This window comes from Stegastes partitus, unplaced genomic scaffold (genome assembly GCF_000690725.1).
Source record: "Stegastes partitus isolate 25-593 unplaced genomic scaffold, Stegastes_partitus-1.0.2 Scaffold293, whole genome shotgun sequence".
Lineage (NCBI taxonomy): Eukaryota > Metazoa > Chordata > Actinopteri > Pomacentridae > Stegastes > Stegastes partitus.
In genome coordinates, this window is record NW_007578024.1 from 97,823 (window position 1) to 242,001 (window position 144,179).

Consider the following 144,179-nt stretch of genomic DNA (forward strand, 5'->3'; position numbering starts at 1 on the left):
CCTGCTGGCTCTGGGAAGTTCTGTGTTATTCCGGCCAGAGAAGAGAATGTGCAGTCAACAGTACGGCGTGTACAACTGAACTGATTCATTACAAATAACAAGAAAAATACATGAAAGGGCGAAAAAGCTGCCTGTGGGAATTAAATCAAATTTCAAGGCGAAACTTGGCGTCACTTAAAGCAGCAGTGATGTCGTGATGCAAAGTGAATGGATGAGCTTTGGGACTCTATATGTGTATTTTACACTTTGGATAATCTGAAAGTTAAAGAAAATACACATTATATTATTTTTTGTGACTCTGCTGCTCGACACCATCAATGTCAAATTCCTGCAACATTTACCCACAACACCCGTTACCCACAAAACCCCGCCTTTCCCTTCCCCTCCCATCAGACTACCCCCCCCTCACCACTCCTCATCTTTACATAAAAGTTCAGGCTGCATATTAAAAGGTGCTAAAATATTCACACTGTCAAAGGTGGTCAAAGGCTTCTGCGTTCACACAGGAGCTGACAAAGAGGAGGCACCCAGCGCTTGGCCAAAAGAGCACTGTTGAAATAAATCAGCACATACAAAGACACAGAGAGATAATGGGGCTGGAGCTGGGCCTGATCCAGAAACAGAAACACACTGCGCACCAGAACACACAGACACACACACACACACATACACACAGCGGCTGGCTGGGAACAAAGTCTGCGCATGGATTAATATTTATTTTCGGAGCACACATTGTTCAGGACATACAGTATCAGGAGACCAAAAACATCATAACTCCCCCAGTGTGCAACCTTGCCGTGAATCCCATGCCTGAATCAAACAAATAACAAAATAAAAGTCCACAGATGGTTTCACATGGGGGAGGAACCCGGGTATCGCAGAAACATCGGCTGAAGCAAGGTGGTAGTGTGCGTATGAACATGGACGATCGCGTCTGTGGGGCTGTAAGAATGAAACTGTGAGCTACACGGACGCTTTCACCGACCGTGGGTGTGCGTTGAGCAGACATGCAGTCAGACAGCAGAACGTGAGACGGGCACTAAACGTCAGCAAACCTGCACGTTCCAGATTTCTATGGGCGCTGCTTTGATCTGCTCATGGGCTCTTTGGGGATAATTTTAGGAAAAATGCATCAAATCCACGTAATCAGTAACCTGGACACAACTACCGTAAAAGTTTATGGCAGCTGTATACTTTACAATACACATATGACAGTAAATAAACACGTGGATTTGTTCTGTTTCCCAGACAAGCTCAGTGAAATGTCTCGGCTGAAAGCTACTTTGATGTAAATTGGTTTATATTTAGCATCATAGAGGATCATGAATACATGAATGTGTCAAGACAAAAATATATGAACCACAGAAAATTAATTACTACTACTAGAGTTGATTATATGGCTGTCATTAATGATGAAAAGCTCCTTTAGGCACTCACTTGAACGTCATGCACTATAACTATATTGTTGCAAATTAGGAAGATGTGATGTTATGCGTTCCTCTTGGAGGAAAGTTATGATAAATGAAATAAAAATCTTTATCTTTCGCATATAATTGATGGAGTTTCAAATAAATCAGAGCAGCTCTTCTGGAACGCATGAAAAATGTCAAACCTTTCACCATAGCCGGGCCTTCTAAAGAAAAAGAAATGCAAAACTCATTCTTGACATACAGCGAGCCTTTAGCTTTATTTCAGTGGCTGTTCAGCTCACTGAGGTCCTCACAAACTGGCTGGACCAGCACTCCAACTGCAGCTTTTTATTTGCCCCTATATCAACATAGAGAGGAAACAGAGGCCTCCCTGAACTAATTTCGCTCATGAACACTCAGTCATTTGTTGAGCACCACACAGCAGGCCCTGCTGTCTGAGGCCCAAGGATTAAGGCTCAATATTTGTAAACCTCAGTTGGCTTTAGTGCGGAAATGGGGAGTGGAGAAAAATGGGAAGCCTTGGCAAACCAAAGTGTGAAAAACTATCAAATTGTCAGCCATGACAGAAACAGTTACACACACTGGCTTCTGGCTGACAAAGAAACAATACACTGTTAAATCTATGAAACACTATGGCCTTGTTTGCATGAATGTGGGTGGGAGTGGGTTTATAGGTTTTTGGGTTTTGTGTGCAACAAAAAGCAAATATATATACACTTAATAAATGTATTTGCCATTTATGACTCAACAAAGTTTTCCCAGTCCGCTCTCCGCTCTCATTACTTCATTCATTTGATGATCTAGCATGTCTCGTCTGTGTGTTATATTGTTGAAATAATTTGCTCTACCATTAAAGCTCTTCACATGAAGGCCAAGCTGCTTAACTCCTCCCATACTCTTTAACCCCTTTCTCAGTGGAATATACTCCCACAATGCACATTATCAGCCTCACAACGGGCCCGTAAAGTACTAAAAATCCCAGGGCCTTATTTCCAGCTGTGACACACAACCCAGACCTACTTAAGTCCTCTACTTTGACCTTTGTTTGAAAAGTCTCTTTCAGCCTGAGGCCTCCGCAGTAAATTCATAGAGCTATGAAATTAATGTGCCAGAGAGCCCATCTAGTCTTTCATTAATCACAACCAGAGAGAGGAAGAGACAGGTTACACAGTCACGTTTTAGTTTTCTTTTTTTAAACTATTACTTTTGCAATCCGGCAGATTGTGTAATGATTGCACTCGATTATAACATCCTCTCTGTTGTGAAAGGAAGAAGGCAGCGCAGGGCTGCATGAGACACATCTGTCTTAAATGAGATGTGCACAGCCTAAACGCTTTAACCTTCAGCACCTATAAAATGCACAAATGTGCATCCACACAAACACAAACACACACTTTAACACTTTGAAAAAGATAATTACAGCACTGAACTTTGAAGCTCTTTTTAGTCAGACATCCTAACACTTGACAATGCACAGTCCACTTGTCCACTGTGGCGAAATGCGCCTCAGCAGCTGGCTTTGATAAACACACGGAGGCAAGATTGACATGAAGAAAAGCGGGCAGATGCACGTTGTACCTGTGAAGGTGACGTGAAGTAAAGCCTGCAGGGTAATTGTACAGGCACTGAACCATAGCGCTGTCAATGAGGCGTTGTGTCTGGTTGTGGGTATTAAACATCAGTAGCGTGGCCGGTCACTCTATGGGACGCTCAGCACAGTGCTTAATTACACACGTCGTGAGCGGCAAACGCTCAGAGCAGGAAATGACAGCTGAGCGGCGCTCACTTCAAACGCAGAGGCGTAAAAAAGCATTCAATAAAAACAGGCCTAAACTCTAAGCAGGTCCTAATGGCCTGTGGGTAATGGATCAGAGGGAGAGGGTGCTGCAGACAGGACACAGAAAATTAATGACAGAAATGCATTTTTTTTTCCAAAAAAAGAAAAAGAAAAACTGAGAATTGCCATTTGAGAAAAACTGAAAGTCTGATGAATGATCACCAGGGGGATTTGTTTTAACCTGTTAAGCTACTGTTGTTCTGAACTGTAAAGCTGACTCATAAAAAGTTGAGTTCTTTTTGGAGGTAAAGCAGCTGTACACTGCAGGGTCAGAGATGACTACTGCCTCGACAGAAAAAAAAACCAGAGCAACACAGAGCCGGCTGCCCCCCCAGTAATGCTGCAGCCCCTTTGAGGAGGTGCTGCGGGCCAGACCACTCCTACGGGGGGCAGGAGGACAATTTGTTTACAGTTTTTACGAGCGTTTCAGCTATGACGGGAAGCTAAGACAAAAACGGCGAAATTACAACTTACTTCTGCTCTTAAAATGTAAAAACTCGTTCTGTAAACTTATATATGAGTACGGGGGTGGGGGCTGAGACACCGGCTGGCTGGCATATCTCAACACTCAACAAGCACTTTCACTTGACAATTTACCTCAGAATGAACCAGATTAGCAGTGGGGGCCCGCCAGAGAATACTACCTTTACAGAGTGAAACATTACAGGTAAAGGAGGCTTAAACAATGTTAAACAAGAAATTACTTAAAAACTGATGAACAAATGATGATAATACGATGTAATTCTATGCTGATGAACAGCTACTGATAGTTTAGGTGGTTTCTTGACTAGTTTTTGTGTAATTTTCTATCCTTTGACCCAAAGTGCAAGTGAGACAAAGATTTAAAAAGGGGGAACGCAAGAAGAGCATTTGTTGAACCACTGTATGCAGGGGATGGAGTGGGTGTGGTGGGAGATCTGAGAAACACTTGACTGTGTGGATGCTGCCACGCTGGCCTCAGGGGTCTTTATAAGTGGAACATTTAGTCTTAGTGACCCGTACCTCAACACACACACACACACACACGTAAACTTTCACACATAATCACACTTATAAGCATATGCACAAAAATAAAAGTCTCTTTTCTCTATGACACACACTCACACTCACACACTGAGCTCCACCTACAACTGCCTTCCTGAACACAATGGTCCTGCTGCGCTGACAACTCAACTGGAAGAGAGCTTAAACTTTGACCCCTGGGGTCAACTCATTAACACCAACGCTGCTTATGGGGATGCAAATGAAGCGACTTATGAATAAGTTGACATCCATACTTTATGGATGATTGATAGTATGCTACCTTTTATTATTTTACCACATTTAATAAATTATTCATCAAGAAAAGGAAAGAAAAAAAACACACTTGTTACAGAAAACTACCTGTTACACAACATTTGAGAAGGAACAATTTCCACTTAAAGTCTTCTGAAGCATCTAAAGGTGACGTCATTAAAGAGTTATTTCCATCCTTTTGTTTTTTATTACAAAGATGTGCTGTAGAGTATTTAGTAAAACGGTGACCGATGCTGGTTTTTTCAGGTTGATCTCAGCGCTCTCATTAGGAGAAGAGTTGCAGAACCTCATAATTTGAAGCACCCTAAGTGTGCAGATAATGTAAGGTCAGCGTTGAGAGCGAGGAGGCAGGCCGACCTAATGTTTAGCTGCATGTAATTGGGGCAGAAGTGTAGGAGGCAGGTGTGTAGCCATTGTTCACTTTGATGGGATTATTTGCACTTCTCATTGCTGAAAAAACAGGTATCATCAAAAGGCAGTCATCTAAATTTACAATAGCTGGATTTAGGTTTTCCTCTCGTTCTCCCTCCATCCAGGTTCTGTAATTACAGCTGCTCTGTAATTAGGGGCAGAGACTTCAGGACCAGGGTGACTACTGTCTACTTTAAAAGGGTTTGGCAAAGACTTCAGACTGGGGGATGGGGAGAAAGTACAGCATTCCTGTTTAGCTGTTGTTTTTTTCCCCCTTTTTACGCTCATGTTCAGTGTTTTAATGTCGTCTATTCCCAAATAAATATCATGCACAATGCTGTTTCACATACTGTTAATGTGTGCTCAATCAAAATTACGCATTAACTCTGGAAGATCTTGTACTTTTGCCATTATTTATTCGAACCCGGTGTTACTTTTCCAAAGTGTGGTTAGATTAGTGGAGCGGACAGGTGCACAGGCTGCAGAACACTTTGACTGACGGACATGATGGAGAACGGTGTTATTAGCTGGAGATCTGAGAGGATTGTGTGCACATAAACAAAGAGAAAGAGTACGAATAACGACAGGGTTACGTCTGAGCCTGGACTGTTTGTGTGTTTGATGTGTTTGCATGATAAAGAAGGTTACTTATAAGGACTAGCTGATGTTGTTCCACCCACTTGCAGGAGTCGTGTCTGTCTGAACGTCCCAGTCCCTCTGAGCAGGCACTTATGACTTCACAATGAAACAAGAGCGTATTAACAGCAGGTTCTCAACCCCTTTAGCAACCAGCATACAGCACGTATAACAACATCACCATCCAGATGTAAAAAGCTAAGGAACATATACATTATAAACTTAGTTTAATGAAGCCCTCTAATCGTTTATTATACTTTTTGATTTTCATTTTATCAGATGACGTTGTAATTATAAAATAATGCTGTAGTTTCAGAACACCTGTTACTTTAAACAAATCATTTATAGGCGACGATTTGTTCAGTTGTCTGACAACAAAAACAGAAGAAACATGTAAATGAGAAAAACTGCAGAGTTCATTCAGCTGCATTATAAAACAGTGCAGGTGGCCACAGAGAGCAGGAGGACTAGAAAGGAGGCGACACACTGACATTCTACAACCAGCTATTTGTGCAGACCGGGTTGTGTGGCAGCAGAGTTACAACAACCTGCTGTTGTGAAAGACTTTTTCAGCAATCACACATTTTAATGTAGCCGATGACACAACAATACAGTTGCCACTACACTGTATTGATGTAGAGCCTAGGGGTAAGAGAGTTAGCTGTTTCATGTTTTTTGGGCGTTCCCCGTGGGCAAAACCTGACCTGATAATGTTAGATTTTTATTTTTTATTAAAATGTTGTTGTTGTTTTTATAAATTTCTGATGTGATGCAACCAGAATCAGATGCTAACAGATTTCTAAAGACATCTTCTCTCTGTGCAGCAGAACACATAAATTTACTGGTTTGACCCATGTGTATGGTGCAACTGGGTGTTGCACTGTGACAACATCCATGTAGGTGACTTTACTTTATGTTCAGACAGAATGCCAGGCGAATTCTAGAAGTGTGTGATTTCAATGATTCATAAAATCTGAATCTGCATCATAGCTACACAGAAACAAAAGGAAAAAAAAAATAAGAGAGACTGGAGGCAAACAACACAGAGGTTTCCCTTTGTGTTCTGAGGTTCTGCTGAGGACTAACACACAGCTACACTGCAATAAAAATACAGTGGCAGAATGACAACAACGCATCTATAGCAGCTTCATACGAAACACTGTCACACCCAGAGGGCAAAAACAAAACAAAAAAAAACGTGACGGAGGGGGGGAAGCAGCACACTACACATCGTTGTTGTTTCCTTAAAAACACATTCAAGAAGGAGGTGTTTTCAAGAACACATTAAAAAATGAAATGCAAAGTCTGGCACAAAAACCGCGGTCACTAGAAGTCTGTGGCACTAAGCACAGTCCTGGGGAAGGATTGTTCTTAGATAATGTGTTATAATATGCACTAAGAATAGAACTTTTATTCTCAGTTTACTTGAATTACATATTGTATTATATGTGCTAATGTTACAGCTGTACGTCAGGAGATAAAACGGTGTTTAAATGAGATTCTAATGTTAGGCTGATGGTTTTTCAAACAAGCTATACATTGTGCTGACTTACTGATTGGCAGTTTAAAGATGCATTAATTGTATAATCTATTTATTTTTCTTCAGGACTGTCTTCTGGATGTGTCCATTATTAAGGTTCTTGACTTATATACACCCTCCATATTTCTAACTTCCCTGTTCATGCTCAGCCAGCAAGTAAAGTCTGAGCTGAGGAAAACTTAGAGTGTCACGACCATGAAGCTGAGGATTAATCCCAACACAGAGCACAGAGTTGTGATCTTCCTGTGTCGTCCTACAACTAACCACCTTTCAGCTCTTTGTCGTGCCATCAACTCAGAAATATACATGGCAGAAAAAGAAACATATGCTTAAGTGAGAAGCATGTACTCCTGACCTTCCCTGCCAGCGTGCTCTGCAGCTAAGCTGAAGGGATTTGCACCAGCTCAACATTTACACCATATGGATGCTTTATTACAGAGTAATGATGTCTCTCTCCGTCTCCCTCACTTCTCTCTCTAACTGGAGATGATTTGAAAAACCAAACAGCCGTATGTGTAACCAGGTGATTAGAGTGACTTAAGGGGGATTTAAAAGAATTCTACTGAGGAATGTAGAAGAATATTTCTGTTCGCTTCACGTCAGTCGCTGTCAGACGCTGAGCACACTGCAGATGACTCCATATGAAATCTTCAAATCGGATGGTTGATCCATAGCTATATTTAACTAAACCAGCTGATAATCTGTACCGTGCTCAACAAGTAAACAAAGACTCAGCAGCATAATAGCATCTGAGGTCACTGTGGGTGTAAATGTGCATTTCTATAGAAACAGCACATTATTTACAGTGTATATATTTATATGTGACTTAAAGAATAGTGTTGAGGTCATTAAATACAGGCAAATGAAAACAACACTGTGATCTATTTCCTCGCTAATTTCTTCAGCTTTGGCAATAGCAATAATTGGATTTATATTGAAATGAGAGCTGGACTGCTTATTGATTTTAGCTACTGCATATTAGCAGCGAATAATCAATAAAGTATATCCAGTGCTTATTAAAGTAGAATAAGCTGGGATGGCCTTTTTCTGTGTGTCAGCCAATGACTGTTAATCTCATAACTCTTCATGCTAATGCATTGTTCCTAATAGGAGCATATCGGTATTGACACTGGGTCAAATTACAGCAGCTGCATCGATCAGCGTATGGAAATGTATTTGTTGGTGCAACAGCACTCGAAGCCAACTGTCCTGAAGCTCTCCCACTAAACCACAACCAATCAGCCAACTAAATCCTACAGTCACAGCTGATTCCAAAAATTCATCTTGTTTTTTTTTCATGCATTGTTTAGGTTACTTTGGGACCATTTTCTACCACTGAATGCCACAATAAAGGTTCCAGTGTGCAGTGAAATAGGAGGGAGAGAACTGGTGACTGTGTGAGCCGTAGCTTGAACTTGTAGCACAAAGAGAGAACCCTACTGACCCGACTGAAAACAAGAATTTAGGGAAATGTTGTCAGGCCAAAGCCAAATTATAGCTGGTCTTTACTTTTTTTTTTTTTTTTTTTTATCAGTCTCTTAGAATTTCAGTCTAAGGGAATTAATTGTAAGGGGGTCGATTTGCAAATGAATGCGATTTCAGTTGTGAAAATATAACTGTGGGCTCAGTTTGGGACATTGGGACAAACAGTTCTAAGAGAGAAGAAAGAGAGCATCTTAATTTATTAGCGATCTGCAACATTTTTCACCTAGAAGCCAAGGCAACTGGTCTGTCGAGACTGAAATGAAATTAGTGCTCTTCTCGAGCAGGAGAAACAAAAGCGTCTCCGACAGCAAGTGAGGTCCCAGTCTGGCACAGTGAGGTCAGCAGGCTGAGGCCTATAGCCAACCCTAAGCTGAGCTGCAGTGCTGTGTGCAAATCAACTGCTTTTCTCCCATTTCATTTCTCATGCACAGCGTTTGTGCTCCTCTTTTCATGAATGTAGGACCCTATCTTTGGCCCTCCCCTCTGAAAGGGCCTTCCCAGTGACGAAGGTGACCTGCCACTGAGAAAAAGGAGGACCTGCCATGAACTGAGTGTCAGCCATTAAATATGATTTCGCCCCTGAATGGCACGCAAACACATTCAACCACTGAAACTCATTAAGCCCGCATAATCTCTCTTTTCTTAAGCATAACAATGATTTCAGCTGGGAAATGCAATGGTTTTGGGGAGCTGAGCCATTGATTTGAGTTGCATTCAAAGTAATAAATCAAGTCCAACTTCACATCCTGGGCCCATTTGCCTAATTCAGCGCCTCTCACCATACTGGTCAATTAGTTTAGAGTGAATATATTCAATACACACAGCAATTCAATGACAAGGCATAATAAATCCCGTGGCTTGGAGACTGTCCAAAATAACCTTTTGCTGCTATTCTGCCCCTTTACTAACTCTACAAAGGTAACAAAACAGCAATGAAAAGTAACTATAACAACCATGCTTTGCAATGTAACGATAATTCAAGGTTCGAACCACTACAAACCATTTCTGATGAATGATAAACCGACATCCATGTGGCTAACTTCGATGTTGTTATGGAAGTTGATCCCGCTTTAGCTCAAATGAGGTCACTGGCAGCAAGAGAGAGACGGAAGTGTGAAGGTGCCAACTCCCGTCAGACAAACCAAGCTGCCTGTTTGATTCCACTCAGTGCTCTCTTACGCCTGTCTTCTCTATCTCACCCCGAGACACATGGCTCTAAAAGGCTGTATTTTTCCTAATTATTATTTTTATTTCTTCGTAACAAAGTTTCCGTCCAATTTCTATTGACTTTGCTTCAAAGCTTCCACAGGGGAGCTAGTGGCCCGGCCTGCTAAATTACAGCCGTGTGGACTGGGAGAGGTGGGAGCAGCTGTGAGGAGGGCTCTCAGTAGTCAGACCATTGTAATCTGCATTAACCACATTGCAAGGGAGTGCAAGGGGTCAAAGTCTTTAAGTGCCTGCAGGGATGGGTGCTTGTGGATTACACGGTATCGCTCCAAGCGGTTGTAATAATTGTACAGTGCTGCTGCCTGTTGTTCACGTACAATGACGTCCATGTAGCGGAGCTCTTTTTTGGAAAGCCTTCGTTATTATTTGGGCGCACAGAGTGGAGAGGCTGGGGACGAATCAAAGGGTTTTCCTAGCTGAGATAAGGAAGAATAATATCCGAGAGAAAACAATGACGAACAAAGCACACGTGTCATTAGTGACAAATTATGTGTATTGTTAAAAATCAGTTTTCTAGTCAGAGGACATGTCAACAGGATCAATGTATAAGTCAATTCTAGGTAATGCCGACCTGGTTAAGTGCATTTCCTGGAAGGTGTGCGCGAATAGATTTGGCAGAAGGTGTATCCTGAGATGATCTGCCCCCCTTCTTCTTTGACAGAGCATTAAACAGCGAGAGCAGCAGATGTAACACTCTTTCTGGCTGGCCTCTCTTCAAAGAAGCCAAAATGACAGCAGTTTGATTTTTTTTTTTTTTTTTACACGTTACAACATTTTTTTTCTTCTTGTGCACGTCATTTATCAAACTGAAACGGTGAAAATAATTTCAAAGAGTAAATGAACAAAAGTCTTGCTTTCCACTGAGACTATGAATTATTTATAGTTACATTTCAAAGTGATTGAAATTGCGAATTAATCCCATTAACCTCTCCGATGGCAAGAATAAAAGCATATGTCTTGACGAATGTTTGCTGGGCTCAAATTTAGTGCTATTGAGAGCAGCTTTTCCCAGGCAGAGCCCAGCAGACAGATTGTATGCTGTGTCGCACGGTGCTTATATAGATCCTCGCAGCCTCTGTCTGAGTCTGTGGGGGAATGACAGAAAGCTCAATGGAGGCGTCTGTCTCCCAGCTAGACACCCTGTCCGGTCGTCTCCCCGTATACCTCACAGCCTGTGATGAATGCATGCAGGGCCCTCTCTCCCCCACATACATCTGACATTATTAACACAATATAAAATGTGACGGAGCGCTCTGCCACACCGCGCGGGCCCCCTGATCCAGCACAGCACAGCTACGTCGTGATTTATTCCCACAACCATGAAAAAGTAAGCGTGCCATTAAAATCACAGGTGTTTGGAGGCCACACGACTCACCGGGCACGATCGATAATGTCACTCTTTTACATGGCTCATTTTGAGGCTGCCGCGGCATCATATGCCATTAGTGAGGTCTTGATCTATTGAGGAGCAAACCTCTGTCTGGCGCTAAAGCTATGGGCGTGCATAGATACAAGCTAACAAGGTGTATGCCGCGGCGCGCACGCCTTCTGCTCGACATGCACATGCATACACTCTCGCAGAGGTTGTGTTTACATTGTCTCCACCTGCACTCACATAATTCAAGAGTGCTAATGTAGGAGATAATGTACTGTAAATGGCAAGGGCTTTGATTGATACCTGCACTTAGAACAATTACTGGTGTAAAAACTTTGGGAAAAGACAAAAGTTTGCGCTACTTAACGTAGGGTTACCTACTGTGGCCCAGGAAAGTGATTTGTTAGTGTTTGTTGAGCGTGTTCCCAAGGCTATAAAGTGTGACACCGGCAACAAATAAGGACTAATGTTCTAGTTCCAAATGAATACTTAGCACAACCTGTAAAAGAATGTGCTGTCTCTGCCCTTTCACGAGCACACAGATTATCAGCAAATTATTTGGTGCTATTCCTAAATGCTGCAAATCCATTTCAGAGGAAGGAAAACAAATCATTGGCTAATTTATCACGTAATACCTACTGAATACACAAGAATAAACTTAATGAAAATGTGACGATTCCATTCATTTTTTTTTTCACAGAACCATTTAAAACAGAATTCTTCAGAATGAGATAGGTCCTTTTTGTTGTGCCGATTGAGTTTTTGCATATTAAACTAACTAAAGACTGAGTTTGCATATTATAATAAAGAACGTCTGGCAAATTCTCGTGGGTCATTTTGACGCAGGATTGACGTGTTTTTATTTCCATGCTAATTCAGATATATTCAGGAAAGGCATGCAAAACATTTCTGAAAAAGGAAGACCATTGTTTCTGCAGCAATTCCCTGATAAAATAAAACAGGAGATTATGGGAAAGCAAGGACGGGGCGGCAGTCCTCCTAAACTTCCTTGTCGCTGAGAGTGCATTCCGGATGACATTGTAGTCAAGTTGGAAAGACAAAACGTCTATTCGAAGCAACCACAGTGGAAATGCAGACTAGTGTTCATCTGAAAGCAAAGCATTTGCATATGGTTCCACAATAAACATGAATATTCTTTGAAGAATTTATTTCAAATTCCAATTAAAAACGGAGGGGAAAGTATTTATAAAATGACAAAATGAAAAGTCTATTTCAAAACTGCCTGTTTTTTGTTTTGTTTTGTTTTCCCTCCCTCACCTCTCCCTCTGTTTTCTCTCTCTTTCATTCTCAGTGCAACTGCCATGAAAATGAACTATTAATCTGTTTCCCAAAGGAATTCCTCATGCCACGTAGGCCTGACAGCCGCAATACGACGGTTGTTGTGTGGTCAACAAACAATTTTCCTGGGCTTCACTGCCTTTCAAAGGCACTTTTTCATCCGGCCCTGATCATGTGAAAAATGTCGTTGTCAAAGGTTCCTCTGCTTTTCTTCTCACACAAAGATGTCAGATGGAGAGAGTTAGAATTTCCAAACATGTTAATCCGCGTGAGCGTAAACTCAGCCCCTTCCTCCACAGTGCTTGAGAGTTCATTCAGCATGTTGGAAATTTCCTGTGCTTGAGCAACACAAGTGTGCCTTTGAGTTAAGATGCAATATGTCCTTAAACTGAAAGAATGCAGGACTATGGAAATGCGCAATTCAACTGAACAATTCATGCGTGCACAGTTTACCGACGCGTGTTTCTCAATCCTGCATTGATTTCATGAAACAAAATGACACCTGTTGTGCAAAAATGGAAATCTTTAATTGTTGTGAAATGAGTGTCGGTTAGGAACACGACAATGCAGAACTCTTTTGTTAGACGCAGTTTCGTGAACACTAGAGGTGGTACTAGCTGAGAATAAAGTGATGGCATTAAAGCAGCTTCTGGGGTGAACAGCTGCAGGTGAGGAGTGATTTATCAGAGTGTGTAAACTGACTGAGGGGGCTGTTCTTCTGCTCTCTGCCACACCCCCAATAAGACCATCTCTTACCGTGTCGACGGGGGTAAAAGGTTGTCCACCTCATTACAGCCACATACTCCCCGCCTCTTCCTGCCTGCCACCCCAACGCCGCTCGAATCCACCCATCATCCCACCCTCTTCCTCCACTCCAGCCTCTCATCACCGATCTTTCCTGTCATCACACACACATCCCCCGTCACACCGCCGTCTGATTGATGAGGCCACTTTTGATAATGGCATCAGGATCCGGGGTGTCTGCCTTGTCATTAGATACTATCGGAGCTGTCTTATTACAGCTGAGGAAGACCCCAGGCAGAAAGACGGGCTCCTCTGTGCGGAGATATGGCCGCAGATAATGAAGCTCGGCAACGGTGTACTCTAATATACCTGGCTGAGTTAATCCATCCATCACATGTGCCAAAGTTCAGCGAGCTTCCTCAGATCACATAAACTTCCTACTGTCAAGGTGACAGCTGTACTTCCCCGTAGAAGGAGTGGAAGTGACTGCCGCCGAGATAATCGATTTCAGTTTTCGGTTATAGTTTCTGCTTTCTGAATGCTCTAAAACCAGAGTAAAACGGGCTAAAGCAATAAAAACTTACACAAAGACTTTTCTTTAATGTCACTTTGGTATGAGGGCGTGCTGTTGTTGCACCATGTTGGTGATGTGCAGTGACGCAAGACATGTAAAGATCTTTACTTAAGTAGAAGCTTATACAATAAAATGTTGAAATAAATAACTTACAAGCAAAAGCCAAAATCTTACGAAGGTAAAAGTAGAGTACCATCAGCCGCATGTACTTTGAAGTATCAAATGTAGTAGAAAGGACTGTTCATATTTTATATGCAGACTAACGATGTCACTATTTCACTGCATTATGCACCATCTGGAAGGTCAGTCTTCAACAGTGCAAAAACCCCAATCTATGGAAAAACAACTCCAGCAACCATTCAGCCCTCAAAATCGTATTTTCCTATAAAAAGTAGTAAAAAATGTGGTATTGCACTAGAAGTAATTTTCCTTTTTTTTTTCTTTCAATTGAGGCTTTCTAAAAAAGTTTACTTTATCTTGAAAAAGTGAAAAATATGAAAATGTAAACTAGATGTTATAATCTACATGGGAAAAAAATAAAGATTATTCTTATAGCACTGGTGGATTTTTACATGAAAATTTAAGTGACGTAATGATAAAAAAGGTTTTGGAGCAACAAATGAATGTTTTGTATGAGAAACCTGAATTTGTAAAGTAACAGGAAACCACTTGTTGGATAAATGCAGTGAGGAACAAAGTTCAATAGATGCATTTAACATTTAGTGAGGTTCAAGTAACCATAAATCAACATATAATGAAATGAAAATGAAAATAAAAAATACTTTATTTATCCCAGAAGGGAAATTCAATCTTGTAAAAGCTCACTTTTTTTTTTTTTTTAAATCAATATAACATATATTACATACAACAATAATAATCATTCAGTCAGTTGGATTTGTTTTTTAAAGTGATGGCTGTTGGCAGGAAGGAACTCCTGTATCTCTCCGTTAATAATAATGTTAATACTCCAAAATGTAAAGTACCTAAAAATTGTACTGAGACACAGAACATGAGTGAAAGTACTGAGTTACTTTGCACCACCAGGATTTACTTCCATGTAATTCACCCTTGTTAAAGAAAAGAATCTATTTCTTAATGTAAGCAAAAAATAATGGTCAAGCATATAATGTGGTGCAACAAGTCTATAGCAAAATTATAAGCACGGCTTGTAACAAACGTTTGTTCTTTTTATCCTTCCAGAAATACAATTTGAATTCCACCGAGATTTATCACCAGAAAACCTCTGGCAACAAATGAATAATAACGGCCTGTGTTATCTGTAAGGTTTCTATTAATTCAGGACAAAGGTGAGGTAATGATCAAAAGACAGCAGAGAGAGGGGCCCTGCGAATCAGGATAAGAAGCACACAACACTAACAAAGGGCCCGGCTTGCCAGTGAAAGAATAACTATGGTTTGAATTATGGATAGATCTGAATGCTGTCTCTTCTCTACAGATGGCTGCACACATGAGAATCCCAAGGCCTGTATAGTTGTATTGCTAATAAGGAGTAAAGCCAATTAGGCATTTAAGTGTGCTGTAATCACTTGGACGGGGGAGAGATGAAGAGAGGACCCATGGAGGAGACAGAAAATCAGGCCAAAGGACAAATGAATGCCTCCCCTATTTCTCTCCCACACCGACAAATATAATTAGAAAACTGTATGTATGCCACTGAAAAGTCCCCAATGGTGGGAGAAAGCCTTCGTGTATTTTCACAGCTCATGCTCTGATCTCTGATTCATTCATTTTGTGTTGTCCAAGAGGTCTTTATGACGAGCGAATCGAGGCAAGGAGAGGAAAAAGGTGATGTCACTGCTGGGTAGCAACCATACAAGTGAAAATACATACAGGAAATCACACCATTTTCTAGTGATTTTAACTTTTTAAATATGCTGCAATTCCTAATGTGGTTCTTTTCAGCATTCAGCAACACAGTCTTTTGACATTTATTGTCTCCTAACATTCGATAAGAAGACGTGTTTTCTCTGCTATCCATTCTATTGCAATGGTTTGGCTGCACACTATCCGATCAGCGTTTTTCTTGCTATCCATCAATAACCAGTTATTTAAGGCAGCGGTTCCAAATCGTGTCTCTATTCTTGGTTAAGGGATGTTGAGCTGGTTGTAACTACAAAAGCTGAAAGAGGAAAACAAGCTTTTTTTTTTTTTTATCTGTGAAGTCTACAGTTTGACACAAACCACATAGTTTCTCAATCAGGAAGTAGTGCCTGAAAGAAAAAGCACAGATGAACCAATGATCAGAGGTCATTCGGTGTGTATTAAAGAGACTTTTTTATGCTCAGCAAAAGCAGTGATACGGTTAAAAGGGTGTGAAATAGATAAATATTTCCACAGGGGCTAGACTGGTGATTAGCCACAATTTGTAGTTGACATGCCATGCTCGAGTCCAGGTAAAAGACAAGTTTAAAGCTATCTGGGAAAGTTGACCACAGCGACACTGATGCCTTTGTTTGATGCTAAGTTAATCAGTAACTTCCTTTACCTCATGTCTCATGATGTGAGGTTATTTCAAAATGCTTTGATGCTCACAGTGCTGCATTAAACTGTGCTCAAATTCAGTTGTTCTCATTAGCCGTTCAATTAGTCTGAAGTGAATTTTCTATTTTCTGCTGCCCACAGGATCACACAGTAAGTAGAGGGGACCCTCCCTGAGACAATTAATGTAGAGCAGCTCCAGGTTTGGGGAGGGGAGTGTATTGTTGGTTGATGTGAGTGTTGACATGTTGCATGAGACAGAATGTTGGACAATCCCAATAGAAATCTGCGTGTCATCTGGTCAACACGCTGATATGTGGCAGTGTAATTGCAACTACATTGTGGTTTCATAAACTTAATAATCAGAGGGTTATGTTTACCATCTACAGTATTGCACAAGATGTCTTTAAACAATGTTGTTCAAAGCTCACATCAGCTTTGCAAGAACACATTAAATATCTGAGGCTTTCTGTTTGAAACTGCTGCTCGCAGAAAAAGCCAGTTATGAAATCTAGTGAGAGGAGTTCTCAGCTGAAAAAGCTTACTGACAGTGTACGACTCCTGCTGATTGCTGATCTCGAGAGAAAAAGAACACATTTCCAGTAATTTCTCTATCATGTGGTTTGAAGTGTGTGAGCCTGGGATTAATGCTTTGCCACTGTTAGCCTCGTTTTCAAATGTGCCATGTTAGATCTTTAATTAGATTCACATTCCCAAAGAACTACATGGAGGAAAAGCGCAAAGCAATCAAAAAATGTATATGGCAAAACTAAATGTGCCATTGCATGCAGCATTAATTGTTGAGGGGGCTGGTGTAACCATGTACCAACAGCGCAGACGGGCAATAAAATCCTCCAGACAAGCTGTCTGTCACAACATTTGTTTGCCAGATTACATTCCTTTCTGCCACTGAGAGTGGCAATAAAATGGGTGAAATTCTCCAAGCCACATTGCTCTGGTCTCTCAAACTGCAATATGTCTGTAGTCAAATATGTTTAGAGGTGGGATTGTCAGCACAAAGCCGTATGCCGAGCCCTTTTTTCCATGTTCTGGAACTTTTTAGACTTCAGCAGGCCAGAAGGACAAAAGACTGGGACGTCTATGAGGACTATCAATACATTTAAACAGGGGCATGCATTTCTCATAAAGTGGCTCCAAAAGCAGAGCGCGCCAATGGGAGGGGGGCTGCTTGATCAACCCATAAAGGGAACCTCAGTTATGAACCAGAGAAAGAAAAAGAGGAAGAAAGAATTGGGCAAAGGGGGAGAAAAAAAAAAAAAATTGAAAGAAAAGGTCATGAGTGGCAGTTGATTTGAGGAGTTTCTGCGACCCCACAAAGGGCCATGACATCATCAGGTATTGAAGTGAGAGAGGAGGAGAAGGGGTTCTTTAAAAAGCTGGCCGCTTACCGAGGCCGTAATTACATTTGCGCCAAACATGCCCAAGTGCTCCTGTGCTGTGGGGGGAATCATTTTCAGGGGTGGGGGTTGGAGGGGCTGAATTAATCAGCTCTGTTTGCTGTGGGGACTCTTTATAACAAAAAATCTTTCTCACCACAAGCTTATGCTCCCAAAAACACTACGTTCCCTGTGTCCTCTTGTCCCGTGGAGAGTGAATTCCCCTAAAGTGCATTTGTCTTTTGGACGAGCTGTCCTTTCAGTTCTGAGTGTAAAAACCACCCAGAAAATGCAAACTGTCCTGATGTCAGGAATTAGAAAAAAAAAAAATGTTTTACCCACTCTAACGCCACCCCTGCCGACCCCTCCGACTCCGAGCCTTTCCATAGTACTGGGAGCATATAAAGCCTTTGCAGTGCATGGTGGGTAGGCATGGCGTGAAGTGTACAAGGAAGGAATGCTATTAAGTAAGTTATGCACATAATGAATCTGAGCAATGCTTGGGAAAACTTCAGCAACATTTATTCCTCTTTCAGTTTAGCCTATTTCTCTGTGAAAAGAGCAGGCCAAGTGGTGAATACAGTAAATCACTCTTTAGTTCTGCCAGAGCTGTTTTCACCCAAGGCCAGTGCCCCCAAAGACTTCATCTATTTACAACTGCATAGTGAGTCCAATCTTGTGTCAAGTTTTTAAATAGGCTCAAAATATACAATGCTTCCTCTGTTCATTGTGTCAATTTTACCACGGCACAGACGAGCCAGAGCAAAATTGTCATGTCGAGGCGGATTGACAGAATTTTAAAATGTGGTTTAACTATGCTTTCAGACGCGGAGCGATATAAATCAGGCTTACAGAGTTGTGGTGACTGCGGTGTGATGCGAGGGTGACAAATTCACCAGTCGTATGATATTTGCGGGCTCGAGGCTTTTCCCTCTCTGCTGCTGACACGCTACAGTCCTGCATGACGTGTCATCACCACCCTGACAGACCCACAGCGGCTGCGCTACAGCGGCACACTCAGCCAGCAAATCTAATTAGCTTTCCCACGATGACATCGCTCTGCCGTCGGGATGACACACTGTAATATGATAAAATGATACACAAACACTTCTGATTCAATTTGAGCCCTCGGGGACGCGACTGCCAAGAATCATACGGCAACATGCTAATTCCAAGCTGACAATTTATTCACCGCATGCATCTTTCTGCTGGGCAACTAAAGCAGAGGATTCTTGTAATTTCTCACAATTTTAAACAGTGATGTGTGATTAACTTGGGCATGCTTGTTTTGTTATGTCAGAACTCTTGTACTGCACACTAGTCTTGTATAGCTGGCTTCCGAATTTTGCTACAGACTGAACATTTCTTTGGTTGGATTTAAAACATTGTAAAATGTGACATCCAGACAAAAGCACTTCTTGGCCATTTGATAAGCCCTGAAAAAAACAACAGATGATTGACATGCTGTCATACTCCAAGATGAAAATGTCTGTTCTACTCTTTAAAAAAAAAAAAAAAAAAAAAAAACAAAAGGTTAAAAAAAAAAAATAAAATAAAAAAAAAAAAACTGGATGCCTTCTTTACCACTTTTGTTGATGCAGCCGGTGGTTTTACTAAAGTCCCTCTCCAGACAGTGATTAAACCCCTAAAAAACTATCTTCATGTGTCCAAATTATACATTTGGGCCTTTTTCAATTAAAACAATCATGTTAGGCCTTGAAATGGCTTAGATATAAACCTACACCTTTGCCTCTGTTGGACTGTGTGGATCTGTGCAGCTCAATCACACCAGCTCATCCATGACTCCCCTCAAACACTGTAAACCTGTAATAATACTGGAGTAATTCAGCCACGCGTTTCGATTTGGATATCAGTTCTGGAGAATAACAACGATATGGAAAGGTTCGCCCTTTAGTAGACAGGACCGATCCCTTATTTTTGTTTCATATGAAACCCCAGAAGCCTAAACCCAAAAAATAAACAACAAACATAACAAGAAAAACATGTTACTAAAGTTAAAGCATTAATTTTCCTCAGAGGGGGTCTTTAAAACAATAACATAACAAAAATATTGAATGGAAAGCAATAGAATGCATTTGATAAGCATAAAAGAGAACTATATGAACATCCAGTAACTACTATTTGGTGAATTTACTATTTTCATTGTCTGCTTAACCAATAATGTCAGGGTTTGTTGATTCTTCCCAGTAAAAAATGAAAAGATTACAATATGTTTTCATATATAATACAAATGTGACTTGTTGCTGCTTTAATACACTCTGAATTTAAAAATAATAAATAATCTCCCAAAGACGTGCTCAAAGTACAGCAACATTGCCCTTTAAAGAATGTTTGAGTGTCCAGTGTCCCCCAAGACAAGCTTTGGACTTTAGTTTTGCAGCCAACAATGATTCCCTACTCGATGGATTGGATCTTTCTAGCCTCCAGCTTTTATCCATTTTCTCCGTGCCATGATCTATTTTATGGATGTTCCTCCATGATGGCCGCATGTTGCCATCGATGTTTTCCTTTCTTTATTTCTCCAAGGACTAAGAACACCTGTCTGCTTTAATCAGTAAGTCCTTCCCAGCAGGAATGCCATCACTGAATGGACACCAAGCTGCTATCTGACATTGATAGAAACAACATAGTATAGATCCCTATTTGGCAACAACAAAGAACCAGCAAAGAGATCAACACGAGAATCTGTCTGTTCCCTGAAAGTTGTCCCTTCACAGCCTGCTGCTGCCACATGACCTGCTAATATCTTGAAGGAAAAAGGCGGCTGTCTCAGCAGTGACTCACTATGTACACATGAAACATGGATGAATGAAATCATATTTTCACGAGTCACACCAATTATGTGGACGGTCATACTCATATTGTGGATGACACATGCACAGGGTTTTCCCAGAAGCTGAGCCAGTCATCATAGACATATTGGAAACCACAATAAAAAACTTAAGTACAGGAAAACATAATATTTGGTGTAGCTTTTATTAGCTGGCTTGTTTGTTCCAGTAATCCTGCTCTTTCACCATCAGTACAACATGAAGGTGGAAACTGATAGCTACAGTTTGGATTAAAAAAAAAAAGCTTCTCCGACAATGTTTGAGTTGTTGTTTTTGGTTCGTTTTTTCCCCTCATCTTTCTCTGTATCCTCCACAAATACCAGTAACATTTGTTCCTATCAAACAAACCTTTCTGTCAGATTGAAAAAATTTCATGATTCTTTATCGAGCATGACATCATTTCAGGAAGCAGCCGCGGTCATTCGGGGAATTTACTCCCAGCAGACTAAGAGCCCCTGTTTGCTCCAATGGGCAGCAGCCTTGACAGCTATGAAATAATCTACCAGTAAGGTTAACAAACGACTTGTTGTCGCTGCTGAAAAACGAATCAACTCTCACCGTTTGACTGAAGAAGGGCAAAAGCCTGCTAAAGCCATTAGTGAGCTGCGCCTCAATGGAATTTTTTTCTGAATGCAAATAATGAGTAAAGTTTGCTCAGTGATGAACAGATCGTTCTATCAGTTTTTCATGGAAAACAATTTGTCCTTGAATGCGCAAAGTTTGTACCCATGGACTTTTTATGAAAGGTCCCATTTACAAATTCACATGAAACCGGCCCCACTCCCACCTCCCCTTAGCGAGAGATAAGGACAGGAGATTAATCAATATCTAACCCTACAGAAACACAGGGACACACACACACACACACACACACACACACACACACAGAGCAAGATGTTATTGTCATGGACTTCTGTCATTACACCGGCCACAACTTTAATGCTATACGTACGAACAGAACTTCTCTTGACAAAAGTTTTGTTTCATCCATATTCTTTTCTCATGGATCACCCTACACTATAATTGTGTCACAGTTCATGTGTTTGCGTGGGTAAGGTCAGCAGGACATAATATGCCCGGAATGATAAGGTTCCCGTCAGAGGGGGCAGCGATGTCCAGCATACCCAACACTTCCTTTTCCTTCTCAGATGCTCATTAGAACAACTAAGCACAAATATGCATATTAAATCATGTAATATTTCATGGTATTGTATTCCTGCTTTATATAATAAACATGTACATCATCAAAAAATGAAAAAGGAAAAGAAAAAAGGGCACTTGCGCCTTTGCTTGAAGCATTGGCATGGGTGTTTATTCGTGCAGAAGCCGGTGGAGGTAGCCTTCTTAGCAGCAATAAAAGGTAGGATTATCGCCCCGCTTGTAAAGACTGCCAACCTATTTGGGTAAAGTGTAAAAAGCGACAGGAACCACAGCTGATAGTTAAGTCAAGGCAGGTGTTTGGGAAAATTACAGCTGCTGCACACAGAATGGGTGATCTGTCAGGAGTGTCTGCTTTGTTAGGTGTACTGTGCATTAGCGAGGCTTGGTTGAACCATAATGGCCCACTGTATACAGTGTTTTGACTTCGCATGAGGTTGTAATCTTAATGCTTGTTGTTTTTAAAAACACCCACCGCTGTAGGTCGGTTGATTGATCCACCGTCGCAGTGCAGACTGAAATATTTCAATAATTACTGGATGGATTGCCATGAAACTGTTTAGAAGCAGATTTTTAGTCCCAGTGATTCACTAAATGTTCATGTGGCACCACCAGCAAATGTATATTGTCAAAATTTCCACTGTAATATGTGTCTTTAGTTTCACTGAATACATTTGCTTATAAAGGTACAAGCATTCATGGTTCCCAGATGCTAAATCCTGATAGCTTTGATGTCATTACTTTCCATATGTACGACCATGAGATGAATGCCCTTTATGTAAAATGTCTCACACAACTTCTGGATGTGTTGTCGATTCTTAAAGAGCCTACATTACGCATATTTACATTTGATAATTTTACTTTTGGGGCCTACTATAATGTTTACATGCTGTAATATTCAAAAACACATAACTATTTTCACACTTCTTACTCTCTGTTTGAAATGCTATGTTTTAGCTCCCAAAAAGCCCAGTCTGCTCTGATTGGTCGGCTGACCTAACGTTAGCTAGGTACCGTAACACCACATCATTGAGTTTAGGGATGGACTTCTTGCGGCACCGGCTCTAACGAGGAAATACTGATGGAATGCAAAGCAGCGTCTCATTCTTAGTTTGGGCTCGTGCCAAACTACCTGCTAGGCATCCGTTATTCAAATGAGTTATGTGGTGACATAAATAAGTAATGTAAGAAAAGCCTGGACTTCAAACAAAGCATTTCAGGCATGTAAGTGTTCTCTGTGGAAGTGAACGACTCTCTTTGGGCTTTTGGATGTATAAAAAGTTGTGTCTACTCTGCGATGTACGTCGCTTTGGATAAAAGCATCTGCAAAATGAAATTAATAAAGAATTGTAAAAAAAAAAAAAAAAAAAGGAATGTAACACTAAAGAAAAAGGAAAACAACAAAAAATATGTACTATGAAGTGTTCATTTGATGTCCTAATTAAGTCAAATTTTAAACTGTGACGATACCCAATGACATTTCAATCAGCCTAATTAGTACTTTGCTATTAGCAAATATTAGCATGCTAACACACCAAACCAAGACGGTGAACTTGGTAAATATTACCTGCTAAACATTAACATGTCGGCATTAAAACTGTGAGCATGTTAGCTTGATGATATGAGCTCAAAATGCCACCGTCATGGCTGCAGACCTTCGTCTTGTTTAACTGTGTGCAGAGAGAAACAGCGAGACGTTGAACAGATGGTATTATGCTGTAGCTAGAAAGTAATGACCACGGCATACATACTATAGCAGCAGCTACGTGATGTAAATAAGATGGGGTACAGTAGTGCGATGGTGAATGGGATTCTTGCTGGCTGAAAAGACTGAAACCTCAGAGAGGAAACAGAGCAGTTTCACAGTGACAGTGGTTGCTGAGGTGCAGCGATGGAACCCCTCAGAGTTCAAAGATGACAAGTTTCCCACAGAGAAACGCCAAGAGACTCAATTCAACTTGTCTTTTTCTGTCTCTTTGGAACAAAATTCAGCTTGTTGTGAAATAAGATTGTGCTTCATTAGCTTTTAAAAAGATTTGCATATCTTACAGCTCCTCTATTTTACATGGTCCGGATATTTAGGAGGCCTCCAATGGGATTATTCTCCAGCTGTGGGGCTTGTATGCCTGAGCATGTTTGTCCAGCAAACAGGCTCCAATGCTCAGCGGCCAGTCATTCTAGCCACTGGTCACTTCTGCCTCCAAATCTGCTTATAGATTTCCTTTTGCTGTGTGGCCTGAAACAGGTCAGGAGGTCACCCTCTTGCTTGGCATTCTGGGAGTGATTGTTCTCCAAAGGCCTTGGGTGTGGAATCTATCATCATTAATGCGCCGGTCTTCTCTTGTTAACCGGCTGCCTAAACATGATGGAGAAAAAATGGAGGTCTTTTGAATTGGCTGCTTTTGAAAGGAGGTCAAATTCGTCATTTCATCTAATAATCGGGCCAAATAGGAAAATGCCAAAAAAAGGTCAAAAGGTCAGACCGGTATGCAGATTTGAGACTACATTTGACAGTCCAGATTTTCAAAACAGAAAATTATCATTATTAAGGTAGTACTGCATCAGTGTGAGATTTAAGCACAGGATATACAATTCTACCGGGTGATGGATAAATGTGTAATTTCTAAAACAATAAACAAGAACCATCTGCCATATGAGTATCCTTTAGGAGGACCACCAGTGTGCCGGCCATACGTTAGCTATTTTCAGGTTGCACGACAGCAGCTGTGAATTCTCACATTGATGAATATGCTCAAACATATGCATCCACGGAAATGTTTACTTAAAGATTGTGAACCTGGGTTAGATATTGCGACCCAGGACTAACATTAGTGTCCTCCATCACCCGGTCATGCACTTCTTTCAGCTTACTGCTATTAAAACTGTCCACATGATATAGGTGAGAGAAGCCAGCTGCTAATGTTAGCGTGAGGTCTTTCTCCCCCCCCGCCCCAAATCCGTGCTCCAAAGCAAACGATTCCCCAATTTTATCATTGTTTCAGTTTAACCTCTGACCCCACAAGGGAAACTAAATAATGAATTCCATATTTCCCAATGGTGGATGGCAGGATTGGCTGTTAGTGACCATCAATCAAAGCCAGCAGAGCAGAAGTAGCCACATGACTGACCAGTGACTCACACGGTGTCCGCTGCTTTGAGGGAGGTAATGAGGAGGCGCGCACACATAAACTGTCTCACTACATCACTGAGCTCGCAGGATTAACTTATGTTGGCTGAAATAAAACTGCACATTTTTTATCAAACCACATCAGTAGAGTCGGTTTGATTACACGTTACCACGAGCACGATAACGCTGTAATTTACACGTGAATGTCTGTCTCATAATGACAAGAGGGAGAAGCAAAGAAAAAGGGATCAACCATAACAAAAACAACAACCTGAATCAAACAACCACTGCAGACACATTGGTTCATTTCAGGCACAATTCAAAGGTTTTGTTGCACATCAGCTCAGGTGGGGCTACTTTGCACATATTGGACTTAAAGCAAGGCGTAGATATTTAAAATCTGTAATGCTGTAAACCACAGATAGTACGATGTTTACTCAATCTGAAAATCTGTATTATCATATTTCAAAAAGATACCAGGGTGGTGAGAGAGCTTTAATATTATTGAAATACATTTATATTATATATCATTATTTTTTGTTGGTCAAGAAAACTTTCAACAAACATATATGTGACTAGATGGTTGTTTGGGCACGAAGCACAAAACAACAGCATCTTAATTTGATGTGGTAGGACACATATTTGCTGCAATTCCATTGTGAGGTGCATTCTTGAACAGAAATCATGCAGCTTTGTATGACAAGTCGAGGACTAAAGCAAGAGAAAAGCAGCAAAGATAACAAAAGTGAGGCGAAGCCATGGAGGCCATAGACCTGTTATGCACAGGAGAGAAAGTGTGGATGGCAGGTGTGTGCATTACATCTGAAATGACACCACTTTCATTAGTGAAACAAAAAAAAAGAAAAAAAAAACTTTTTGAAACTATTGCCCCAGATAAGAACCGTGTGAAAAATCGATGTGGAGCTCAGTTGTCAGTATGACGATGTGCTGACTAACTCTCGGAGGAGCGAGGCAGAGTGGGAAGAGGGTTTTAAGGACGCCCACTGGAGATAAGAGACCATTCGCATGGGAACAGCGGGTAGCCCCCCCATTTTTTTTTCTAAAGTCACCAAATCTTTAGAGGAACAGAGTTGAGTATTTGCCTTCCTCCTGATTGAGACTGGGATGACAGCTCAGGGCCCTACGGAGAGCACTGTTGACAGTGGGAAAAGGGGAACGGGACGAGCCGAGTAATCTCCTCCTAAGCCTTGCCTATTTATCACGGAGGTAATGATAAGAATCAGATTTAAAGGTGAACCCTGAGATGGGTCAGAGCCTCACACAGGCGGTAACGCGATCTGCAGGAGAGCGCTGATAACCCAGGACAATACGGGGGACGCCTGTCAGATAAATAAAACAAACGGTGCAGAGCTATAAAAGAGGGTCCACGTGGCGTCTGCTTCACAGAACAAATTCAGACTCACTAAGAATAGGAAGAGAGTGATGGCCAGAGAGGGGAAGAGAAGGATGCTAGGGGAGAGATAAAGGAAGCAAAAGAGATGACTTATTTCAAAGGGGTGCAGAGACGGAGCAGTGGAATGGGAAAGAGACAGACAGTCGGGGATGGTAGGGTGAACATCATTGATGTGCAATGTCAACAAGAGTTTGCACTGCAGTGTGTTGCTCTGCAATCATTAAGCAGTAAATTAAGAAGAGTTCTACCCACAAAGAGCAATGTGTAGATGAATCAAGCATTTTAAACTGGCTACTGCAAATTACTAGTGAATAAAACTGGTCCCATTATACTGTAACTAGGGTTATGAACCACTTGGTTATGAAACATTACAGCTGCACTTAGCACACCAATTATGTAAAAATGAATTACATTTACAGCCTCATTCATGCACTGGTGATCTGCACTTTTCAGACTTATGATGGTCTGGATTATATGCCTAAATGAATTTATGTTGCAAGGCACTTGCAAGGAACCTATTAAAAATGGTACTTACACTGGGATTCATGTCAGTTGTGTGATCAGTTTGCGTCACAAATTCAACTAAATAAAGAAGCTTATTATAAAAAACCAAAGTAATCATGTTCCTACGAATGGCACATTTTAACCATCAACAGTAAAACACCAGAATACATGTACTTTTCTAAACAACTAACACCTTTGTGTGTGTGTTTTCATTGCGAACACTAGTTGATTCCACTGCACACCTTCAACCAGAGACGTGGTTCCAATCAGTGCAGAATGACAACCAGCAGACATGAACACTCTGGATTGAACACTTGCGCTGCGTCCGGCGTACAGCTGCTGCGTTAGCGCTGCGCTGCTGGTGGGCGTCTTGAGCAGATTGCCCTCTGCTCGATATGTCGCCTGGTGAGGTCACTCCGTGGCCTCGGGGACCCTCGGGCACTTCCCCTCTGAGGAACAACAGTTCGTTGACCTCTGGGAATCTTCCCCTCTCTGCGACGTGTGTGAGGTCATGTTTTCCAGACCCCGCGCATGGTCTCATGTTTTCTGTCCTCTGTGTGCACTGTATCAACAGCGCTGTGCAGTTATGAAAATATAGCAAGGCAGACAGAAGCATATCCTGTGCCATCTAGTGAACAATGGTGGAAAACATGTCACTGATACTGTACACTTGGTCACTTGTGAGATAAAATGCCTGCAATGTGTAGGCTTGTGTTTGTCCCTCATAAAAAGTCAATAGGAATCGGAGGTGGACAGCCGCCTCCCACACAGCGAATTAATGGCCAGAGCTGCTGAGCATAGATGACTGATGACTGTATAGAGAGCTCTGGAGCCCTATTGCCACTGTCACCTTAGTGTCTCTTGTGGGTCTGAGTCACTGGATCATGTCATCCAACACCAACCAATCACCTCTGTGTTACAAAAGATAAAGTTGATGCTGTGACGCTTCACAGGCGGCAGTTTTCTGATTATAATCCTTGTTTCCAACAAAAGCACCTGCAAGCAATGAAAATCATTCACTGTACTGCAATATTTTCCTTCAAGCAGAGAAAACACAACAGTTAATATCAAAGGATGGATTGAAGAATCAAGTAGCAAGTTGTTCAGCAGCATGTGTTCTCCTTTTGTGTGTTTTTCTCCTCTTTCCGTTATGTAAGGGGAATGAATCTGTTGTGGAAAGTTTTGCAGAGGAAGTGCATGGCGAAATTACTATTTCCTGCCTTTAACAATGCCCCGAAATACATTTCTGAAGCGGGCACAAAAAAAAAGAAGCCTCATCCTTGTCCTTTGGGCAGCGTAAATAAGATTGTATTAGTCCACTTACAGTACGTGCAAAAGCCAAGGAAGTCAAATCTAAACACCAGTGTGCGACTGCGATGACTCACTGGATCACACAACTATGAGGCTATGCTGTTTATATCTCCCATGAGGTAACGTCTTACTCATATCATCTAAACACACAATTATGATGCCAGCCGTGCCCAACCAGGATGTCGAAAATCCTACATTCGTATGATTTGCAAATGATTCACACGCCATGAAACAATGAGCGGATGCGAGGACAAATTCTTCTTAAATTATTGTCAATGTTAATGAGTATTCTTTTCGATAACTTCTTCCAGTGTCTGATCTCAATTAATGGAGGGAAAAATGCAAAAAAAAAAAAACAACAGCAGCAGCAAAAAACACAGGAAAAGTAAACTTTATGTGTGAAATACACCACAGGTAACCTTTAAACGCTGCTTCAGTGGTTGTTTTCTCACATTTTTTCATTAGCTGGTGAATAGTAACTAACTGCGTGCAGCAGGCTGACAAGTTGCTGTTTAGCAACAACAAGAGTAAACAGATTCACACCAACCCCCTCCTCACATTCCACAAGTTTTGATTCCCATGTGTGCTGGAAACTCAGTTAGCTCTTTGCCACATAATTGCACGTGCATACTCTTAAACGTGTACACATATGCCCCCAGAACGACATTGTTCTTGTTTTCTGTCAGTTGAAAGAAGTTATTTCTCCAATTCAGCAAGAGTTCCTTTTCTTATAACATCAGGGTTTTCCCCTTTGCTCTCCGTCTCACTTTCTCCTTTCTTCTCATTCCTCTTTCTTTGACTCTCTCAGCCTCTTGTATGCTAGTGTCTGCAGCTGTATTTTTAATCAAGTGAAGGATCCATAGAGAAATGGGCATTTCTTTCAGAGCATTACATTCTTCCCCCTCCTGTCTGCGCTCATGGATCACTGGTTAGCTTAGAAATACAGCCGGCACAAAAGCAGCAGCTGACATGTGGAGCTTAATGGTAATAATGGCCATTTTTAAGCCCAATCAATCACATTTAGTGGACATCTCCATTTTTTGCCTGTGAAAAGGTATATATAATAATAATGATAATAAAAAAAAGAAACGGGAGAGGAAAATGTGGTTGGTGGGGGGAAAAAAACCCACCTCGGTAAATATTTTAACTGCTTATTAAGATTTGGAGCACACCACAAAAGGAGCATCTGTGCTCCACAGAGCAGAGTGAAAGGAGAGACCCAGATGGTTCTTAGAACTAAACAGTGAAAACTGATCCATGAACTGGGCAAAGTAAAGCCCATTTATTTAACTATTTATTTATTGTGTGTGTGTGTGTGTGTGTGTGTCTGAGTGTGTACGAGTGTTTAGACCTGGTCGTGTGCAGATGCTTTTTGCTTTTATATACGGGTGGACTGTATGTGTGCTTTTGATTGTGCAAATGGATCTGCAGTGCTGAAATCTCAACGTTGCACCAAAAAGTCCTGAGAGGACAGAATTCTTTGGACAGCCTATAAAATGTGCAATGAATACCTCAGTTTGTTTATCTTTGCAAGGTTCAGATATTTCAATGTCTCTTCGCCTCTCCTTTTATGAGTCTCCACGACTTGTGGTGCGATTCTTAGACACGCAACACAGAGGGGCAGAGGAGGGGGTGAGTCAGGTTGTCTTCGCACAACAATGTACTTAATTTATGGCCGAGCCCACAGCCATTTTCTTGCCATGGGGGAAAAGAAATGTATGTCAAAACACAACAGCAAAAAGTATCTGAATTAATACTAAGCATGCTGGAATGACTTGCTGAAAGTTCAAATTACTCCCACTCTGGCTCTGTCCTTCAGAATAATTAAGGTAAATGTAATAAGAGAGAGCAGAGAACATAGCTTTTCACAAGATAATATGGAAAATTTTACAGCTTTCATCCCTTCCTAATCCTCCCTGCTCTTTTATCTTGTTGGCTTTTTATTGGCTGTGCAGCTCCTGGGAACTTTACCCTAATAAAAAACAATCCTGCGGAATTTTCCACAGAATTTATGCAGTATGCAAAAAGATGGGTATGTACTTTCTTAGCTGGACAGCACACATTTCTGTTTTGCTTTTTAATCAGAGTAAATAAGTGTGTGGGAGGCCTGTAGCCCGCACGGTTTTAGTGATAATCACAGAGATTCCACTTTGTAGACAGCAGCATGGAAGTGATGAGGATCCTGGGTGTACTGGGAGTGTTAGTGTAGAACTAATCTGCAGTGAAAATCATAGAAAAATCAGATTAGAGAAAATATATAACTGCATACCTTTGATGATAATGTACTCAAAAACTGCTCTTTAAAAAAAATTAGAAAGCTTCTCATCACAAAAAAAAAAAAAAAAAAAAAAAGATAAACAAATGCAAACTAGAGTAAAATGATTAATGCCATTTGTACTCTGTTTGATTTCGTTCTTCAGAGGTCACACGCAAATCTTTGTCCAGGTAGCGCATTACATTTCATCTGCAATAGCTCTGTTCATTTTCAAAATCAAACTCATAAAAGCATCATATAAGCAATAACTGAAGAGAGCCCCTCGTAGAAATTTACATATTAATCCAATGTTAAAAATCCCCCTCTATTAAAACTTTTACTGGCTAAAATAAAACACAAAATGCTTCATGACAAAATGAATCTGTCCTCTGCCAAGACTTTGTTCAGAGCGAGCTGCACTTCCACACGCATAAATTCACGGCGTCCTCGGCACATCGAGGTGTAACGCAGGCGCACAGCTGTAAAGAAACGTCTCCCAGACCACATATTCCAGCAGCCACTTTCTGTCCTCGTGCTGCCTGTTTTCACCGGTGGGGGGGCGAGAAAACTGTCTCCCGCTGTAGATAGAGTCACTTGAACTTCCTTAACATGAACTGTGAGTTACACATCAGATAAAGAAATGACACACAGCAGCTCTCTGGTGGGATTGAGGGGATATTTCCAGGCTTTTCTTGGTTCTCTTCGGGATGCCTTTTATGTTTCTGGGAGCAGTAAGAGAAGTTAGTGTGAAATAAACAGAAAAGACAAGTAGTTAGTTAGAAGTTAGCTGGTATTAGCACGGACAGACGACTAAAGAAGGAGGCACCACGAAGAGAAACCTTTAAAGAGACAAAACCAAACAACTTGAGGTAGGAAAGTGTACTAAAAAGGCAAAAGCTAAAAAATAAAAAATATACTTGAAGGAGTAGCCACAGTCAGAGAAGTTTAAACTACAGGACTCTTCTCTGTCTAAAATCATTTTGGTTTCTCAGCTTTTCTTGTGTTCGTTTTAAATGGTTCTTAAATGTACTTTCTGGTACTTGCACACGCCATCAGTGTTGAAAAATACATTTTATTTATTCAGTTGTGTATGTGCTTTTGAGGTCGCATCAAGCTCCACGATTTAAGGGTCGACTGATATTTATTTTTTCAGGGCCAATATCGATACCAATTATTAGCAATGAAAGAAACCGATATTTGGAATGTATCACTTTGCAATAAAAGTGAAAATATCAGTGTCGAAGTTTAGAATAACACAAACTAAAACACAAAACTTAATTGAGAGTCTTTACATGTATATGTTTAAATAAGAGAAAACTTTCACGATGCTTAACCAAACAGTGTGGTGGGTGGGACACTGCTTGAGACCAAATGACTACAGACAGAGAAGTATTGAGTTTATAAATGACCTTATTAACCTATTTTATTTGAAATCAGTTTTTTTTTTTTTTTTTTAATGTAATACCAATAATTGTAGAAAAGCTGACTGTGTGGCCAAACTGATCTATCCAAAACATATCTTTGTACAGGATAGATGGTGCATGTTTTAGAATATCTTTCGCATCTTCGGGTTCAGAAGATTGACTTCCAGGTTGTGATGTCACAAATCCAGCTCACAGGCCCCGCCTTTATCTCCCACTTTCATTAAGTGCAAAGAAACGTTCTACTTTCAGCTGACTTTTGAGTTGAAAAACAGATTTCTAGTGTCTAATTCTACATCATTTTGCAGAGTGAAGCTCAAACATCCAATCACATTTTGGTGTGAAGTGGGAGTCAACTTAGTCCTCCACTCTTTAGCTTTTATTTTCAACTATAATTCTACAGTCACCAGATTATTTTAAGAGCTCCATATCTCTAATACTTGACCTTTCTCTACTAGGATACACACATTTCTCATTACAAACAAAAATCTGATCTGTGCTATAGCTACATTTCCGTAGAGTTTGACGGTTAGCTGGGGATAACCAGCACAGCAGCAGGATATTGACTGTGGGTCAGAGTCCACGGCCTGAGAGCAGAAGTCCAGCGCCCACCTGGGGTTAAGATGGTCAGACCCCATGTGCCTCGGTTCTGTGTAAATAATCCAATTATAGCTGCTCAGCATCAGATTGATGTGAAACTGATTCATTCATCATGTGACCTGACATGCGCAGCTCGGCGGCTGCGTCCTGCCACTTCCCAGCTCGCCTTTTCTCTTCTTCTCTCTTGAAACACCCACCATGTCTCTGACAAGTCATGAGGAGAATCCGAGGGCCCAGCAGCTGCTGCTCCTGGTGGATAATGACCGACTGACCAAAGCAAAATTTGAGGAACGCCACTGTGATAGCCACTAACCAGACACATGACATTTTACTCAATTAATGTGTAGTCCTGCCTACTAATTAACCACATGGCCATTTGAATTTTGCCGTTGTTGCAACCATAGTAGCTGTCATTTGGGCTGACTTTCTTGAATGGTCAGCTCAAATTATGTTGTTGCTTGTGACCGACCATAAACTGAAAAGGTTTTACATCCTAAATTGTATCCTGAATTCAAACAAAACTATGGAACATTCAGAATCTAGAGAATTAATAGTGCACGGATAAATAACAATAATGGGACAAGAATACAGGACAACTTATTTGTGAATGTTATAATGTTGGTGTACCTTCTGAACACTGTGCAAAAAAGAAAATAAAAGGTGTAATTTAACATTCCAGTGTTTACAAGCTTGGTGCCACTCACATCTAAAAATAATGTACCACACACGTTTACACATTTGCCAAAGAATTTGTGAGCTGACAGTATGGTGACACTGCTGCAGCAGTTTACTGTCGGTGTTTCAAACTGAGAACAAAATTTCCCAACTCACACTAAATAACCTTTTATGCTGTTGTGCATATTGCAGCACAACTGGGTGGGATCCAGACTGCGTGTCTAGTCATGACCTCATTTACGTGGTCTATGCTTTTTGCCAGAAATGTGACAATTGTTACCATATCAATGATGAGTTCAAATAGAAGCACGAGACTGGTTATTTACGTCAAACTATGCACTGCCAAAAATAATGTGATAACTTTGAATCTTGTGTCATTGTAAATGTAAGATGGTGCACGACATGATCAACCTGTGCAGGTGTTACAGCTGACTATGTTGGTGAAAAACACTGAGCCTTAATGTGAACCTTTCAATTGATCAGCTTAATTACGGCCCAGTCCTTGACCATTGTCACAAACGTTGTGTGGTGACAGAAAGCATGAGCGACTGGGCTCAGCCTTAGTGACAATCTGAGGAAGATAACCACTGCTCCTTGGTTTTTAAAGTGACATTGTGATATTTTGTTTATCTGCACTTGAAAAAGGTTATGCTTGAAAACAAACTCTATGTCATGTAAAATTAAAAACAAACCGAAAGAACTCAATTCATCCAAGAACTGTTAAATCCAAACAAAGGTTTTTCTGTCAGACAGCAGCAATTAAGAACTGTGTATCAGGATTTCTCTGAGTTAAGTTGCCTTCTTTCTATTGCACATGTACACATTGCAGTGTCAATGCGATATACTGTACAGCCCTGTTGAAAAGGATGAACGGATGGTTGGCCAGAGATGATGCCAAATGCAAGGTTTACCAAGTAAGGTAACCCGAGTGGGTTTTAGAGGAAACAAAGGTTGGTCAGGAATGTACAAGTGGCAAAGAAGAGTGTCCACTTTTGTTGGACTGGATGACACCATGGTAAGATGGAGAAGGGGGAAAGGGGGAAAAAAAAAAAAAAAAACATATCTCCAAATGATATTGATGAGTATCTACTCCACACTTATGCTACAGGGACTGGAAGTGAATTTACTGTGGATAAATAGAAACTGTTTTTAGAGCTCAAACCCCTACTCCTGTGACTCAAGGAGCTCTCCTCCTGCTCCACCTTTAGCTCACTCAGTCTACTTATTACATAAAGTTATTATCTAACTGGCAGACTGACATGACACTTGTTTAGCACTGAGGACTGAGGATTGTTCATGTTCCACAGGTGATTCTGCAAACACCAAAATCCTCAGTAATGATGTGGAGTCATTTTGCAGCATGTTAATCCCGGACACCAAATTTTTAGTCTTGTTGGAGTAACGGATGACTTTTGTTCAATTATTTGGCACCAATTTGGTATTCAGTCATAAAACACAGACCTAGTTTGCAAAAGCTTGTTTTCCAAATGTAACATATCATCCAGAAAGACAGCGTTGGACATGGTCTGCTGTCTGAGATCTGGTTGGCTGATGAAAGAAGTCACCATCCCAGTTCAACTCAGCGTTACTACTTGGTCATCTTTTTTTTTTTCCTCGCCAAGCAGACGCCTGTAGCCTCTCAAACAGCTGTGTCTGCCATTGTGGCGTATCGCACTAATCTGATTATAGCACCCTGCAACAATCAACAACAACAAAAAGGGCTCTGATATACATAATTGTAATCAAATTTGACAACGATGTCAAATAAAAGGGCCTGCATAAATCAGGATTGTGTAGTGCATCCGCAGGGGCTCCGATGAGACAGGCTGCAGGACCGTTGAGGGGCTTCGCTGAACTCAACAGGGCAGGCGAAAAAGTACTGTTTGGTTAGCGGCACTGGCTTCCTCACAGGGACTTCTGCATTACATTCAAGTCTCTTAGACACACACACACACATACAACAGTATCTGCTGTGAGATTGGAGCGTGTAATGAGAGCCAAAATAAAGAGGCGCTTAAAGTGTGGCCCCAGCACCCACAAAGACTTCCTCAGTGTGGCGTATAATAGGGCCTGACCGTGTAACCCCCTCTACCCCATCCCACCCCCACATCTGTGTTATTAATGTAAGAGTGCCATGCAGGGGCTGTGACTTGTCCTCACACTGCCAAACACATATTTAGCCTCACCCCTTGCTTTCTTAACAGATAAACCGGTTAGAAAATTATTACACACACACACACACACACAAAAAAAAGGCCACATGCATTCATCTTCGCAACAGTGTCCAACGACAAGTTTTTCCTCCATTCAGACGCTTAAATACAAGTGAACGTTTGTATTTTGCACAAAAGAGCACGGAGGGCATTAAAATGTATCTCTGCCACGCCATAAGTGACACGCCATTGTCCTGTGGCAGTTAGAGCGCTATTCCGCCTGTTTTTATTGTTTGTCATTTTTCTGGAGCTGACATCAACCTCGCGGTCCTGTAAATCACATCTCTTTAAGTGCCGATGGAAACACAGGCTGGTGTCACAGCTTGATTGGTGCAGTGAAAGGGGGGGAGAAAGGAATATGGGCAATGAGACCTGTGGATTCTCAGAGATATCTTTTCCCAATGCCTCATGGACCATTAACTGCCTATCAAAGACCCAACAGGCTCCCCTTTCTGATCTCCTATCAGTGTAATGGGGAGACATTCAATCACAAGCAATTCTCTGAACAAAGTGGCCAACATTTCAGGCCCTGATATGAAGTGTAGATGTAATCTCACATGCTTAGCTTCTGGTAATGTGTAATTGGCATTAAGTGGCAAATATTTAAGCTATAACATCCAGTGTTTTTGTCTTTTGTTGCATTGATTTATTATAACTTTAAAATTGAGTGGGGGAGGAAAGAAAAGAAAAAGCCTCCATAAGAAAACAAAGGTGGCATACTGTATCTAATTCCAGGTGGACCTAGTGTTTGTCTGTTAGCTGTGGCTATCAGCTGGTGTGTTTAGTACAAAAACTCCCATAAATCGTATTTGCCATTCTCAGGACCTGAACAAGAGCCCATGTGTAGATCCTAAAGCAGTATCCTGCATTTTATATAATTACCATGTTTATTGGATTTTTATTTTCACTGTGACAAAAGGGCCATCTGCCTACAGCAGCTCTGCAGTCAAGCTTCAAGATCAGCTGGGAAACATACTGGGGACTGGATCAGAGCTCAACTCCACCCATCAAGTTCCAGTTGAAGAAGATTCAGAGCTCGTTATCTCCTCCTGTAGTCTAGCCGCACGATAAATGCATGAAAATACATGTGACAATTCATGTTGCGTTGTTATTCATGCGTTCACTGTGTTTTGTATTCTTTGGAGAACCAAAAAAAAAAGCATTTAAACATTCATCACAAGACTGAATCGTATCCTAGGAAACAATTTGTCTACAAACAAAAAGATATAGGTTATTTTCTCTCCTCAATGGCATCATGTAATAGACCACCTGCACTTGAGAAAGCAAATCACCCACTGAGCACAAACATAGCTTTGGGTGAGTAAGGAATGATGACAGAATTTTTGTGATGCATTGTTTACCCAGTAGGTAGTAGGACACCTTATCAATTGTTCCATTACCTCACATGCAATGATCTGGATAACAGTATTTTAACACTCATCTCAGCTGGTGTCTGTCTGGGAGACATGTTAAGACAAGAAACACAAAATCAATGATAAGAACACTTCAAAGTTTGCTCGGAGCTGTCAGGAAACCTAGGTCAAATTGGAGTTGTTCTAAGCATTTGTTTTATCCCACTCTGAGCCCCAGATGGGTGGAGTTTAATACATTTGAGCAATTCGGTGAGTGTTTTGTAAATGTTTTCTTGAGATTTGTTTGGAGGTTTTTGTATTTTTCCCACATGGAAACCTAATTACTCGGACATTTATGTAACACATCACAAGGCTTTGGTCTGAAAGTAAACATTTTTTTCTCCCCCTTTTTTCATATTATCGGCTGACTTGTTCACAACTGTAGTATTTCGCATGAGAGGCATTAACCATTACAGATTATTGCAGAAAATGAATGCCACTTCTCCGGTCCCAACTGGCTCATCTGTGTCACCGTGGTGCCCCTCGACACACAGAGGTGAGAGGCCTGTTAAAAGACGCTCCGCTGGGAACAAGGAAAGTGGAGAGACAGCCTCTTTCCCTCTCTCACTGGGATCGTATTTCTGAGGGTTATCAAGCGGCTCATTTAAATGAGGGCTGGTCACAGCAGGAACCAGCTGAACAAAGTTACTATTACCAGCGCCTCTCCTGTGCTGCTCTCACTCTCCCCTAATTGGGTTTGACTGCATTTGTTTAAATCCACAGTGGAAGAAAGAGAAAGGAGGGTGGAGGGGTTGCAGTGAAACTGAAGTGTGTCAGTTTGCCCAGACACGGTGGCACTTTAGAAAAAAAGGGCTACCACTCCCTGGGCTTATTAAACAAAGGTTGGAGGGGGGGTGAGGCTCGGTGGGTCACAGAACAGGCCTAGTCAGTCAGTGACTGGAACAAGCCAATCCTGGTCTCTGCTTGCACATGCACAATCACCTCTGGTGGTCCCAGCTCATTTCCTCAGTCAGCAGGAGCACTGACACACTGTGTACGGCAGCGCATGGACACCCACATAGGCATGTAACACATGAACATGTACACAAACACCCCTAATCCATAACCACTCCCACAGTTACCGAGCCACTAAGTTGTTCAGTGCTGATGCCCGAAGGTACATATGGCTACCCTGCGGCTCTCGTGACAAGAAAACGGCTTTGATTTGATGTATAACAACATTTGACACCAGTCAAGAGAACGTTAGAGGGCATTAACAGCTCAATATGTTTGAATCAGCAGCTTTTTCTCCCAAGGACAACACTGACCCTTTCACATATACTAAAACTAAAGGCCTACAATTCAAGGCAGTCACCCTCCCTGACATACTGCAAAGTCAGATGATGCTGACCATCAACCAACAGCATTCTGAGGTAAGCGGGGACAAAGCCGATCAAATGCTGTTTAAATGTCAGCCATCCGTAGTTCCCGATTCACATAAACAAAGACAAATGATAACTTTAATGGCCAGCTACTTTTTCAAGCATGTTTCTTCCCCTCTTGACCACACTTTGCCTCGCATCACGCTAAAAAGGGATTCCTTGTAAATTTTATTGCAGCAGTGTCAAAAAGACTCCCATCGAAGAAGCAGTAAATATTCTAACAACGTCTAGATGCAAGGCCATTCCTGCTGGCTCCAGGCACTGAATTAGGCCGGCCTGTTTCTAGTTAGACAGTCATTAAAGAGATCTTACAGCCACAGCAAATGGTTTCCTGTCCTGAGTGCTTAACTCCTGTAGTAGGAAATGTCCTAGGCCGTAAAGGGTGAACCAAACTTCCTGAACATTTTTTAAAGTTACCACAGAGGGCATGCGGCGTGTTCTGTCCATTCGATGTGGCCAATCAAACAGGACCCTGCTTGACCCTAACATGGCACTGACCGTTTAAACAGGTGGTGTCCATTTATTGGTCCAGCGTTGTGTTTAATATGGGAATGACAGGCTTATTCACTGGCCGGGGAAATACTCAATCTGGGATGAAAAAAAATAACACTCGGAAAAAGGAAAAATAAACAGTGGAAGCTTCATTGCTGTGAAAATATCATTCATCAAGGGAGAGATTGATATTTTGTAGGGGGTTTTCTTTCTAGGTCATGTTACTCTGGGTTTAAGTTCAAATTGGTGTTGACGGTGCTCCACCATATTAACACATTTTACAGGTATACACAAAGAGGACGGCTCTCCCTTCCCGTCTACCTCCTTTCTAACAGCCAGCTAGCAGGCAGCACATTTGCTCCCTGGACAGAAAAGGTGTTGAGACCTGAGAGGCAGAGCACCTGCTGACTCCACTCTACAGGTGACTATCTTTCTTTGAAAAACGGGGTTTCCTGTTCCCAACGCACACTGTCTGGCCTTCAACTACAGTAACTGGCAGACAGTGTGCATCATCTATTAGTCATGTGGAAACACATTCAGTTTAGCTGGATGTATAATGCAGCACAAAGGCGGGGTTTATGGCGCTACGGTTTGTCAGGCCGTGCATATGTCTCCATGCCTGAGGCACTGAGTTGAGACAAAGAGCAAAAATATGATATTACAGCATCAGAGGGATGGGTGACTAATATCCTAGCAGATGAGTACTTACATGACTGTTATGAATCAATGCACTCAAGAGTCGATAAAAGTTCTGTAAATGTCAAGTTAATAGCTGGCTACTAAGGGCATATAAGTTTTAAAAGGAAAAGATGAACAATGCCCGTGTTGTAAAAGACATGGGGTTGTTGGCAGGTCAGATTCCTTGAGTCCATTAGCAGTCCTTACACTGTTTGAGACTCCAGAGATATGAATATACAAGTTGCTTCAGAGATACAAAGTGTAAAGTGACTGTCATTGTGCCAAAGCTTGTAACAAATTCACATAAAAGTACTTTAGGAGGCTTCATCAAACATGTGACGCTGATATGATGTGAACAATAAACATGACAAAAAATGTGGGATCAGAGAAAAGGTATGCCTGTTATGAAACAAAAAGCAGCTCATATTTGCACACACCACACATATAAAAACACAAATATGAACACAGGCAGTGGGTGCAGTGTTGCTCTGATTGTGGCAGCGTCAATAGAAGCAGATATGTAACTCCCGAGCAGAGCGTTGGTAATGATCCTGTCCAGTCATTAATCACTTGCTCTAGAGAAAACAGAGAGTTCACTCATGGCAGAATCGGCCTGGCCCTGGGACGGAGATTAGAGGCCTAATGAAAGCAAAACAAAGCTGGACATGTGAAATTTATTGGCACATTTAGAAAAGCAGCCCCAGAAGGACACTGCCACCAATAATCATTTCAGAATCCCAGTCAAGTGCCGTTTCCTCGGCCAGACGCAATCTGGAGAGGGGATATTTGTGGAGTGGCTGAACAAACACAGATTTGCTGGTATCTCCATCTTTCCCAGCAGCTGGGAAGGCGGAGGGAAGGCAGGTCGCTGGTGTGCTGGCTGACGCCCCGCCTCACTGCAGTTGACTTCTGGGAACAACACTCTGTGTCCTCCTGGCTCCTCCTATGACCCAGAATGCTGTAGTGTGTAGCGGCTCACTATCTGCCACCTCCCAGCTCCTTCCTCTTTGTGCCACGGCTGCATCCCACTGGCTGCCTATAGTTACCCACAAAAAGGCGGGACTATAGATTCTTATTCAATTCACGTAGTTTTACTGTGTTGCTGAACCAAATATATACACGGCGTTTTTTGTTTTTTTTTTATTTTATTTCACAGCAACTATCAGATAATGCCTTAAATTTCAGCATTACAATACAAATAACATCAAACTTCCGGAGACTTGATAATAAATAAAATAAAGTCTTCAAATACCAAACAACACGACATAAGTTCTGTTCAATTGTTAGCAGTAAGCAACACAATGGAAAAACTACATTTGCAAAATAAAACACTAGTCTTTAGTGTAATAGTCGAGTCTTCATGTAATGCCAAGTTATTATAAATCTGTCCGGAATAAGAGGACATGAATCAAGATAGAAATGAAGATATTTGCCCTAATGCCAAGTTGCCTAATGTGTACCACATGCAGCAGGCTGGAAGGAAGAGGAAATGGTACTTAAAATGACCATTGTTCTAATTCAGAGCCAATCTGGAGATAATGACACCAACATCAATAGCAGACAGTCGATTCACGGATAACATCTTTTTTCCCTTTCGTTGAGCTGTTATCATCAGCTCGGGGATTAACCGTTTTGACGCAGAGGTTGTGACCTTGGTGCTTTGATTCTTTATGATTTAAGTCCTTGCAGATGTGGCTAAAAATCTATATGTCTAATTAATTCATGAGAACTGCATTCAAAAGCAGCTCGTGTGAACAGGTGAGTTAAAACTATATGTGTGTACAGGAAGCACAACGGCCTCACGAGACTCAGCAGATGAATGTGCACTCATGTTATTATGTCAAACCGAAAGGGAAAATTATCATGTAATAATCCTGCTAACATTTGTATCTGATGTAAATCTTGGTCAGAGTGAAACCAGTGAATGGTTGGACTAGTATCCAGGTTTTTACTTTCTATTTGTGATGTACCCAGTTCAACTAATTACAAGTTACACTTTGTCAAATCAGTTCATTAGCTCGACTCGATCGTGTGGTACATGTTCTCTTTGTGCTTGTCTTTAGTTGCTGGTCAGTTGCTATGCCTGTCTTTGTTTCACTCTGTACACTGAGCTGTGCTCCATGGTAACCACTAATTAGGGATGATTCCTACTTGTGCCCTTTGCCCTTTGTAATTTGGCGTTTTCATCCCCATTCTCCTCGTGTTGTAATGCTACACCACCCCTGTGAGCACGGTTTAAATTATTCACCTCTCTAAAACAGGCCTCTAGGTGCATGAAGCCTGGCTGAACTCTGACCTACACTACGTGGAAATCTATATTTTTCAATTTGTGGAATTCCGGACATGCAGGAGAAGGTGAAGCAGAAGTAGATGCAAACACACAGCGTGGTTGTCACAGTGGAGAGCCTCGTGTTATCTGACTGGTGCTCTGTGAATGTGCATTAAAAAAAAAAAAAAAAGAGAGAGAGAGAGAGATTTAAGGCAACAAACAAACAATTAAGTTGAACTTGACCAAATTACAAACACCTGAATATCATTACCCACAACCCTAGTGAGGATTAAGCGGTGTATAGATAATGGATGGATGAATATCATTACATATTAGTGTGTGTCTTATGTATGGATATAACTGTGGATAATGTAGATGGAGGAGGTGGTGAGGAAACACAAAACAAAACAACAAATGAAACTTTGAAAAGGCAGCAAATGTGATTGTGGGGTTACAAGGACTTTCAAACTCGTTTATCCTCATGAAGATTTCCTGGAACAAGCAGATATGTCTTTTTAAGCTCAGCAAGTTGAGCCTGAAACTAACTATTTTGATGAGCGAGTGGTGAGATGCCAACGCAGAGATGTAAACAAAGGCAATGAACTGGAAAAAGATACTTTTGCCCGAAGATACCAAAGCACCCTGTACCATATGTGATGCTCACACACTGGAGAGCGAGGCATTTACAGTCCCACAGTTCAAATCTGTCATCTCGGCCAAGACGGGGATGTTTTTGCCTTCATTTGCTCATAATCTAAAAGGATTTTGGTGACATTCAGTAGAACGGCGAGCAGAAGTGGCTTAAGGTGCATATTATTCAAGGATGTTTTAAAGCAGCTGTTCCCAACAATTTACACCAGAAATAAAGTACATATTTGTGACTGTGACACATTTAACATGCTATTTATAATCATATAAATGAATTTCTGTTTTCCCCTATTCCATCTGAAACGTTAACATAATTTTGTGTAGAACACTATGTTTTTGATTTTACTATTTTCTGTGTAAACCCCCAGATTTATCTCGTGACCATCTTAGGAGTCCATTCACTCAGATTAGAAACAAAAAGAACTAAAATATTTTTTTCTTTAAAAGTTGCACTTTTCTTAGCTAAACATTTTTTTTTTAAAAACCTGCCTATCCAGTGTATTCTAAAGCAGATTCAGTTTCTAATGCAGACTACACAATTCAACACATTTTCCCACATTAGAATGAGAGGGCTGTGCAGCCTTTGCAGATGTATGCATCTCAAAGCACTTACGTGTGTGTGCTTGCATTGTGAATGTGAACACACAAGACACCTTTTCAATATCTAGTTTTCTTCAAAGGACAGACGGCTTACCATGAGGGCTTGATAAGAAGGACTTGATTCTGTTTTTCTCTGCACTAAAACAAAAAATGTGCATCTTTTCTTTGTTGCCATCTTTGTATTGTGTCTGACTAAAAACTGACCAGCAGAGCCTCCACCGACCTCTTCTGTTGAGGGATTCACAGCCCACCTAATGCCGTAGAGTGTAAGCTAACTAGCAGCTTATAGCAGTACATGCATTATGTGTGTAATGTCTGAAATTCTGATTTTGTATTCACGTGTGTGATGTGCCACGGTGCATGTAATCCTGCTGCTCGGTCTCGCTGGACAACTGGCTGGAAACACTGCTGCACCTCTGTCTGACTAAAACAAGACAAACCTTTCATAGAAGGTCAATTCTTTTTTTAACCACAGTACAAAAACAGCAAAATAATTAAATTAATTGGACCGAAGATAATTCTTCTGAGACAAAACAAGTAGGCCTAAAGGTCACGGTGGTGTACATGAATGTGTCAGTGTGAGCTCATATGTGAATGTCTGGCGCTTGGCAGCGCAAAGGCTTGGAAATGCAGCAGGGTGCCACCGCTGACACGGAGACACTTCGACCCGCAGGCTCTAATCCCTTTTGAACCAGCCCAAGCACTAACGTGGGACCATATGTTTGGGAGAGCACAAGAGCTCTCCTGTGCTATTTTAAGTGGGAGAGAGATGAAAACATTTTGCCAGCCTCTCTTCCCCCAGCAATCGGATCAGTCATCAAGTCATCCTGCGAGGCTGGATGAGAGATCTCCGAAGGAAGAAGAGAAAAAAAACAAAACAAACACTTGCACTCATAGCGCAGTCTCTCCCGGGGAGAGGAGAGAAAAGTAAATTACATAAAGCAGACATATGCCATTCCAATTCCACTCAAATTGTGGATTACTGCTTTGATTAATCACGCTTTAATCTGAGTGCTGAATTTATATGTCCCCCATCACAGAGAAATAAGCTTATTCCTCTCTAGCAAAGGGCTGTGATTATTTCTTTCTTCTCCCTGAGCTATTCTTCATTGCCCGAGGATTGCAACTCAATTATCTTTGTGTCAGATGATTATCTCCGGGTTTAATTTAATCTTCATTACGCCCCAGTCATATTTCAATTAAACATGCTATCATGGTGTTAACGCACACTGTACTTAAACCTGTTATTTCTTTAGTTAATATTGTGCTAAGAGCTACTGTGGAGGGTAACAGATGTCATAATTATGCACTTACCAAACATATTTCACACTTGTCTGTGCTGGCGGTATGTCAAGACCTTAGTATGCAGTGATATTAATCTAATGGCAATATGCTTCAGTTGTGATCTATAATGCTGCCACAATCTGCTGGGGTCTCTGCTTAATTGTGGCACGCAGAACAAGTACGAGCGAGCCGGGTTAAGGAGGTTCAAGCATTACTAGATTACTCAGCACACGCACGGTACATCACGGCTGCGATCAATGCTGCCGTAACAACCGAAGCTGTGAGCCTGTTTCTCAGAAATGTAAATATGAGACGCACATTTCCACGTGTCATATTCAAGACAACATATTATGCTGCCTATAAATTATTAAGCAGAGGCTATTGTTGTGTTGTGCCCTGAGCACAGACGCTTTCTGTCACCTTGTTCTAGTGATTCACTGTGAAGTTTAGTGCAAGGGATTACTGGGTTTTGTGCTGGATTTACCCGCCTGTTTAGACAAGGTCAAAAGCTCTTGTCACAAAGTGGAGTTGTGTTTTGAGCTATTCTGGGGGCTTTACCAACAAATCCATAAAACACCTGTTGTTACGGATAATATGCTGGCCAATTTGACTCTGAAACAACCAATCAGGAAGAAAAGTGAACAATTTCAATTCTGAATTTGTCCAACTCAGCGCTGCCAGTATCCAGCATGAACCATGAATGCATTTAATTTGGGTTTTAGGCCTGTGTACTATTAGACTGTTACTATGCCATATTCTAAAAAAATAAATAAATAAATAAATAAAAAATCACATTTTTTAAAAGGAACTTCTGTATTCTGACTGCAAATAAATGTTAAAAAAGGTAAAAATAAGTTTATGGTTGAGGAGCTTGTGTGGGTGCATGTTTCTCGTGTACTTCTCTATTTCAGTAAGTGTATTTTTAAAGAAACAGCAAGGACACAGTATTAACTCATAAACATTTATTATCTTTAAAAGATAAGATGCTGGAACTGAAATGATTGAATGTTTCGGATTGTTTACGTGGAAATTATTATATTATTTCTCCTTGAACTCCTTCCACATTTTGGTTGTTTTTGCTCTTCACAAGGTCTTTTTTTTATCTTAGAAAAACAGCTTTCATCAAAGTTCTTCCATAGTATCATTTATAATAAACAATGTTATCGCAGTGCTTAGATGTGTCGTGCTTCTTATCTACTTCCAGCGGATAAATTCTTTTTTTTTTTTCTTTTTAGCAGAATGAAGGTACAAAAATTAAAAAAACAAAAGACAGAGCAAAGAAATAAATGATAGACAAGCACAATTAGTGTTGTTGACTTGTAGATCTGTTATTCAGAGATGGATTATCGACTAAATCTGCTTTTTGTACACTTGATCTCCTCACAGATTATCCATGTATTTTCCTCCCAAGGATAAGAAATCCTAATCTCTCAATAACACTGCTGCAAAGAAATACTGCATGTAGCACGGCCATACAATATTGCCCTTGTAATCAGTAGAATGGGAAAACATTCAGATATGAGAAGTCTTTTCCTTTATTTCCTCTTACCTTATTTTTTTTTCACAAACTCCACAGCTTATGGAAATGCACAACTCCAAACTACTCAGAAAAGTTGAGCTATCTGGTATTTAGTTGCAATCAAGGAAAGCCAGCCAAGTATGTCTCCACATCTAACCCAGCATGATAATGCACTAACCCTGTTGCCAGTTCAATGAATCCAGACACTGGCTGCCTGAGTTTCCTCCTGCTAAGAAGGGAGAATAGATTACCAATAGCTCAGGCAGGGAGGCAAACAAACATACAAATAAGCTGCACTCAGTCGGAGAACGCCTAGCAATTAAAGCAAAATGCCTGTGATGCCCACCAGATAGGAAATGTGTGGGACACGAACCAAATGTGCAGAGCAGACCTGCCAACCGGCCCACATTGAGCGGAAGAGCTCCAGGGCAGGCTGTCAGACATGAAGGAAACATTAACAAAATCTTGAATTAGTTAAATCAGAAACAAAAGATGTTGTCAAGGTCGTAATGAAATTATAATTTTAAAGAAAGAAAATAATCATATTATCAGATGAATCTATGGATAATAGCTGGACAGGGTATTAGCCGTGCTTTGAGTGGGGGGGACCATTAAAATCAAAGGAAAAATCAAGACACCCATGTTTCTCTTTGGCTCGTGTAAAACATCACCTGATTGATGCCCTGAAACAAAGTTCGCCAGCTAATGGATACTGTGCAGCGCTCGAACCAAATCTGGGAAGCATTTGAAGTTGAGCTTGATAATCTCGGCAATCTCAAAGGGATATCCTGGCGACTAATTTTTTAGAATCAACAGTAATATGAATAATATGCGTGAGAGGCCCAGGGCCATTGGCTGCTCCGCGCTGAACATTGTGTGCAGCGCAACAGTGGGCGGAACACCCACACAAACTCATCCACAAACACAGCACACACAAGCATGCACAAACACACATGCAGGTGTGTGGTTAAGAAAAATAGAGCTATTTGCTGCTGATATTTACCAGAGCTGGGGTGATTGGATGAGGGGGTGAGCAGTGGAGGCAAGGAAGCACGATGAACTGATCTCATTTTCAGACATTAAGATTCGAATCCTGGAATTCTGAAATCGGCGGTCAGGTGTAGGTATCCACTTGTAAGTGCCGCAGTAACGTGCATGTTTTGTGTTTGTTAGTGGACGCTGGATGTCTAGTCCCAGAGGAGTGGATGGGGAGGTGGACAGGGGTAGAGGGTGAGTCGGGGGGTGGGCAGGGAGCAGAGGCAATCAGGGATTATTGCCACTGACAGGGCTGCACCTTGATGGGCTAGGCGCTGCATTGTTTGTCACCTAACCAACCTCAATCAATCAATCATCTCCCTCAGCCCGTATCACCAATCAATCAGCTTGGCGCTACACACACAGAGGGCCCGTCTTTGCTCCACTGCCTGGGTTGGGTTACACTGGCCAATCAACTGTCAAAGCACCAAGTAAGACCCAAATCAGAGCACTTCGGACACAACTCAATATTAAGAGACTGCTTGATGAATTTTAAAGTGCTCGCGCTGAAAACTAATTGCAGGGAATGTTTTATATTCATGTAATTCTTTTTCATGACAAATGAATAGTGCACAACCAGGTGGACCACAGCAGGTAATTATCCCTACTGATGCCGAGTGATGGGAGCTGCACTTATCTGACAATGCTGGCGTAATGTAATGTTTTATGCTCGCATGCTGTTTGCAAAGTGTTTCAGGCCCCTTCCTCTGTTCTGCTGCATCCCACGTGCGTTTTCGGAGCATATTTGCTTGTTAACTCCTAACACGTTCCATATCTCTGAGGCATTATTCAAACAGCGTCTCTGGAAAATCTTAGGAAATGGCTATAAGTCAAAGACGTGTGTGATGGTGAGTTTCACATTAAAAAACAAAAGACAACTTTCTCACACCTTGAAAAGAGATTACTATCAATGTTACACATTTAATGAATAACACTTCTGAATTTTTACACAATTTTTGGTTCATTGGCAAACGAGCTGTTATATCTTTAATTGTTTTTGAACTATTTGTGTCAAGATCTAAAAGCTGCTTTATCTACTGTAGCCTGCCACTAGATTTTAGCAATAAAATACTCAACACAAACTGTTTGATCACTGCCAAGTGTTCTCTTTCAACTAAAAACCTGTGTATACTAGCACACTGCATTTGCTCATTTAACTTTATATACTATAGAATTCAGAAATCTAACTCCTCATTTGATTTGGTCCATAATGGATGCAAATGTAGTGAATGACCACATCCACCAGCTCTGTCTATTGATCTCCTGCATGTTGTGTGTAAGGTGTGTTTCATCCGATGAGGATTGTCTCTCTCCCAGAGCCCCAACTGGGGCTGATGTTTCTTTTTTCAGCACATTAGGTTGCAGCCTTAGGGGTGCTTTGACCAGTGGATCAATGGCTCTTGCGCTCTTGTCACCATTCATTTGGAGTGAGCGAGCGCTGGCTCCAGTCCTCGTCTGCCGCTGGCCCTCCTTTCACCTGGCCTCCTCTCTCTCCCTGAGCTCCCCTGACAGCTGGCTGCCACAACCAGCAGCAGACAGACGACAAGTCCTTGGGCTCCACAGACGCATGCACGCCCTCCACAAACACACACATCATTGCGTCGAGTGGCTGTGATGCATCTGGATGCTGACGCCACGCACCCCCACTTTTTCTCTCATTCACACTCCCCCTTCTCGACTGTTTCTCTACCCCCTTTCTACCCATCCACCCGTCTGTCTCTGCCGCTCTCACTCTCTGTCTGGGTTTTTCAGCCTCTTCCTCTGGTCTCTGGAGTCAGGAAGGAGCAGATCATCTAGTTGGAGGGGAACCAGCTGTGGGCCAGAGTGGCTCCGACGTCAGCTTACACCCGAGATCCAGCATGTAACCACTGCTGCTGCTGCTCCCACACCAGCTAGCTCCGGCTCGCTACCCGCACGAGGAAGCACAGCCCGAACCTGATTTTCGAGCATCAAATAACACAGGGAAATTCATTCAGGGTTTGTTTTCTATTTATAAATCTTTCATTGGATCAAATATGAGGTAAAATAAGTAAGTGCATTTAGAATACAAAATTAAGTTTTCAACTCCTGGTATGTGAAACCAAAGCAGATCAAACTGCTTTTACTGCAACATTAAAACTGTTTACTATTCAGGAACAACAAGCGCTTCTAAATATCCCCACTAGTTATTGTGCCCTTGTGCTACAGAACATATTGCACTGTATGTAAAAATGAACAAACATCGGCTGGGCGTCAGCCATCGACGAGGAGGCTTGTTTTATCGCCTGTACTTTATTACAGTTTGCCATCTGCACAGAGGTATGTTAATAGCTAGCTGCGACTATTTACACATATGAAAAAGTACATCCATCTGCCATGTTCCGCCAATCTCGCATGAATCAGTCCCGCCTTCCCCAACGAACAACTGCTGTTTATTCACAAGGTGACAAGCAGCACCAAAGCCTGGCGACACCTGCACCTCACATCCTGCCGTCTGACATATGTGAACCACACACACACACACACACACACACACACACACACACACAGAAACATCTCACCTTGCCATGTCACACCCTTCCCATTAGCAACCCTGTGCATCACCAAGTTTTTCAAGGTTGCAATACACAATATGTTTTGGGCCCCTTCGCAGTCGCGTTTGCCACTTTGTTTTGAGAGGATTCACATGGAGAGGCGCTCGCGTCAAATGAGGAGGACCTATCAATTCTAATCAGTCAAAAAGGGATTATGAGGTTAATTACTTATATAGTCATTTAGGTTAATACCCTGGCCAGGACTTGGCTTAACACAAAGGCTGGCTGGGCACACAAGGCCATTTAAGGCAACCGCGAGATCCATAGAAATTACTATCTCACAGAAATACTGTATACATATTCCTTACAAAGTGACAGAGAAATGCCTCGAGGAAAAACTAAGATGCTTTTAACAGCAACAATAATCAAATAATATACGGTTATGCATTACGTGCTCTACTCTGCATCAAATTACTGCTTCTTTTTTGGTGTACATATGAGCGCGCTATATTGGATGAATAATATCAAGCCATATAAACTAAATATCACCGTGGAAACCGAAAAATAAATCTTGATTACGCACACAGAAACCATCCCTGGCTGCGCCGCGTACAAGCCTAGCATTATGCCATAAGTGTGGGGGTAAATCACCCCGCGCGAGAATGTATGGCCCTGCATCAGTCAACAATAGCAATAATCTCACTAATCGGTGGTTTCTGGAGCAACAACCAGACAAGCGGGGAGATATTTTCCGACAGGCTGCTACACAAACAACAGACAAAGAAGAGAAGTTTGTTGTTTTTCTCAGTAGCTCCAGAACTGCACAGAACTCCAACAATATCATTACTAGTAATAATAATAACGTCCTGTATGGTATAGGATTCTATTTATTTTGGGCCTTTTTGTCAACTGATTTTTACAAAATGAAACCGTCATCAACAAAACTCTTTAATTCCTCCCCGACTATTACCTAGCGTGAGAAATCCATCATGTCGGCGCAGTGGCCAGGTACAGTACAGTATTACGATGTCGGAGGTGAGGGAACATTAAGCATTAATCCCCACCTGACACTAATACTTGATGTATGATTGACCCTGAAGCAGGACACTGCACATTACAATCTGGGCCATATGGCAAGACATTAGCCCTTCAACCCTCCAGCAGGATAATCTCTCCATTCTGGCAATGCTTTTTCTTCACAGATTTCTTTGCACAATAATTGCATGACAGTATTAACGTATTGGGGCAGATTTAGAATGCCCTGCGTCACAGGACAGAGGAGGGGCTTTTGCCAGAGGAAGTAAGGAAACATAATCTGTGATCAAGGAAGCCGTGCGCACGCCCTGCAGAAGCCTTACAGTATTCGCTTCACAAATGTAGAATTTAGTTTTGAACATTTGAATCAAATATTACACAACGAGAAAATAAAATTAGCTAAAAATACATAGCATTCCATTGCATATTTCTCCTCTCCAGTGCACAGGGTTTCTTGGGCCAGTTTCAACCCATTTTTTGTTGTTTTATGCTTTAGAGGTATTTATGTGTAGCTGTAATGCCTATTTATGGAAATGACAGATTTAGATTCATCCAGGAACCACCTCTAAAATAACCTTCGTGTCCTGGCAGTTCTAAAATGCACACAGTGGTCCCTGAATATCCGTCAAAGCCAGCTGACTGTCCCCCAAATGCTTTCAACCTCCTTCATCCACAATACGCTCCAATGCGACCCCAGCACACTCTGAAACAGCCACGCCAAAACCGCCGCCACAACCATCCCCCGCCAAACAATGCGCACATCATACATCACGGCTAGCACTCACACACATGCCGCAAAGACATGCATACACTCACCACCAGCATCAAGCTGCCCCCCAACCCTCCAACCCTGAAACACTAGTCCTTCTCCATTGGAGAGTGGGTGAAACCTCAGCCCTCTCCTCGCCAACCCCAGCTAGTAATGAACAAATTCACTGCGCATTACTCTGGACTTGATCTCTAGCAAAATAGTGCTGGAACAAACAATTTGGTTTGTCAACACCTTTCTCTGGACTCCTCCATCAATGTCAGGGGTCCAAATTTAAACGGCAAAGTGCATTTGACTGCAGGACCCTGAGCTGATTAGACTTCCCAGCTCAGCGAATTGCTCCAGACAGGACGGCAGCTCTGATTGCTAACCCGGCTTGAAAATAGTCTCCGCTGCCCGGGATTAGCATGAATATTTTGATATAGATCGATAAGCAATCTCCACTCCATAAGAAATGCCAGCAGCCTTCATTTGGCTGATCAAAGGCACATCAGCCGGCGGGCGACAGCTGGCTATTGTTTTTCAGGCCGGGCTGTGTTGAGGGAGCGAAATCCATGGGAGGGATCCACGAGCACGGCTCCCCTACTCTACCCACCTAATCGTGGAAACAATCACTGCTTCACAGGATCCCATCTCCCAGGGATGGACCACTCAAATGAGGGAGGCAGAGGGCCCGACCGCAGGGGGACGGAGTTCATTACTGCTGTGGTCTCAAACCGCTTGGCCACCAGGTGCTGCTGACCCGGAAGTAAAGGCAGGGTCAGCAATCTATCTGTTTACCTTGCCTGCACCTAAAAACGCATTTCATTAGATTAGACACTACACTGGAGAAGGGGTTGAGGGTGATCACTCTTCTCGTGTGCAGCCAGAGGCAAGGAAATTTTATATCTTTTTAAATTCAATGGCAGCTACCAAGTAGGCAGGCGATTTGGTACAAAATAAACTTTACAGAACTGCACAGCACGTCCAAAAAGCCTTCATCCTTAATATCCGAAAAGCCACGTGCGTATACACACCAGCCGCTCTCAAATATAAATGTCTGTGTCTTGCATATATTTAACAGCAGGGGCGGCTGGACTGATCACTCCCTTCACAACACTAACCCCACTGATTTGCCAGACCCCATAAAAGGGCGCAGGTGTGACCCAAGCATTTAGCAGTTAACTAGTGTGGAGTGAGACCACACGCCACTGACAGACTGGAGGCTCCCACACGGGACCAATATGGGAGGCTGAAAAAACCAACGGAGGGAATAGTGCACCAATTGTAAATTGCAGGTTTAATTCATTAGGAAGTGTCACTTTATTCCAGGGCAGCCTGAGCAGGCCGATTAAAAAGTGGTAATCAGGATTAATTAGGGGAATATATATGTGAGGATTAGCAGGCCTATCCCCAGCAGCTCTCTCTTCTCTTTCTCTGCTCTTTATTCCTCTATCACCCTCTCTCTGCCTGCTGAGACTTCAGCTCTACTGCCCTCTTTCTCGCATTCTTCTCTAACTGGCTCCTCGATTCACCGCTCTCTCAAACTGTCTTTTTCTCTCTCTCGTGGCATTTATGGCTTCTCTTTCAACTTACCTAACACAACTCCTTCTCTTTCTCGTACGGAAAATTACAGAGCAATTGCTCAGGGCATGCCTTGTTTGACTGCGGTGACACTTTATGACCAATTGTGAGCCTTCCACAAAAAAGGAACTATTTGAACTTTTACTCGACTCTATCAGAAAAGTCTATCAAAGAATGTGTGTAATAAAGAAAAGTTAATTAATGACGCATCAGGAACAGTCATATCTTGGAAAAAAAAAAAAAAAGTCTAAAGTCTTTTTCATTTCCTGCTTGGACTTTTTTTTTTAAAAGCCCATCAATGTTGTAAAATAGAATATGCTTACTTTATGTTCTGTTTGTTCTGATAGGAAAACTTTAAAATGTAAACTGTCCCCTCTGTTAAGTCTTCAGGACACAATGCAATCTGCAAACATTGTTCGGAAGTCTAATAAAACTTAAAAAAAAACAAAACATCTTGAGTAAATAAAGCACATTAAACTTGTGTTTCTCATCCTACCAATGAAATTTTATTTTTAACAGTATTACACAGCAATAACTGGATGTACCGTATTGTAATTTTGGTATTATTTTTGTGCTTACATGTTTGCTAATAAGAAATATTTTGCTGCATTTTTTCAGTATTTGCAGACACCTGAATGAGTAAAAGTGTCCATGTATAATATCGACCTAAGTATTAATTACTGAGTTATTCATTTATGTATTTGCAACACTAAACAAAATTAATACCTCTAAAGCTGCCGCGGGACAAACGCTGGATAGATGCAGAACAGATGCATAATGGGAGACTTTAACACTAACAACCACTTGATGTCATCACAAATTTCAGTCAGGCCCCCTCTGGCCAGATTTATTACTGAAATCTTCCAAACTGCTGGTTTATCACAGTGTTTATATTATTACTTCAACATGTTTCAGTTAACATAACCTTGAATCACTGCAGTTCAAGTGCGAGGATGGGCTGTTTTGCTTGCGGTGCAGCCCATCATTGATGTTAGCAGATGACGCATGCCCTGTTCCTTGGCACAGGCTCAGACCAAATCTTTCATCCTGCTTGCCTCTCAAGTGTGGTCGGGGTGGCCCTTAACATTTGGGCATGAATATAAATCCAACAACCAGTCTTTATTTTTATTTTGGTTCAATGAGAAAATAATATAGCGAGCAGCAGACCTCAGTGTTTGTGTTACATCTATGAACAGGAGATAAGATTTGGTATTTGGTTCTAACAGTTTGATTTTTCAGGAGGCCTCCCTTAAGAACAGAAATGTGAAATACACACAAGGTCAAAACACACATGAAGTACGTCAAGCGCTGTCCTATAGACTGGTTCACATTCAATAATGTGTCACTGCGACGGCTAAAGTAATGAGACCACACAAGGTGACCAAACAAAAACAGAAAAAAAAAACTAAATGCATGACAAACACTGCCTGTGTGTGTCTGTAACATCTGTAAATATAACAAAAACAGCGTTTCTTGCGCTACAGAACATAGATGTTAATGTTAGCTGAACCTAGCCGAGCAGAAAGACTTAGACAGGCACTAAGCAAGTCAGGAAGTGTCTATTGGATGCAATCAACAGGGATACATTATAAGCAGTTTGGATATTTCCTCCTCATCCAATACTTACAAACACAGTTTACTTCACTGTGCAATTTAATGATTTTTGCAGATCTGAAAACAGGTTTGGGTGAAGCTGAGGACTTAAATAATAGCAGGAGTGGTATTGAACCTCTTCGAAGAAGATCAAATGCAGCTTTCATTAGTTTAGTACAGCGCCGGGGCTCATTGATGACTTGTCAGACAGTCTTCCCTTCAATACGCAGCGAGAGGCTCTAAAAATCATCCTTTTACTGAGCCTTCTCGGCTGTAAATTCAGCCCAGCTCAATACTGCTCTCCCCCCCCTCTCTCTAAACCTCCATTATTTCTAACCATGGATTAACCCTATGCTGCTGATCAAAAGGAAGCTTCTCCGTGTATCTGCTCAGACCCAGACCCGTCCATCCATTAGCCACTCATAATGAAATCTTCAACTTATTATTATGGAAAAATCCATTGTTTGTCCACAGGTACCATATTTAGTGGGAGAGCATGATCTTCCGGAGGATTAAGGAAATGCTTCAGGGGGTTGTGCTGCTCTTCAGAGGGAATGGAGGAGGGGGGGGGGATGATGGGGGTGGGAAAGGGGAGGGCTGAGATTGCCTCACAGAATCAGGGGTCTTATGCACCTTTTGTGGGGTGAGACTGTTTCCAATTAAGACAGCATGAACCACACAATATCACATTGTCACGCAGTAAACAGAGCTCTGCTTCCCACAGAAATAGGATTGCATCCCCTTCAGGGGCTAATGACTGTGTCACTGTCCTATTTTCCTGCACTGTTTGAACAACTTAATACAGACATAACCTGAACAAGCATCAAAGCGTGCTGAACTAGCATGAGATACTGATCATATTTAGCCGGTGTGTTCAGGAGTTGACCTGTGCATGACTACAATCCTTACTCATTCTCATTGCATTAGCCTGCCCGTGTGTTTGAAGTGTACTTACAGTAAATATGATACATACACCAGGGCTAAAAGCTTTACATAAAACTGTCTTCAAAGAGCATATTAACCCATCTTTGTTTACAAGAGACAAGTCAGAGGAAAAAAAAAGACAATTTGGCACAACGGTCATAAAATGCAGCGCTCCCCACCTCGCTGGCATGCACACACACACACACACACACACACACACAAACGCGCCAGCACACACTCTGCAGACACAACGCAGACACGAGGCTAAATCACTTGGGATGGGAGCATTTAAGACAGAGTGTCACATTTCTATGTAATAAATAGCAGAGATTGATTTGACCTCCCAGCCAGGTCCTGCAGTTTACTCATACACAACTTAAGAAAAATGGAAGCTCTCACTCTCTGGGGATCCCTTAGAAGGAAATCAGATAGCCTGTTGTGGGTTTAAGACCGCGACGATCGGGCCGTGTCAATATGGCTCTGCTATCAGGGTCCCACCTCTCTACCAGCTCCTGCAGCAAGATGAGAGGATCGGAGAGAAGCAAGCCCCAAACATCTCCAGCTGTTATCTCAGCTCTGCGTTCAACGGGGGAGGCGAGGAAGGTCAAAAGGTTTCTCTTACCGTTTCTTTTGTGACAACAGACCTTTTCTTTGCATTATTCACTAACTGTTAACCACCATCCTCATATTCCACATATAACTCTTTTTTTTCCCACCACTTGCTTTAGAGGGCAACAGGACGACACAGTCATCTGACTGAATTAAAAGTCCAGTAAAAACAAAGGTACAGGCAGTCAACTGTTCAGTGAATTTGCCAAAGATTCATCTTCCACACAACATGTCAGGAGCTGCCCTAAGGGTGGGAAATGAGAGCAGACCAGCAGGTGTAAAGTAAGATCCCAATTTGGAGCACATCACCACAAGGCAAATGGCTCCTTCCTCTTCTGCAGCACATATCTGCAACCTTAAACAGGGGGCGGTGTCTCTGTAACTAGTTACAGTGACATAAGGGAAGGAAATTGCCGGAGACACAGGGCAAAAATGTATGTACGTCTGGCACCCAGGTGCAGGACGCAGCTCCCTAAACGCGCTGCCCGTCGTACTGCATGCGCTACCCTCCATACCTACAGCGGTCCACTCATTTTTCGCAGGTTTAAGCCACACACCTGTGCCTCTCACCTCCAGAGAACACGGCACAGTTTTGATTTGACGAAGAAGCATAATAGAGAAAGTGGTCCACCTCAACATGAGTAGAAATACACAGAAGCTGTTCCCAGACAACAACATGTGGTGCCCATAAACCCCACATCCTATTTGGAGTAATTATATTGCTACAGCCACATGAATTATCAATGACGCAACACGTAGTGACAACATCTTCAAAATATGTTGGCCCCACCAAACAGGAGCTACCAATTCAGATGCTTCCACTTTCTTTTACAGGAGTAGTGAGGCTGCAGCTATAGAATATGAAGGAAAACACGTATAAGAAACAAAAGAGGTACTAGGTATGTCATGAATGCTGAACACCTACCAGACATGTACTCCTACCACATTAAGTGGTCCCACCCTTTGATTTTCTCAAGCTTTCATCTACTTAACAAAACATTTAGATGTATGTCAGCAGAATAGGCAAGAACAACAAAAAAAAATAATTGTGCTCACACAAAACACCAAATGTGTTAACTTTCTCCTATGTGAGTGCAGAGGGGTACAGCTTCATTATCAGGGGAATAAGCGTCTTTCATTTTCAGTGCCGTTTACACACCGTTAGCACTGCAGGAAATGCTGGAATGCTGTGAACACGTTGGCTGCTATTGACTACCCGGCTCCTCTCAGCTCTGCAGAACGGAGGGAAACCAGCCAGTGATGAACGATGGCAGCACAGTCAATGAAAAATCAACTGGGAAGCACAAAGCTCTTAATGCTCAGCCATATTGGCTGCTGACGGGAGCAAATAACATCAGCATAGCACTTACAGAGACCAATCATACATTTCCACCAGCAACGACACAGGTTCTGGACCGCAATAAATTCTTTCCCCTGATTAAACAGTAAATTCTGCATGCCTATCAGGGTCCCATTAAGTGGGGGGCCGCTTTCAAAAACATCATTAATCAAGCGAGAGATATGGCGCGAAATATCAGTCATCGATTGTAACTGCTTATGACAGTTTACACAGCTTTATATCTGCAGGGAGTGCTCGCTGATCTATCAATTACCAGCCGCCCTTACTGCATGCTAATTGTGCATTTTCCCCTCTAATGCATTTGCACTGTTATCTTATAGGCTAATGAAACCAAACAAATCAATAAATATAAATTATACATGCAAAGATGTACTGCTGTGAACATAAAGCCTCTAATTAATTGCACTTGATTAATTTATATACTTTAATTATCTCTCCTAGCTGCAGATGGCATAAATATCTGGACAATCTGCTTATTGCTATGTCAGTCATAAAACGGCAGACGCAGTGAAACTATTAGGTGAGGCTAGCTTTGTCACTGGAAAACACACAGTTGCTGACATAAAAAAGCCCTGCCTCTGAATAATTTAAGGAGAGCAAATTGCCAGACAATGCAGAGCTCAGGACTGTTATAATTTCTTTGCTGGTTTGTTATGGTGAGCAGTGTGTCCATTTCGCACGAGCAGAGCAAAACTCACCACTACATTTTTACCATTCTTTATGTCCTTTCCCTAAATGGTTGGCTTGACACATTTCAGCAATTTCTCTGTTGTGGGAAGTGAAACTCTGCTGGTGCTCATATTTACTGTGCAATATGTTTACAGAACTCCATGCTTTCACACAATTAAGTTTGAGCTAAATCACATTATTGGAAACAGCTCTGGCATTCTTAATTTTACTTCCTTCGACGGCTAGCGTCTATGCTTCGCACGTGTGTGCTTTGAGTTATGGGTACTTGTGTTTAAACTCTTTAGTTAATTGGTAAACAGGCTCTAAGCTTTGTTAGCATTCTTCATTTAAACCAATTGCCACATAGCAACAAGCTAACGAGCTTGTGGGGAAATCAGGGCAGTTTCAGGTCGCTTTCAGGGAAAGTGTAGAACAATAATACCTGCAGGAAATGATGAAAACATACTTAACAACGATGAAGTGTAATTCCAGCAGTATATTTCATTCATCCACAGTGAAAAAGCTATGATATGAAACCGCAATGCACTGCAACAAGCAGAAAGTTAAGAACGAAGTGGAGTTGGCCAAATAACTCGCTTTCCAAGGGTGCACGAGGGGAAAGATAGTGAGGCTTCTGGGGGTTTACATCTTGATGCTGCTAATGAGGGTGTTTTTAGTATAATTACCCCAACAGGGTGCTTGGCAGTATAATTACCAGAAAGACATTACAGAGGAACATTAGTGCATCCAGGTACAGTAAATATGTCGAGATACAAGGTGACAAGGTCTGCTCTTTTTCTGGAGCTGGATACTTTCTAAATAAGATGGCATGTATCCCCACATGTGCCAGATTATGCCCAGGAAAATTACAGTTTTAATTCAGCCTTGATACAATAAAGGATTTCTTGATGTACTTTCACATTAAAAGTTCTAAAGTGTGGACGTGTAGAAGAGCTGTGTGAACATTTAAATTTGCAGTGTGAGTCTGTCCAGCTCTTGGATGTGTGGGGCCCTTTTTGTGAAAAAATGCCAGAGTCAAGTGGGAGTCCAAACAGTCGAGATTTTATTGCTGAGACTCAAACTCCAGCAAATCAGCTGCCCACAGTCCAATGTACTTTATGAAGTAAGTGAATACCTGGCAGGGATGTCTAGCACTTTTGTGTAGGCGACTCCAGACATATAGTTTAGACCACATAAATGCCACAATGCCTGTAAAAACACCTGGACTTTTTGGCCCAGACTTCAAACATTGCCTGTGCACTCTATTTACCCTTGCAGACCTTTCATGTGGTCAGGTTGCTCAAAAAAAATTATATCATCCCATCAAAGCTGAATGTGTGACGTCTGAAAGGAGCCGTCACATGTCCACTGCTTGTAGATGTGTTGGAACTTTCTCACTGTCCGGCCCAGGCTGTCTTTAATTGTTATTGTTATGCAAAGTTGCACAAGTGGGTATGAACGGGGGGAAAAAAACATTAGAAAAATAGAGCAAACTGCAGCTGGCACAGGATGTCTGACGCAACACAAATAAACAGACTTTGGTTTTATGAGAGCTTGAGATACTTAGTGTTTATATTGTATTGGAAAATGACGGAAACAGCACATCCATGTCATATATTCCTGCACATTTGGTGTACTGTGGAATGATAGAGACTTTGATTCCTATTTGACCAAACATCCGCAAGTTTAAGCACAAGAAATAACCACAACCATATAAACAGATTTTGGGTATAGAAGCACAATTTCTCAGACATTGTGCCTTTACTTTATCTTCCCTCCCCTCTGAGCAGAGACTTTTAATCATCCCGATATGATTTAGTCACTTTTAAACAATAATGATCATGGAAGCAGCGTCATTTGGGACGAGGTGATCAATCAGGGGCTCATTCAGCTTTAATTCATGTAGATGCACACCTAATACTCATTACAAAGATGCAATTTCCAGCCAGTCAACATAGATTAATGGGGAACCATCTCTCCTAGTGTTTCTTTGTGCAGTGCCATGCCTCCTGCAGGATAGATGACTTTCATACAGACAGAACTGTTCCACTGGCTCATTTGTTTAATAGACACACTTATGACAAACTGGTTGGCTGACAACGTATTCATGAGACGGCAATCAAGATGACACAGAGCAGAGTTTGGTTTGGTAATTTTATTGTTCTGCTTTGACGTATTTACAGGGTTTCATACACAAATGCTTCAATCCAAAAATGTTTTCGGGAAAGCACGCTGCACAATTTTATTACATTCAGCAAAAATTGGAATATTTCTGAACTCTATCTGTTGTAAACATTTTATTGCTCTATTTCTTTCACTAGTTCAAGATCATAAAATATTCTGTTCCTTAACACATATTGTAGATAAAGGTTTAAATTATTCATATTTTGATAAAGTGAAAAAAGAAATACTTTGGTTGAGACTGTGTGTGTCTGATGACATTTTTACCTAATTGTTTTGTTAACTAATATATATCTAAATACAGTATCTATGGATATTAACAGCATAAATACACACTAAATAACAGCATCGATAGTCTATTTGGTTCTAATAAGTAGAGGCAAATGATTATTGGTATTTCCTTAATAAATATGAAACCTTCATTTGTTAAACGGGAATCCCACTGGCTAAAAAGATGAGTTAATCAGGGGAAAATCAAATCAAAAAATTCCCCCTGAGTGTTTTCCACGCTTTCAGCAGTATTTGAAAATATGATTTCCATTCGCTGTGTCGAGTCAGAGAGAGAAAGAAAAGAGAGAAGACGTGAGAGAAAATGAGCTAAGCAGAAAGAAATCTATGAATTGTGCAGCTGAACAGACACTTGTAGGCTGAAATCGTCGTTTTCTTGGTGCCGCTCTAATTTCCCTCGTATCAGCAAGCGCTGGTGGCATGGCTGAGGGCGGATTACAGCATGGGGAGAGCCTGTGCTGAGGAGCTCCAGGTGGCTGGAGTTAACTGTGCTGCCCTGGGCTATGTCACTGGCTGTGGGTTGGACCAGCATCCCTGTCCATGGCCCTCCCCTTCCTCTTCCCTATATCCTCCTTCTCCCTCAGCATGCCCAGCCATCCATCCTGCATTAATTGGGTTTGGTGCTGGAATCCCCCTCTCACGGCACACGCTCACGTCCAACCGCCAGCCGTAAAGACAAGCATGTTTAGCGCAACAATTATGATAATTGCTGCAGAGCACTCAGCTAAGGGAATAAGCAAATCTGATTAAGGGCCCTTCTGCATGATCAAATATTAATCTGATGTGTCTTCACTCTGACCTGGCTTGGAACATAAGAAGCTCTTATGGTCTTATGCATTAACAGATTTGCACGGGCTGAACTCATAGCAACTAATAATATTGGACGTGCAAGTCAGAGCACTGAAGAAATCTTCTGGGAGCAGAATCCACTTACAATAAAACTAAATAAAAATAGCAAGGGTAATAATCGGACTAAGCTTTATGACAACTCAATTACCTTTAAGTATTATTGGGAGTACACACCTACTACTCAAAATTCTGAGAACCACTTGTTGGACTGAACTGAATACAACAAGCAGCTTTAAATCCTTTATTAAGCTAAACTATATATATATATATTCAGCATGCAAGTGGCCACAGACAGAGCAACACACACACACACAGCCACTATATCATTAGATGAGAGTAAATATCCATGTGTGTTTTTTTTATTTTTTGAAAAGTTAATTCACAAATGCAAGTGCAGACACCCAGACAGCTTGACCAAAATATTTTTTGAAAAGAACATTTCATCCCTTTTTAATTAATTTCACAATGATAATTTAATACAGGCACAAAGTGAGATATTTTTCAGGAATGATCCATTTAAATAAACCCAGAGGGTAATTTTATAAAGAACACTAAAATGTTGTCAAGATGTACACCTTCATATTTTAAGAATTATAATATAGTTGGAGTTAATTGCAGGAAATTAAATTTACAAAATGTGATCACGGTATGAAGAAGAAATGAAAATGAAATTGCTGTTCCCTCAAGATGCTGCTTTTCAAACACGGTGGCTAAAAGCACCAGTAAAACTAACGCAACTTGAAACGGTTCTGCCAAAACACTGAATCACTATCATAAATTGTGTTTATATAGATTATATAAAGAATTGTGGGTTATTGTTGTTTTTTTCTTTTGCAAAATCCAGCACATCAATGAACATATCAGTGGTTCGGCGCTATCTGTGAAGTCCACTGGCCTCATCAGATTTAACTTCCCAGCCTACAGTCAAGACTGGAGAGCACGCAATAAACAAGATGGCTATGAACCAGACAGCAACTGGCAGTTTAAAGGAGATTAGAAAGATATTAAATCAACACAAATACCCTGTATTTAACAACACAAAACAGCTTGTAAGAATCATTGGATTATGAATCTGGATTACATCTCCAGCCCTCATGGCTGAGAGACTGTGTCTATGGGGGAGGGGTGGGGGGGGGACTCCAGATGACCTAATCTACTTACAAAGCATATTTAACTCACTATGATTTATACATAAGATAAGGCTTATTCCAAGGTCAAATCTTAATTCAAAACATATTGTTTACCCGGTTGCCCATTACTGCAACAGATGTCACTGCTACCCGCTGCTCGTCCCCAAATAAATACATTTCAGTATGAAAGTAAAGCAGTGGAGCTGTTCGATGCCGTGTGTGTTAATGGTGACGAATGTGCAGCTGAATAATGCAAACCACAGGACACACCGAAGAACACCAACATATACAATATAGTACAGTACACGCAGTACACTAGAGCAGTGACGGGCAACTTTGAGTACACAAAGTGAGGGTTGTAAAATTGAAACGTTAAACTTAACATAAACTGACCTGTGGGGGTTTCTACTCAGGTTCTGCTTAGATTCCTAATTAATTATGCAAACTTTATGACTAAGAAAAGTAAAGGCTCTCACGGTGGTTAATCAAATTTTATGCATGCACTCATAGCATTTCTGGAGGATTTCTGTGTGCTCGGCATGTTGAGGTCTTCACAGCGTTCGTGTTGTTTTCAAGTGTGTAAATATGTGAGAAGCACAAAACAGAAATTCAGTTTCATCCACTTCTTATTACTGAATTTCTAAAGTGATACACAGTAATCCACTGACGCCACGCATTTAATTTAGAGCATAGTTCTGTGAAACAAGTCTAAGACTGTTTGTGAGAATGATCCTTCCTGACTAATATGAGATTAACCCAGATGCTTCACACAGGAATAAAAACACGCTCACTGCTGGCTTGATGATAAATGCAGAAAAATGTAAAACACTGATAACAGTGCATGGCTATATACAGTTACTTAAAAAAAAAAAGTTTTGTACAATTGCTAACTATTTCGGGCTGGTGAGTGAGCCACCGATGACTGTATAAGGCCAATTTAGGAGTAATGCTAAAACTCAGAATCCAGGCATGTCGGTGCTGTGGTGGACGCCAGAGCAGTTTGAGCAAATTCACACATATACGAGATAATCATGTAAACAAACAGAATGATGCAGGTTAATACCTGGCAGAATACAATTTACTTATAAGCTAATGTGTTGGCAGAGCTGTAATACTGCTGGGATGTTACAGTGCTTTCATATAAAATTCACACAGACTGAACAAAACAAAAAAAAAATTAAGAAATTAAAGAAAAAAGAAAATTATAAGCACACACATTTTTAAAATAAAAAATACTGCAGCATTTCAGGTAATAGCTTAATAAAGGAAAATATGTTATATTTAATGACTGTTTGTCTGTTTCATTATTACACATGGAGGGAATATCGACTATAGATGATGAGTTGTACTATTTCTGTGTCTCTGCTGTGCAGCAGGACTTTGTGACTGCAGTGACAGGAACAGCTTGGTTTGCTCACCTACTACAACAGTGAGCAACAAACAGGCAGAGCAGCGACTGCAGCTGGACAAAACAATTCTTAAAACACATTTAAAACTTGTAGAATTATCTCAGAATGACACTTCTGGTGTGTAGAATTTACTTTTAAATTAATATATTTAACATGTACGCAGTTATATGCAGTTCAGTCATCACTCTACATCATAATTAGATCTGTTTAAGCACAGTGACAAAATGTGTGCTTTACTCTCTGTGGAAAGAGTATGACAATATTCAAATGTTTATTCGGTCTTAATAAGCAATGGTTTGAGTGTGATAGCATCAAGCACAGAGTTGTTTTGAAAAAGAAAGGAGGAACAACTACTTCATTTCCCACTACACTGTTCTTTACGTCTGACTGTCATATCTTAAATTTATGCATGTAGAAATATCACAGTTTAGTCAATATAAGTCAGTACAATTTTGGTTTTCTAGTGTTTTGTCTTGTTTTGATGATGAACACTTAAATTGTGACAAAAAAATAAATAAAAAAACAGTAGTGAGCTCATATTCAGCTGGCTAATACACTGAAAATCATTCTTTCCCTATAAGTAGAGCTAGCCCTTCGACAGTCAGCCTGCGGTCCATCCACAGCCCAATCTAAACACTGAAATGGAAAGGAAGATTGAGTATTTTCATGGCAACGCTGTATTGCACCCTGACGCCATGGACTGACCGGGGCTGAAGTGACCACAGCTCCTCAGCCTGCGTCGGAGAAGGAATCGGTAATCCTTGCCGGACGCTCTAGGAAGAGTGACAGATCTGTGGCGGGGTGGACTTTCTTAACCACGTGTGAGCATACGTGAACAGAAGACTGCTTCTCTGCTGTCTATGCAGGTCTCTTGTTGTGTCCTGATACACAATTGGATTATAGCAGTACCCCTCTAATTCTGAACAGCTCCCAAAGATTTAATATGCTGCTGGAATTTGATATGGGCCTTAATTTAGAGCCTCATGACATGAAACTTGTGACCTCCTGGTGAAACCGTCATTAACTCTTTGAGAGCATATTAATGTTTTTGGATTTGTAAAAGTTATATTTGTTGTAGTTTTAAATTACGACTAATAAATATTAGTGTTTAAAAAAACAACAAAAAACAAACAAATTACTTGAGTTTGTTATATTGCAAAGTAAACGAAACAGTCGTTAAAAAAAAAAGATTTAGGGGTTGAAATACTCATTAATATTTATCGTCTTTGGGTGACACACTGGTTTTTAGTGGTGTGTCAATATGGCTGCAAACCAACAGCAAGAACATCACGAAAATATTTAAATGTGATTTTAACAGGCGTCTGATTTGAAATGCATGGTTTTATAATGTGAAGGTTTTATTCAAACATGTTTTTCATCCCATATATTAAGCAAAAGGATCATTTTAATGTGAAATTACCTATGATTGCCTGTTAAATAACTTCACCGCAATATTTAACTCATTAAAAAAATTGTAAATGAATCAGAAAATATGCCTTTATAAAACCCTGTGATGGTGCTGGCTAACTGTGTGTATCATGTGTATGCTCACAATAATGTGTTCTTTATTTCTTCCCATGCATTCATTGCTGCCACATGTGATTTTCCTCATAGCACTGTAACTTTTAGGACAGAACAAATACAACTTGAGGGTAAACCTTTGACTCATTTAAAAAAACAAAACAAAACATGGCATTAAGAGTGAAATAAAATATAAATTACATTGGCTATTTCCAACCAGGAAATTATTCTTAACATCACTTTTGTTCATGTTTAAATCTGTAAACAGTGGAGTTGTGCTGCTACAAGTGGCTGAGGTTTATTTCCACTTTGGTGCACATGGAGCCCGGGCAGGTGCACACAGCCCACCGTGGGGTATCAGGTATCCCCTTGGCCTAGGCCTCTCCCATTTGTCATGGTGAATGAGTGGTCTGCCTGACTGCACTTTCTCATTCCATTTCCTCCCAGGCTGCGCTGAGGCCCTACCACCCACTGTACGCTGTCATTTCTTTAACCCCTTTTCCATTCACATGAAGTGTGGGCAATAATGCTCTCTCACATTCCTCCTTTCAATAGCTTACACGCCACAGTCCCCCACCTCCACGCCCTCCTCGAACTCGCTGCACACACACACACACACACACACACGTACATACACACCTCTCGTCTCCTGGTCAGCCTACACCTCCCCTAATGGTGTGAAAAGCAAATGTTATCCGTTTGACAAGTCACAGGTGTTTTACAAAAACAGTGACTGAGTAATAATAATAATAACAATAATAATAAATAATTGAAAGCATGCCTAAGTTTTTAAAAAAAGGAGATAAATAATTAAAATACTTATTGAAATATAATCAGCTGTGATATCAACATAACCTTTTCTTCTACGAAAAACAACAAGGCCCTGGCATATGCTCATAAGCTTAATGATTAACCTCTTTACAAGAACTCCAGCATGTGCTCTCCTCACCCTCTCCTCTCAGTCCACTTATAGAGAAAGATGTTCGTGCTGCTCTTACTTACGTCCATAATGCCTCACACCATCCATACCAGCTGTGATATTTGGCCCAGCCATCTTACCCATCAGTAAAAAAACCCCAACACTGAGCCCACCGGCACCCTCTCTGCAACTGTAAGAGGCAACTGGAATGGAAAACATTGTCTGTTCCTACTCAACGAGGGGAAAAAAAAAAAGAAAAAAAAAAAAGCTAGAGCGCAAGTAAGGGTAATTGCAGAACACCCTGAGCTCATCCTATAAAGAAACTTTGCTTCTTTCCCTTTTTTTTTTCCTACAAAAAGAAAACCAGGAAATCTCCACTTATTTCAACAAACATTTGCCTCAACTCAGGAACTAAGCCGGACTTTTTTTTTTTTTGTCTCCCCCCTCCTCCTCTTTTAAAAGTGTGCTGCATGTCTGCGGATGACCGGGAGAGCTTGTGTTGTCTGGCTTCACCGTAGACTCAGTGTGAAGAGATTGCAGCACCATCTGCTGGCAAAAAGAGAGTCCAAGAAAATAAGAGAGGCGAGCAGGATAAAGGTGTTTATAAGAAACTGGCAGAAAGATGAGTCCAGAGTTAGTGTGTCGGTTCCACTGGGTCACTCATTCTGTCAGTGTTCATGTTACTGTCTGGTGCTTAAGATAAAAACAGAGATACGTCTGAAAAAGGAAGAACCCAAACAGGGGGAACAAGCGCCGTATGTCAGCGCCGTAATTCAACTTTAAATTACAAATTGCGAACTCGCCGAGGTAAAAGTTCACGGTGGCCTCTTCCCCACATCACATTCATAACTCTGACTACGAGACATATAAACAACCTTTTTCGTTCTTGCACTCATTTCCTTCCGTGGATCCCTCGGACAACTAATAACGAGTTAATCAGCCTGATTGCACATTCATCACTGTGATCTGTTTCTTTCTCTCTCTCTCTCTCTCTTTTTTTTTTTTTCAGCTGACGAGGGGAGCCGTGTTTTACTTGGGAAATGAAATATTTAGTGACCTGCTCCTTTTGCCCTTACACTGGAGACAGAGGCCCTACAGCTGAGTAAACAGCAGGGCTGTATAGTGGACAGGTAACAGCTAGTGCCCGCTCGCCTCAGCACTGACCAGTAAAACCGCTGCTGCCCCGGACACTGACTTCATGGTTCAAAATGGAAACAGGCTTTTGTTTTGTTTTTTATTTTTCTCTCAAACATCACTGAAAATTCACTTATTTTTGAATTCAGCATTGCAAAATGTAATTAAATGTCAGGTTGGAGAAGCGATGCTTGACATTTGTTGAGTTTTGAGCTTCAGAGGCAGGACTACTTGCATGAACGAGACATAAATTGTTCATCAATAAGTTATTTTGGGCCTTTAAGCTGGTCTCATCTATGACTTTTATTGAAGCTTCAGCCCTTAAGGGTTCTTACCAATAGATTTTATGAAGTACAGCAGAATGTTTAGCCCTTTAAGTCCGTCTGTTATACTCCTGATGTGGTCAGTAATCATAGAAATTTGTACTAAGTTCACTAAGAGACACACTGAACACTGAAAATATTCAACTGTATCCTCCTTCAGCAAACCCACAACACAGGCAGAGAACTTAAAGGAGAATTTAGGCCTTTCCTTTGGGTCTTTTCAGCTAACTTCAAAGACTTGATATAAAAAGAGTGACTAGATTGGGAGATACTAACATTGAAAAGAATCAGTATATTTGAGAGAAAAGAGGGAGAATTATGCAAATGTATTATTCAAAGCAAGGGAGATCTCTAAATGTATTTTTCCCTGCAGTAGTGTCCAAGCAGAGATTTGTGATGATGTGTTGTTTAGGCAATGTTTGGATCACTGACTCACTGCACAGACAGAATTTATGAGACAGTAAATACATCAAAGAAACCAGAAGCACTGACGCATGTTAATCCTGAGGTGGCTCAATTCGAACATGTAGTGCTTCTGCGTTACACCGTCGCACAATCGAGACGGCACAATTGTGTGTTTTGAGGAACAAAGCTTCAGTATTTATCACAATCGGTACAGATAACACCTCAAAGCATTTTCAGGATAAAGATGGCAGTGCACGACTAAAGACAGCTGTGAATGTGGAATGAGATAACACATTTGGCCATATGTTCGAAGTCCCTGTTTTTCTAAACATAACCAATGTACGAAATCGGTTGTGAGGTATACCTGAGGGCACCGTGTATAACGTGAAGGTGTTAAATGTGGCATTTTGATCATCAGAGGTCCTGTTTACAAGCACTTCTTCTGGGCGCTCTTAATTGACACTTCCAGAAATAACCAAACGCGCACAACTAAATTAAAAGCACCAAAAATAAAATTCATTATGAGTACCATCTTAAGCATCTGTGTACAATAAGGAACAGAGGATTGATGAAGACAGATCGGTCGTGCCTGATCAAGGTCTATTGAATTCTTACCTCTCAGCCATCCTCAAATGACCAGTCAGCACTAATGCATCCATATTGTGTCTATAAGTGTGAATTGATTTATATTGCTGCAAAGCATCCCCAAGACATTGAAAAAGCACCATTGGAACCCAATACCAATTATATATGTTTGTTTCTGAGGAAATGGCCACTCAGTACATTGGATCAATGTGAACATCAAAGGTCAGAGCAATACATTTCTGCTGAAAAGTTAGTGTGCCATCAAGCAGCTCGTCTGCCAGCCACCAACATTTTCCTGACTGCAAGTGAGGTGCAATAAAGACGGGCAGGTAGATTTACATAGGTGATGTTTTCTAACGTGCACTGCACTCATTTCCCAGTTTTCAAATTAGAGCACTAGCGTAGTAAGTCTGCTAAAGCCTACACCCATACAGTAATATGCTGGTGTACACAGATATTATTAGAGTAACTGGAAGTAAAGCAGGCCATGACTGAGCCTGGCCTGAATGGGAGGCTTTGATAATGAGGCGATAATCATGGCCAGTGTCAGTAGTCATGCCCACAGACCTCTAAACTGAGAGTACTGTAATCCTCCCCCGTAGGAGCAGAGCCTATCGATATTCATATGCAAATCTAATTAAAGACCATATTAATTACCTAGGCCTGAATGCTCCTGCTGAAACTAACACCTGGCAAGCCTGCACAGAGGATATCCTTATGCAAGCATGCCTTATAGATTGTTTTTTCCCCTTTTACTGCCCACGTCTCTGAGGACCTTTTGAATCCATATTAATTTCCTCTCTGGCAGTTATGTGGGCAGGGTATGAACTGTGCTATTTCACTTTTAATCTGTCAGTAATTTAGTAATGTGTAAACTAATTATGCGGCAATATTAATGTAATTGGTTCTGGGAGCTGTTCAAAAAAATCAATGTGTTTGCAGAGAATGCAGTAAATTGCATTGGGTTATTATAATCATGTGTCAAGAGCTGATTATGTTATGAAACTAAAAAGTAGATGTCAGCCACAGGTCAATACAAGCGAGCTCCATAAAATCTACGCCTGTCCGTTCATTAACGTGAAAGCAGTCAGTGAGCAGCATCGCCGCTTCCTCTCCTACTCCCATACATGACTTTCAACTTCCTATACATATAATAGGGAGTGTTGACGTATATTAAATAGAGTGTAATACAATAAAGTGGTTTCTTTACGTCAGACAAAACAAACATACAGGCTGGTTTACAGACTAACTGCAGGATAATCTCATCTTGAAAATTATTCTTATCATCCGCAAATATCAAAACAAACCACTGTTGGTGATATTTTAAATTAAAATCTGAAATTTTAGTCTGTTTGCATAACAACACATTTTCTATGACTCACTAATTGCAGAAGTCAAACTGATACGACACAGATTAAAGAGAAAATCCTGCAAATCTGAAAAAATGCTGAACACACACACAAAAGAAAAAAAAAACATCAGTGCATCTCCATGAGAAAGCACAGACTGATCATTTTCTTATTATTCTAATTTTGTCTGATGTTTGTATCCACAGTGAACTCACTCGGAGTGAAAAAGTTAAGACAAAGAATTACTCTGGACTGCCAAATTCACCGGGTCATAAAGTCCCAGATGATACGCAGGTTGCCCGTAATAGAAAAAAGGCTAAGATAATTAGGAAATCAGTTCCTATAAACAGAAAAAACACAACAGTTTAAAAGTTTACACAAATGGAAATGGATTACCATTTCCATTCGCGATAAACACGATACTTTGTAGTTTGACGAGACTGGCACAGAATACTGCGAGACTGAATGATGTCTTAACGCAGCACTGAGTGAGCCGACTGACTCTGGTAGCAATTACAGCTGTCAAGGGTTATGATTGATAGCCTTTGTTTACAGTGTTTAAAAGGGGAGACAGATTTCAAAACATCATTCTGGGCTACACATAAATAATTGGGTTTAACTTGAATGCTAATCCAGAGTAAAGACTTTCGCAGTTGCCCCAAAAGGTTCAATAATCAAACAGCAATAACATTTCCCATCTTTACCATGAAATTATGTCCGTTTTATATACCCGCTCATACATCTTAACTTGACAGGTTTCAGCCAACTGTGACGATTACTGGAGGCAAGTGCAGGAGTGGTTTGGACTTTCCTCTTGTGAAAATGATTAAAATACAACATCTTGAAAACAAAGCGTATGCATTTTTAAGTGCACGCAATACGTAATCTGAGGAAAGCGCAAATTCTAAACTGTTAAATGTTTCTAAATAGAGACACGGGAGGAAAATTTCAGTTACCATGAAAGCAAAATCTGTGCAAATCTACTTTGCTTCAGATTTAGTTTCACACGCCAGATATGCTACTTTGAGAAATGCCTGGGAGCAACATATTTCCTTGGCTTTTCCCTGTATGAAAACAAACCAAGTGTTTGTAAAATGTCCGCCTCCCTGTCTGATACATCTCAGGCGTGTTTGGCCGACACTGGAGTCAATGAGTCGATTGAAGCTTGTGTTCCACAGTGAAGGCATTTAGATGAGACTCAGACCCAACAAGGAGCACATCTCTCTGTGACTGGATTTATGCTGTTCTGTTGCTGGCAAAAAGCGTCGAGATGCCCCCATTCAGGGTTCTGTGAGGTGACAAGCCACAGTTTTTTAAGTTTTCTCATTTTTTTGTTTTACAATTTATGGAACTTTTTAACAATTATATCTAAAAGTGGTCTTCTTTAGGAAATGGAATGAGAAAAACACAACACGCACTCTGTGTAGCTTGAGAAACAGACTTTGGTATACAGACAGTGTGCTTGTCCTCCCTGGGAAAAAGCAACACCTGTTTTTCTGAACCAAGCAGCATTAGTGACTTTTTTTCCTGACAGGATCCCCAGTGCTTCTCATAGGTCCTGAGTGGCTTGGCTGCGGGTTAGCCAGGACTACTGAAACATCCTTTCACTCCCAAATCACACTAAACCTCTCTCCTGTTTAACAAATTGCCTGAACCACAGAATTCCTTGTCTGGGGAAGGCTTGATCAAGCTTTGAAGTCTGCAGGTCAGTGTAAGGCCAGCATTTGAAGTCACTGCTGAGGTTGGACTGAGCTGATTTTCTCTGATAAAGGCACAAGAATACACCACACAGGCAAACTACACTTTCCGTTATCATTGGTTCACTTTGTTTAACATAGTGTTGCCTAAATTCATCAACATCGTAGAAATTTAATGTTTTAAAGTCAGTAAGAGTGAAAAGGCCACAAGACATTTTTCCATACAATTTCCAGGCAAATTTGAAGTGAGCTTTTGTTGTAAAAAAAATTTGAGAAGGCTGTCGGCTATGTAATGTAGTCAGAAGCTAGTGCTATAGACTATGTTACAGATGGCTGGAATAAACAAAACTAGTTGTTTACCAGGACCTTCAGGAATTGTTTTCAATCAGGCAAACTGTAATTATTGATGTATGTCAGCTGGTATCAGACGTGTGAAGAAAAGACAACGAAAGAAGCAGAAACAGCTGATGGGAGTTAAATCTTTGCTATGTCAGACATCATCCAAAAAGTTGTTTCTACTTCCAAATATGCTCATTAACTGTTATGAAAAATTTGAAAACCACCTAAAATGAGCGTGAAAACATTATTGGGGAACTGGGTAATTTTCTTTCTCAAATTTTGCCATTTCTGGTAATGTTTTGTCATGCAATACTTGCAGTGGAAACACAACTAACGATAAGGCAGATTTTTAAATCCTTTGTGTGAACCTCAGTGACAGTAAAGGTGGTGTGGTTACTCCAGAAACCCTGAGAGCAGTTTAACTGTAAAACCGAAACAGGCACAAGAATGAGGGAGCTATTAAATTATATTTCTAGATGTCTTTTTCTTTAAACTATGAGACAACACACATCAGTTAATTCAAATGCCAAAAACCAAGCAAATGCTGAGCAGCAGGATGTCACATCAGCGACAAAGTCTAATGAAATGCCTTTCAGTGAGATGCTTAACCCTGTCTGCCCTATGCTATCTGGCTGTTATTGTTTCAGGTCAGTGATTAAAAAAGTATGACATAACATACTAAAAGTTTCTACTAGATAAATACTTGTACAACGTTAGAAAATTAACCAAACTGAATGTGGATTACAGATGTCGCCCACACACAAGGGAAGTGTTTTCTATCTCACAATGACAAATGTGCTGTAGCCACCCAAATAACAGTCACAAGGCAAGGGTTGTCTAAGCCACTTACTCTCTCAGTGGTTGCTGGGCATGAAGTCCCTGGGTGAATGATTCGCTTATGGCAGAGCTGGTCAAGCAGGGAACGATTCGTGAGAGCTAAGGTTGCAGGCAGATGATGAGGCTAATTAGTCTTGCTTTGCACTCTACTCGCTAATTATTTGCTTCTGTAATTATCCCCTTAATACCACCCCACCCTCCTGAACCGATGTTGCCCATCTCGATATCCTGCATGTAGCTAAAGCTACAGACCACAGACGTGTAACGAGGTTACAAAAATGGAATCAAGTAGGTTTATCTGTGACAGCCATCTTAGAAATAGTGAATTATCTCTTTGCACTACTCTGACCCTGCACCCTCCTGCAACCACTGGCTACGATAAAGTGCTTAAAACGCTCTTTTTCGCACAACATCCCTTACAGCAGGAAATCGCACAGAGAAGTGGAAGGATGGGAATCATTAAGTGGCTCATTAATTCTACATAATCAGTCTTTCAGACACTTTTCTGACACTTCCTCTGTGTGCTTCATACTGTTAACAAGCCAGCTTGCATGAGCTTGGCAAAGACTGCAGCAGCTTCAGATGGTGGTTGGTACTCAACATGGGAGACGCGAGACAGCGATAGGCAGTCCAGAGGCAGAAGATAAAGAAGCAGGAGTAGTTGGAGAAGGCAGGCTGCAGACCCCAGGGCTCAAACAGAGCTAGATTTACCCTTATGTGCTAGTCTGTAGGAGCCATGGTCATTGATCGAGGCTGGAGAGCCATGGAAGCCGCCATTTAGGCTGCAGCAATACAACTTTGATGGTATTGATTGATGAGACTGGTCCTGTTAATATTATTTATGGTGGGGGGGTACACAGCTCTCTGGCAGAGTAAGCCCCCCCTCATAATAAGTGGTAATTGATGGCTTGGGAGGCCAAAGCTCCCTCACCCTGCCTTCCCCCTATTCACTGACCCCAGTCCTGTGAAAGTCAGACGGATTGCCTCTAACACAGTTATGATTGATATTATCAGATTACATAACCCGCTACAGAAGCCTTGTGGGCCCACTCAAGTGGGCACATTGATTTTTGATTAGGACGCCACTCAACACATCTTGGAAGGAGCCGGGAAAATATATCCTGCAGATCCGGCTGCTGTTCTAGATTCCTAAAGGGATGTTTCACATTGTACTAGTGGGTCCTGACTCACAGCTGATAGAGAATATTCAGCTATGGGCAACACAGTTATGAAGGTATTCTGACTGAAATGTGCAAAAGGGAATTGTTTTATTTAAACTCTTGTATATATACCTGAGCAGCTACAAAATAGGGGGTTAGTGGACCAGACAGCAGAGCAGAGATCACTGTGATAGACAGTTGTATTATGTTATTTTGATTGTATGTCAATTACCTTATTGTAATTAAACTCACACTGGATTTGACCTTGTAATTAAAATGTTGTTTTGTGCAGAGAGATCATGGGGCACAGATCAACACTTCTAAAAAAAAAACACTGACTGGACATTTTCATGTATAATGTTGAATGTTTGCATGAGAACAAACGTACATATTCACATCCCATTGGCTTACGTGACCAGTTTGTGTGACCACTATTTGAAACAGCAGTTCATAAAAAATAAAAAAACAGCTTTTCTTCTTTGGATAATAACCAATATAGAATTGCAGTTAAGCATCCTTAGTCTAACAATATACTTGAGGATATAGAACAGAGGTGGCTTTCTGAAAGTACCTGTGCAGTAAATGGCTTAACTGTTGCGTGACCATGTTTGGAGTTCTACCCCCAAAAGATTTGCTCAATTACTGCAGACAGATGGACGACATCCAGCAGATCTCAATGGCTTTCTGTGAGTGAGATGCAATTTTCATTTGCAGCTCGCGGGGAGATGAAATCAAAATTTGTATAGAAAACATATTAGTGTTTCCCTCGGGGTTCGTCACAGTTTGCGCTTGCACACGGGCCTAAGGTGATGGTCAAGAGAGGGGCATATGTGTACCTGAGAATGTGTGATGAAGGCTGTGATTAATGTCTCCTCATGACTTTTTTGACACCTCTGGCGTAATGGCTCCTTATTTTAGAAATGGCCAATTATCATTTCATTTCACTTAAGAATTTTGTCGTTGCCATTTTTTCCTTACTGGCAGGGGTCACATTCAGCTTGCATGAGAGCTGCCTGCTATGTGCAATCATTAATTTTCAGTCTGATGGCAATTGAATGCAGACAGCAAAGAAATATCAGTGAGGCAGCTGTGTGAAGTGACCTCTGGCTGACCAGAAGGAGAAGGAACAAGGCAGGAGTTATGTAGCTGGGAAATACATCTTAACGCCGAGGCCGAGGTGCGCCACTGTATGAACAGCACTGCTTATTCAAAACCACAATATTTCCAGATTCTACAAGGGTGACGTGAAATGAAAATAACACAACGCTAAAGAAAACCAGCTGAGTTATTTTAGCGAAATGGGTGACCTTGTTTGTGAACACTCTTTTACCTTATAACTCAATACAAATCAATATGTTCAGCAAAAGAAAGCAACAAGATGTGATAGAACCTCAACATGTATTAAATATGCTGGACTTCTGTTGGGGTTTTAAACTGTTTGGAAAAATCCTTAATTTCCTTACGCTATGACAGAGAATATTTAATATGTTAGCTTTACTTTATTTATATTTTCATCCGTACAGATGACTGCTATAATATAAACAGGGTACTGACGGAGCCTGCCTCCATTTTATTCACTGGCAGAACGGATGAGAACTCCTGCCTGCACTGTTTTGGACTGGGTCAATAAATTACAAGATGAATTAGAACAGACTTATAAATATGATAATAATAAATTGTTCCCTCTGTGCACTTCCTCATTGTTTTATTGCATGTGTGGGCAATCTTCCAGATAGAGCTGAATTGATTTGTTTAATGATCTTCAGTCCCTCCAACGCTTTTCCCTCATTCTCTAACAGCCTGCCTCTAACCCCTCAGCAGAAATGCCCTAACCCCCTGCCTCTTTATCCCACCCTCACCCTCATCAGCACAGAGTAGAGCTGTGAATATGAACATTATGAGCTTTGGGTTCAAAACTTAATGGTTCACAAATCAGCCACTATGGATTTTCTGCTACTCCAATCAATAGCTGCTGGAAGGGGGTCATGATTTCCAGCTTTCAGATATACTCCTGCTTCTAATTCATATCAGTGAGTTAAAACTGGCACCGGTGAGTTGGAATAATTGGATGTCATCGGAAAAAGAAAAAGATTTTTAAAGAGGGCAGTGTTGTGAAGTTCTAACTTCTACACTTTAATACCCTTTCAGTGTGAAATATGGCAATGCACTTTGTGCCTCTTACTAGATGTATTTCTACCACTGCAAATTTACAGTCGTTTATTTTATTTCAGATTTTTTTCTTTTGTAGGTGCTTTCTACTCATCTCCAACACATTTAGAGTAATAATCATCAGGGTGTGTTCATCATCAGTATGTCACAGAACGCTATATATAGTCATATATATATATTGCAATTCACTAGTCAAATATCCTTTTTAACATACAGCACTTTTAGAGATAAAGAAACCAGAGAGTTCTGGAACAGTAGCATCATTTTACACACACTAGTTGCCAATTCCATGTGAATTATGCCGCCACCTCAGTTTGCCTAGTTTGTAGCAGAACCAACAAGTATTGTGTATTGTCTTTGCCTTAATGTTTTTAGGGAATTCATCATAACATTCAGTACAGTGAACATATTATATCAACTGATTTAAAAATCCACCCTAAATCAGTCATTGTGGAATTAGGTCAGATATTGTAAGAATAGTTTTTAAGACGTAAGGTTTAATCTACTTAATGTGACCAAAAATACTGAACTCCTGTTTTCAGGTGTAACACACAAGTTATATACTGTATTTAATATATATATATACATATATATAAAATCTGCCTACTGCAACAAATTATTTAAACTGTTACAACAACTTTCTGAATTAAAGCAACACTGTCTATTATTACAAATGGTACAACTTGTAAAACTGCAAGTGCCGAGACTACAATACATACGAATTTAGAAACATCACCAGTACAACTAATGACAAAGCTCAACTGTCTGCATATCAGTTCCTGCCAAAGGTGTGTAAATATGACCAAACTGTTCCCAGCATGACTTGGAGTCCTCGTCCATACAAGAGACCTCGCCACGATGGCCAAACAGCAAAGAGAAACACAGGGCCGTTCACTGCAGGACGGCCTCACATGATTAATGACCTCCAATTAGGGCCTGGATGGCAGATTTCATGGGCTCCTACTGCCCACACCGCCCCCCAACCAATGGTAATCTCTCTCAGGCATGCCTCAGCAGCTCAGCTCCCTTACATCAACAACATCCCAAACTAGGACAAGACGCTCCGCTGTCCACATCGGTGAGGGCCCAGCGTTACTCTCCACTCCGGATGATATCATTTAGTTTCATTGGGTTACTAAGCTAAGCTTAGTCACATTCAGGATGTTTGGAGTGGTGTGTTAGATCTTTTAGGGGACGAGTGGTGTGTGTCAGAAAAACATGTTCTGGTCTTTTAAAATTTGCTGTGCACCTTATAGTTTTACATCAAGGTGCCGAGCTTGTCTAGGACTGCTGATAGTCCTGTATAACCTGGTAGCACGAGGGCCAGAGAGGTTTCATATGAAGACTTCAAGAACTAGGAATGCTCATCTTGGGCTGTTTGCAATTCGCCTGTCACAAACTTCCACCTCAGATCTTCCATTAAATGCTGGGGGGTAGGACCAGCAATGTAAATCTCACCTGAAATACACAGTAAGGCAGTTCATACACTGAGGGCATTTGAGGCAGCCCAGCTAGAATAACGTAAGAGGAAAGAATAGAACCTGCTTCAAAACCCCAAAATCAAAATGTCTTCTTGATAAGGTAGAATTATTATAATCTGGGACTCTATTTTGAATTAATTGTAACACCTTTCTGTGGGAATTTGATAATATAGATTTTTGTTTTTAGTAGCAACACTTCCAGAAGCCAATACAGTATAAACCTAAAGTATAGCACAAAGTGTATCTGAAGAACTGGCATGAGAAAACAGTGTTCCTGTTCTTTCTACTCCAGGAAAATTTGTTATTTAATGTCCTTTCCCAGAACAATGTTACTGAGATTTTAACCACTTGTTATAGTTTTGTTTTTTAGTTCATGTAGTTAATATTGAATTATATATTTTGTTCAAGCCAAAGGTCTGATTCATACGGTAATGTATGGATGTACAATAAAGGGCAGTGCCTGAAAATATTTCCCTTATTTCGATTACAGAAAGTCCACATATCAGTGTGTCTTAATGAGTATTGTTGTGGTCCACAAGGTAGTTCCACATGCTGCCTGCTGGAATCAGCACAAGCCTGGAAGAACCACTTCTGTTCATGGACTTTTGACTCTGACTTAGCCCGCCAAAACCACTCAGTTATTAAGGCTTGGAAAAGGCTTCAATGGGTAGAGGGGGGGAAAGGAAAAAAAAATCTGAAAACAATTAAACACAAACCACGTTTGTACTTGGAAAGGGGTGGTTGTTGTATTCCACTCCCAGACAACCTATGGGATGCCACGGAAGTGCCATTAAAAAGAGAAAGGATGCGTGAACAGCTGTTTTCTGTGACGGCTCACACTGCTTACCATGATTTCCTTCTGTAGCACTGGGTCAGGATTACCACAACCCCCCCGGCAGCCTGCTAAACTTTCTTCACATGGTGCACATATGACAGGGTGGTGCTTCAGTGCAACATACAGTAGTGTGCGAAAGTTTTAGGTACTTTAGGTGTTTAGATTCTTGTAAATCATCCCGCACTATTAAGGAGGCATCTGATTGGTTCTAAATTCATTCACAGAAGAATTGTAGGGGGAAAAAACTAGCCTGCCAAGTACCATAAATACTGTGCACCTTTTGATTCTGTTTTATTTCTTTCATGTAATGTTTGTTTATATAGGGACAAATATGCAGTATGAAGCAATGCCACACACCACATCGTTTATAGCCTCTGCTAATTTGCAATGACCATTCCTAGACAGCAAAGGGTGGTCACAACAAATACAGATTTTATTTATTTTGTCCTTTTTACTCTACTTTGTAATTTGAAGTTACCAGACAAATATAAACTATTAACAGCATCTGAACTTTACATTTAGTCACCAAAACATTTGCACAATTCTGTCCGTTGATGTCTGTAAGACAGAAAGACACTGAAATGGGCAAGGAGAAATAAGCCGTTATGTCTCCTTCTACATGTATGTGCGACTGTAAATATGGGTGTTGAGGTTGGAGCAAATGGGTAAGTGTGTGTGCAGGTGTGTATGTTATTGAAGGAGGTGCCTTCAAATTCCACATATCGACCTGCTCTTTTACATGAACAGACAGCCAGAGTGGAAAGAGAAAGACGGGGAGTGAGAAGCAGAAAAATGAGCGGCCATGCAAGAGCCAAAAGAGGCAGTGAGAGAAAGAGAAAGAGAGAGCGAGCGAGTGCTGGAGGAATGTGATTAAGTCTGTTTATGGAGTCCTATCACTGCCACACAAGAGCAGGACCACCTGCAGTCTGGAAGTCATTACGCCAGGGTCACGGGATATCCTACATGTAAACTCTGAGTCACTTCACCTCAAATTGGGTGTAAAGATCCCATTTCCTCCCATCGACAAACTGAACCACCTGCAGGGTGATAGGATATGATGTCGTTGGGGTCTACGGCCTGCTCTGCTATTCTATCATTCTGCTAACATTAGAGGGGGAAGGTGAGTGCTTCTGACAGGCTGGAGTTTGGTCACAGAGAGTCAAATTATGCCTTTGGCCACGCAACATATACACCAAACAATTGTTAGATGGCAGTGTTTTGTGTTTTCTCTCAAACCTGGCAGAATATCAGTCTAAGGAAATTGAAAGTTTGTTCATGGCTGGTGTTAAAGTAGCTGATTTAGGTATTTTCTCACAATCACAATATAATTACAATTTATTTTACTTTTGTTTTCAAACATCATTTGCTCTCAAAGTGCAATATTCTTTCAAAGTTGAATGTCCTTCCTACAGATTGTAGACACTTATGATTCACTCACACAACAACATGCTTTCTGAGATTTACATCCAAAACAATTAGAGACTTTCAAAAAGCAAACAGCAAGTACTCTGTGAGTTTAGATTGGAAAAGAACAGCTCGGCTTCTAAGCAAAGGTTCACGAGGATTCTGTTATTGTCTTAAGATGTCAGGGTTTCAGTTTGATTTTTAAAAAAAACAAAAAACAAAAAACATGAACGTTTCTGTCTTTACAGATTAAAAGTTCATAATGGATTTTTTCAGTCGTAATTTTTCTGATTGTACTGTGAACAAAACCACATTTCTAATTCCTGAAGAATTTAACCAACTAAATAATGAGCTATGGGTTGATTTAGAACTGAGAAACACGTATTTGATGATTTACTGTTTTCACCAAACAAATCAAACTGTGTCTACATTCAGGTGCCATACTTTTCTAAATCAAGGGTAAGGCTGTATCTGTGCTGAACAAAGGTATGGAGTAGCACATTTTTGTAAAATAAATCTGTGGCACAGCTGCGGTTAAAAATGCATGGAGACTGGTACGTAGCAAAAGACAGAATTAATTATTTCACATTCAATATTAACATAGAGGTATTACAGTTGTAATTGCTCAATTACACCTGTCAGCTACATTTATATTTAAGTTGTACAATGAATTCATCTTTTGGGGATCAACATGGACCTTTGTGTCCAAGCGACAATTAACTAAAGGCCTGACAATAAGCAAAAGAACACTAAAGGGAAACACAGTCTCATATTTGTTGTGTACACTTTTCACCCATCCTGTGACTTGAAGGCAGATGAGCTAGCGGGTGTGTTGAGTTAGATTGATGCATCCCCTCTCGCTGACAGTTCTGAATCATGGCTCTAACCACACACACCAGCAGCAGCTCTGGAATGTCTGATAAAATGATATTAATTCTACACATTAATGAGATTAATGAATCAGAGCAACTCAAAGCAGAGAAACCAGCTTTTCCTTTTTGTCTGGCCCTGAAATAATAACACAAAGGTAATTATAGTGCATCCATCAATCTGCTGCCGGACAGTCTAATTATCTGGGCATTTCTGAAGTGCTCTCACTTCTTTGCACCCATTTGTATTGTGTGATATGTTATTTTTTCATTAATGGAGAGCTCATCTGCGCCTCCTCCTGCATGTTACAGTGGCTGCCTGTCAGCAGCTGAGGGAGCTATGATTGAGAGCTCAGGGCCTGGAGATTGAGAGATCCAAAATTTCCGTGATGGATGAAGATGTCATACTGCTAAGAGGTACACATCATCGACTCATCGTGCATCTTGACAAAGCACTCTTATCCTCCAAAGGGAATAATGAGGATGCTGACAGCACATCCCCTATAATCAATGGCTTTCAAATGAATAATCAGCTCCACTAATTGAACAAAGAATTTCTTCTTGGAATAAGTCTCTCAGTAAAAACTACGATGGCTGAGTCCTGAGTTTGTCTTCTACTGAAATTACATTATTTGTCTGCAAATATACAACTAACAACAGCTAATTCAGGACTCCACACTTAAGTTTCACAGTGATGCCTCTAACATGGAAACACCAGAGCATGATTTGGTAGCACTGGTTGAGAAGAAAGACTGTAAAATATCAAAGACCTTTATCATTGTATACGAGTATATATATGACAACATTAAGATCTGCAATTATATGAGAGACAGAAGTGCAACACTGTTCAACGTGGAGCACGTGAACAGACAGGGAACACAAATGCATAACAACCATTTATCAGGAGCCCATTTTTCTCCCGGAGAGGAATTTCTCATTTGAATGTAATAAAAGGCCTCTCCACTTTATAGATGTGATATGCTGAATTTGGCGCACGGCTCAGCTTTCTCACTTGGCAGTAGCACTCTTTTGACGACACAAAAAAAATAAAATAAATTCTGAGTCGAGGAGCTGCTTTTCAGGCTATGCAAGAGTCCTGAACCACATAGTGCATGCTGTTGCTGTACAGTTTCATGCCTAAAGTTCATTTAGGTTGATGCAAACTTTGTGTTGGCAGCATCACATTCAACAGGGTCGTCTTGGGGCACCTCAGGGAACCTCTGCTAACCACGAACGCCTGAATACATATCTATCTTTAATAGCTGGTCCACCTGCCTCGCATGTCTTTCCTGCCATAGCCACCTTACTAGTTGTGGGTGAAGTGATGAAAAGACAATGTATATATTTAAACAGAAAAAACCCCAAAGCTGGATCTTACTTGGCTTGTTTTTGAAGCTCATACACTTTGCAAATTTAATGAATTATCAATTCCTTACCTCAAACAGTTACTAATTCTTTTCAGCGACACTTTAGCATAGAAAAAAACTAATCAAACCCAAAGCACCAAACACCTGCATGTCTTTGCCAATATGCCAGAGCAGCTGCACAAACCACTACCAAAACTCAACCTTCCTCAAACAAACTCTTCAGCTCCATCATCTGGACTGTAATGGATTTCCAAAACAATAATAATTACGTGAGCTGACCGAAGCATAACAAGGTTTGGCTCGGCCTGCCCTCCATTCTGACTAATTGTGCAGCGTACAGAGTCACTTCCTGGAGCTTCCTCACTAATGGTTACACGCAATTGACATTTCAGAGAAAATAAAATGTCCCCAGCTGTTTAAATAACTGAGTTTACATCCCTTCCCCCCTATTTTTACATTTCTACCGCAAGAAACCCAGAACTCATCCTACCAGAAGTGTCACACACAGTTAAAGTACAATTCTCCTCTGTTCCTCTGAGTAACCGGGTTCCAGTACACCTGAACAAACTATTTTACAAAGTACATCTGTTACATTTCTTTAACCCATTGTTTAAGGAGGACGGAGCTGTCTGAGTTTCCATTAGCTCAAAAAATGAATTGAGAAATGCCGTTAAAAGCCTTTACACACCAAGCATGCTACAAATCATTTGAGAGACAATGTTATGATGTGTCTCCTGCCTCGGTGCAGGGGCTGGCTCGAGGGCAGAGTCACCCCTCTCTGATAAACACTCCCTTAGTTCTCCATAGCCATAGCCTTGGGGGGAGTGAACAGGAAAATGTACAATCCGTGCTTGGGTTACAGCTGTGGAGCCAGCCATAGACAGGTTAATGGTAATATCATGGAGTGGGCTCAACTTTAATTTCAATAAACTCATTAAAATTTGAGACAAGTCATTCCACTTGATTCAAGTGTCTAGTAAAAAGCTCATAAATGTCCATTTCTTTTTATAAACACCGGGGTCAGTTACTTATTAGGCCTGGCAGGGGGACACTTATTCAAAAGTGGTTCTCTTCTTTGTTTTTAAAATAGAGGCAGAACAGATGACAGTAAAGTAAACAAATGAAGAAGAATATAAAACAAGACACAGACCTCATCCTGTCAGTGTCAGGCGAAGCCTTCCTTGTACACACCCACACAACATGATGAGATTCAGATAGATCCGCCACAATCTCTGGCCTCTTATCCTTCTGCCTTAATTAATATACTTCATAGTGAACAAGCCCTTATGGACAACACTGTGCTGTCAGAGATCAAATCACACGTCGCATGATGTCCTCTGACCACAGGAAAGGCTTTATGGAATAAAAATACTATAAAACAACAAAGGACATTTCTCATCAAGTCAAATGAACAGTTAAAAGCCAAAGACAGCTGTTTCAAGTTTCTTTTCTTGTCATTCATGTGTGCAAGAAATCAGCCAGATAAAGAAACTAATGGTGTGCAAGCATTGTAGCATGCAAGTAGAAAGTATTAGCAATTGTGTCACAGAATAAAAGGACAGTCTTTTTTTTAAAGTTAAAAAAAATGTACTATGTTGGCTACCAGTGGCAGAAAAATTCCAAAAACAATCTTCCAAATGCATTTTTTTTTAACAACAACTAAGCAGACACTTTGTATAAAAAAACATTTTAAAGAACAAACCCTATACTGCTTAAAAGTTTACCTCCAAAAAATGAACATCGCACACAAGAGAAAATATCACAACTGTCTGCTTTTTCACAAACAAAATGTAGTGAATGCTAAAAGGAAGGAAATTTGCCACAGGGAGCAAAATTTCAAATACACGCTGGTGTTTCTCACACCGTCTCTCACACATATAAAACCTTTTCACTCACTCGCTCTCCATCTCTCACCTTGCATGTTGAAAGTGAGATCATCTCTAGAAGTGAAAATATTGGTAATCTGAGCCTGGAAAAAAAAAATGGCAGCCATTTTATTATTGGGACTGTAAACTCGTTTGGCTGCAGGTTTCCATTTATTTTAAAGGAGCATTCAGCCAATGAGAAGCACACTTCTGTTTTTTTTTTTTTTTTAAATGCAGGGTTAATACTTTTTTCTGTGTAGTTTTGACCAAAGCTCTGCTCGTGTTCATGTCCCAAAGCAACTCAGGATCAACTAAGTCTTACTGTACATGGGCCTAAAATCCTGCTCATTTCACTGACAGATGCTGTGGTGTAAAAACATCTTGTTTTAGAACAAGATTTAAAAATATTGAATTGTATTGATGAGACTATACTGATCGCAACATTCAAACCACTGACTGCTAAAGCAAATATCATCATTGATCATCTTAAACTGCTCAGGAATGGCCAGAGAAACACAACAGAGTTCAAGGCACTGACCCAGCCTCCAAACCCACAGGATTCACTGCCAACAAAAACCTACTGGGATCACGTGTCTATTACCTGCTGAGGGAGGCATGTGGTTATAATGTTGTGGCTGCTATATACACACCAACAACCATTAAAACCAACTGAGCTTTTACAGATGTCAACAGGTTCTGAGAGATGCCTACAACAACACATCTGTGAATGTGACAGATCCAAAATGTCCCATGTGAACGCCACAAAAGCCTCATGTGCACTGTGACAAGGGACCTGCTTCCTTCACTCTAACATGAGGAATCCAGCTCTTCCGAGACTATAGCATCTTTAAGTTGAGTTATTCGCCGCAATGTCTGATAGATCACCTTCCCAGCTTGACTTGTGTGGTTGGAGGCGATTTCATTTTCCAACCCCTCTCCGAAGTTATCTAAATGGATTGTACAATAATCTGCTGTGCCCTGAAACCACACAGAAAATAATCATTTTGTGTTCAAATGTTTGACAGGAAAAATTAGTAACAATCACCAAGAGAGCAGGTGTTTTTCTTTTTCCTTCTCTTTCTCCCCCCCCTCCCTGAGTGCCCGCAGCAGAAAAGGTTGTGTACAAGGCTAGTATTGATTTTGAAACCATTTGACAAAGGATAAATAAGACGGGAGTGGAGGGAGGCCTTAGCCATGAGCTTTTTGATCAATCAACATGTCACAGCTGGAACTAAATTCAATTCTTATTTATCAAAATCCCCTGCTTGGTTAGAATGCTATGCAACGATGCACCTGAGCAGCCCTTGACAGTCGTTTGAGTCGCAAGCATCACTGTCACCGGCATAGATTTCATGACGGAAATACTTTGCTGCAAAATCTTTATCATGTGAAGAAATTCATTTGAATTGCATGAGGTCATGCATTCGCAGAGATCTCAAAACACTGCATTTTGTATTCATAGACATGCAAACTGCTGGTGACCGAAATAACACGCTATATACAGTAAGATTTATAGTTGCTGCCGTGTAGGTTGAACAACAATTGCAGTTATATCCACAAATGAGCAGCTATTACCCTTCATTCCTACGAACCGGCCACAAGCCCTGCAATTTTTGACAACATTCATGTACGTTCATAAAGCAGAGGTCAGAGTTCAGCATGCAACCAGTGATTTTCACAACAATACGGTCTGATTAACGCTGAACACCCAGGGCACCTTCGCTCAAACACGGCTGATTAAGAAATCCATTTTCTGTCATCTACACATGAAGTCAGATAAAACCTTTGTTGACTTTTGTTATTACCGTAAGAAAATAGAAAAGGGGTCACATTTTTACTGCCACTCAACAATCCACTCACTCATCCACCTTTGATCTACCACTAACGCTTCACACACCTCAGCTCGACCTATGTTGATCTCTTTAACACTGACACTGTAACATTTTGCAAAGTAAAGGGAGGTTTAGGATGAGGGTTAGGGAAGAGGTGGAACCCTGTTTGACATCCATCACAAGGTCAACACAACCCAATATGTGGGCAATTTAAACTGTAAGAAGAAACTAGTGGAAACTCATGAAAACACGGGCGAAACAGAAGCAGTCACTATCAATCTCTTCGTGTTGCCTGGACAATGCTAACCATTGAGCCATTGTCTTAACACTGCACTTCACATCTGGGTCTTTGGAATGAAAACAAGCGTGCTACAAATGATATCATTATACTTAAATATCAAATGCTCCCATTAAAGCAAATGCTCTCCTGACTATAATCATCCCTGCCCCCAAAAACTCATGAGTCGTATCATGTATCACGTAAAGACAAAGAAAAATCACCCAACCTGAAAACTTCTTTAGGATGGTCAGGGCCCTTCATCTTCTACAGACAGTACAGAGATCTAAGTCATATAATAATGACAACATGCTTGTTTTTGTTTGTTTGATGCATGCTAAGGAAAAAAAAAAAACTGTCCAATAACCCCAGCACAACACTCAGAATTAACATGGCTGCATATTACACTATCTTCAGTTTTCTCATTCCTCTGTGCCTTTGTAAACCCAACATCCATGTCCTGTTCCCATGCAGTTTTGCCTTTGGTGATAAATTGATTATCAAATAAAATAGAACCGTTATAGAGCTTTAAGATTACTGCCCACTTGTGAGGGTTTCAGGTGAAAAAATTCTCCAATGCTCCACTAACAAGACATGAAAAGAATAAAGAAGCATAACAGGGAATGTGTTTTTTGGCTATAAAGTGAAACATCAGAACATTTCAAATATAATAATGAATGCAATTTTTGTCATTTGAGAGGACAGATAATTTATTTTTATTTTTTTTACCTCTGCACGCAATCACAATCGTAGTTCGTTTTAAAAAGTGGCAAAAAAATGATGAATGCAAAACAGTGCCTTTGAACCCTGAGGAGATCCAGCTCAACATTAAGGTTAATACAGTTTTCCTAGACATAGTGTGTCTTTACCCTACTGTACTGTCAAGGAGACACTATACAATATGATAGCACATTGAATGTTGGTGATTGGTTGTAATGTGGTCTTTCATGGCAGGATTATAAAGGATTCTGACAAAGAAAAGGGAACTGAGAGGACCAGAAACTCATTATCACATAAGTCTGACTGGACAGAAAGAGAGAGGCAGAGAAGAAGAAAAAGAGATTAAGCTGACATCTAAATGAATTTTTCAGTATGGAAATATTTATTTTGAAAATTAATTTTGCCACTACGCCCCTTTAGCTATGTGGAAAAAAAATCACTTGAGAGATGTCCCATCGACACACCTATTTTACATCAGAGAAAATGGTGAATGAAAGCCCCACCTCAGTCCAACATGCAAATAATCAATCTGAAATACTTATGACAATTAACAGTGCGAGATGCAATAAGAGCTGGGTGTTTTGACAGCTTAGATTTGGATTAAACCTGGCTTAATAGGATCATTTTTCTCACAAAAGGTACTCCTTCAAACCAGGACAATCAATTATTATGAATTATACATGCATTGAATTAAGTGTCTAATGTCATTAATATGTCTCATTAGTTTGCATTGAGTGCGGGGGATTTTCTCCTCTGTGACTCCTCCATCAAAAGGAGGGATGGGGGGGGTTGGTTGGTTGGGGGAGAATAACAGTATTTGCATTGAGCACAGGCGCCATTGTGTCAATGTCAAATGGAGTGTTTGTAATGTCTCTCTCTCTCTCTTGCAGGAAAGCATGCGCTTTATTCATTTCAAATATTTTCAGTGATGCATTAGTGTCAGGATGTGTCGGTTCCATTTCTCAGAGACGAGCAAAAGCCTGACAGCCCAGGCGGATGTGTAAATACAACAGAAAACACTTAACTATGAGATCATCTGCACTGGGTTATTAATCTCGCTTTTTAAGGGCCTGTGTGGCCTGACTCCATCTATGATCCTCGTCGCCCGTTGTTGCCATATTCTGAACCATGTTTCCGCCCGAAAAAATATCCATTAAGGAGATGGATGTATTCTGGGGATGGCTGGAAAACAAAAGGAACACACAAGTGCTGATTGGCTGGGTTATGGGTTAAGGGCACATTTACAATGGGCTTCTTTGTTGGATGGGTTACAAGACACCACACAGGGCTTTGTGGATCCGGCTGCTGCTGTAAATCCACACATTTTCCAGGCTGATGAGTGAGTCCTTGTCCAGCTAAAGCCACGAAGAGAAATCTGTTTTCAGACACTTACTAAAGGTGTATGGACCTGAGTAAGTGTCTGAAGAGCCTGTGTCTAATATAATTTTCTTTACAGGATCAGCATACTTCACATTAATACAGTTGTATACATTCACACTTGGGAGCTGGCAAGCACACGATTGCATGGCATTGGTATTCCTGGTCATGTCCCTCACACAGAATGGGTCTCAGTCCTATTTATGCAAGGCACAACTCAAAACTCAAAACGGCCACTGAGCATCCATTACATACTGATACCTCACATTAAAATTGAATCAGAACACTAACATTGTAGACTGCTTGAAAAAGATAACCTTCGATTGTGTAACCTAAATGTATTCATAACAACTCACTGAGGTCATTCTGCCCAATTCCCAGCATATATTGTTTGTAGTATTTCACAACACTGACTTCCAGACATGCAATGACCCCATGTGTCATCTCTGGTTGTGCTGAATGAAAAGGGTGATGACATGTCGCTGCTCCACAAGCACTAAACCACAGGCCAATGATGCGCCATCACTCTACAATTAAAACACTGCACGTGTACAGCTTCAAAATCTTTATGTAAGGTGGTAAATGTCTTTAAGGTGGAGCTCAAGAGAGACCACAGCCAAGTGACGAGAAAGGGTTAAAGCAGCCAGAACCATAAATACAATCAAGACACATGCTTTTATCCATTAATGATTTTTTATTTAAATCTGTCAGGCTATAAAAACGCAGACAGAGAGCGGTCATGCAACCTTTACCTAGGACGAGAAGCTTCTTCTAAGGAGACACGGCAACCTTAGCCTCGTTGAATTCAGTCCAGGTATACTTCAATTAATTAGAACTAAATAAATAATGCGCAAGGAGCCTATTTAGAGGTTTTATTCTCAAGACATAAAAGCCATTAATTATCAGGGTCAGCGTGAGAAAGGGAGATAACGGAGAGCAAAGGTGCATCGAAATAAGTGAAGCAGGTAGAATTCTAAATGTCAATTAAACTAGCAAAGTTTCTCACCACATACATCACGAAATGAGAGAAACAACATCAAAACTACCCATCTGTTTTGTTCTCACCGTTATCTCACAGATATAAAAAAAGAGAGAGTACACAAGTGAAACAAAAAAGATTACACCGTTCTTCGAAAATTACTCTTCCTTGTTTTTGAGTATCCAGGGAAGCAGGTGAAGTCTGCCCTTATTACCAATGTCAGAGATTCGATTAAGCACAAGGAAAGCAAATGATCCCAATGAACTAATGATTAATCCGGCAGGTCTATTTACTAATGTACCAGAATGCATTAGAGGCATAAGTTAATGGGGACAGGACATCAATTCAAATACAAATGAACCACATTTGCATTGGACGCTTATTGACTGGTGTAACAAAACGAATTACAAAAGGTAATCTACTTATAAACCTTAGAGACGGATGAAACATGATTCCCAACATATCTACGATTTAACTTGGGCTCTTTCTTGCCTCCAGAAATGACAGCATCAATACAAACAGATTGACCGGTCTGTCGTCAAAATAAAACATCCGTTCAAATTAAAGGAGAGACCAGAAATAATTAACCTGATTTCCAGGCAAACCCGAAGAGTTTATTCTGAAAATAAAATAATGCTGTTGTAAAGTCGAACACGTGTGCATGACCTCAAGCATATCTGGATTTTCTAATACATATTATAAGTCAGCAAAGATGATTGTTGTGTGGACTGCAGTGTAACGAGCTGCCAAAATGCCTATTAGTGGAAGAAATTTTCCCACACTCTCCTCTGCCAGGCAAAGGACAGTGTGGGGGATCGTCAGACGTGCCAGAGGCGACAGTGCTATGGCACTCCTGAAAACACTCCAGCAGAGCGCAGGGCCTTCCCTAGGGGTGAGTAAAAAAAATAAAAATACTCCTCCCACTTTGTGGATCAAAGGCCCAGACTTAATCCTCGCTTTGTTCTTGTACATAGATGAACATGAAAGCCCACTTCTGTGGATTGCTACCCTCTGGGCCCTTGGGCACAGCGCTGGACCCAGAACACAGTCTTATCAATAATGCTGCGCTCTTAACTATAGGCTTAAATTGGTGGAAAATATTCCACAGTTTGACGGAAATCTATCCATCCCCTCTTCCCAGCGGTAATGACACTTTTGCTAGCTTGTCTAATACCATCTAGTAAGTGATTTTTGTAACGGGAGGAGGGGGTTTTAAAAAGAGAAAAGCAGCAGTTCTATTTGATGTTTCGATCTGGGATTGATCTCAGAGGAAAGACTCACATTCTGAAAGTAGGATTATTGGCTTCACTGGCTCTCCTCAGATGTCAAAGATCTTTGAACAGCCTTGTAAAGTGCACTACTTCCAGGCTGCTGGTGAACTGCTTATGAACTCATCAAAAGAGCACCTGTCTCCATATTAATGAGGCACCATGCACTTGACAAGGGTCCTCTTCCCACACATACCTGTCCCCTTGAGAACCTCACCATTTTTCCTGGAAACCGCAGAACAAAGGTGAGCCTCATTTTCGAGCTGGTGTCTCCTCACAGCCGCACTTTGGAGCAAACTCGCCAGATCGTCTGAAGAGTACCACACTGAAAAGATTAAAAAAAGAAAAAGAAAATCTGAGAATGATATGATCAGATATGTATCTGAAAGGATTTGACACATGCTCGAGTCTTTCATTCAGTGCAGAAGAAGGCTGCAAGACATGCAGCAGCCTGCTGAGTACACTTTGTAGTGGGATTTATGAAATAACCATCACTCACTCAAGATTTTTTTAACAATAGCTGTTAGCGATAACGCACCGTGTTATCCACAAATCATATGATAATCAAACAAAATATACAGTTTATTCTTAAACGGTGACGACTAATTTTTCTTAAAACTTTCCAGCTTGTCAGATAATATTTTCTTGAAAATCCATATTGCACTTTATATGCATTTGTAGGTTTTACTTAAGGGAACACTGGTCTTGCACCGAGTACAAAATATGGCTTGTTATACCACAACTTTATTACATCAGTCAAATAGTCACACTAAAATAAAGTTATTTAAAGAAACTAATTCATCTAATATTATTAATGCCCAGATCCAAAACAGTATCATGTGCAGTCAAAGACTAGTGATCATCAAGCTGCTAACAACGACATCTGATTTTAATAAATGTTTGATTTTGCTGTAACAAGGGATAGAAGTGGTTCTATGTGTGCGGCTTGGGGGGTGGCGGCTTAGTCTGTGGTGGCTGAACTGTAATTGATAATGTAAAGGCAGATGGGGGTCTCCAGGGAGACGGAAAGAATCCAAGCAGATGGCCAAATTGCTGCTTATTTATGTGGAGCAGAGGACTCAGCCCTCTCGTCCACATGGTATGATGGATCATTATAGCTCTCTGTGCATAAACACCAATATGCTTTTAAATCTGGACGGCAAAGCTGAAGAAAGCCAACAAGCAAAAGTGCCATATTTCAAAGGTGCTGTCAGGAGGTTGGGGGTGTGGGAAGGGGGGGGTTACGGTAAACAACCTATGTCACAATGAATCTAATTAAAGACCATCCGCTCCGTTTGACAACCTCCCTTAACCATCACAAAAAACGGAGAAGGGGTGAGCTCCATCTGTACTGAATGTGGGTGTGTTCACTGATTCACTAGTTCAGGAGCTGACAACCTCTTTCCCATGGAGAGCCAGTGCATAAATGTCTGGGTTTTTTTCCTTCAGCAGGAGACATCTAGATGACATTAGAGACAAAAGTGAGTAAAGGCACCCATGTTCGTGTCAGTGGTCAGTGTGTTTTGATGACACACACTATCATTATCTTCGATCAGCTGTTATGTGCGCGGACACAGACAGATTGGTTAATATGGTTGAGGCCCCTTTGATCCCACCCTGTCCCTGGGTTAACTCTATTAATGTCACCCCAGACCACCTATTTCATATTTACTAAGACTCTTTCATCTCCCCATGCAGTAATTGGTCTTCTAATGTGAGAGCACTGATGTGAAGGCCATCCATCGGACTGAAATTACAGAGCTTGCTCTCCCTGCTTCTCATAAAGACACTTCAATACTAACCAGCTTTTCAGTGTTGAGGATTGTAGCTTTAAGCAACTGTTCTAAATCATTTGTACAAAGTTGTCCATCTTTGCTAAAGGAAATTGCATTAAATGAACAAAAACATCATTGAAAACTCATAGGTAGTACTTGGGATAAATGTGTCTCTGTATTTAACGCAATTTTGAAGAAAAACTGCTCATCCGCTGCGTAGAGCCAGTACATGAGTTAAGGAAAACGGATTTAAAACCATATCAAGATTTCTTTCTGCGTACCTTTATAATTGTTTTTCCATTTTTAAATTCGCAGTGGATCACTTCCACCTTCCCGTAATAACAACGTATTTACTGTATAAAGCTTCTGACGACAGGAAAAAAGAAAGCGTGTTTGTGCCACTCATGAAAAGGGAATTTATATATTTATAGATTCTTAAAAGCTAACAAAAACAAGCACCTTGAAAGCTAGTACTTGTACAATGATGTACATGTTGCATGATATAGTTATTTGGGGAAAAAAAAAAAAAAACTGCCCACAGAACAGGAAAGTAAATGTGTCATTAAATGGGGAATGTATCACACTTCCCTGGGCCTCCCATATTTTACATTCCAGAGTAACACCAGCGAATATTAATATTTGCTTTTCATTTCAACCAGCAGTGCTACTCTGTTCAGGAGGAGTGAAAAAAGGAGGAGAGCCAGAGTGTGGCAAATGTGACCTTTAGACAGGATATTATAGTGACTAAGGGTGCACGATTCGGCCAATGAAATACAAGTTGACTGTTAATCGAGGATATTTTTTTCCAAAGATGAAATGAAAATACAACCGCATGAAAAGACTCGCGTTATGAGGCTTCATCGGAGCCGACTGTGCGGTAAAGGCTTTATGTGTGTGACTGACAGAAGACGAGAAAATCACCCCGTCACAGCAACTGCCACCGTGTGTCCCTCCGAGATTACCTGAAAGCAGTGGCACTAGTTTTGGGGAGGGCTTATTTAACACCCCGCATTACACTTCCAGTCACAGTTAGAACAATCACAATGTGAACAAGCTTTCACGCAGTGGAGGCACTTTGAGTTCTAAACGGAGAAGTTAAGTCAGAGTAATAGACCCTGTTTGGAGAGCTGATATCCAAAATACCAAACACTGTGAAACATCACAAGGAAACTAATCAGTTAGTGATTTACACCACAGCAGGATCCCTCTATCTTTTTTTAAAAAAGCTTTTTCTACAGTAAATGTTTTACTGTTGTATGAGTACCTACAGGTTTATAACAACACTACACTTATCACTATCATTTTAGACTGTAAACATTCAGCAGTTTAACAAATCAAGAACCTGTGCCAAGACAATACACAGCTCAAATGACTTTAATATTTCAATATGTAACCAAACTCACTTCTTAGTGAAATAAAGAAACATAAAGGTTTTTGGTTGCTAAGTAAGAGCAGGTTTAAGGCTTGTATTTCTAATCTCAAGCATCGGTGATGACTACAGCATCAAGATCTAGGTTGAAAAAACTCATGGGAACGAATCAGCAAACATCCAACTTTCCAGGAAAACACAAGACAATTATGACTCATAACATATGTGCTCTAATGCTATGGCAACCGCTGTAACACTGCAGAATTTCAGCACAATAAAGAACTGTCACGGCTGTTGTTGAAGAATCACTAAAACGGTCATCTGAGGCACTTCTACATCTGGCCAAAAACATCATTCGTCTTAGCAACACGTGCAGGAGCCACAGACAAGTACAGAAAGAAAACTAGGCCATTTGTTTGAGATATTAGGCAATTTTCCATCAATCAAAACTCCCTTCTTTGACCTCAAACACGATAAAAATCCCAGAAGACTTCGCACACAATGCAAATGTGAAGCGGGCGATTTGACAAGAAGCAAGGCGATGTTTCAGATGTAGGACAGTGCCCACTCGCTCTGTACTTCAAAGAGAAATGTATGATTCTGCTAAAATGGTGTCAGTGTCTGCACTCAATTTTGGTAATAACTTGCACTGAGAGTACGACAGAATCTGGAAGCAATTTGTGATAATACAGCCAAGTTTTCTTTTTCCTCCAACGAAAGTTATTCTAACTATTGACCTTTCCAGGGCTTGAATGGCATTTTCAAGCATGCTGGGATGCCACTGCTGCTCTCGAACGGAACTTTTTAATTCTGTGCGTCAGTGTTGTTTTAGGCCGTGTCTCCCGAGTAAAGCACTTAAACTATTACTGTATGTGCACTCTTTTAGCACACTATCTGCACGGTGAGACTCGCCGTTATTCCTGTACTCTCAGTCACACGTTCTGAAATCTATTCAAAGGCGATAAAAGAATCTATATTTACGGTATGTGGACCTAAAATACAAGTACTTGGTTTACGTTGGTTTGCCAAATTTTCTCACATGATGCACGTCTGTCACGTTAGAAATCAACACTTGAAATGACTAAACAGAGACAGAATTCACAGTTTTGCTCCACTGCTATATGATACAGTTTAACAACCTGCTGAGCTCTCTTCCTTTTACACTGCTGCTCCCTTGTGGTGTACCGAGATATGATAGGCTGCTTTGACAAAGTGTAAATCTAATAGTCTCCAGTGATTAATTATACCAGGAAAAGGAGATGGATTGTGTTCATCCCTTGTTGTAAGTGATAATATACACATGATGAGCTCGCTTTAAAAATAGAACGACACAAAAACAGCTGTGGTTTTGTGAAGTTTTAACAAAACAAGCATACACAGTACATTTACAATCAAAGTGGTTTGATTTGTTAGATTGCCTCTTGTAATTGTTCTAAACCAAGCAACACCGATTTAGCTTCATGACAAAATTGTTATTCATGTGATTAATGGCGGTATTTTACAAATCCGACTACAGAGAACTAAATCCACACATGCACATCACTTCCAAAATCCACACGTCTCTCTTTCATATCCTTGTCCTGCTGCCACCTTCATCCCAGCCCCCGTCCCTCACCAAAGCAATCAGGTAAATCCCACATTAACTCCTAGGAAACAGCCCATTAATATTTCACTTGTTTTCAAGCCTGTTTGTGCCATACATCAATGCCCAGCCACTCCTTTCAAAGCCATACATTAGAACTATTTTCAAAATACTTCATTGTCAGCCTGTGGCAGCCTCATTACTTATTAAGATAAGAGAAAAGATGTGCAGGAGCAGTTGGTGGCTCAGCTTGCTTTAAAAGCTCCTTTCTACTGTTTCCACCTTCTTTGCCTGCCTCCTACTCCACCTCCTTCTCTTCCTCCTCTGTACTCGTTTGTGTGCTAACACTGTCAGAGTACCTTTAGGAAGTTGCTTGGCTGAAAATAAGTGGGATGTTAGTTTAGTTAAGGAAAAAAACATGCCTTCCAGGCAGGGAAAAGTGTACTAAAATAATTGCTACCACAGTGCGGGTGCTTCAATGAGAGCAAGTATTTATAAAACACCCATGGCTCACAACAGTGACATGTGTTATTAAAGCACAGTGTATTCCACTGTATGCATGTTTTCACTAACACCTGTAAATGTGGTGCCGGAATACACAGTCAAAAACAACATGAAGCACAACATTCTGGTTCATACAGGTGTGAAACATAATAAGAAAATGTAAAAAAAATGCAAACTGAACTAAGTACTTGCATGTCAGTAGGAAAAAAAAAACAAAAAAAGATTTATGCAAATGAATGAATGCTAACAATCTTTACCGTCCTATTGATTCCCATTCATGTCAACCCCTTAAGGCCTAACAGCTGGACTCAAAGCTCACCAGCGCTGTCACCTCAGGCATATTAGGAATATTTGGAGAGCAGTCACAAAGAATTAGGAGAAATAAACTGCCATACTGAGGGAGCGACAACCAAAGGAAGATTGCAGTCTCGTTGCCTCATCTCTTCTGACAAAACTGAATAAAAACTTTAATTGCTATGAAGGGTGTTAAAAAATCTACTACAAAAGGAAAGAAAGATCAGAGAGTAAGATGTGAGAAAGTTATAATCTTTCTTTACTGTCACTCCTCCAGGATGATGGCATACCTTTGTAAGTATTGGGAAACTGTTTCCAACGCCTCATGACAAGGCTCTGTTAGCCGCACATCAAAACTCTTGACAGCAGAGGGAAGTCACTAATACCGTATGTTACAAAATTCCTTTTTATTGTGAACATTACACCATCTTTTAACCCTGAAGGTCCAAATTGGTGAAGACAGTTTGCCTTTGTCTTCAGAGCCCATGAGGAACAAGTTAATAATTGGAAACCAGGCGAAGTAGTGGAAATTACTCTGGTGATACTCAAAATAATAGAACTCTAGGGACCCAGCAGTGGGTTGGAAGGAAACTGTGTCTGGCACTAGAGTCACAAAATGAGCCACAGTTCTTGTTGAAAGTGAGGACGAGAAACACCACTGAACAGAGCAACACGTTATCTGATTAAAGGCACTGGATATGACCGAAAAACCGACCTATGATTAGTACCGCGCAGCACATCATCAATCAAATAGCAAAACAGCAAATTTCTGTTTACTGAATTTAGGCCATTTTTAAAAAAAAAAAAGACATTTTGATTTGTCACTGCAGAAAAAAAAAAAAACACAGGTGTGAGCAATAACACTAATTGTAGCTCTGTTACATTTAAGTGTCCCAGGAAGCCTGTGCCAATCAACTAGCAAGCATAATAGCATGACCCTGAAGTTAAAAGGCCTAAGTGGAATTTAGCCATCACTATTAGTGTAATTAATTGCACCTTTGCGTTTCCTGTTATGACATGTCAAAAATGGCTCTTATTAGTTAGTGCCTGTGCAGTGACAAGGACCTGTGTTGTTGCTCATTCACCTACAAGGTAGTGATACAAAAAATAAATACTGAACACACTGCAAAAAAAATTACAGTTAGCTAGGTAATAGCTAATATCGCACCACAGAAACGTGTCCCGGCGATGCAGGGGAGAAGTCGCCCTCCATATTTTGAACACATGTATTTGTCTTTCCACCATATTAATACATGAAAGAAACAGAAGACTTTCACTGCCCCAGACAGGTGCAGGCCTTTTTTCTTCTATACTCTTGTTTCTACTCTCAAAATATGAATTATAACTTCATACAATTATCGAATCTATTATTGATAACATAATTAGATAAACATAAATATATCCATTATGTCTTTGACAAACCAAATCTGTGCTGCTCACTTCATTCAAGAGCTAACAGGTTGCTAAAATGAAGAGCTGTGAGGAACATGGACATTTCTTATGGTGAAAATATGGTGATACCCCAAATGATGTAAGAGTTGTGATCTATATGAATGCATTTTACCACGGAGGTCCTTGTTTCTAATGTGACAGCTGCACTTTAGAGCTCTTAAACTTTACACATTTAAACATGATATTGAAGATGTTCTTTTACGTCTGATACTGTCCCATGATACATCATATGTGGAAATCACTTTAGTTTCTGGCCGAATCAAAGTAAAATTAATGGTATTGATTAAATATTTCATTTAACTGCACGATTCGTTCAGTGGTATTACTAATTGATAGTTCAAAGGCTTTGAATATGATTCAGACAAAGAATGCTCTTCTTACAGACAATTTAAATCCCAAACATTGGACAGAATCTGCCATGGAGCTGCTTACCTGTGAAGCATAAGTTACCTTAGTGACTCAGGTGAAAAGAGACACCGAAAACACAGACTTTCAGCTCAACATATCTTACTAACTCATTAGTCTTGCTTTGCAGTACAGTTTTCCTTGACATACAGTGCTTAACAAATTTATTAGACAACCTGTTTAATTTGGTGTTACGAAGTGTGTCAGAAAAGTTCCAGGACTGGTGTCACAAAAGACAGATTTCAAACTACAAACTACAAGTTTTCCCCTTCAAAGTAATCCCCCTGGAGTCTAACACACTTTCCCAGCCTTCTCTGCCACGCCGCCATGCACTCCTGGAAGGATTCTTCCGGGATCCTCCGCAGCTCTGTCATCACAGCCATCTTGATGTCGTCCACGTCTTCAAAACAGGTCCCCTTGATGACCCCCTTGAGCTTGGAAAAGAGGAAACAATCCCATGGAGCCAGGTGGGATGAGTAGGGAGGATGCTCCAGCATGGTAATGTTCTTCTCAGTCAGGAACTGTGGGATGCTCAGGTCATTGTGAGCAGGCGCGTTGTCATGGTGAAGCAGCCACGACTTGTCCTGCCACAACTCTCGTCTCTTCTCTGAACGAAGCAAACGCTGCAGGATCTCTTTGTAGACGAGCTGGTTGATCGTCTGAAGGGGAAAACTCCTAGTTTGGGTTTAAAATATATCTTTTGTGACACAAGTCCTGGAACTTTTCTGACACACCATCCAGCATCATGAAGCGCTTTAATTCTCACTCAGCTCTCGACGTTTTACCGTTTTGAGCAGGAACGAGGAATATCAAACTGAATTCACCTTTTTATAGCCAGATTTGAGCACTGGGCTTCTCTGACAAGTCAGAAATTAATCAAGCATAACATTAAAGCACTTTAAGTAATTTTTCTGTTTAGGACTGCAAGTAAACAGCTATGATTTGACATCTTAATCAAGAATAATAATGTGCTTTACTATTTTTTTTCTGTAAAACAGAAACTTTGAAAATTCATGGATAATAATAATTATTATATTTTAGCATTAAAAATACCATTTCGTTTAAAGCGCTTCTACAGACTGAAGTATGAACCATTACAGAAACATTAAATATGATTGTGCTAATTACCAGAGCTGTTACTTTAGCTGTGTCATAAAGCTGACACTGGGTGGTGGTTTAATAAATTTGTTAAGCACTGTACATACAATGCAGACATTTCCCCCATAAGCTGGTGCAAAAAAAAGACATAAATAAGCGAATAAAGATTCAATAGAGTGCAGGAAACTGACATTTAAATGTCCAGCACATCCTCTTATTAATGTGCCCCCTATGTTTGGAATGAAACCCACATCCATGGTCACCGACTAATCTCTGGCGTGATGCTAAAACGCTCCAAGGACGGAGGGAAAGGCAGACCAGTCCTATCATAACTTTATAGAGCAGGTTGTAAAGTAGCTGGAGATCATTTTAAAGTTTTTAAAAACTGTGTCCACATATTTCCAAGAGTTTACTGCACAGCAAACAGCTTACCTCTTAAAGTTGTTAGCGGTGTTAGCGCTGTTAGCGCTGTTAGCTAACCTGCTACATCGTCTTCAAAACGTCGTCTCCTCCACAACAGCTACGTTATATCTATCAAACGGCTTATTGCTAACAACGTCGCAGTGGTCATTTCGTAAAACTGTGTCTGCATGCTGTAATTCCTTTAAAATACTTCTGCATACAGAGCAAGCATTTCCTCTTGTTTCCGCTTCTTGTGGTGACCTTTCACCTCATTTATCGTCGCGCGCGGCTTCATCTCCACGAATAAAACTCATAATTTATTATTATCCGTAGTGCTTTCAAACAGACATTATTTACAGGTTTTGGCAATTCGGGGATGGAGAGATTGCTGAAACACACTATCCAAAAAAAATTATATTTCCAAATATTTAAAATTTCTCAAAAAGGAAAAAAAAAAAAAAACTCAATTGAAAATAATCAATAATTACTACCCTGCTGCTGAAGAACAGGTTGAAGTCTGAAGCAGATGTGTGTTTTTTTATGGAGGTGGTAGAGAAACATTACAGCACCTAGTTTTTTCTTGCCCATTTTCTTTTAAAAAATTGGAAAAAAGTTAATACTTGGCTCAAAATAGGTCATGACAGTTTATTTCCTGTCATTTTAAAGAGGAAAACTGGTTTGCTTCAGTTTTTTTAAACTATATATATTATACATGCTTATTTAAAAGTGTGTGCTTAAAGATTTTTTTTTTTTAAATTGATGTCTTGTTTAATTTGCAATGTCAGAAACATGCTTGAGTGTATCGTGTGGAAAAAATGGAAAACATAGTAAACACAAAAAAACATGGGAGTAGAACAATTAATTTCAATTGAATCCAATTCCATTTCTTGATATAGCACCAATTCACAACCCAAATCTTCTCAGGGCATTTCACACAGTAAGCCAACCTTACAGGGATATATTAGACAGAAAAACCCAACAAATGTCCCTTTAACCCTATGCAGGACTTTCATGTTGCCATACGTAGAAGGTCTTTCAGGGTCCACTGGAGCCCAAGAAAGAATGTGCAAAATATTGGTTGGTATGCATTATAGACACTTATACTATGTTAAATACATTTCCGAAAAAGTGAACGAATTTGGGTCAAAAAGCAAGAAAAAAGGCCCCCCTTTTAATTAAAAAAAAAAAAAAACACCACCCAAACAAAACAAACGGCCGACCAAAAAAAACAAAAACTCCCCAAAAGAGGAAAAAAAAAAAACGGGGACACAGCGAAAAAAAAAAAAAAAACTCCCTTTTAACAAGAAGAAACCTCCATCAGAACCAGGCTCGGGAAGGGCGGACATCTGCCTTGACCAGCTGGGGTGAGTGTAACGGATAGTGGACAGAAACAGACAAACACAAGAACAACACTGGGAAGACTGGTGGCTTCAATAACCACAGATCAGAAGAAACATGCAGCTCCAGAGCCAGAGATATCTGCAGGTACAGAGAGAGAGAGGACACAATTACAACGTTGCCATGCTGAATGTCCTACACTTGTTAACATGATACATCGGCGTGGACAGAATTTCTTTAAATTCAACACTTTGACTCACATATGAACTGATTAGAATTTGGTGGTTACAGGGTAAAGTCACTATAACCTCTTTTTTTGGCTGTAACTCAAGAGAAAATTTACACAGCTGTCAAATAGCATATAAATGATGATGTGATGATATTTTATATCCAGAAGGTTAGAGGTCAGCTTCACTTTTGCATCACAATGCTGCACAAAAACATGTTTTCTGGCCATTATTCAACGTCATAACCCAGAGACAGAAAAGGATACTGTGAGCATGTTTCACATTTGGTCAGATACTGTGTTGGTGACCTTATGTCAGACTGTAGTGACTGTATACATTTTCTGTGCTGCCAGGATAAACGTGTGTGAAACATACTATTTTAGGATTTGTAGCTTCTTTGTCACAGGTCATGGCTTCAACTTTCTGTCAGAGTCAGCTCTATTGGAAAAGCATGTGAAAGACAAGATACATTCTTTGGATCTTCTGATTGAAACATGTTGCTGCAACATTTTTCTTAATCAGGCAACCACATTTTGTTACCAGGAAACAGTAAACAGGGTTATGTCTGTATGTGGGTATCTGTAAAAACAACATAGTATCATCCTGTGGTGTTTTTAGTAGCACGAGTCGACTGCATTGCATTCTTGTCAGTCATCTTAATTTTACTTCTTTGAAATGTTATATTCTAGTTTTTTACAGACAATGCATTTCTCACGATCACATACAGAGCCAGCATTAATAAAGGTGAGGCTCGTTCGGCACAGGTAAGTTGATTAATGACCAGAGTAGGGCAGAATTTTTCAAACCACTCCCACAGTGGGTACTTCTATGCACTTTGCCTAATGGTTTACAAAAGCTGCTCGAGGGGCCGAGCAGGTACAGTACCGGGAGCATCATCTGTTCCCAAGCAGATTATTTACTCTGTGCCTTTATCAGCCATCTCAAGTCAGGCTATTAGTCATCACGGAGAAGACGACAAGCCCCGGAAACTGAGCATTTACTGTAAAATAGTGATGAATGGAGCAGCTTTTCAGTGGTCATACATCAACGAAGCAGGCGTCACAGACTCACTGATTCCTCATTTCTCCTGGGATGATAGAGTTAATATTTAGTATACACATCATCTGGGCATCCTATTTAAAGTTATGTTAATACTGAGCCAGCAGCACTCACATCCAGCATCCATTGAGCTGACATATATTCAGTCTTAATAAGCTAATAAAAAGCTGTATCTTGAGGCCAACTCCCTGCAATCTGAACAGAAATCTGTATTTTCACAACGTTTTTAAATCAAAGAAAGACATCAAATAGCAGCATCAGTTTGATACCGTTAAGTATGATAAATACTGCACACAAATGTAACTCTTAAAGTTAAAATGGTTGCTGTCATCCTCACAAATATGCAGACGAGTGCAAACAGTATTCATATTAATGTTCTTTTGTGGTGTATTCTATAAAGAGAAGACCTTTCATTGCAGAATAAAAGCAGTTATACTTTTCCTCAACTTATTACCTGCCATAAAGGACCTGGCTCAGCATGCAGGCGTGAAGTCAACATGTAGTCACGCTGCTTGTTGACTAATTTTCCTCTACCCATACTCTAACACATCTGCAGTGTGTGTGTGTGTGTGTGTCGGTCATGCAGGTGGAACGAATCCCTGGCAAAAAGCCGACAACAAGCTCAGCAGACACAGCAGGGAGTGTTTGGACTGTAAACACAAAAATATTCTACATTATTCAGCCGCCACGCACAGACACATACAAGCATGCCAACAGCTCTGTCTTGCACGTATACACTCATATACTTGCTGCTTTTATTGTTGTACATGTCACCAGCCTCTCCTTTTGTGCTCTCTTTGTTGACATACAATAATGCAGGTGCTGTCGCCTATATACAGTGAGCAGACAAAAAAAGCGTGAAAAATGGAAGATGCTGTTGCAACCGTGAAGCAATAGTGACAGTTCTGCACATCTACAGGTACTGTATATAAATATATATATATATGTGTGTGTGTGTGTGTGTGTGTGTGTGTGTGTGTGTGTGGATACGAGGGAGTTTGACAGGGACGTCCCTGTACTTCAGTGTGTGGCTCCCACGACAGCCTGGGGTGCCGCATCCATCTATGTCTTTTTGCCAAATTTGATTTTAAATATTTATCACGCCATACATCTTGGCTGAAACAAATTGCTGGCAAAGTGCTATTGTCTGTGAAACATGTAGTAAGAAGGATGGAGGCTTTAGAGGGAACATCAATGTTTCATTTGGTAAAATATATGACTCGGAAGTGTATGTGCAAGTACAGCACTTTTAAAACAGGGAGGATGATGCAGAAGTAGAACTTTCCAAAAGTGCATTATTTTCCCGTGGAGTAAAGATGGAGGGAAATATTTTGAGATGAAATTCATACACATCTCTCTCTCTACAGCTGCATGTGCACTTTTACATTCAAAGGGCATCTTTATTAGTCACAAAGCTCTTACTGTAAATTTGTCATTACAATTGCACTACAAAGCTTTAAAAAAAAAAAAATGGATGCTGGGAATTTTTGCTTAAGCTTCCTCCAGTCTGATAGCTTGTTAGTTTTTGGGTGATTTATATGTGCAGCTGTGTGATAATGAATCATGTGCATTATCTTTCTGCAGTGGACATAAAAAGATGCATTCTCACATAAAAAAGCCAGAAAACAAACACATCAACTGGCTGCTGTGTCTGTAGTCTGGATTCAGTTTTTGGTGGGTTTTGATACCCTGATGGGTGAGCAGGACTGTAGTTACCATTCTGAAATTAAAGTGTTGATTCAGCATGTCACCAGGGCTCCAGATGTCCTGCTGTGTGTGTGTGTGACTGCTTCTTAAAGCCTTTTCAATCCAAGGAAAGTTTTGCTCTTTTTTTAAAACAACACAGTTTGCATCTATTTATTGTATTTAAACCTTAGAGTTACAATGGCTGTGTGCACCACAGAGCAGCCCTTCCCTGTGCCTTGCTCAAGGGCATTTAGCCTGTGGTTTTTGAAGAGGAGGAGAGCTATACTTATTCACTTTCACAGAGAAACCAATATATTGGACCTAGCTTCTGCTGCTAACTGTTGCAGTAACATTGGACCAAATTCAGAGTAATGGTAGCTTTCCCAGCAAACAAAAGATGATGTACAGCTTACCTGGGGCACAGGAAAGCTACATTCCTCTGGTGGATGATGTCAAAACAGCAGCAGAGCCAAGCGACTCAAATATTTCTCCACTTCTGTTACATTGCTGTGCTTAAGGGAAGGGACTGCCACCAATTTGATTTACTACATTGGTTTCACTCTGAACAGCACACATTTCTGTGTAGGGTTCTTACAATACAAAACTGTAATAGTATTGCAAAACTGTAACACCAGAAAAAGTTCTATGAGCACAGAGGTAATATTCTCCAGAGGGGGAGTCCTGCAACAGGAAATAAATGCTAGAATAACAAATGGTGGGTGGATGTGTTTTAGAGGAAGTAATCCAAACACTCTGTGTCCTCCCACCATTAAAAGTAAATTATCTACCTGAATGCTTCCACTAAAGGCTTCCAACCTGCACTTGCTTCACAGCACCACAGAATGATATAAAAAGAAAAAAAAACAATATACACCATCATGCAGTGTAATTCTTCAGCAACATCTGGCTTTGTTTATCCTCCCAATTGACTGATGACTCTATTTGTGTAAAATACACCCAGTATAAATTTCAAATTGTCCCATTATTGTTCTTCATGGATGAAAATGAATCTGCATGTGTCTGCACAATAAGTATTCAGTAAGCAATCTGAGTTTCTACAATAAATCATACCTTTGCCTTGGCTTTGTGCTGTACCCTGAGCTGACCACACGATGGCGTTCTTGTCTTGTGTACAGTGAAAGTCGAAAAACAAGGGGAGTGAAAGCGGGCTGTGCAGGCAGTTTGCAAAATCTTATATCCAGGACTACATGTTGTCATAATATTTATGATTTTACCAGCCATTTTGGCATGTTTTCAGATTTATGTCTTTATTAGTATCGAATACAACATTAAATGTGCATATTACAAACATCTACACGTCATTGTTCACCTGCAGAGTGTTTCCTGTTGTTAGCCATAACTGACTAAGTTGTTTGTGCTCTTTTTAAATCAGGATTTTCCCAATAGGTTTTGAGAGCTTGACAAGTTTCATGGTGCATTAATACCAACCATGGAGCATAATACCTGTTTGTTTTCCCTGGCAACAGCAACATCCTCTTCCTGTTCCACTAGATGGCACTAGTGCAGCACCACAGCTGGGGGAACGGGCCACTGTGCTGCTGCCATTGTTTAAGTCAGCACCATTCTCTTTACCAAAGGACCAGCTAAATGCAGCAATGATTAATTACCAATTCAGTGTTAGTACACATTATTATCCAGTATTCAAAAAGAGGCACACAAACGCCGCAGTGCACAAAAACAAAATGATTCAGGAGTTTTAAGGCCATTTGGAAATGCATCCCACAAAGCTTCTCAGCACATAAATATGTATTACATCTGCAACTCAATTAGGCACGGTGAAATCTGCCCTTTGGGGTAGAAACCTGTGAACCTGTCTAGGTTTGCCTTAACTGCTCCTTCATAGGCCTTTAGCAGCACAGCTTTTGCTCTTACTGATAATCATCCCTGCTGACCTGCATATGGAGATTGTAATCTAATACAACACTTTTGATCTGTGTGCACTACAGGATTAAAGTTCCTTGCATACACCTGGCCTATGCTATAAAAGTGGATCAAGGTCTGCCGAGTAGCTTCATTACAGTCAGCCGTGTTGAGCTGGCATATGCAAATATCCCAGAAATCCAAATGGAGAACTGCAGCTTCATTAAATTTAGCAATAAAATATTTGCAATACCTCATTGACTTCTAATGGCCATAATGAGGAGTATGACTGAATCCAATCGGCTTGCGTTAGATTTAATTTGTTTGGCATTTCACAGATGGGAATGCATTTAGAACTGTGAGTAGACATGAGAAGTCATTACAAAACCAGGACATAGGCGAAAGCTGCCTTGTGGTTAGTCTGTGTCACCACAGAGCCACAAAGGCCTCCACTATTTCAAATAAGGATGATTCCCAGAATGCTTTTATGGAATATGCAGAGGCCTGAGCCTCAACCACATACTGGAAATGCCAGTGGTTGATTTTACCAGATTGCGTTTCACCATATTAGGTTACCGGAACTTAATTAATGCAATTCCATTCCTTATAACTATCTGTAACTGGCTTTTGTCCAAGCTCAGATAAGATTTGCCTGCAGACTAAGCATGCCAACTAAAAAGATACCAGAGACATAAACAATGAAGCTTCTTGTCAGCTGAGAAAAGAGACAAATGCAGATAGAGAGTGCCAGCGCAACGCTGTTTTGCAGACTACAGAATTTGCATTATATAATTGAAACAGCTCACTGCGAATTGGAGCAAATCAAATAAAGATGCAGCGTGAGCTTTGGTCAAACAAGTAGTTGATAAACCACAGCATGGAGGGAGTGGGAAGTGAAACTGAACATTTCACCATTACAAGTGTATATACAAGTGTAGAGAGGGCAAACATCCAGGGTATGTATGTTTTGTACTTCAACAAACGGCAAAGTGGTGCATGTACGTGAATCGGATTGACTCATTTGAGAACTGTTTGATTTGCTTTTTGTAGCACAAGTCAGATATGCCCCTTAAACTATCTATCTATCTATCTATCTATCCATCTATCCATCTATCCATCTATCTATCTATCTATCTATCTATCTATCTATCTATCTATCTATCCATCTATCCATCTATCTATCTATCTATCTATCTATCTATCTATCTATCTATCTATCTATCTATCCATTTTTATTTGCCGTATGTTCAAACTAGTACTTGCAGCAGCCACAATAATCAAAAATCAGTGCTAACAGGAACAGGAAAGTGAATAATGAAGACTGCAGTGTTGGAACAATGCACAGAGCAAATGATTATATCCTGTCAGGAGAATAAGACTCAATTTGATCACATCCTTTCCTTTTCAGACCTCTTCTGCAATCTATTCTATATACACAAACTAGCTAATCAATTACAACCCCCAGCAAATGTAAAGATGCTTTTCATACTCAGCCCCCCCTCACTGTGCATTGCTAAGATAAATTGGCTGTGACCCAAGCATGACCCTGGCTGATGTTCATGAGACCATTAAATTTCCTGCAAAGAGGGTGCAGCGGGGTTTTGTGTTTGTGTATGTGCATTTGTATGTTTGCGCATGTGAGACTGTGTGTGTGTGTGTGTGTGTGTGTGTGTGTGTGTGTGTGTGTGTGTGAGTGTGTTTGTGTGCATATGTGTGTAAGAAGATAGAGAGAAATACAGGGAGGCAGGGGGAGGAGGAGCAGAAAAGAAAATGAAACAAAGGAAAAGAGTGAGAGACGGTGGTGCTCACATAATACAAATCACAAGTTACTGGTCTATTCTCTAATTTGCTTATAATAAACTAATTTGAACACCAGCCATCGTTTTTAATGGGTGCCAGCATTTTTCAGATAATTGGTACAATGCCGCAGTATTTGAATGAAACTTTTAATTTTTCTTTAAAAAATAAATAAATAAAAGCTTGTTACTTTTTTAGCACTACTTGTTTGTGCATCTTGTACACCAATCAGCCACAACATTAAAACCACCGACAGACAAAGTAACTGACACTGATCATCCTGTTAAAATGTTGTGCTGGTTAACCTGGCATTCATATAGATGCTACATTGACGTGGACTACCCACCTAAACATTGCAGACCAATCAACCCCCCAACAGCAGGCCTCCCCCGGCAGGACATCGTGCTCTGCCACACCCCAAAAAACTGAAGAGCCCAAGGCATTGAGCTGGCCGCCAAACTCCGCAGATTTGATGTTTTGGATGTGCCGATCCACGAAACCTTCCCCCCCCGCAACCCACAGGACGCAAAGGAACCGCTGCCAACATACCGCCAGCAGACGCCACCAGAGGTTCCATGCCCCGATCGTACATATACATGCACACACACACCCACTACTAATATGATACTACAAATGTTCTTAACCCTGGATTACGACAATATGCGCCACGTGGGATTTATATTAACCCTGATTACACCACTGGAACCTACAGTGGATCAGAACTGACCTGACCTATGTGTTATTCTGTGCCACAGCATCGCTGAATCAATATTTCATATGGATTTGTGTAAAAGAAAAGAGTCAGAAACATTTGCATGTGTGCATTTTGGATAAACTGTCTATTTCTTGCTATGACCATTCCAGTCTGCGATGTTGCATTTTACACTATTTCTTACTTTGGGGTCACTTTTACTTGGCCTTGTTTGCTTCTCGCCTGTGGCAGGGTTATGGCCTTTCCCACCCCACACCTTAATATCGCTTCAATGAACTGAGTTTATCAGTGGGGGCAGCCTTCAACTCAACTCTTCATGACAGGCTCCTTAGTGAGCTCCTTGTGCAAGCAATACTATGATTTAGTGACAGCCTGGGGTCATCTGAGATGTTCGAAAGCAAGTCTGAACCATCAATCATTAACTGTCCAGCATCTCTTACAAATATACATGTTTAAATATAAAGAAATCAGGAAAATGTGTTGAATGCAACATATGTATACATAAGACTATGAAAGAGCCGCCCTGCAAATAATATAGAGGTTTATTATGGAGGTGGTTCACTCAAATAAACTTAGTTATTACTGTGAGCAACAAGGTTCAAAAGGTTACATTAGCTACTAACTACTGTACATTAATATAGTTAGCTGTAGAAAAGCAAACACACCTGTAGTAGAAGGTACTCAACATGGACAAATGAATAAAACAGCTATAAATGTAGTGATTTAAACAAAATAAAGCAAAATAAATTAACAAATGCAATCTGTATATTTGTCCTCCCTCTTTTCCACAGGAAAGACAGACAAAACATTATAAACCCACATACAGGTTGGGATAAGTAAATAAGAAGAAAGTTACTAACACACTTGACTAAAGCCTGAATGCAGCGACGATAATTGTGTTTTGTATTTCACTGACAGGAAAATACAAATCGGTTATGCTCGCAATTCACTTCAACGTGTCTGAATGTTGTCATTAGAATCAGAGTGGTTTATTTTTTGGTATAGTTGATTGAACAGATTACATTATATCTAAAAGTAAGAATGTATATATGCTTAGTTTAATGTAAAGGTTAGTGAATAAGAGCTAAAACATGCACTCAGTGACACAGATGCACACACAAACTATTCAATTAGCACAATATCTGTAAGCTGAAAGGAAGACTGGGTCTAGTTCCCAGATTCACATGTCTAGAGGGACATGAGGCGTTTGTAGCTAAACTTCAGGGAGAGGAAAAAAAACTGAGCGAGCTAATGGGCTGTGTTTTTTTTCAGCAAACACTATGACCACATGTTGAAGCTGAAGGATGGACGTTTGCCATCAAGTGCAGATTCACTCCACTTCATTTCAGTCCAACAAATTCTTGTTATACTTTACATTCTAGTCCTAATAATGGATCCATGCTCTGAAACAAGCGCACATGTGGTTCACTGGCTGACTGTGGGATCTGCATTGACTCACCTACCAAAATAAGAGATTGACAGTAATGTGAGGCCGACTCGCAAGGTCACCACATACATGAACATCATTTATATCAATATGGTTGATTGTCGAGTTTGTATTTTCTGAAAACTGGTCCCAATTTGTCAGTTCGAATCAGCAAATCAATCACTCTCACACAGACAATCCATTTATTCCATATTATTTCTGCAAACAGGACAAATGGGAGGGCCTGTATTATATTGGAAATAAAAGTTGCTAACAATTTAAGTTAGCACAGAGTACCCATTAACAGCAAATCACACCTTACCACCGCAGAACAGCCCACCAATTACTGTAATGCCATTGGCAGTGCAGAGATCAACTGCACAATCGTTAGCTTATATTAGCCAACAGACAGTGAGAGGAGGATTCCACGGGGAGAATGTGAACCTTTACACATGTTGCAAGCAAAATGAAGACAATTATTTTCATTGCACTGCACCCAGCTATGTGCAATCTGCTGTGTAGTGTGTGTCCCTGATCCAGCTAATGGATTACCACGGTGTCCATGGATTCAAGGGTCGGCTCTTGTAGCTCTGGGGGTATGACCTCAGTGTACTGCACTTCATCCTTCAGCGTTAGAACACTTCTACTCCGCCGTGCTCGTTCTCGCAGAAGCATCTGGATGCTGCTGGAGGCCCCACCAGAGCAGTTTGTCATGTTAACATAATCCAGAGTGATGTCTGGTTAATTTGTTTCCCCATTCTAATAACCTTGCATATAAATAGTTACAATCAGCATGCGTGTTTCATGCATTTTCACCTCTTGAGCCTCTGAGGAAATTAGCATTTGAATTTGTAATCATGTCCCTTTTAAGTTGCATCACATGCAGAGGCTGAAATGAGGAGACAATTAACCTGCACAGCTAAGTGGACAAGAGGATCTGACAAAAATAGCTCAGAGGAAAATGAAGTCAAGTTGCATATTTCACATGCTGTCCTAATCAGGTTGGCTGTGGGTAAAGACTTCATCATCCGATCTCAGCAGCATGGCTTGAAATAAGATATAATTTCAATGCGCTGCTGTAATGCACCTCCTTCAATACAATGTAACACATACCGCACACTGGAGAATTGATAGACTAACAACACATTGTTATTGTGTATATATCTGTGAAATGAGTGTTTGTGTGGCACAGAGAACAAATGCATCCAACATGAGAGTGAATAACACTGTTTTGTGTCACGGGGACTGAACTCGCAATAAAAAACAGATCATATACAGCCGCTGACAGGTAAAAAATCGTTTTTTCTCCAATGTGTGAACTTATCAAGAACTAAGAAAAGCAGCCTTATTTTAGCAGGGTGACAACATATTTTTTTTTTGCCTTTTTCCAAAGTGTTTTTAGATAACTGTATGAGGTTTTGAAAAATTGTCTCAGCTCCTGGGGGAGCATGTAATCCTTCAACTTATTTGAAAGCATGAAAATCAACAAAAGGAGGATGTATGTTTGAATGCCCCCTCCTGTGCTGAACACATAAGATAATGTAGGAAAAGAGGCACTCCACAGCAAAATAGCTGAGGCTCAGTCTATGGCTTGAAATTTGATAATAAATAACAATTTTTTTGTATAGGAGGTACGCATAGGCTCACAAACCTTATTTCTAGTGGAGTTTTATCATAAACAAATAGTTTAGATTAAATATTTATCAACATATGTCTATTTTGAGGCCTAAAAAAATAGTTTAATGCAATTTCTGATGCAAAAAAAATATTATTTTGCAACCTGTTTGGGTATTGTTGCCTCGCAGCAAGAAGGTTGCCGGTTCGCGTCCCGGTGGGGGCACCAGAATCTTTCTGCGTGGAGTTTGCATGTTCTCCCCGTGCAGCGTGGGTTCTCTCCGGGTTCTCCGGCTTCCTCCCACACAGTCCAAAACCATGTTGAGGTTAATTGGTGATTCTAAATTGTCCGTAGGTGTGAATGTGAGTGTGCTTGGTTGTCTGTCTCTAAGTGTAGCCCTGTGATAGACTGGTGACCTGTCCAGGGTGTCCCCTGCCTTCACCATGAGTCAGCTGGGATAGACTCCAGCCCCCCGAGACCCTAGTGAGGATTAAGCGGTGTATAGATAATGGATGGATGGATGGTATGCATAGGCTCACAAGCCTTACTTCTAGTGGAGTTTTATCGTAAGCAAATAGTTTCGATTCAGTATTTATCAACAGATGTCTATATTGAGGCCTAAAAAAAATAGTTTAATACAATTTCTGATACAAAAAAAATATTATTTTGCAACCTGTTTGGGTTGCATATGCTAGTTCTGCCACATTGCTATTGTATATAATATTTTACTTTAATATTGTGGATTTTTTCAGTATATTTTAAGATAAAAGTCAATTTTGTTGACTGTAAAATTGCCAGTAGACCTGTAGTAAACAAGTTAAGATCAGGCTAAAGCACGACGTCCTTTTCTGTATGTTGTTCAACCTGTTTGTCAAGTATTTTTGATAAGTAAACAGTCAGACTTGTGCTCACTCTTAAAAGTCAACTATTGAATTATCAAATCACTTCATGCATAAACTAAAGTAGTGAAGCTAGACATGCCCAGAAGTTATGGGAGTTGGCTCAAAAACACGGCTTGTGCCTCTTCGATGTGCGAGCACAGAGAAAGAACAGCCTTCTGACCTCTTCAGTTGTTATAAACATTTAAGCGCCATCATTAAGATCTGCAGAAGTGTTTGCGATCTGTGAAAACTAAAGCTGCAACACGCTGAAGTATTTTAACGCATTTATTTTTCCATCTCGCTCAAAACAGGCCGGGTTCGTACGAGGAGTCTGTCATGTTCTACAAAGTAAAACATCATGAGTAGTGGCTCAGAGGGACAGAAAGTCAGGGTTATTATTAATAAGTGGAGGAGAAAGAACATTATGCTGGCAAGCTGGCTCATGAGCCAGCAAATTGAGCTTGCAAGTACTAAAGCACCACAGAGATAGGTCATTAAGATACCCAGGATGGAGCTAAGAAACAGAGTTCTCACAAAAAAAAGAAAAAAAGGAGTCTGCATGATTCTGAAAATAGGTTTTTCTTGGTTTGTAAAACAGCAGAAAGCTTCCTTCTACAGCGGCTCTATGCAGAACCACGATGGTGTCGAGCAAGCTTGATTAAATGTACGAAGTTTCAAACCAAGGTCTTCAGCTGCTAACTCCCTTTAAAAGCAAATGCTTAAACCACTTCATCTCCAGTCTGTGAGATTTATTTTTCTCTATTGAAGTACAGAACTATTAAACTGCCAGGTGTTGTGTTGAAGCACTAATGGCTTTGCAAACATCAGCAAAGGACTATTGAGAGGTTGAAGGAGCGCTCAGATGAAGAAGTTTCTACAGCTAAATTGGCTGCAAGTAAACGCCAAAGCTTGTCAACTATTGCTTAAAAAGCTGCGCAAATCATCAATGGTAGCCCTCAAGTATTGTATCATCCAAATTGAATGTGATGGTGAGTGATATATGAACAGCACAAGGAGAGCATCAGTACTGTCAACCCTTTGAGATGCTTAGATCCATGACAGATAAGGTTTCATTTTTCAGTCAATCGTTAGAGGCTGAACTGAAGTGATTACTGGAAAGTATTGTCTTGTCAAGGATAGCTTATATTACCAATCTGTCTGCTTTTCAAGGACGTGATTCTTTAAGTGTCTGAAAATTGAATTTTTGAGAGGATGTGTGTGGCTATTTTTTTTCTTCCGATACACAACTGATGTTTGCTTTAAACTGGTCAAAGAAGCAAATATAAAAAGAACCATCATTTATCCTCGAAGCTACCTCTGTTGAACCAGTGTCAGGATATTCCTTCTGTTTTACCCACCATCCCCGGAGAAACCATCAGTGTTCTGGTGCACTGACCCAGTGACGAGGAGGTCACTGACCCGAGTGGTCACCTTCAAAGTTCCCCGGCTAAATAACAGTGTCTATATAGCATTTGTTAGTGCCACTTCTGCCCAGACATCTGAAGCTTTATGGCTTTTTCTTACCCTGAATATAAAGAAAACACGGAAGCTAAACATTTGAACTAAACAGGACAAAAAGCACCTGACCAGCTTAAACAGAGTTAAGAGTGACATATAATGCCGACATCTGTAAGTGGCGTTCAAGAAAAGTATGTTGCTTGCTTTCAGCATAAAACTGCAAACCTTTCTAATTAAACCCTAAAACATAAAGAGTAGCTTGATGAATATTTGGAGCACATTCTTTCAACACATTTGCTGAGCTCCGATGGCGTCCAGCACGTTTTACATGAACATCAATGAAAATGAAAATCAGAATACATATAAAGAAAAAGAGTTTCTACTGAAGAAAAAACTGAAAACTATGACCTGGGTTCATGCTGTATGTCACCTGACTTGAATCCAATAGTGAATCCAACACCTTTGGGGTATTTTTCAGGGAAAGGCAAAGCAATACAACCCTTCAGCTGAAAAAATAGACACTCCAGAATTGTTATATCGTCCATGCCGAGGAATAATGAAGGTGGACATACTGGTGTAGTAGTATTGAGAACACAAAAGCTGTTGCATCGAGTTCCTACTGCGGTGCCTCTATTTTTAATATAGCAAATATAAGCTGTTTTAATTTTCCATAAGAGCAAATACAATATCATTTAGCTTAGAAGTAATGCAACTACTGTATACAATTCTGTTGTATTGTTATATACTGCACATAGACAGACACACATACATATAAATGTTATTACCATTTTAAATGCATGCACATGTGTAGCCCTTTGCATTGTGTGTGTGTCTCTTTATATAAGCCCAAAAACACTTTACCTTTGATAAACCTGAACATTATCTCCTCTGTTTATGACCCCATAGACATAACCCCCCCTAAAAAAAAAACAGCCTACAAAGCATGCCTGAATACAAAACAAGTTGTTGAGATTCACCAGTGTTACTTTATTAACGCACGAAAACTACTAAAGTATGGCACCATTAGGGTTGCAAAAGAGATAAGAATGTGAAAAAAGCAATTTCGGAAAGCAAGATCTAACTAATCAACAACTCTCTTTTCCAGCCCATCTGATATACAAATTGTGCCTAATGAACCTTGCAAAATCAATTACCTGGGTAATACTTTGCATGCAAGGGAAACCAAACACTGGATGCAAGATGCATACGTAAACAGACATTACTCACTGCAGATTATTTTGCTCCATTTACATTGCATTAGCACCAGAAACAGCAAACTGACTGGTGCATATTCCTCAATCATGTTCATTTCATTAAAATGCAACTAGGCCAGATACAGAAGTCATGCCCACCTAGCAGCTAGCTGGAACATTCATTACACCAAACTCTGCAACTTGATTAATGCCACAGCACCGAGTGGACAAACAAATAATTTGTGCAGTGCGATATCTGTGCATCTTGAAGTGTACAAAATAATACAGCATAAAGTATGGAGGTGACTCTTGAATGATGGACGATGGGACTCCTTTCTGCTGATAAAGTTCTTTTTACATGCCTGTTTAGCGCTGACACTTTGGCATGAAATACTATCATACATGTCCAAGATAACATCCTTAATGTATTGTGTGACCGTAGGTAGTTCAGGGGGATGTAAAGAGAGAGAGCCCGCTCTTTGTGGTGCCTTCAGACTTTGATTAAACCTATATCTAGACGTTATCAGGCCTCTGATAGAAAGTCATTTCCAGAATAAATAGGCTTTTGTAAAAATGTTCTGAGGCTAATAATGGAAAGAGGCATAGCACATACTCTGGATATAATTCATCCTTCAGCACTTGCTCTGTTGCATTTACAATAAAGTGGTAGCTGTTCAACAATATATCTTTCTCAGTAAAAAGTTGTTGAACTGTACATCAAACTTAAAAAAGCTGATCCACAGTTCTTCTGCAAAGTAACACAGTGGAGAAATTTCAGTTTCTGAGCAGTGAGGCACAAATCTAAATCTGGCGTCATGAATTATTAAAGCCCCCTTTATGGAGCTTTCTTCAGAGGAGAATTTCCAGCAGAGTATAGTACAAGCTTGAGATCAAATGGAGCAGAGTAAAAGAGCCAAATGTAATGCCAAAAGTATTTCCACCAAAAGTGTTCCGCGTTGTTCTGCACTTGAACACGACGGAGGAAAAGAACTGGATGGCTGAAAACAGGCAGAGACGGTCAAAGGGAGTGGTCTCACTTCACATGGTCAGCGACGGTCTCGTCCACGGTAACCGTCATTTGAATGATGAGGGGGAAATGAGAAAACTTGGCTCGTCCAACAAGATGACAAGATGATGACAAGAAAGCAGATTTACCTCTTCTGAATATCACTAGACAATAAATAGCTTTGGTTTGGAGGTGTCAATTGTGGATGAATCACTTGTCTCGGTGTCATCCAACTCTGCATGCCTTTGTGAAATTGCTTTTTGAGTCTGAGCCGCATGCACAAAACATTTTATCTTATCCCTAAAAGTATTTCTAAATGGCATTTCATTTGAGTCCCTGCAGGGAAGCTATATACAAAAGTCTTTTATGGGCTTTTCATCCATTTGATTTGGACTGTGGAGTGTTTGGGTCACACACTTGTTTCAAAGCACACACTACATCAAACGGCGTCTTTAGTTTCCTGCAGCATTGTACTAGTGCAGATTCAGGACAAGACACACAGTCGAAAATGGAGAAGAAAAAGAAAATTACAGGATGGATGCAATGGAAATATGTTTATCAGTCTATTGAACTACTTTTGCGGCTTCTGTCTGCTGATTTCTTCAAAACGGGCTTTGATTAGTTAGTTAGGCCTTTGTAGCCTTCAATATACGACTTAATACGATACCATAGAAACAAGATGGTGGTGATCAGGATGAAGGCAAATAAGGGTAATTTGTGATATGCTAGCTCTGACTGTGAACTTAAAGGTCATGTCAGTTTAAAAACAATCTCAGTGAGAGACAAAAACAAATGTTAAATTAAGATGTGTCAGAGTGTAAAGCTGCTTTAATTTAACCCCTTCCACCCTGGAGGTCCTTGTGCTGGGCTGCTCTGAGAACCAGGCGCCATTTTGAGAAGGTTGAGTTATACAAGCGTGGCACGGTCGAGGGCGTGCCATGTTTGTTGCTCTTCATTTTCAGACTTGGAAGAGTTGCAGTTTTTAAAACAGGTTCAATAACATCAGTGTCACTGATTCTCCAAAGCTGCTATTTAGCCTCTAATTTCCAGTTTTGATCGGGTGAATGGGTTTCTTGGAGCGTCTCAAAGGACAAGGACACTTTTTCATTTCAAAATCATTTCAAGTTTTACTTATTCATAGAGTCGAACGTTATTAAATTTGCATTTGTACCGTGTGTGTGTGGGTTGGTGATGTAAAGACTTTTCATTTATACGCCACACTTGTACGACTTTATAGCGAAACACTACACATCTATGTATATATATCGGATGGTTTAAATATTGATTGCCTCTTTAATCGAAGTCGTCAAAAGCTGCTACTTGTCATGCAGTTTATTCCCCAATAACAGGACTCACGTTTCAACCATTCAGCGTAGAAGTTATTTTGTCCACTTCCCCTGTACATCCTGTTAAGTGCACTTTTACCTAACAACACGCCACTAACACCTTATAAATGGAAATACTCTAAAATAGCTTCAAACTGAGAACAAGCGCTGATCACTTTGTAATCAATTTACACTGCTCGCAAGTTGCAAAATCAATGTCATATTAAGGTGCTAATTAAACACGTCTGTGTGTGTACAATCAGGGGGACTGTTGTAATTATAGCAGTGCAATTGTATCCCTCCTCTTTCTTTCTTTCTTTGTTTCTTTACATTTCATTCTAGCTAACCACAATGTAGCATATATACAGTAAATTCTTAACAGATACAGGAACATGTCAGCAATTATGACTCCACATATGAACCCCACATATAACCAATAATAATAATAATAATAATAATAATAATAATCCATGGTGTGTCACATATTTGTATAAAGTAGGCTTCTATAATAACATAGTGTTACTCATATGAATAAACCTTTAGTTTGCTGTAAAGTATTTGTTACTAGTTTACACACTTGATCATATATGATTACAACATTGTTAACTGTTTATATATCAGGTATAGATTGTTCATAGGTGCAATTATAAAGACAGAGTTAGTTACACATTTATAAACTGTTTGCAAGAACAATAATGGGCTATTCTATGGACCAGTTTTCCTACAGCTTCCTCGAAAGGTTTTATTTACTATAATGTAATACAAGAATTCACGAGTACATTATCACTCAAAACATTTTCGGTCAAATTCACTGAAAGGCACTCAGTCGCGCGGTAAATGCGTAGTGCATCTTTCTACTTCAGACTGTGGTGTAAGCCTAAAAAAACAAATGACAAAAACAAAATGAAATGTGGAAAAAGAAACATTTCCACTCACTTAAACATTTTCACGCTTCACTGATGTGGAGCAGTTGACACAAAAAGTGATAGGAACAGATTTTTAAAATGTTGTTTTTGTCTGACTCGTGGCGTCCCGGAAATATATGGAGAAGTCACACATGTCATTGTTAACAGTTTCACAGATGGTGTTTTTAGAAAGAGATGCTAATAGGAAATGATTCTAAATGTAACGTATGAAAGACATGAAATTCTTTCCATTGCATTGAGGTGGAGACGGAAATCTCAGAAGCTGAAAATGTTTTGGATTTGCAATAGTGATGCACACAGTATAGTGAAGCACTGCTGTAGTAGTGTGACACTTTACATACTGCAGCAGAGCAGTGCCCTCAACACGATGGAATATATGAAATTTAGTGATACTAAATGCCTTTTATGCTTCGCTGCAGTTGAAACGTGGCAGAATATAAATCAGTGGCAATCTCTGCAGCTCTTTAACTTGTAATAAGAATCAGAGAAAGGCGAAGCACTCGCCTCTTCAGACAGATAAACTCAACTGCTGAAGTTAACAGCTTTCTATGGGGAGAAAATGATTTTCCAATGTTTATACCGTTTAAAACCACTATAAATTAGAAAAAGAAAAGCTGATATAATTTTGTTTGAGCAGAATCTCTCCACTCCACTGAATGTGTCTATAAAATTCTCAGAGAAAAGTAGGTTGCTAAAATGCACTTAATTTGGCATGATAGATTGAGTCCATGCTTCAGTGACTGTAATTGAATCTGTGACCTATTTCTTCAGAAGAAAATTGTCTCTTGGGTTATTTGTCACCATACATTTTAATGGAATTCAATAGACTGGCACTGAATTTATACATTTTCATCCAATTATCAGCATTCTTTCTCCAATCAGTAGGTTGTTTTAAATTTAGCCTTTTACACAGTAATATCTCAGCCTTGTCAAGATGCAGATTTGTCTTTAGAATTCGGTGTGTTTTTCGCCGCTCCTATTTGGAAATCAATAGAAACACAGCTCTGAATGACAGGAGACTGCAGTTGGTCGGACTGATTTATCATCTGCTATTCCTCGCTGGAAATCCCACCAGAGATCAGCTGCTAAGACGGAAAACACAACATAAGCCAACCATGTCCAGTTGTTCCTTCGCTGAATGTCTCTATTAACAGGGATCATTGTTGGCTCTTTTGGTCTGCTATAAATAATGTATCACTCGAGTTACATCACTTAAAATAGTCTGACATACTGTAAAGCAGAAGATGAGAGAAGATCAATAGTGCAATCTTGGAAACGTTTAGTCCACCTGCCAGTCAGAAAACAATTGAAAGGCAAAATGTCACCAACGAACCAACGTTTTAGCTGCATTTTAAATCACTCACCCACTATATAGTGTTTGCTACACAGAAGACTCACTGGCGATTAGGGCAACAGCTGCTGAAACAATTTGGACACTTCTTCGATGTAACACAACTACATAATTATGTGCCGGATATTCATAATTATCTCTGTGGCATCAACAAATGCCAGAACATCTGCACCACATTTGAGGTCACGGACACCACGACATTCCTGGTTTTTGATAAGTTGTAACTGCCATGTTTCTCCACCACATTGAAATAAAACTTTATATCACAAATTTGTGCGCACGCAACTTTATTTTGTTTGGCACGTCGTGTTTCCACCCACACAAGTGTGACTTTACCCTTGCAAAGCAGTCGGACGCATTAAACCAACCATTTGTTTTAAAGCAGCAGCAGCCTCATTGTTGATAGAGCTCACATGCAAATATTTCATGAGGACATTTCATAACTCCGAGTCAATCGATGTAAAGTGCAGCATTTCGGTGTGCCTCATGATGATTCTGTAATGCACCATTTAATGGATTCAATTTTCAGACGAGAATTTGAACGGCACTACAAAATCGCTGACTCACTGCACGGTGGACTACAAAGTGGGTGAGCGGATGTTCTGAACGGAGCTTTTGCTTCCATAATATAAAATATCTGACAACAAAATAGATATTGCATTTGATCACTATGCTCATTTTCACCACAATCTCAAGTGGGCTTACCTTCCTCGTCTTAGCCAGGATAAAACGTGAAATGGGATCTGATGGTGCAGCCGGATGCTTCATGTACTGTAGGAGGTTACTGTCTGTCCAGGCATCATGGTTTGACCTGATACTGTACAGAAAGAGCTACAGTGGGCGCTAACAGTAGGAGACAGGTGTTGTCAAACACTCAACAAAAAGGAAAAGGGAAAAGTCAGTCTTCAGAAACATGTCCACAGCTGCTCCAGGACCAAAACTGGACAAGTTAAGTCTCAGTCATTGACAAGGCAGGTTCACAAGTCAAACCAGGTTGATCTCATGACCGGTCATGTGAAGAAACAGGGAAATTGATAGGTTTAATTTTGTGGACATTTTGGGAAATGCAAACACTTGATCCTCTTACTAATAGTGCTACAGATAGAGGTAACACAGTGGGATAACACCACAAGGAAAAAGTGTTTTTGTGTCACAAAAGACTCTCGTATCAGAAGCTAGCGTTTTCCTCTATAACAAAAATAACTCCTTGTCTCGTCTACCAGTCTCTGACATCGGCTTAGCAAAATCTGTGACCACGTGGTTTAATAGTTAGTGATATTATGATACCTGGAACCTCAGGGTCGCGTCTCTTCCTTTTGCGGATGACATGGTTCTGTTGACTTCATCAGACCATGACGTTCATCATGCACCAGGGCGGTTTGCAGCCAAGTGTAGAAACCAGGATAAGAGTCAGTACCTCCAAGTCTGAGGCCATTGGTTTTCTGCCAGAAACCAGTGAGTGAAGGAGTTTAAGTATCTTGGGATCTTGTTCATGAGTGACAGGAAAATGAAGCGTGAGATGGACGGCTGGCTTGGTGCAGCATCAGCAGGAATATACGAGACATTGTAGACACTGCACCCGACCATCGTGGTGAAGAGGGAGCTAAACAGGAAACTGAGGCTCTCGATTTACTGGTCAATCTATGTTCCAACCCTCACCTATGGCCATGAGCATGGGTAGTGAAAGAATGACATTGTGGAAATTAGTTTTAGATGGGGTGAGCCTAAGGTGAGGAGCTCAGACAACCAGGGAGCTCGGCGTAGAGTCACTGCTCCTTTCCATCGAAAAGAACCAGCGGGGGTTGTTCCTGCATCTGATTAGGATGCCTCCCATGCAACTTCCTTTAGAGGTTTTCTGGGCATGTCTGACTGGGAGGAGACCTAGAACTTGCTGGAGGGATTACATATCTCATCAGGCCTGGAAAATCATTGGGATATCTGGAGAAGAACTGGAAAGCATTGCTGTGGAATGACCTGCTTCACCTACTGACCCCACATCCCCATGCTAGATATGCTTTTTGGCTATCTTTCTTTTAAACTAAATGCTCTGCTTTGACATGATGTCAATTTGTTAGTTGACACAGCGTAAACGTTCAGTTATGAAGTTAAACCTGGAAGTCTCCATTAGGTTGGGTGAAGTTGATCATCTGCTGTCTGATTGTTCCATCAATGAGAACTTTGTTGGTTTGAACATATCAGTCAACCAAACCACAGACTACAGCCCTACTAAAGGTCACACGATTAACATTCTCAATGCGTATTACTCACATTGCAACATCCCAACAAAGAGGCAATGGATGACGCCAAAAGTCGGACATGAGATGAGATTACAATTAAGTTAAATCTCCTCACGTTTACGTCCCAAACATGGCAGAAAAGGAAAAAACTCTTAACAGAGTCCTGCTCCAAAAACCAGCCCTTCATAACCTCGTTCCACAGTGTACCGTTTTAAAACATTTTCAACGTCCTCACACAAGCTTATGCATAATTACTGACTACATCCTTATGGGCTACAAACATCAGCAGTCATTTCCCTGCAGACGTACACTGCATTCAGTGATGCTTCCTTTCTTTTGCTCCTAATTCCCCGCTGAGTGTCAGGAGTGGAATATTAGATGCAAATACAGATAATAATTATAAAAAATAATCATCATCCAAACCATCCTTTATAGAAGGCAATAAAGCCTGCAGTAATGAACTTGTAGTCATGAAATTTAAATTTATAATTACATGACTTAATGTAAGTGTGGCTCCTAATGATAAAGTACTTCTGGTGGTAAAATGCAATTAGTGGGGACACCAAGCAATCTAGCACAGCTGTCATACTTACATTTATGTGAGCTATAAAGTTCAGAACCAAGAAGACCCAACTGATAAAGGCACTTTACTAATTATGGATTGTTTCAGTGTCCTCTGCTTGTTCAATTAAGTCAAATTGAGAATGTTTTCTTCATTCTCTAGTAAACCGCTGTTTATCATTAAAAGTTCAATTGGTTGACTCTCGGTGGAAATGTTATCCATATCACACTAATGAGTTCCTAGACGTTTTTGTTCTAATTAATGCTACTAATTCCTGTTAATTAATTGTTGCTGAGGCTCGCTCCATCTGCTGAGTTGAGGAAAGTAAAATTGGGTCATTATAAAAAACAACTTGGTGCTATCGAAATATGGGTCTAGTTTTCCTCCCTAATTTGTTAAGCAAAATGCCTCAGCAGTCTGCTAAGTAGCAGATGAAAGCTAATGTTTGCACTGGCATCTATTTTGCATGAAAGAATCATTCTGTTAAATGGTTTATCATATTTATGGATGAGCAAAATGTAAAGCAGTGAAGAATGCCAGTGGCAGTCAAATGGATTGCCAGCATTATAGCACTAAAAGGTAATGAGCTAAAGAACCAGTAAGCTAGGAGTTCAACACGGTAGAATAAAGTGAAAGTATTTAGCCTCACAGAAACCAGCATAAATCTCATTAATAGTTCAATTTTGATCTGAAACACAGACTCTCAGAATCACCTGAATGTGGGGGCTGGGATCAGGATGCAGTGATAATTTGGTGGGATGGCGTGAAGTGACAGTAGCATTTGAGGGCTGGATTAATTACATCATGTGTTTTTTTTTTTTTCCAGTATATGCAGTTTGGATCTAAGGGTTAGTTGCAAACTACATGGACTAACACTGATCTTCATCCAATTTGATCTATTCATTCTGGATTCAGCTGTGGCCTTTGAGATGTGTACACTGTGGCTATGTGCAAATATTTGAAGCTGAGATGTGTTAGAAAGTGCAAGTCAAAGCAGTAACCTTCAGTGGCTTCGATTTTTCTAAAAAATGTATCATCCTGCTTTACCTTGTGTTGTGGCTTGGGGTTAAAGAACAGAACACAGAGACCAGAAACTCCAGTACCGTAGTCCGGCAATAAACACCGCCTGTGTTATACAGAGCTATTCAGTTGTTACTGTGTCATGAGGTGCTGACTGAATCCTGTGGCTGTTTCTAAAGCATTTGTTTTTTTCGATGATGTATGCACACAGGGGAGCAGAATATTGTTGTTCGGTGTGTTCTAGCATCAGACTGTGTGTCAAAGGGTCCCCACAACACAATGAATGGCAGCAGGACAGACTGATGGAGAGACTGTCGACACTTAGTGAAACATCAAAAATAAATGCCACTATTTTGGATGCGTATTTACATAAATATTCTTTGCAAACGTCCTTGCACCCCGGCGGCACACGTCCCCTTGAATTTCTTTAAGAAATGTGACACATAAACAACAGAGTGCACCTTGATTGCTTAGTTTGGAAACATTTTGTCAACCTTGGAGAGAGTAGGATACAGTACCCCACACGGAATCACTCAACATGCATTACATGGGACTTTTTGAAGAGATATTTGTTGCCGATATTTTAATCCCAAAAATAAACTGCATAGATGTAAAAACAATGCACCCTATCGTCCTTCGAGCTTTACGTATGCTCTTAAAAATAGATCATAAAACACTCTCACATACCCGTGACAACTGGGGTTTTGAGAGTTTTAAGGCCTAAAAACAGAGTCAGTGGCAAGAAAACACCAAGAAACTCAGTTGCAGACAGTCATTAAATTGTGTTAAATACCATTCAAATTGCTCTGAGACCAATTAATAGTGTTTCATTGCTCAAAGATACAGTACGATCAAAACTGCATTTCCCTGTCTGATGGTATTGTTTTACAATTGCTGGAGCTATTAAAGCTGGCACCGCCGTGGAATATTAACAACACTCCTCTGAGATGTGAGCGAGCCAGTCGTCTGTCAGAAAGACAACAACAGCAGCTATCAGCCAAGATCGACATTATGTTTATATTATTATCTCTCCTTTTCTCTGCCTCTCTCTGTCTACTCAGGGTTAATTAATTCTTCTTGTGTGTGTTATGAACTATTTGTAAGAAAAAGCGCAAATTCTATAACTGAACATACCACTGATGTGTGCCAACAAATAAAGTTAGCCTGTAAAGAGACTGTGAAAGAGTGTAATTAACAGCATCTGTGAGAGTTTATTTGCTGCTAAACATAGCGAGCGTATTTGCTAACTTAAGCCTTTCTATCAGTGTAGCAGTTAACTTGAAAACAAACCTAGAAGCAAGAAACGAGGAGCAGATACTCCTCATACTGACTCTCATCTGCTGAACAAGAAAAAAAGATTTTCTGTTCTTTTTTTTTCTTCTTCGTACCAGATGTCACTTTGTAGTAACTGTATAAACTGTGAATGTGATGGACAATAATTATTCACCCCCACTGATCAGAGAATACGAATCAAACCCACTCAGACATTTGACCTTGCCTCAGGGCCGACCGCAGCGCTGCAGCAGTTAGGTTGCAAACCTTTGATATACATGAATCACCATAAGAAAAGCTCATTTCATCCAAGTTTTGTGACTCAGCATTGCAGATCCTATTTGATGTACTTTCCATTTGTTAGAAAGTATGTTTTATACAGAAAAGTGTGAATTCCTTTACCATTGTTCTATACTGTAGGGCTTTGGCTCAGCAAGAAAGCAGTAAGTTATGAGTTGTGAATTATGATGGACACTTACTTCACACATTACACATTTATCACCAGAGCGCCAAGTATTTCCTACACATCACGCCAGGTTTGAAGAGCGTGGCGATTTAAATGCCAACAGTTCTACTGATCTATGTTTGCTACTAGGCCTTTTCCTGCCATTTCCTGCACTACATTTGAATGAGTCTTTTTGATAAGAAGTCCTGTTTCAACATGAATCTGTAACATTGCTGACTTCATCTATCAGTTTAAGCAGTAAAAAAAAAAAAAAGCCTCTTTTGTCCCTGCTACAGAAAAACCTACATTGACTCCTTGCTCAAATAAGACCAGCTGGAGAACAGTGATGACTGAGGTAGAAATGACACGAAGGAAGAAGAAGGTTGTCAGTTCTCTCACAGGCCGCCTCAGGCTGAACTTTAAAGAGTAACTTTAACACCAAGCTGGAAAGCATTTTTTTTTAGTGATAACATCCCTGGTTGAAAGTGTGCTACGTTCTAATTATGGTCCAGGATGGATGCTGCATGTGATTCAAAACATCAGGAGTCTCTGTATGTTCCACACATATCAACAAAATGTGACAGTGACCTCCTGACAACAAGAGGAAGAGTTCCCTTGTTTTTTATGTTTGGCTGAACAACATGAAAAATGTCAAAAAGCCAAAACCTGAGAGTGCAACTGCTTCATAAAAGGAGGACCAAGGATGTGGAACATACTGAGTGTCATGGGATATATCGTGTGCACAATGCTGGAATCCAGCTTTCTGCTTTTCTGGTGTATGAGCAGTGAGCACACTCGCTGCATAGTCTCAGTTTTTGGGCTGCATGTCTTCCAGTGTTGGGCAGATAATCAAATTTCAACACATCCTCCAACCTGATTGACAATTTAGGTTGTTTGTCCCTACGCATTGAATACAAGGCATGAATTATTTGGTTAAATTTGAGCACAAAACGACTTGGGTAGATTTAAGGAAAGATCGGGTTTCGAGTTCAAATAAAACACTTGCATTATTTTAGTTTTAATGAAGATATGAGGTTAAGGTAATGGAAGATTAGCGGTACTAGCCTTCCATGCATTGTTGACCCGTCCATCCGACCCGACCTCCTCCTACGTTGGATTTTGGGGCTTTACAGCTTCGTCATCTGACTTCCTCCTGTCATAACTACCATCGCCACTAAAGAACGCTGTCACAACATGTGTCTGCAAACAAACCATGAGCTAGCTTTTTATGGAACCACATTTTCCAAAATGGCCGTCACTTGTACCCACATGGCCCCTTGCAGATGCAGAATTAGCCTTTACATGCCTGACCACACTGGACTCTCTAATGAGTCTGGTCTCAAGTGTGCCGTGGTGCAGCATGCAAACAGTGTTAAACGCTGCACCCAAAGCTCACGCGTACATTACATCACTGCAGCAGGACGAGAGCTTCAGCATCAGAAGGAAAGGTTTTCATCTGGTATATAATTGTTTAGTAGCTAAAAAACAGTTTATCCCCAGAATTCAATTTTTCCCTCCATCACAGTCAATCCTTTAAGAGTTATCGAAACACATCCTGTCGATTTGGGTGTCCATTTGGAAGCTCTACTGTTGTTCTTATTGTCCATGTATAAAATGGAGACAACATTTTAAACATATTCTGCTCATATGCTGCTGATGTTGTAAATATGGTGTTTTGGAGGATTTTCATCCTATAGTATAAACAATTACCAGTATAGACATTTGGTGCCATTTGGCTTATTATGTCATGAATTAAATTAGGTCCCAAATTAACAAACTGCTGTAGTGACAGTTTTTTGTACAAATGACATTAACCTTGTTCAACAGAAACAACATTTATAGGAGAGTAAAGTATGTGTGTGTGTCTGACTGACACTAAAAAGAGCTCAGCTGAGCAAAGACAAAATGAAACTGAGAGAAATCTTTCCTACAGAACAGCTACATAAAATAAACACTCTCCTGCCTATGTTCACAGAACAAAAAATTCAATATGGATATAATCTTCCACTTTACAAAGAAATGATTGCCCTCCTCTCAGTACAAGGCTCAGAGCTACAGTGTAAAATGTATCTATTAATTTCCTTCAAGAGATTGTCACTACCATTAGCATCAGGGATGAACAATAATGCAACGGCGCCTCGGTCTGAAGGAGCAGCAGCGAAAGAAAGACAGTCTACATAATTATTCAGCTGTTTCTGACACGCCAATCCAATCCACAAGAGGTACAGATTGTGTCTCAGTAAGGTGACCTCTCCTTTACTGTGGCAGATCTTTAAAAAAAAATAAAAACATCCGACCTGCCACAGCATACAAAGACTGTCTTTGTTCGGCCAAACATTGCCTCAACCTGAATAGTGTTTCAGAAAGCGTAAAAGTGAATAAAAGGCACACATTGCACATAGAATGCAAACCTATTATTGAGGTCTGCGCAGGAGGCCGCACGACAAGAGAGACGCGCACCACAAAACCTACAGGTTCCTGCGGTTGTTCACGCTCAAGATATTCACTCGTGCGAAAGCATCAGAGGGAGCGACGGGACTGACGGGAAGTCGGGTAATGCTGTTTTTCTCAGGTGAGCATGTTGTGTGTGATTGCATGTTTGATAATCAAAAGCGTCGAGGATGGCTCTCTGACTATAATCTCCACATTTGTTGCAGCACCAGCAGGCAATTTAAAGCTCTGAGAAATCACTGCTGCTCCATAACAACCTCTAAATATTTCAAGGTGACTGGAGGATATTGGAAGGGACCTCCTACTTTATAGAAGTCACCGATTGTTATTGTGGATTCTTTAGAGAGCACGTGAGATAATCAGGAGGCACCGTCACCACCAGACTAGTCAAACATGAGGATGTAAACAAACAAGTGGATGAGGGGCTGTGCATCATCTTCTCTAATGTTAATGTGAGGTGCAAACTGCTGGATGAGATTTAAAGCAGCACTTGGAGGGAATCTGACAATGAAATTTAAATTACTGTGAATTTAAATGGTCAGTTAAGACATACAAAGACATGTTTGTCTGCAGAAAAGCACACACACACACAAGTGTTACTTTTACTGCAAGTAAGTTAATTTTCAGGCTGCTCCTCCTTTAAATAATACAAACAGTGAACATGAAACATTATTTCATTTGCATAGGTTAATTAAAAACTGTGTCTGACTTCTCTTTTCTGTGTTGATCAGAATACTAATTAAAAAGCACAAGTAATGTACATGCAACTGATAATGTTGACAGCTTTTTGCATATGCCTTAGAGGATAATTATTTTTTTATTTTCTACATAGATGTTGTTTTACAAGGTTGTTAATTGTATTTCAAAAAAAAAAAAAGCTTGTGTTTATATGCGGTGAGTGTAGTTTATGAACAGAGCTGTTCTCCTCCAGCCAAATTCAACAGCCTCAGTATTTATTTTACAGCAAAGCCAGTAATCCACGGGTGCCATTGTGTTTTTAATTGATTGCCGTAATGGTGTAATCTAGTAACTGAACTGGTGAAAACACCCAGAATTCTCCTTTTAATTAATGCTTGTGGAGATGCGTTCTTTCACTATGCAGACTCTGATTTATTAAAGCATCAAGTACGGAGTCGTGGCGTCTCGGCGTGAACGGGGACGTGCAGCATGTGCTCGACATCGTTTGTCAGAGTGAAGCTTTTGTCTTCTGCTGCGTCCGAAATCGCCACCAAATGATATTTTTTGAAAAATGAACCTACAAATTACAATTCACCGCGTGACACTTATTCCATCACACTGGACTTGGTACCAGTGAACCCATTTGAGGGTTCCTAAATGGCCACTTATCTTGTGGCCATTTAGTTGCCAGTGCAGTAAAGGTTACAAGCACAGCCTTTCAAAGTAACACAACATGCTGATAAATTTAGTCCCTGAACTTTCTGTCCAACTGAATTTGGACAGAAAACAGCAGAAGATATTTCACACAGACACTGCTCCATTGAGACTGTGAGCTGTTTTGAACTGAGAAATAATAAAAAAAAAAGAACACTTCCTCAGATAAACAAAACCGAGCATTCCACTGTTTTTTTGTCTGATTTTTTTGTTTGTAGTGACAAATTAATGATTTTGTCTGAAGGTAGAGATCAAAGCATAACACAACAGAACTGATCCATTACAATGGATCACAGGCCCACATGTGCGGACAATAAAAAAACACTCCCTTCCATCTCAGGCTTCTGAAAGTGCATGCATAATTTTTAAGTCTTGTCTTTGCTGCTAATTAATTGGAGTAGCAATTACATACGTGCAGCTGTTCGGCCAGATGCCAGTGAACTCTGCTCTGAAGTCATGTTGGCAAATTAAACCTGACAAACATGAGGCATCTAATCAAGAGTTTGTCCAGTAACAAGAACCACATCTGCTCTCAGACACACCTGCGATGCGAAGATTTCAAAGATTTATTGAAGTAGCAATATTATGAGACACAACCTGAAATATTTAATGGAGGAAATGACTGGCTGAGGCGCATTACCTCATGACAGCAGCGTTCTCGGATCGATTCTGGACGGCGGATCTTTGTTCCATGCTGTCGTGCTTTGCCTCATGTCTGGTTCTACTTCTGTTTTTACATAGAAAGATTTAGCGAATATATGAGGAAGTTGCAATTTAGGATATCGTCAGATGCAACGGTGGCATTTGGATGATTTAATCACACACCATCCTAGTGTAAAAATATTTCTGGACAAGTAAGCTGCGCTCTGAATGTTACAAGCATCAGCACTGAAACATACTTAAAGTGTTAAAGGTGCTAAATGTGTACATCAATAGACCCTGACAGTGTTATATTTTCTGTGGTATTGGATGATTAGAGATTGTAGGCGGTCTGGGTAGAGCTAATTTTAACGATGCTGTTGGATTGATTCAGCAAAGTAAGTGGTAGCAGCTGTTAAATGAACACAGGGAAGTAAAACCAACTAAAACAAACTACCCAAAACATAGTCTAGCTCGGTTTCCATCCAAATCTAGTGCAGATTCCCTTGAAAATTGACAAAAGAAACTCCATCCACTGTGTGATTACGATTGGTGGATTTGTTGAGATAAACAACTAGCGGTGCTAATTCTCCAATCAGGTGCCATTAAACATTCGTACAGATCTGGGTTGCAGCTAAACAGCCAATTGTTGACAGAAAGGATGTGAAGGAGAATTCATGAAGACCTATGGAAACACAGCTGTGATGCTAAGAGAGTTGGTTGTTGTATGTTGGCGCAAGCGTTTACAAGAACAGCAGCATAATTTAATATCATATGTCTGCAGCAGAGGAGGCTGCAGTTGTCGGACAGCACTTCAAGGATCCTCGTAACAGCGCCCCCTGCCAGATGATGGTGAAGTGTGCGAATTACAGCATTAAAGGTTGGTTCCAATCTTGTAGTTTGTAGTTTTGCGACACCAGTCCTTTTCTGACACACCTCGCGCTATTTATGGCTTTAAAGGTTTATTTCGCCCAAGCAGTAATTTCGGACAAATAAGTTCTAAAGATATCTTCTACCCAACACTGTGCTTTTTTTTGCCAGTATATGTGGGGTAGCAAAGCTAGCTCGCAATAAAAAAAAAAAAAAGTTTGCCATGTTATCTTGCCCAAAAAAGAGGTGATGAAAATCAAGGGTCCTGGAAATGTGGCTCTACAACAGCAATCCTGACGATGCAGCTTCCTCTGCTGCAGACACATGTTACTGTGTAAGCAGCTCTTCTTGTGCATTGCAGGATCTGTGACCTCCACTACGACTGATGAGATGTAGTAGTTGCTTAGCTTACCTCTAGTTTTATGAGCATGTTTTTTTCGCCTATATGGTGACTTTTATGTTGCTGATATCAATGTTAGAAAGGAGAAGACTGGGACTCGATGAGGATATCAAGAAGGCTTTAAAATGGGGCTTGTTGTTTCCTCCAAATATAACCAATCAGAGTTCTCCAAGTTTAACCAATTAGTGTCAAACCCTGCACAGTAGTTGTTCCAGTTCTGCACTTCAGGCACTTTTCTCTCCCTGAAAGAGGCCTAACAGGAGTTCCTGCCACTAGAGCATTCACAAAAGTTCTGGATAAAAGTTCCTGCAAAGAAAAATAGCCTATTGTTGCTGCCACAATGAAATGTGGGATTTAATTATCACCTTTCTTCTTGTCAAATATACACTCGTGTATCCTATGCTGAGGGAGAAAGGAAAAGAACCACTGAAGCACCTTTCCTTCAGTATTTAAAGAATTCCACCATGTTGGTTCCCACTTAGATACACAGGCTGTGTTCCAAACTGCATACTTTGTTGTTTATGTACATAAAGCTGCCCTCACAAAGTGCAAACTGTGCATGCACTGTTATACAAATGGGAAATACTATGTCCAAATGTTGTACCATAAACTTCACAGTCTATAATGTGAAATGGGCTGTCGTCTTTTGAACGCTTTTGGCGGTCAAGCTAATGCAAAATTCAATCAGATGTAGCAGCACATCCTGATATTTTTGGTACACTGCATTTGACATACTATGTATTTGGACATGCTAAATCCTTTTCTGGCACACTACATAGCATGTAAATACGGCTATTGGAACACATCCTTAGATTAAACTTCAGACCTTCCAAAGCAAAGACAGCTATTCGACTGCAGCATTGATAGTCGTGTCAGTATTTTGTGAGGTCCGTTTCCCTGACATGCTGTCTAATTTTATCATTTCTAATTAGCTTCAAGTGCAATTTATTGCCACATCTCAGAACTCACAGTAAAAATTTCAGTCTAAAGCAGTAAACAAAAAGCTCATTAGGAAAGTAAGAGAGGGCTTTTTCTCATGCAGAGGCACTCACAACACTAGTTTATCACTTCGGATGTCTATATGCAGCAATAAAAGTTCTTGTGTTTTTAAAACATCTTCATCAGTTTCAGGCTGCCGGTGATAGTTTCCCTGCTCATCTTCTCCGGTGAAAACTGCACAGCTCCAGAGCGAGTCAAACTGTGATGTGCTGCAATGCAGATGGATTTTTCATTGCCCTGCTTGGAGGAGGGCAAAGCGGTAACATTGCCTGCCTTCTCGCCAGGGTCTCTCTTGTCTCCGCAGCCTCCAGTCAAAACGCATGATCATCATTCCTTCTCTCTTTATCACCACAATGTACCGCGTCCTCACCGCCTGACAATTTCATATACGCTGAAATTCATGACCTCATCACAATGCCGAAATTGATTTAGCATGCTGTGATTTCCTTTTCGCTTCTGAAGCCTATTCTGATTTTTATTTTTGACGGCAGCGAGAATGTGATGTGCTGAATTTTCGCACTGTTCAATTACATTTGATGTCGTGAAGTCAGATTTGATGGTGCTCAAAGAACGCAAACAGATGGTCCAGTGTCTGACAATAAAACAAGGGAATGCAGAAATATTATACAACCTACAAAGATACAACAGATCTCTATTTCCACTTTAAAACGTCACAATAAATGTGCGCCGTGTCTTTTCAAAAGCTATAAAGGAACTTCAAGGCCCTTATCTCCTCCGTAAAGTCTCCAGTCTATAATATTTACATCCATCTGGGAGGAGCCAGAAGATTATACTCTGCAATGATTTGAAAAAGGAATTGAATTATTAACCGGCTGGCTTAATAAAGTGTCTGCTGTTGTCAAAGATGACAGGTTGAGGCGATGTATTTGATAGGTAGCGTTTGTAAATCCCATTGAAAGGCATCATTAATCTTCTCATCTGGATGCCGTGGGACATAAAATGAAAGAGTGGGAAATTACTTGTCATCCTCACAGCAGTGCACTGGAACATTTTAAATGGGGGTGTAATTGTTTTCCTGATTAGTTCGGCGTGGGTATGTGTCTATTTATTTACATGTTCTGTTAACAAGGACAGTGTTTGTTGTGACCTACTTCCCCCCACCCATACCCAATTGAGGATGAAAAATCCCTTTGAGCTGTGGGAGCAGCCGCAGAACTGCCTCCGCTGGAGAAAAGGAACATTATGGTAGTTTAAGTAGACAGTTCAAAGATGCATTTTCACCAATGAAATGAAGGGATTCTTTTCTTTATGAACAAACAGATGAGCTCATGTGAAGCTACTAAACCCCCCTTTAGGAATCCTGCTGTGACACTAATGGCAATGTACAGGGACTGGGATGAACAGACACAGGATTAGTGTTTTCTCAGCCAGTCATATATTCTGAGTTGATGTTATGTGATTATTTGTTTGTATTTAAAACATAACTAGTTACAGCATAAAACTGACTGTTATTGGACCATGTGGGAGCTGTGAGAGAAAAACAATAGAATACACATGGACAACAGATTTAAGGCAGGTATATAAGATAAGAGATGAATAGTGCTGTTGAGAAAAAAAGGTTTTTTAATTAGATTCCTTAAAAAAAAAGGTGCCAAACTGTGTCGAATCCAACAAATGAGCCATTGTGTCAGATCTTACATAAAATAAAAATTTTAAAAAAACATTGAAATGTTGGATTAAAATGTGTTTAACCACAACAAGTCAGTGTCTAATATCTGCAGAATCACTGTGATGTAGGGGTTGAAATTTTGGAATAGAAATCCTTGGGGGTTGTGTGTCACTTGACCTGCCCCTCCCCCCCAAAAGCCAACGATCTGCTTTGTAGGCAAACCAGGAAACATTCAGTCAGTCTCCTGGTTGCATTGACTAAAGTGTCATGAAACTCTGAAGAAAAGTAGAACCTGTCAGGAAAAACAGCCTTCAAACCTTTTTGTGTGTTTTATTTTAAAATCAGATTGGACTGGTGATTCTGTGCATGTAGGTTTTATGTCCTGGTGAGAGTTGAACTTGCACTTATGTCTTTCTCATCATTCATTTGGATAACAGCCGAGTCTAGTTATTCTTTAGCAACTTTCCAAGATGGCCGCCAAGTAGCGAGACTATCCCATAAGGATTAGGGCCGTAGTTAGCATTTAGCATGACTACTTATTTCGTGTTTCTTTTCTTCTCAATTTGCATTTAACATTTAGATATTGCTTCAATTCAATTATTATGGTGTTGGTATCAAAATTTAGCTTTCAAAATACAGAAACCAGAAAATGAAATGACTAAAGACTAAGAGCTTTCTTTAAGTAGCCCAAATCCCAACCAAGCTGTTTCGGTTTTACCTGATTCACTTTGTGTAAAACAAATCCAAGCCATTTTTTTTTTTTGCCAAGAATCACAAATTGTACAAAAGATGTCAAAAATATATACTTAGATCCACACCAAATATGGAATTTTGATTTGCAAGGCAATGCAGGTGGCAAAAGGCAGTATTAGCTGGATGCTAACGTGCCCAAAATGCTAACAAGAAAATTACCTAACAAGTGGACACTGCATCCATTCTATTACATCTCATAATTTGTATAGATTTCAAATCTGGGTGAAAAATGATGGCCTACCCAACCATATATAAAACCCATTGCTAGAAACACTTAGAAAAGAATACATTATACACACTGTGACTCTCTCGCTGCTAATTTGTCCACTGTGCTCACCAGCTAGTCGCAAACTTTGTCTGAGTCTCGGCCTTTTGATGCTTGTAAGTGGAAACAAAGCAAAGGGTAGAAAGAGGAGAAGTGCAGATTTGAGTAATAATTCACTGTGACTTTGTAGTTTTATTCATGTTTCATGTTTCTAATCAAATTTTGATTAGTGCAGCTTTATGGGATTGCTGTGGACATTTTGGTTTCATTAAGCATAGCAGGCTATTTGGTTACCGTCATCACATGAATCATTCATGACTAACAAAAAACTTAAATTAGAAATTATTAGGAGTGGGGGGGAATCAGCATTGCAGCATCCCTCTGAGCAACAGTAACCCCACCCTCCTCACACCACCACCCCATCAACATTTTCTCTCAGACACAACGGTGAATAATAATGCGATGCCACTGTCTTTATAATGAGGATACAATGACACATTTAGAAACTCTGGTCCTCAGATTTTTCCATGTACAGAACAACATATAGTGGGAGGTGCGCTGTCTGGCTCTGGCACCCGTATGTTTAGTTCAAATTACCTTTCCAAACCTATAATTAAACTACCTGCCCTAGTTTTAAGGGTTCGAAAATAACCTCCTGAATGAGCAGATGTTTGCATTTTAACAGCAGCTGTCATGGGTGGGTGCTGGCAGCTCATAACATGCATACTTGTTGTAATTGAGAGGTAGTTCTGCTTGTCAAGTGAAAAAATACATCTGTCATAACAAACTGCTGCTGCAACTGGCAGGATTTATTGATAAGGGGTTGTAGAACTTCCCGGGAACCTGGAAATAATTTGAACTTTGTCACGGAGCCCTGAGCTGTACAGTGCTATCAGGCAGGCTGGCCATCCTTCATCACACCATATCTGAACTCTTCTGTCATGGCTGTGCTCAGGCTCCAATTGCGGCCGGACAAAAAAAGGGAGAGAGAAAGGGTGGTGGAAAAAAAAAAAACGGAATATGGATGCTTCAATAAATGTTTTATTTATTTGTATTTTTATTTATTTACACAGGCATTGCATTTTATTAAGAACTCTATGCGCCAAATGCAACATCATCCACGGTGACTGTTGGTATGAAACACATGAATATCATTATTAGATATTCCTGCTAATATATTAACACTCGGATCTTTAGACTGCTTTGTGACACATTTCCCCATTCATTCACAATTTTAGCATTTCTCAAAAAACAACAAAACACTCTGGCAGGGTACACTTTGTAACAGCATGAATGAAATCTAGTGTTGTTTTTCTTGTGCACCCTGAAGGGATGTGTTCCCGCGAGGTGCTACACACACACACACACACACACACACACACCCTGGTTCGTGATGCAACCAGATCTAAACACGGAAAGCTGAACCTGATCACTCAAGTCTCCTGGGAATCTGCTGATGTGCCAAAAAGGCTCAAGTTCACAAGCAACAAAAACCCAAGGACGCAAGCCACCTGCTGCTGCTCAAACAAAACAACAGGCAGCCACTACAGGTCACACAGCGACTCCTCAGAAGCACTGTTGACCAGCCAGCGCAGCGTTAACATTGATCCAGACAAAGCCAGCCTCACATGCCATCAATAATTGATGGTGAGTCATAATCACGAGGTTTTTATTAAATGACTATTGGCCGGCGCTCCTTTCAGGGGTAACCAGCTGTGTTGTAGGAGAAAGTCAAGTCAAACCAGGCCTTTTGTTCGATCCATCAATCTTCTGCGTCACTAAACCGGTTCTGATTATTTTTTTAAATCTAACGTGGAGGGAGAGATTAGAAAATTGAATTCATCAGTTTGTTTAGACAAAACAGATTTGACAAGAAGATGAAGGATAGCAACTTATTTTGAAAGATGATTATCAAAACATTAAATCTGTGTTGAAACTGGGATGTTTTTGTCGAGTTAGTTCACTGTGGGACTCGGGGTTGGGTGTTGTTGACCAGGGCACATGTTAGATATTCTCTCTGGTGCTGTCATAACAGATCTTTACATCATAAGTGCTATTTTAGTCTGCGGCAACAGTAAATATGACCCTAAATATCAACGCTTTATTCACCACATAGTCCTCAGAGCCCAGCTTGATGAAGATGCACAGACTTAGAATCAGTGTAACAAAGTCAGAAGGGGCAAGGAAGACATAAAAACTCTGACAAGACAGCCGGGATGTGTGAACACATAGGTGTGAATCCTGGATCATAAGGTGCCATGTCTCCTCACAGCAATAATAGGCCATTGTTCCTTGGAAACGGACAGTTCTTGATACAAAACAAGTCATGAAAAGTCAAAGAAAACCCCTTTTTCCCCCCCTGACAAATACATATTAAGGATTAAACAAAATATACAAAGATGAACAGCTGAATGGAAAATAACTAAGGTGAGGCAAATGGAAGAGACAGAACTGAATTTATATGCAGCTTTAGTCCAACAGCAACAAGACGAAAAAATACCCACCATTCATGTCACTTTATTAGTTTGTTTTGTGGTTTGTTTTGCCAAAAAAACAGTTAATAGCAGATGTGATAATTGTGCTACTCATTTCAGATTTTTTTGGTAACACACAACTTCTATTTTTTTGGCACTGTTTTCCACGGATGGCAAGATAACAATTCTGGAAAATGGCCCCACTGTTCTTAATAGCAAACCAGAGAACACAACACCAGACCTGTTTGAATCACTGAATAAATACGACACATGGGCTAACTACAACCTCAAAACAAATCAAAATGTAAAAACAAGCAGCTGGGAGAACACCATTAGCATAGTCTGAGCAAAAAATGCAGTCTTTTCCTGTCTTGTTTCATCTTATAATTACAAAGCATATCCGACTGGACAGGTTGGTTAGCGTAAGTGTTCGAAAAGGAGTTTAATTATGTCGGCGTGCAGGATTTGATTCAGCATGTCATCGCAAATTCATTTACTTTTTTGCTGCCATTCGGTGCGATAATGTGCAAAGTTGTTAGCTTCAATTCTGCGCTATTAGCCGGCTGCATTCAGGACAGCTTTGTTTGCAGAATCAAGTCCTATCGTAGTGCACACACTGATGAAACACAAGCTGGCGCCCTGTTGCGTGCATTAGAGCTCATATATTTGTGGCTGGCACAGTGTCAGTTTTACATAGAAGTGAATGAGAGAAGGAAGTTGCACCTGCCCCTTTGTTCTCTTCCCTGAGGGGGATCTTTGTGTTTGTCCCAAAGCACTGTGGAGTACAGTGACAAATTTCAGTCGAACCCACACAGCTTCTGACAATGACTGAGGACTTTATTCCACCTCCCATTCACTGTTATAGTGATATGTATGTTAAATGAGTGGAATTAAGCTGCGGGCTTAGCCATCGAGAAGTATTTTAACAGAAAAATCTCCACTCCTGTTTTCCTTTTTTTTTTTTTTTTTTAAAGCCCCTTTTAAAAACACAAACACAGTCTTCTGCTCCCACACGCACATACTGTACACGCACACACACTCACAAATACAAAAGAGATAAATTAGGCATTCTGCCAAGCCCATTACCATTTTTAAAGAGACATCTTCTGATTTAAGGGGGCAAAATCCTGAAAAAAGGAATCAATTAAAGTGAATTGGATACAGTATAGTGGAGAAAGTGGACATGTTGTTAAAATGCAAACAGCATCTCCATCACCTCCCCTGAACGAAAGAGAGAGAGAGAGAGAGAGAGAAAAAAAAGAACTCCTTCCCATCTCTTCAGCTGCTTCGGCCCCGTCCTGAGAGATTGGAGCTGTAGAATAAAGAAGGCATCTGTACTCTTCCAGGTCAGTCATGCCCTGTTTGGGAAGGTTGGAATTTGAGATCCAAGGATAAACATCAGCTCCCAGGAGAGGACGGTTACTCATGTTTGAATACTGCACGGGGAAAATGAATCTCTCCACAAGCAAAACAAGCATGAAGAACACTTTTCATAGGCTCTTTTGGGAAAGTTAATTCTTAACCTGCGGCTTAGAAACGATGTTTGGCTCATCCTCAGCCGCTTGTTTAACACACATGAAGAATGTAGCATTGTGGGGGAAAATGAAGAGAAATGACAAAGCAAATAAAAACAGAAAGTGTCCATTTTGCTTTCGCTGAGAGAAATCACTGGAGCTGAACTCGAATAAGCCATTTCTGTGCCAGTGTTTAAAATGCAATTTTGATGTGTTGCGTGCAGTATTTTCTAACCCTGCACATTTTCTATTCATTTTGATCGCCCTTCTCGTCGAGAATAATGTCTCCATGGGCAGAAGCAAGAGTAAACAGCTGTGCCTTTGTATTATGAGTGGTTACAGGTAATCAACAATGCATCCACTTACCCAAGACTCTTCACAGAGGGGATTGTTTTCAGCTGCACTCAATGATTGAAAGCATTAGTGATGAATGGCAAACTGCTTAGATGGTTCGCAGACTTTCACTGTGACCATGACCACTGTGCGATCATTGGGGGGGGAAAAAAATACACCATTTTAGTGTTTACTTATCTCTCGCATTCAAATAATGCAGTTTTGAAATTGCACGCACATGAGAGGATGTTGTTTAGATACTAATTTGAGGGAGCACTATCTTCTGGGCCGGTGTAGTCGCAGGCAGTGCAAGCGGCATGAGAAATGTGTTTTTAGTGAACTCCAGGTGCGTGTTTGCCGTATCTGGAGAATAGAGAACAGTTTTAGGCTCATGATAAGAGACACGGATGAGGGGACTTGTGGCTGCCCAGTTGCACGGAAATCCAGCATGTAGATCAGGAGCTAGAAAAAAAAAATGATGGAGTTACAAAGGGTACACCTTTATTTTCCCCGATCCTTTTACTTATGAGATATCTCAGTCTTTATCTCGCGCTCCCCCTCGACACACAGTCACACCTGTTTTCAAAGCAAATGTTATCAGACCAGAGGCCATCCAACCAAATCAAACACACAAAGCTCAGCTGTCGTGACTTGGTAGCACTTCTTGTTCAAAATACTGTCGATCTATTCAAGTAAATCACACGCTGAAGGGACATTAAATTGCCTCGCTGTGGCTTCAGGCCATTGCTTCTAAACTCTATAAAATACGTGGTTGTGGGTAACAGAGAAAAAAAATTAACGCATGGGGAGAACCATCATGAATTTTATACATCACCAAATGTTGTTTTTCTGTGAAATATATAGTTATGTTTTTACTGCTAATGAGCAATTTGGCATGGAGACAAGACTTTATCGTTGCTGTTAGCCCGCTGAGATGCAGCACAGTGATGTGATTCTTGCTCTGTGGTGAACCGGGTCAACCAGAGGTTCAGCACAAACATGAACGAGTGTTAATGGGAGTTTTGTGTGCCTCACACTTTTGGAAGCTTCTTACGAAACGATCGAATGGCTTCAAAAACTCAGATTGTTACTGAGAAAAAGAAACAGCAGATGAAGGTGTAGCCATATCACTGATCATCAGTTCTCACATTTTTTTTATTATGGGAGCAGATGGTGTGGCGAGACATAAAAAAAAGGAATAAATGGATCGCTTGTGTCCAAATGCGCCAAGACATAAGCAATTTTAAAACTTGTGAAACCTTTTTCTCAGCATTCATATGGGATTAATGAGCTAGAAAATCAAGTTTCTGTTTTTTAAATCTGCATCTTCAGTAAATATTATGATGATTTGGAAGATTTATGTCTTTTCCTCAGTCAATGCAGCTGTAGCACATACAGTAGCTGTCTTATTTTTAATTGAATGTTTATGAACGGTTGCATCCTCATCGTTGCCAGTGCCACGTTGGGACCTACACGCCGTTCTTTCTTCCCTAAATTCTACTCTAGCTATTGTAGTTGTTGTGCACTGACACACAAAACTAAAAAAAGGACTCTGAATCACCGCTGCCTCTTTGTCTCCAGGGGACGGAGCTCAGTCATGTAAGCAACCTCATCTTGTTTGGCTTCGCTAACAACTGCCATCAAGCCAGTAAAGTAGACAGATTGTGACGGATAAATGTCTGCTGAATGCTGATTCCCTATCATTGCATGCATGTAGCATCCATGACATCTGTGACACCAGCGGGGCATGTGGAAAGATGGCCCAACAAAACTTATTAAAACATTTCAAATTACACAAAACAATGTAAAAAGGCTGCAGTTCTGTGTGTAATTTTGGGACTAATAACTGCCTAATAGGAGCTGCAAGGAACAGGCATGTGCCAAAAGAAGTAATGTGATTGTAGGCAAGCCAATTATAACCCAATTACCCAGCTTACCTTGTCGGAATTAGAGCACAGTGGGTTTGTGCAGTGGGTGAACTCATCATGCTTAGCTGGGTTTTAGTCAAGGTAAGTGTTTATTGACACAAACCAGCAGAGGGCTGTTTTTGTTTTGTTTTTATTTTATATCTTGGATATAACTACAGTAGCTCATGTAATATTCTGCTCATAGGGATCATCCCTGCAGAATCTCTTTTAGGGCCATTTAACCGATGATAGAACTGCTGGTTGGAGCTCAGTGCTGACTGGTTAGACACAGAGAAGACAACCCTGATCAGTTCATAGTGGACAGTGACTGCCATGCTTCCTGCCCTCTCAGTGTCCTTGCTGACTACCAGTCCTCTCCTCTTTAACGTCGACATACATTTAAGACGTGAACAAACATTATTACAGTGCTGCCCATTTATTATCAGACCCTCGGTCCAGGATGGAATTATGACTGTATCCGGGATGTCCCAATAAGCGGGCTTCGAGAAAAATGGGAAAATGTTTTCACAAGATCAAAGGAACAATTTCTTTCAAGGTCAAGAAGCAGATCTCAGGTGAGCAGGTAATTGTCAAACAAACAAACACGTTGCCTTCCATGGCTGATCGGTGTGTGATAATCTGCCACGCGTGACCGACACTCGGCCCGTGAGCCGTAACGATTGGCCGATTGTGAATTTCGTTATGACAAAAAACAGGATTATGACATTATTCTATGACAATAAACGGGCTGTTTTACTGTTATATAGGAAATGATTCAGGACTTTCAGGACAGGATATTTTCTGATTATAAACGGGATATTCAATAAAGCGGTATGACATTAAGTGGGCAGCACTGTATTTGGAGTTGTGTACCCGCCACTTGGTAATAAGTCGATTGTTTTGAGCTCTGCTTTTTTGTCCTTCACCTCCTGATTGAAACGTTTGCCTCTTTAGCTTCTAAATGCTCCACCACCTTCTCTAGCTAACTGGGTCTGTTCGCCGCTAGGTTCTGGTTCAGGTCGAGTACATCAGAGCTTTTCCACTGGATGACAGCTTCCAGCGTCTCTTGTTTAGAACCGATGAGAACTGTGAGAGTGAAGCAAAACAATCAAGCTGTGTGTTGTGATCACAAAACAGCCGCTTAAAGACACCATAACCTATGAAAAGATAAGAAGGACAGGTATTCATGTTCAGTGCTTTCAACACTTTGAGTAACACGCTGCATATTACACACAGTAATAGGATCAGCTGTTAATGTAGAAATATTAGTTATAGCAGCTTACCAAATTTAGGTTAGCATACTATTTTGAAAACCTTTTCAGATTGGACGAAATAACTGGAACACCTTACAGTCACAATAGTCCCTCATACTGCAGTATTCTATTTATATAGTTAAACACTCCGAAAATATACGAGGAAAGAAGAAAAAGTTGGGACAAAAATGAAAACAGCAGCAAGAATAACAATTCCAACCCACAAGCACAGCCAGCGTCATCATTCAGCTTCTTTAATTCAGCAGGTGTCCCCGTTTTTTTTTCCTTTTTCCTTTTTTTCAAAACCATCTCTCTTAAATAGTTTGTATGTCTGACCAGTCAGCAGTGGACAGCCTGCAGCACTGAGTCCCAGAGCTGGCTCCAGTTGCGTTGTGTTACGCTGGATTAGAATCAGAGATGACAGCTCGGACAAGTATGAGGCAGATGGTTCCTAACATGGCATCAGTTACAGGTCTTACAGGGAAAACCTTTCATCCTTTTGTTTGCCCTCAACTCCACGCTTGCAGAGATCCCATCATTAGAATCCCATTCTTCACAGTCGTCATTAGTCAACCTGCATTGTCCAACTCGTTGTCATTCTCCTTTCTTTAGATGGTTTGTTTTGGGGTGTGCTGGTTAACGGACTTCATCCCTTCACAAAGGCCGAGCAGTTCAAACTAGTCCTCTATTCTAACACACTTCCTTTGTTTGTAACACAGATCATATGCGCTCTCTCTATCTGTAAAATCACACTGTTTTAGTATTTTTGCGAAACAAGAACTCAACTAAAGAAAAAAAAAATCCATATGTTTGCTTTAATTTTTAAGCTGTCAGTCATGTTCCCCCGAACTGTGGATTACTGTTTCACAAGGGAGACTCATCATGACAAATACTGAGTCCATCATCTTTGGTCTATGAATAGGTAGAAATCACAGAGTTTGTTTTTAAAGGCAGAGAGACAAAACAGAGAGAAACCTGTTTATCACAGTGAGCCGAGCTGCTGGTTCACAGGCAGCTGCCTAAACGCTGTTGAAAATACCCCAAGAGTGCAACTGCAGCCTCGAGCTCTGACTGTTCCTCTTCAGGGTAAGAACGAAGCTGCTACTTCTGTTCACTGTCAACATGCTGAGAAAAACATGTCATCTCAATATTGTCCTTTAAAGAGTAAATAGCATTTTTTTTTTCACTACTAGAAACACCCACATTAGGAAGTCTTTTCAAATATGTGTTTAGAATGTTGCTGGATATCATCGTTTCTGTTTGGTTGTTCTAATAATTCATGTATCACTGCAGATGTACCGTTAACCTAGTTAGATATTTGCTTGTTATTAGCCTACCAATTCAAATATACTGCAAATAATTCAAAAAGAATCTACAGGATTAACAGCAAAACAGGCTGCGTTAGCTAGCTTTAACTGTGTTTGTTATTTTCAGAACCCAGTTAACGTGATTCAACGAGGAGCACATTATTCATAAAACAAGAAGCTAAATTAGGTAGATCTGTCTTTTCTCTCCAGTGTGTCAGCACTGGACAATGGTCTGGCTGCACCTCATCATCATTCTGCAAAAAGGAGCAAAAAATACGCTGAATTGTTTATATTTCTTTTTAGCAACAGCTGTGGTGCCAGCCCAGGATGCAGTGATGGTGCCCCGGCTAGATAGTGACAGAGGGTTGCAGAAGTGGCAAACTTCAAACCAAAGTTAGCATTAAGACTTGCATAATTGATAGCAAATGTTCCTGCAACTGAAAGTATTCAATTTCTCACTACATCTTTATTGTTGGTTCGATCTATGAGTCTTAGCAAATTAAGCGACAGTATATTTTCATTGGATGATTACTGTTGTTCAGAGCAACGCTTTATTGTCTAGATATGCTAGCTACATAGTAGACTTGGACAAAGCAGAACAATGTGTTACTGGAGTGAGAAATGTTGCACAATAATGAGCCGACTTTATCGTTTGGGTGTATAAAAATGAGACTATCGACAGCCGACTGTTTTTCACTGGTAGCTTTAATTGGAGCTGCATTCTCCTGGCATCTAGCAGCAAAGTGAACAAGTAAAAGAACAAATCTTTTAAGTCAACAGAATGAAAAGAAGCAGCTCCACCAAGTGAACAATTATCCCATCGCTGCCATACTGCGATCAGATATTGCATAAGAAAGGGATTTTCGAATATTGCATTCAGTGGCTTAAGGATGGTTTGTATGTAAATTAAATTCATGTTTGGTTGAAATGACATGAGCCAAAGCATTTTGAAGAATTTCTCGAGGACAACAACAAAAAGCAACAAAACATGACGGAGAACCCGACCAGCTCAGTGGCAGCCTCCAGAGGCTGTGATGTTATTTACACCCAACTGGCTCAAAGCTGTTTCAAGTGACTGACCCACCTGAGCTGCTGACATTAGCATTATTTTTAAAAACCTACAGCTTCTCAAATCGAGCAGAAAAAAAAAAAAAAATCTCTGCAGGACAGGACAGTGTGTACAACCTGGGGGCATCTGTGAATTTATTCAAGTGAATGGAAATCTACAAGATAGATTCAGTTCGAATAAAACTGACAGTTTTAGGTTCTGCCTCCCAAACCCTTGGTGTCAAACAGTGATAGAGCTCCCCATGTCCTGCCTTCCCGTTCCAGATCTCATAAAAGTTGGGTGAGTTGTGAACACAGACTTTATATTCACATAATTCTTTGTTAACCGACTGTTAACTTGACAACATCATTGAGAAGCTTTTCATAGACATGAAACAGCAGAACCCTTTAAACGAATGTACCCAATCCAGCTGCGTTTTACCGC